The sequence below is a fragment of the Pistacia vera genome, unplaced genomic scaffold (assembly GCF_008641045.1).
Source record: "Pistacia vera cultivar Batoury unplaced genomic scaffold, PisVer_v2 Contig214, whole genome shotgun sequence".
In the NCBI taxonomy this organism is placed as follows: Eukaryota; Viridiplantae; Streptophyta; class Magnoliopsida; order Sapindales; family Anacardiaceae; genus Pistacia; species Pistacia vera.
This window is the reverse complement of record NW_022196018.1, coordinates 2,142,788-2,283,459: the sequence shown is the minus strand read 5'-3', so window position 1 is coordinate 2,283,459 and position 140,672 is coordinate 2,142,788. Positions and strand designations below refer to the sequence as shown.

General features: G+C 36.4%; 16 protein-coding genes, 1 non-coding gene and 2 pseudogenes across 32 annotated transcripts; 14 read left to right on the top strand and 5 right to left on the bottom strand.

Moving 5' to 3' along the window:
• Positions 1-1,027: 1,027 nt before the first annotated feature.
• On the top strand, positions 1,028-2,150 carry LOC116129869 (SKP1-like protein 1B). Its single transcript, XM_031415598.1, has 2 exons — positions 1,028-1,444; positions 1,916-2,150. The coding sequence occupies exons 1-2, from the start codon at positions 1,028-1,030 to the stop codon at positions 2,054-2,056; spliced, it is 558 nt and encodes a 185-aa protein (XP_031271458.1). The 3' UTR covers positions 2,057-2,150.
• A 3,418-nt stretch (positions 2,151-5,568) lies between these two features.
• Positions 5,569-7,999, top strand: LOC116129868. The gene is made up of 2 exons (XM_031415597.1): positions 5,569-7,009; positions 7,239-7,999. Exons 1-2 carry the CDS (start codon positions 5,759-5,761, stop codon positions 7,245-7,247), a joined length of 1,260 nt encoding a protein of 419 aa, XP_031271457.1. The 5' UTR covers positions 5,569-5,758; the 3' UTR covers positions 7,248-7,999.
• Positions 8,000-9,191: 1,192 nt separating this feature from the next.
• LOC116129867 lies at positions 9,192-13,049 on the top strand (annotated as a pseudogene).
• A 40,224-nt stretch (positions 13,050-53,273) lies between these two features.
• Positions 53,274-54,494, top strand: LOC116129866. The gene has a single exon (XM_031415596.1). The coding sequence runs from the start codon at positions 53,274-53,276 to the stop codon at positions 54,492-54,494; it is 1,221 nt and encodes a 406-aa protein (XP_031271456.1).
• A 4,883-nt stretch (positions 54,495-59,377) lies between these two features.
• On the top strand, positions 59,378-60,584 carry LOC116129865 (SKP1-like protein 1). Its single transcript, XM_031415595.1, has 2 exons — positions 59,378-59,791; positions 60,254-60,584. The coding sequence occupies exons 1-2, from the start codon at positions 59,378-59,380 to the stop codon at positions 60,392-60,394; spliced, it is 555 nt and encodes a 184-aa protein (XP_031271455.1). The 3' UTR covers positions 60,395-60,584.
• Positions 60,585-63,645: 3,061 nt separating this feature from the next.
• On the top strand, positions 63,646-65,899 carry LOC116129940. Of its 6 annotated transcripts, XR_004127977.1 has the most exons (4): positions 63,646-64,996; positions 65,226-65,282; positions 65,451-65,532; positions 65,641-65,899. XR_004127977.1 is itself a non-coding variant. In XM_031415694.1 (3 exons), the coding sequence occupies exons 1-2, from the start codon at positions 63,746-63,748 to the stop codon at positions 65,232-65,234; spliced, it is 1,260 nt and encodes a 419-aa protein (XP_031271554.1). In that variant the 5' UTR covers positions 63,646-63,745; the 3' UTR covers positions 65,235-65,282; positions 65,451-65,899. The 6 variants fall into 6 exon arrangements, 3 of the variants coding, with proteins under 3 accessions (XP_031271554.1, XP_031271553.1, XP_031271555.1); XR_004127974.1 differs by having other exon boundaries at positions 65,226-65,532; XR_004127975.1 differs by having other exon boundaries at positions 65,226-65,532; positions 65,634-65,899.
• Positions 65,900-68,087: 2,188 nt separating this feature from the next.
• LOC116129864 lies at positions 68,088-72,237 on the top strand (annotated as a pseudogene).
• A 3,513-nt stretch (positions 72,238-75,750) lies between these two features.
• LOC116129941 (transcription termination factor MTERF2, chloroplastic-like) lies at positions 75,751-77,696 on the top strand. The gene is made up of 2 exons (XM_031415696.1): positions 75,751-75,779; positions 75,953-77,696. Exon 2 carries the CDS (start codon positions 75,970-75,972, stop codon positions 77,065-77,067), a length of 1,098 nt encoding a protein of 365 aa, XP_031271556.1. The 5' UTR covers positions 75,751-75,779; positions 75,953-75,969; the 3' UTR covers positions 77,068-77,696.
• Positions 77,697-78,064: 368 nt separating this feature from the next.
• On the top strand, positions 78,065-81,638 carry LOC116129899 (mediator of RNA polymerase II transcription subunit 22a-like). 4 transcript variants are annotated; one of them, XM_031415638.1, is made up of 5 exons: positions 78,065-78,079; positions 79,393-79,456; positions 80,311-80,459; positions 80,901-80,966; positions 81,200-81,638. In XM_031415638.1, the coding sequence occupies exons 3-5, from the start codon at positions 80,319-80,321 to the stop codon at positions 81,419-81,421; spliced, it is 429 nt and encodes a 142-aa protein (XP_031271498.1). In that variant the 5' UTR covers positions 78,065-78,079; positions 79,393-79,456; positions 80,311-80,318; the 3' UTR covers positions 81,422-81,638. The 4 variants fall into 4 exon arrangements, with proteins under 4 accessions (XP_031271498.1, XP_031271496.1, XP_031271497.1 ...); XM_031415636.1 differs by having other exon boundaries at positions 80,298-80,459; positions 81,200-81,637; XM_031415637.1 differs by lacking the exon at positions 78,065-78,079 and adding an exon at positions 79,157-79,270.
• A 344-nt stretch (positions 81,639-81,982) lies between these two features.
• LOC116129863 (jasmonate O-methyltransferase-like) lies at positions 81,983-83,736 on the bottom strand. Its single transcript, XM_031415594.1, has 4 exons — positions 83,662-83,736; positions 82,769-83,173; positions 82,414-82,686; positions 81,983-82,333 (listed from the first exon to the last, which is right to left on the bottom strand). The coding sequence occupies exons 1-4, from the start codon at positions 83,734-83,736 to the stop codon at positions 81,983-81,985; spliced, it is 1,104 nt and encodes a 367-aa protein (XP_031271454.1).
• Positions 83,737-85,516: 1,780 nt separating this feature from the next.
• Positions 85,517-90,466, top strand: LOC116129920 (cell cycle checkpoint protein RAD17). The gene is given in 11 exon segments (XM_031415668.1): positions 85,517-85,788; positions 85,990-86,047; positions 86,327-86,415; positions 86,498-86,545; positions 86,716-86,772; positions 87,202-87,304; positions 87,745-88,055; positions 88,138-88,546; positions 89,069-89,303; positions 89,395-89,455; positions 89,925-90,466. Coding segments are annotated over 11 exon segments (1,791 nt in total). The 5' UTR covers positions 85,517-85,605; the 3' UTR covers positions 90,162-90,466.
• Positions 90,467-90,768: 302 nt separating this feature from the next.
• Positions 90,769-92,527, top strand: LOC116129918 (L10-interacting MYB domain-containing protein-like). 3 transcript variants are annotated; one of them, XM_031415666.1, is made up of 3 exons: positions 90,769-90,940; positions 91,238-91,612; positions 91,831-92,527. In XM_031415666.1, the coding sequence occupies exons 2-3, from the start codon at positions 91,244-91,246 to the stop codon at positions 92,386-92,388; spliced, it is 927 nt and encodes a 308-aa protein (XP_031271526.1). In that variant the 5' UTR covers positions 90,769-90,940; positions 91,238-91,243; the 3' UTR covers positions 92,389-92,527. The 3 variants fall into 3 exon arrangements, with proteins under 3 accessions (XP_031271526.1, XP_031271527.1, XP_031271525.1); XM_031415667.1 differs by having other exon boundaries at positions 90,769-90,980; XM_031415665.1 differs by having other exon boundaries at positions 90,770-90,931.
• Positions 92,528-93,019: 492 nt separating this feature from the next.
• On the bottom strand, positions 93,020-96,922 carry LOC116129884 (nitrate regulatory gene2 protein). The gene is given in 4 exon segments (XM_031415614.1): positions 93,020-93,824; positions 94,969-95,192; positions 95,589-95,797; positions 95,899-96,922. Coding segments are annotated over 4 exon segments (1,980 nt in total). The 5' UTR covers positions 96,674-96,922; the 3' UTR covers positions 93,020-93,052.
• Positions 96,923-102,079: 5,157 nt separating this feature from the next.
• On the top strand, positions 102,080-105,780 carry LOC116129862 (L-ascorbate peroxidase 3-like). Its single transcript, XM_031415592.1, has 14 exons — positions 102,080-102,266; positions 102,379-102,503; positions 102,618-102,667; positions 102,769-102,834; positions 102,925-102,982; positions 103,524-103,659; positions 103,772-103,896; positions 104,011-104,060; positions 104,162-104,227; positions 104,320-104,377; positions 104,834-104,916; positions 105,001-105,080; positions 105,210-105,312; positions 105,421-105,780. The coding sequence occupies exons 1-14, from the start codon at positions 102,151-102,153 to the stop codon at positions 105,616-105,618; spliced, it is 1,314 nt and encodes a 437-aa protein (XP_031271452.1). The 5' UTR covers positions 102,080-102,150; the 3' UTR covers positions 105,619-105,780.
• A 253-nt stretch (positions 105,781-106,033) lies between these two features.
• Positions 106,034-108,290, bottom strand: LOC116129912 (protein POLLENLESS 3-LIKE 2-like). The gene is made up of 4 exons (XM_031415656.1): positions 107,993-108,290; positions 107,677-107,889; positions 107,429-107,584; positions 106,034-107,350 (listed from the first exon to the last, which is right to left on the bottom strand). Exons 1-4 carry the CDS (start codon positions 108,158-108,160, stop codon positions 106,286-106,288), a joined length of 1,602 nt encoding a protein of 533 aa, XP_031271516.1. The 5' UTR covers positions 108,161-108,290; the 3' UTR covers positions 106,034-106,285.
• A 12,263-nt stretch (positions 108,291-120,553) lies between these two features.
• TRNAI-AAU lies at positions 120,554-120,627 on the bottom strand. Its single transcript has one exon. It is a non-coding gene; the product is annotated as a tRNA-Ile (tRNA).
• Positions 120,628-120,727: 100 nt separating this feature from the next.
• LOC116129861 lies at positions 120,728-123,527 on the top strand. 6 transcript variants are annotated; one of them, XM_031415590.1, is made up of 5 exons: positions 120,728-120,908; positions 121,198-121,311; positions 121,445-121,517; positions 121,886-121,942; positions 123,086-123,527. In XM_031415590.1, the coding sequence occupies exons 1-4, from the start codon at positions 120,864-120,866 to the stop codon at positions 121,921-121,923; spliced, it is 270 nt and encodes an 89-aa protein (XP_031271450.1). In that variant the 5' UTR covers positions 120,728-120,863; the 3' UTR covers positions 121,924-121,942; positions 123,086-123,527. The 6 variants fall into 6 exon arrangements, with proteins under 6 accessions (XP_031271450.1, XP_031271446.1, XP_031271451.1 ...); XM_031415586.1 differs by having other exon boundaries at positions 121,445-121,541; XM_031415591.1 differs by lacking the exon at positions 121,886-121,942.
• A 2,306-nt stretch (positions 123,528-125,833) lies between these two features.
• On the top strand, positions 125,834-127,404 carry LOC116129860 (pre-rRNA-processing protein ESF1-like). The gene is made up of 5 exons (XM_031415585.1): positions 125,834-126,322; positions 126,444-126,521; positions 126,644-126,852; positions 126,992-127,068; positions 127,144-127,404. The coding sequence occupies exons 1-4, from the start codon at positions 125,972-125,974 to the stop codon at positions 126,996-126,998; spliced, it is 645 nt and encodes a 214-aa protein (XP_031271445.1). The 5' UTR covers positions 125,834-125,971; the 3' UTR covers positions 126,999-127,068; positions 127,144-127,404.
• Positions 127,405-128,356: 952 nt separating this feature from the next.
• On the bottom strand, positions 128,357-130,201 carry LOC116129859 (proteasome subunit alpha type-7). The gene is made up of 3 exons (XM_031415582.1): positions 129,950-130,201; positions 129,228-129,642; positions 128,357-128,637 (listed from the first exon to the last, which is right to left on the bottom strand). The coding sequence occupies exons 1-3, from the start codon at positions 130,120-130,122 to the stop codon at positions 128,476-128,478; spliced, it is 750 nt and encodes a 249-aa protein (XP_031271442.1). The 5' UTR covers positions 130,123-130,201; the 3' UTR covers positions 128,357-128,475.
• Positions 130,202-140,672: the final 10,471 nt, after the last annotated feature.

The window sequence follows — 140,672 nt, the reverse complement described above, 5'->3', positions numbered from 1 at the left end:
TCGAGATGTTAGAAAAAATAAATAAAAACAATAATGGCGACAATGTTGGGATTTATTAGACCACTTTGAGAAAATAAAACAGAGAGGTTACTCATCAATTCAATCAAATTGATTAAGCATGTTGAGAATTGGTTTACTTAGTAGTTCTATTCCGACTCGCAACTATGACTCAGATTTATGGACCAGACCAGTGAATTCAATAGTAATCATGAACAACTGGTTTCTTTTTTCTCAAGGTGATGGGAGAGAATTGAAATCAAATCCTTTTCACATTGCTATGTTATGTATGGGGATTGGGGAATGTTTTGGGTTTAAAAAATAAAAAATAAAAATAATAATTTACTTGAGGGTTACATTAAGCTCCAAGGCCCTTGTATAAATCAACATTTCTGCCGGCCAGCCCTTTCTACAACTCGCTTCTCTTTCCTGACTTTTAAAACCCGTAAAAGCGTCTCCCCCTTTGAAACCCTAGTAATACCATGTGTTATGCCTGGGAAATCAAGGGCTGACGTGGAGTCATGTGACGAAACGTGGCCTGCTCCTGTCAGAACAGTAAGCGCACGTCGGGCCTACCAAGTGCCCTGAAGCTCCCACGTGTCCGCTTCCCTGCTCCAAATCGAGTAAAATCAGCTTGGGAAATGGGTAATGGGACATAAAGCCAGATTATGTCCTGACATTCATACCAACCCAAGGATTTAATGATGATTACACGCATTCAGCTTGATATAAGAAGAGGAAGACCCCTTCATTAAGGGGATTCGATCATTTTACATTGGAACTCTCCCTCTCTAAAAAAAGCTTTGTATTTACTTTTTCAATCATTTATAAGTCAGTCCGCTTTAACGACCTAACCCACCGTATAAATACAAATCAGTGGATGTAGGACTTGCTACCTTAGCATCCGAACCACTTTAAAAGCTCTCATTGCATTTATTTCATATTGATAATCCATATTCACGTGTGCTCCTTGTCCAATCAATGCTGCGCACGTGTCAATTAGTTGGTGCCTAAACCGCGCATCAACACCATGAGGTCGGAGAAAGTCACCCTCATTAGCCGTGACGGCGTCAATTTTGAGGTCGACAAAGCCGTCGCCATGCAGTCTGGGATGATCAAACTGTTGTTCGATGGAGTCAGATATGATCATCGCCTCCACATCCCCGTCGATGTTGACAGCTGGATCCTCGATCCAGTTGTCTTCTACCTAAAGAATAGTTTGGCCGGTCAGAGAGAAAAGATTTTAATTGATCATGGGTTAGACGATCTGCTTGGCCGCAAGACGAGATACGCTGCTGCTGCGGCTGCTGCAGCCGCTGCTGTCGTTGATGTTGATAGGGATCTTCGTGAGGTTCAGATCAAGAGGTTGGCGGCTAAGGAGAAGCACAATCACTGGGACGCGATGTTCGTCATGGTCGACCAGAACACGCTCTTTGACCTCATTCGAGTAACTACCTCTTTTTTTTTTTTTTTATCCTTGATCTGTTAGTTTGGTTCTATCCTTCTTTTAGTTAATCTTACTTGTTAATGTTCATTTTGTTTTGTTCGGTTCTATCCTTCAATTGTTAATCTTACTTGTTAATGTTTGCTGAACTGAAGTTGTTGTTGACTTAGTGTAGATCAGCTTTAGCATCAAGAGATATATATATTTCTGCGTTTGTGCAGTGTTCTTCTGTGTGTTTCTGGGTTTCTCTATTGGTGACTGTTACTGTTTTGGTTGTGTGTGTTTGAGATATTGGAGTGGGTATGCAGCACATTTTAAACGTAGTTGTGTTGTGCTAGACTTCTACTTTAGTTTACTTTCTTGTGTCTATTTTCTTGGTGTTTAGGGTTTGTTTCAGATCACTTATTAGTGTTGGCACAGCTATGTTCTGTCTCAGCTTTGTAACAATTGTATGTTTGATTTTTTGTTCTACAGGCCGCAGACTACTTGGACATTCCGGAGCTGCTGGACCTCACCAAAAAGGCACTTTTTGATAGGTTCGGGTGGGAGATAGAGATACCCGATGATATTTCTGGGATTTTTGACTTTATCTCGGAGAGGGAGGAGTTGATCTGATTCCGTCTGAAGGGAGAGGCTGTAGTTTTCTGTAAATATGTTTTAGTTAAGAGTAAACAACATTTACCAACCCAAGGTTTAGCCAATCTCTAAGTTCCCATCCATGGTTTCATAAATCTCAGATTCTCACCTATGGTTTCATAAATTCTAGATACCCACCCTTAAATTAACACCGTTAGTAATTTTTGGTTCTGACACAATATAGATAGTGCTAATACTAAATTGCCATTGACAAATAAAGTTATAAATTATTTTTTAACCCCCAAATGTATAGACAAATAACCATCATTCTTTCAAATTTATTTCGATAACATATTTTTCTTCAATCTCCCTCTTCTTGTATTCCGCAAAACCAAATGGGTGGCGGACGATCAGCAGTGAACAACCACCATCCGGTGAGATGAAACCATTGGTGGGAACTTGAAATTTATGAAACCAGAGGTGGGAACTTGGAATGTATGAAACCAAGGGTGGGAATTAGGAGATTCGCCAAACCTTGGGTGGGTAAACGTTGTTTACTCTTCTAGTGTTTACTCTTTTAGTAATAACACTCTGTTGAGACTTGATGATGAGGGTGTAGGAAAGTAGTGGATTGAAGAGATATTGGCAGGAAATTTCCATGGGTGTAGGTTGGGACAGGTGGTGATTGGGGATTGGGACAGCAAAGAAATTCAGTTGAGAGAGAGAGAGAGAGAGCTGGAGGATAAAAAGAGAGGGAGCGAGCAGATGAGTGGGAGAAGAAAATAGAAGGGATTAGGGAGGGATTAGCCCCCCAAGTCCAACATTATCCTTGTTTCCTTTGTTGAGTTTTCAGTTTGTTTGATCTTCTTTTTTAATTTGTTTCGGGTAGACTCTTTTGTTGTGTATTTTTATTTTGTTTTTGGATTATCAATAGAAGTGTTGGATGTTTTGATTTTCTGGGTTTATATTGTTTTGTTGCTTGCTCGTTTCTGTTGTTGTTGGCTGAGTTGGGAAAGGTATCCACCGGATTCTTTTGTGTTACATCAATGTCATCAACATATATTAAGACCAAATTACTCTTATAATTTAATAAGTGATCAATGGAATGAGTTTAAGGAGTATAAACCCCTAATAACCCTGGGACACGTGGAACCATACTAAAAGTGCGATCTCCAATCCTGGCACTATCATCCCATCCATCATCTTTTTACTTGTCAATTTTCACCATTGTTATAGAGCTTTTTCATTGAACATTTTGTTGACTTGAGCATTAGAGAATATACGTCGACAACCACCCAATCGACTTAAACTCCTTACCTCCTTTCTCGTTTTGCGAAGGTTCTAGTAACTATAGATAGGTATGATATTGGGCCTCCGAAATTCTGAAGTCCGTCTCGACCCGCCCAGTATGGGGTAAGAATTCCCCGATTTTTTTGAGGATAAGGGTGGGAATGGTAAGAGTTTTAATCCTCGACCTGACCCACCCTGCATATAATATATAAAAGAAAATAATACAGCCACCGACGGTAGTGCATCGAATTTGTGCACCGAATGATGTGACAAAATCCTGACCGTTGATTAATTTTAACTTAATATTAATCAACGGTCAGGATTTTGTCACGTCATTCGGTGCACAAATTCGGTGCATTACCGTCGGTGGCTATAGCATTACTAATATGTAAATTATCAAAGTTTTACACAATCAGTTCACTCTAAACACATCAATTTATCTTACACACCAATGTTATCTCAGTGAACTTAAAAAAATACAAAATAAACTGTAATAAACTTCATTTTAACTAGAAGGGTATCACAAATAAACAAGAGGAAGTATACAAATGTTGATGATGCAAATGACCACATTTCTCCATCATATATGAACCATGCATAATTTTTACTAAAATTAACATCCATTTAAGTAGTTGTCTACCCTAGCCATTATTTCTTATCTAAAAACCGAAAAATCTCTTGATTTCCAAAACTTTATAGTGCTTCCTTCGTTTGCTTATGGTAAAACGGCAATCTTTTTCGAATTGTGAACAGAAAACAAAACATGAACTATACTTTGGATAAAAGAATAGAGAGATGGGATGATTCATATCATTGTTATTGCTTTCTCTTCATAATAATCTTCTTACGCAATTTACATTTGTTTTCAACATTATTTTTTCCAAAATTCATGTAAACTGACTATTTTATCTACAGTTTTTTGTCTAATTGTATGACTCAGTTATAAATATAACATTATTGTTCATTCAATATTTTTTAATCATTCAACTAAATTAAGAAAAAAAAACAATTTTTTAATAGGTTAATAATAACATGGGTGCGCTTGGTTCATTATTTAGATACTTTATAGGTTTGTTAATTTACTAAACACGCCTGTAATAAAACATTGAAAATTTACAAAAACACTCCCACCCACCCATTAAATACCGGCAGCCAGCCACCACTGTTGTAGGGTGGCCAGAGTCACTGTATCGGCACACGACTGACTGGATCTGGCCGTGTTTGGTCGTCAACAACAGCCAAAGATATGAACGTCATTAACGATTAGCTACAACCAAAGATCTAGCATTTTCCGGCAAGATCCACTGTGGACTGGCCGAAAAAGGCCAGATCAGCTCACTACCAGCCACATCCAACTGGTAGTGCGTCATTATATCAGATTTTGACCACCTTCTAGCAGTGGTGATCAGAATCTTGCAAATGTGGTTTGGTAAGGGTGTTTTTGTTAATTTCTAAACTTTCTTTGGGGTGTTTATTAAATTAACAAACTAGGGGGTATAAAAAATTGAATAAAATATAATAGTATTTTTAAAATGGGGAAACAAAAAATTGCGAAACAAACTAATTTACCATAAAGGCAAAAACTGCCAAACAAATCAAATGAATAAACTTATGGGGTGTTTGTCTAAGCTTATAAGCTGGTCAAACTTGCTTATAAGCTTTAAAATTAAGCTGACCTGTTTGTTTATAATTTTTTTGAGCTTATAAGCTAAAAAAAATAAGTTGGGGGAGGTACTTTTTTTTTTTTGGCTTATAAGCACTTTGCTTATAAGCTAGTTTGACCAAGTATATTACCATATTATCCTTATTTAATTTTAAAATTCCATAGTATGTTATTGTTTAATGTAGTACATTTTTTAGTAATTTTATAATAAAATGTACTTATAAGCCACATTTCACCAAATACGTCAATTACTTATCAGTTACTTATAAATACTTTAACCAAACACGTAATTGCTTAAAATTTCAAATGCTTATAAGTTAATTTTAGCTTATAAGCAATTGTTGCTTATAAGCTAATTTTCATAAGCTCAAACAAACACCCCTTAATTAACTCAACAATTTGATATAAAATTTATTATATATTTTGGCTCTCTTCACGTTGAAGAGAATTCGAGTGGAAGGATATCTTTTATAAAATCATAGAAGTCCTTAATGATTCCGATTCCGTCTGTTGCCGTTAACTCACCGGGGCCAATCCTAATTTTGCCGTTAGGTTTAGGTCCAGCCATTTTGAAGGTGAAGAAGTCAATAAAAGAGTGAAAAAAGTTCCTCATCTGAAGATTCTCATATGAAAAGGATTGTTTTCTTGGTTGTAATAGCACAAATTGTCATGTTCGTTTGCTCCTAACACCAGTTGGCGGAGGTGTCTTCTTCTTCTTCTCCTCTACTCTTCAAGCTAGTGAGTGAGCAAAACCTTCTATACATTGTTATTAATATTTTTCAACGATTATGATATGTGGTTTTGTGTATAGAAGGCTAGTGTATGCACAAGTTTTACCAAATATTTATAGGTGTGTCGTCCAAAATTTAGGCACTAATCATGTCGATTTGTGTTTGGGTTTGTTGCCCACTAGCATGAGATCATTCTCAACCAATATAGAACAAGTTGAAAAGGACCACTCATTTACTGTGTCATACCTCATAAATTCATGTGGGTTGTCCCCGGAAAAGGCAAAATCTGTCTCCAAAAGAATCAAGCTTCAATCTGCTGAACGACCAGATTCGGTCCTGAAAGTTCTAAGAAGCCACCGATTTACGGCTGCCCATATAATTAAAGTTGTTGGATTGCGCCCTCGTGTACTTTTAGCCATTCCTGAGAGGTCAATATTGCCTAAATTTGACTTTTTTAACTCTTTTGGGGTAACAGATGCTGAGCTTGCGAGTGTTTGCTCTTCAAATCCAGCTATTTTGGGTCGCAGTTTGGAAAATCTGCTCATTCCTAACTATAAATTCCTCAAAAGTGTGCTTCTCTCCGATGAAAATGTTATCAAATTTTTTAGAAAAAAATCATGGCTCTTTCATATAGATTTGCCAAAGAATGTGTCTCCGAAACTTACAGTCCTAAGAGAATTTGGAATGCCTGACCCTCTTATTGCACTGATTTTAATATGTTATGCCCCTATATTCTTCCAAAAACGTGAGAAGTTTGACAAAAATGTCAAGAAGGTTATTGAAATGGGTTTTGATCCTCAGAAATGTGGGTTCATCCATGCAATGCAGGTGTTTGCTTCAATGAGTCAATCAACTTTGGAGCAGAAGTTTAATATTTTCAGGGGGTGGGGGTGGTCTGATGAGGACATTATGTATGCGTTCAGAAATTGCCCCATTTTTTTTAATGCCTCTGAAAGCAAAATAATAAATGCAATGGATTTTCTTGTGAACAAGATGGGTTGGCAGTCCACAGATATTGCCTTGTATCCAGACGTTTTCCTAATGACTTTGGAGAAGAGGATAATCCCAAGGTGTTTGGTTATTAAAGTTCTGCAATCGAAGGGGTTGGTGAAGAAAAATTTGAGCCTAAGTACATGTGCAAAACCTGTTGAGAAGCTATTCTTGGATAGGTTTGTGACAAAATACTTGGACCAGGTTCCTGTACTGATGAATATCTATCAAAGGAAGGAAGGCTTTCAGGATCTGGATCTGGATATGAATATCTTCCAGCAAACTGTAGCATGTCAACTTTCCATACCTAAAACGATTTTATGATCTCTAATTGGTGATTATCACTTTTCAGCTTTGTAGTTTATTGAACAATGTTGAATTACTTCAGTTAGTTCTGCACAGCAACATTATTTTCATCACTTTACAATTTGCATTTGATTGTATACTTTAGTTTATATATAAAATGTGGTAAACTTTTAAGCTAATTTGTTACATGAGTAGTAGATGCAGATCTGAATCTCAGTTATGTGGTTTTGATTTACTCCAGGTCCCTTGAGTTTCTAAAATGCCCTTCCTTACTAGCAACTTACAGTAAAGCTTGGAGGTCACAGAAAGAGATGAGTCAATGATATTGATTGACTTGAACAATATTATAGATGTGATGCTGTGATATTTTTTCTTGCGCAACCTCTTTGTTTGGTTGATGTGTCCTCCTGTATAATTGTAATTACAATATTCTATCAATCTCCATTGCACTGGAGGTGGATTTCAGGTATGCAGTGGTGAAGTCAAATTCCTTGTTGGAAAGAGGATATGTTTATTGAGACTCTGACATCAGTGTAGGGGATTGATAGGTAGTCTTGCTTAATTTGAACTACATTTTGGAGTGAATTTTAGTATGTCTTCTGTGTCGATGTCCTCTGAAAAGTATTTGATAGACACATTTTTGTCCAAGGTATCAGGAACAGGTTCCGTGACTATTTGATATATTTCAAGGTTAAATTGATCTTTTGGAACTGAGTATCATCAGATTTGAGTAAAAGCCTGAGCCAAATCAACTGTAGCTTCTCCTTTGTTAATTCTTTATACACATGGTTTTCTTATTGTTGTTTGTTAATTTCGGTGCCTTTGATCCGGAACTTATTCAGCTCTGGATACAGCTTACAGCTTCTTTTATCAGTTCTCATTGTTTAATTGGACAAATTGAAATGAATAAAGTTGATGAACACACATGAGTAATGTACTGACCAATTCATGTTATACAAATCTCTAATGTCAACCAGAAAATAAACATTCCCCTTATTTTTTCTTGATGGATGTTGCCGTAAGAATTGAATTAACATATTATCTTGTGTTCCAATTTTTTAATTCGTTTTAACAGAGTATAATTGAACAATATATTTCCTTGAAGTTATTAATTTGAATTGCATGTTTTTAGCTACTCAATCTTGCAGTCTGTAGAAAGCTGTGCCTGTGTTCCCTATCGATCACCTGGTTTGGGTTTTACTTTCATTATCATTTTGTCTTTGTCACGGTTTCCTGTATTTACCTTATCTTCTAGTTTATGATTTTGTTATTTATCTTTCAGGCTTTGTTTTGATGATTATTGTTATTAGACATTATTGTGAAGAGTGGATTGGCAACTTTTTCCTTTCCAGGTTTAGAGAAGAAGATAATACTTCGTATTTATTATCTTTTTTATTTTATGGCCCGCTTATAATTGCCTTCTTTATGGCCCGCTTCAGCATATCTGCTGGGGCTCAAGCCCATATTCCAGAAAAGCTCTCCAGTGGCCCACTTCTCTTAATTCCAGCCCAATCTAATTAATTAAAATGCACACAGAGGTTTTATTCAATTAAAATGCAATATTAATAGTTTTTAATCCTGAATTATGTAATTAATTGGAAAAAATCAAAATGAATTGTGAATGTGTTAATATTCAAACCAACCTCACCAAACACAGAGAACCTTACCCATGAGGCTGTGTTTGTTTTATTATTTTGAATAATATTTTTGAAAAAATTGAATTGAGTTATTATTACGAGAATATAATTTGAATTTCAAAATGTGTTTGGTAAGATTATTTTTTAATCTACTACATTTGTTAATTTAGTTAAACACACCTTATAATAAAAGTTTTTAAATTAACAAAAAAAACCTCACTTACCCATTAAATGTTAACAGTCGATCATCACTGACGGACGGTAGTTGGAAGTCGTCGGAATAGTGCACGACCGGCTAGATGTGGCTGAGTAGGGATATTTAGTTAAATTAACAAACCTAGAGATTAAAAAAATTAATTATTTTGAGTTGAATACAGTAGAAATGGATTTGAAAATAGGGAAACAAATATGTAATTTGAGTAGGATAGGAATAGGATAGGAAAAAATAACTAAACAAAACAAAGCTTGTTTAGGGGTCTCACACGCCATGATTCTAGAGAGACTTGGTCAGTGACAGCCGAGTGTATACATGACAAAGCTTTGGCTGCCTCTTCTTCATGGATTCTCCTGGTTTAGCGTCGGGTTTGGTCCAAGCGGAGGAACTTGCTTCTCCTCCTCCACATATTGCCACAAACCATGACCTCTCAAGTAGGTTTTCATCTTAACAGCTCAAACATGTTACTGATCACCATTGAAGATAGGAGGCGAAAATGGGGTTGGGTTTGATGCCATGAGGAAGCTCACGTTTGGTGGTTTTGGGTCCTGAAAGATCAATATCAGCTATACCAATTGTAGGTTCTTGAGTCTGATTATACTAAGAGAAAGAAGGTTAACATGCATGAAAGAGAGAGTTGAGAAAGAGAGAAAAAATTCAGTTCATATCTGCTCTGTTTTCGTTCATTAACAGGGGAATATAAATACAAGTTTCTTCACTGTTACAACCACTCTACAGTGAGAACTTTTTGCAAATACAATGCAATCTAAACAACCCTAACTAATATACATTTACAATGACATATATTGGCCTTAATCACCGGCTGTCATCACCTAAAAGCATCACATAATACATTCAAAAATCAACCAAAATCCAGCATTGACAGACAGCCTATAACATACTCTTAACTTGGCGCCAAAGATACAAACTTGAATTGCAAAAAAGTTTCCAGCAAAATATCACACACTTTAACAGATATTATCATGTTGTTGCTACACTTGCTGCGTTAGAAGGAAGCTTTGTAAGACATTGAACATCACGGTACTAATTCTCTGTCACTGCATGATCGTGATCTCTTTCAGTTAGCACAGAATAGATTAGGGAACCTTCAAAACATGAAACTCTGGTTCTTAAAAAGACTTTATCTTCTTCCTACCCAAAAATGGGGTTTAATGAAATATTGAAAAAGGAAAATGAACAGCTTCAACGAGAATTGCAACTATCACAGGGTAATATGGATGTGAACCAGGTTGAAGTGATTCAGCGTTTGATTGATGTTACAGAAATTGTTGCAGCAAGTCCTCTTCCGGAAGAGAGTTCCCCAAAAAAAGTTTCTAAGAAAGTAGAGCGCAACTATTCTGATGCTGATAGTGAGAAACATCATTCGCATAATGAGCACTCTCCTAGAAAAGTAGATTCTCGCACGACTTCCAGGTTATATATTCTTTTCTGCTTTTGTGCCTCTTAGGTTGAATGCACATTTCAGTTAATTAGTAGTGCTCATGTTAGCATGTGGGGTAGTCTGTATATATCACCTTATATCTTTCATATATTTGTTCTATAATATGTATCAATAACATGATTTCAATAATAACAAAAGTTAACTGCACTTTTGACTAGATATTGTGGTTTGAATTGATACACAGGATTTTAAAATGTGACTAGTTTTATCCGAAGCAGTTGGGATTTAGGCTGTGCCTTTTTTAGTGATCGATTCAAGAAGGGGCTCTTATCAGCATGAAGAATGGCATACTGATCTGCTCGGCTGTTGTTCTGAACCTCTTCTGTGTATGTCCTCTCATGCTGTTGATCACTTTAGATTGTCTTTGGAAATTGTATTTTATTAGTGTAGCAATAGTCATATGGTGGTCTTTTTCATGCCCATTGCATTTCTGTTTTAGTTTATCTGTTTTAGCTGTAATGCACCTCCTACCCATTCATGATAGTGAAGGCTATCCCTAATTTCATTTTGTCTCTTTCAACTCTACGACGGAGTCACATCCTGTAGATGATGAATTGAGAAATATATGCTGCTGAATTGAAATCTTGTATATTCCAAATATTTGCTCAGTGTCTAAGCAGCTTGTCCCCATTGCAGGTATAAAGGCGTTATTCTATCCTTGTGGCACATTTTCAAAGATTGCAACTGGGCAAATAACAGGCACGTGTAAGTAGTTTCTAACCTTTGGGTTAGTTTCAAACTTATAGTTGCTTATCCTGTGTTTAGATGTGACAGAATTACAACCTGGGCATTTAGGCCCAATCTGCTAGCTTGAACTTACGTTTGGCTCATTTACTTTTTGCAGGAATTTTTCCATTAGGTGTTTTGTTATTTTGTTTGCTTGTACAAACTTTTTAGTTTAAGGTTTAAACTTGGAATATCCTGATCATGTTGAAATCCTATAGTACACCAACAGCTAAACTTTTCAAATGTTCCCTTTTAAAACACAAGTTAATGCTCCAAGATGCTCTAACCCACTAAAAAGAACTCCCGCAAGATACATCACACTATCTGCACACTGTTTTGTTTAGAGTCTGCTTAAAGCCAATTTGAGTTACAGATGTTACAGTTTCTGTAAAATGTCTATAAATTGTTCTGGATGTCTCATGGAGCACATGGTTCTTTAAGTGACAATGCTTCTCACAACCTTCTTTTAAACTTAATTGTCTGGTAGACTAGGTAATCAGACCTTGATTTCATCTTCAGTGTTGGTGATCTAGTATCCTCTTTCAAGTTTGAATGCTCCACTGAGTACCTGTTGCCCCAAAAGAATTGAAAAAACTGATGCCAATTATTAATTTTCTAAAGTTGGTCATTGTTAGGGTCATTAGGTTTCTGAATTCGGTTGCTCACTAATTCGTTTAAAGATGCGAACTAGTTTAGCTGGCTTCAGTGAAGGAGACATATAAGATTTGAGGGTTTTTCTGATTACTTTGATCACCATGTACATCTCAGTTAGAAGTTCCTGATACTTTTTTTGGTGCTGCCTTGACTTGGTAACCAGTTATTGAAACTATTGATTCTAATTCTTACAGGGTTTTGACTGCACAATTTAGAAAAGTTGCATGCAATATTTTTATCTTTTGGAAATGGATCATAAAATGATGATCCATCCTATCGCATGAATCATATGAATTTTCGGTTTTATTGCTTTTTCTATCATTATCGACCTGGCATTCCAACATTTTTGAAATTTCATTTGTGGCTGTAATCACTTAAAAGCTTACGTGTTGTAATTCTGGTTCTGTCTTCATCAGCTTCTGCAGAGGCATGTAATGAACTCATGGCATACTCGTTGATATTATCATGCTGTTGCTACACTTGCTGCGTTAGAAGGAAGCTTCGTAAGACATTGAACATCACGGTACTAATTCTCTGTCACTGCATGATCATGATCTCTTTCTGTTAGTACAAAATAGATTAGGAAAATAAACCTGCTGGATGCAACTGCTGTTGTTTTATTTTCCTGTTTGCGTGCCTCACTGTAAATATGGTTCATCCATTGCCAGCTTGATCTAAAATGCTAAAAGATTGATCATTTTCATAGGCATTTAACATAAGCAGACCCCTTTAAGACTTATAGGGGACGTTGAATCAGCATAAAGAATGGGAAAATAAAAATAAGGAAAACATGCTTATAGCAGAATTTTAAAATCATTTTTCTCTCTGAATATTTCACTCAGTGATCTTCTACTTGCAAGACCATACATTAGGATGAGTGTTGATGGAGGATTTAGTCCCATATAATTAGTCCTAAAGTCCAAAACTTGATCTTTCTTTAATTTGTTTCCCCATATAATCTTCTTATTGTCTCTTCCTTTGGCAGGGTGGGTTTATTGATGATTTCTCGTCACATTTGATGTGTTGCTGCTGTGCTCTTGTCCAAGAATGGCGAGAAGTGGAAATCCGTGGCATCTCTATGGTATGTCCTATGCTAGTGCTTCACTTCTTTTTGTAATATGCACGATCTCTTCTAGATCCATTGTCCATATCTCTGATACTGAGCACAGGTGATTCTGTTACTAAGTTTGAGGATACCAAGTCATGTTGCATCATCTGTCTTGGAGGTTCCTTATGCCCTTCCATTTCATGGATTTTTCTCACAATTTTTCCTCTTTCCAAGTTGGTATAAAACCAACTAGCAGGTCCTGACAAGACAAAAATGAGCCCCCCCCACCCTCACAATTCATGGAATCATAATGACCTAATGAAAGCTCGATTTAGCTGCTGGTTGGAGATTCATCAACTTCCAAGAGCAAAACATAGAGGTAACAGCTAGTTGCCACTGTGATATAAAACTTGTATTGAGAATGGTTCTGCACCATCAATTCACTCCTCTGCACCATGAATTCACTCCTATGTAAATTAACCTCCAGATTTCACACATGATGTATTATAGACTATTTTTTCTAAGGTATAGTGTTGTTTGAGTTAATTACTTGGTTTTATTATGTACTCATGTTGGCTAACCATTGACTTGAAACATCCGGGATCCATATTTCCATGGATGACCTAACTCTACCCGGCCAGCGCCGAAATCTTGAGAAAAGTTCACCGCCATTATTTGGTGGTTAGTTAGTCTAGATTTAACATATAGGCCGTGTCTTATTTATGCCATGGGCACATCAGCTGGGTCATTGGTTGAAGCTATGCATACTCAATGGGTAAAGGCTACTGCATTTAGCTGTTAATTTAAAGCTGAACATATAAAAATCTATATCAGCTTCATCTTTGGACATGTTTGATTTTTACTTGTTAAATGGTGAAGAACTGAATTGGTCATTTCCTTATTTGTCAAGAAACATTAACGAATAGTTATAAAAGAAAGTAATTTTGTTACAACTCAGAATTTGTAGCTGTGTGTTTACTTTTTACTGCAGTTGCTAGTTAAATAAAACTTGTTACTGTTGAATGTTGATAGGACATCTCATCAATCCAATCAAATTGATTAAGCATGTTGAGAATTGGTTTACTTGGTAGTTCATAGGTATGTATGAGGTAATGTTTTGGGTTGAAAGTCCATTTGAAAATGATCCTTCATATTGTTCAAAAATTAAAAATTAAAAACAATAGTTTACTTAATGGTTAAGCTCCGAGGCCCTTTTAACTTGGCCGAACGACATACGCACCCAAAGTTTGCTAAAATGACAAGTGAGTATCCAAAAAGTTTTAAAATAACAAATAGGTACCTTCCATCATGTTCTGTTAGTGATTTTCGTTTGATAATAGTGAAAAGACTAAAATACCCTTGAAAGTTTAATATTTTAGTTTTTCATAAATTTAAAAATTTCTAAAAAAACCCCCTAAGTTTGTTAATTTGACTAAATACTCCAATATATAAAAATTTTATAAAATAACAAAAACACCCCCATTACCCGCAGTGTCAGATTCCGGCCACCACTGTCGAAATCTGGCTAAAAAATTACGTTACGACAGAGACCCATCGGATCTGTGTCGTAACGAGTAGATCTGGCGTTTTCCGGCAAGATCCGTGGCTGATATGGCCGAAAAAGGCCAGATCTACAGCCAGATCTGGCCGTCGAGGCCAGAATCTTGCTGGAAAATTGTGTTACGACACAAACTCGTCGGATCTGTGTCATAACACGTTGATCTGGCATTTTCCGGTCAGATCTGGCGTCAAGGCCGAAAAAGGCCAAACGTAGATCTGGCCGTAGATCTGGCCTTTTCCGGCCAGATCAGCCACGGATCTTGCCGGAAAATGCCAGATCTACTCGTTGCAACACAGATCCGATGGGTCTCTGTTGTAACGCAATTTTTTGGCTAGATTCCGGTAGTGGTGGTTGAAATCTGGCACTACGGGTGATGGAGGTGTTTTTGTTATTTTATAAAATTTTTATATATTAGGGTATTTAGTCAAATTAGCAAACTTAGGGGGTTTTTTAGAAATTTTTAAATTTATAAAAAACTAAAATATTAAACTTTCAAGGATATTTTAGTCTTTTCACTATTATCAAATGAAAATCACTAATCGAACATGACGGAAAGTACCTATTTATTGTTTCAAAACCTTTTAAGCACCCACTTGTCGTTTAGGTAAACTTTGGTATGCGTGAGTCGTTCTCCCTTTTAACTTTTATAAACTAACAGTTCTGCCGGCCCTTGCTTTCTACAATTCGCTTCTCTTTTCAAAGTTCAAAGCCAACAAAGCCTCTCCACTTTGAAACCCTAGCAATACCATGTCGTCAACAACGAAGGTCATCGTCAGTAGCTGTGACGACAAGACCTGTGACGGCAAAAGTTGTCGCGGCAAATCTTTTGAGATCGACAGAGCCGTCGCCATGCAGTCTCGGATGATCACACGGGCGATGGATGAACACTGGGCTGGTGACGTGACTAACGTCTTCCCGATACATAAAGTTCACAGCAACACGCTCGGTATGGTCGTCTTCTTCCTGAAGCGTTACTATGAGGAGGAGATTTTGAGTCTTTCAATTATAAGGGGTATCGACTATCTGTATGGCCGCAAGATGAAATTCGATTTTGATGCGGCTGCTGCCGCCGCTGCCGCCGGTGCTGCCGCGGACGCTGATGGGGCTTTTCGTGAGGTGCAGTTCAAGAGGTCGGCAGCTAAGGTCGAGTTCAAGAACTGGGAGGCTACGTTCGTCATGGTTGACCGGGACACTCTCTTTGGCTTCATTCGGGTAATGCCTATTTTTTTCCAAATTAGGGTTTCTTGATTTTTGTTCCCTAACATAATGTAGTAATTTTTTGTGTCATGTGTTTTCAAATACCACTACCTATCCACAGTTGCTAGATTCCGGCCACCACCGCCGGAAGCTGGCGTTATTGCGCACGACCGGCCGGATCTGGCTAGTCGTGCGCCGATCTGGCCTTTTGCGGATCTGGCCGGAAAGGCCTGATCGGCGCATATCGGTCAGTTCCTGCTTGTAGTGCGCCATTATGACAGATTCCGGCAACCACCAACGGTGGTTTCCGGAATCTGGCAACTATGGGTGGGTGAGGGTGTTTTTGCAATTTATATATTTTTTGTTAGGGGTGTTTTATTAATTAACAAACTTAGAAGGTTTAATGTTCGTTAATTTATGATATGATTTTGAAAATAGGGAAAAAACGCCCATTTCTATTTGGAATAGAGACAGGATATTGGCCAAATAACGAAACTGTAGCAATTTTTGTCTTACGTGTTTCTGTTTATGGAAATTCTATGTTAATTTTTTTTAGAGATTATCAGTATTGGCACAGCTATGTTCTGCCTCGGTTTTGTTTGATTTAACACGAAGTTTTGTAACAATTGTATGTTCGGTGTTTTGTTCTGCAGGCTGCAGACTATTTGGACATTCCGCGGCTGCTGGCTCTCTCCAAAAAGGCCTTTTTTGATAGGTTCAGCTGGGACATAGAGATACCCGATGATATTTCTGTGATTTTTGACAACATGTTTGAATCGGGGATTTCGTATGATTTAGACTGAAGGGAGAGGCTGTGGTTTTCTGTAAACATGTATTAGTTAAGGGTGCTGCTATTCTGAATAAGATTTGATCAAATAGGATAGGATTCTGAGAATGTTTTTGGTACACAAATATAGAGGGGCTAAGATTTGATCAAATAGGATATAGGATAGGATTTTGAGAATGTTTTTGGTATACAAATATAGAGGGGCGGATCTAGAGTATGTCCACCCTCAATTTTTTTTTTAAATATTTATATGTGATTTTTTAGGTTATCTCTTAGTAATGGCAAAAACTTTAAACTAAAAGTTACATTGAATTGGTAATGAATCAAATGCATATGCAAACTTTAACCATTTTTTTTAATATGTTAATAATAATATGGTATCTAAGCAAAATTATATAGTGCTTTAAATAACCATCTACGGCCAAACAAATCAAATGAGTAAACTTAATTAACTCAATAATTTGATATAAAATTTATGAGCAATATTATACTGATAACCTTTTTTGGGATCTAGATAAGATCTATTACGAATTGATTAATTATGAACTGTCATGCCAGGATCGTAAGAAAAAATTTATAAAAAATGGTTATGGGTATAATATTTTCCAAAATTTATTATCTATTTTGGCTTTCTTCACCTGGAAGAGAATTTTAGTTTTATAAAATCATAGAAGTCCTTAATGATTCCGTCTGTTGCCGTTAACTCACTGGGGCCAATCCCATTTTTGCCTTTAGGTTTAGGTCTAGCCGTTTTGAAGGTGAAGAAGTCAATTAGAGAGTGAAAAAAGTTCCTGCTTATTTGAAGCTTTGTATCCAGGATTGTTTTCTTGGTGTAACTGGTGGTGTCTTCTTCTTCTTCTCCTCTACTCTTCAAGCTGGTGAGTGAAATCTACATACTGAGCAAAACCTTCTATACATTGTTATTAATATTTTTCAACGATTATGATGTGTGGTTTTGTGTATAGAAGGCTAGTATATGCACAAGTTTTACCAAATATTTATAGGTGTGTCGTCCAAAATTTAGGCTCTAATCATGCTCGCAATTCGTGTTTAGGTTTGTTGCCGACTGGCATGAGATCATTCTCAACCAATAAGAACAAGTTGAAAAGGACCACTCATTTACTGTGTCATACCTCATAAAATCAGTGGGTTGTCACGAAAAGGCAAAATCTGTCTCCAAAGAATCAAGCTTCAATTGCTGAACAACCAGATTCGGTCTGAAGTTCTAAGAAACACGGATTTACGGCTTCCCATATAATCAAAGCTTGTTGGAAGCGCCCTAGTTTACTTTTAGCCAATCCTGAGAGGTCAATATTGCGTAAATTTGAGTTTTTTAAATCTTTTGGGGTAACAGATGCTGAGCTTGCGAGTGTTTGCTCTCAACTCCATCTTATTTGGGCATAGTTTGGAAAATCTACTCATCCCAACTATAAATTCCTCAAAAGTGTGCTCTCTCGATGAAAATGTTATCAAATCGTTTAGAAAAAAATCTGGCTTTTCAGGAGATTTGCCAAAGAATGTGTCTCCGAAACTTACAGTCCAGAGAACTTGGAATGCCCGAGCCTCTTATTGCACTAATTAATATGTTATGCTCCTATAGTCTTCCAAAACGTGAGAATTTTGACAAAAATGTCAAGAAGGTTATTGAAATGGGTTTTGATCCTCAGAAATGTGGGTTCATCCATGCAATGCAGGTGTTTGCCTCAATGAGTCAATCAACTTTGGAACAAAGTTTGATACTTTTAAGGGGTGGGGGTGGTCCGATGAGGGACATATGTTGGCGTTCAGAAAAATGCCCCATTTTTTTGAATGCCTCTGAAAGCAAAATAATAAATGCAATGGATTTTCTTGTGAACAAGATGGGTTGGCAGTCCACAGAATTGCCTTGTATCCACGTTTTCCTAATGGACTTTGGAGAAGAGGATAATCCCAAGGTGTTTGGTTATTAAAGTTCTGCAGTCGAAGGGGTTGGTGAAGAAAAATTTGAGCCTGGTCATTTCTAAGACCTGTTGAGAAATTATCTGGATAGGTTGTGACAAAATACTTGGACCAGGTTCCTGAACTGATGAATATTATCAAAGGAAGGGGCTTTCAGGCTCTGGATATGAACACTATGTTTCTTTCGGCAAACTGTAGCATGTCAACTTTCCAAACCTAAAAGGATTGTTAGCTTTATTTGGTGGTCATTAAATTTCAGCATTAGTTTATTGAAACAATGTTGATTAATTCAGTACTTCTGCAGAGTAACATTTTTTTCAGCACTTTCCAATTGCATTGATTGTATGCTATAGTCATACATGAGTACATGAATAGTAGATGCAGACATGAATTTCAACTCTGTGGTTTTGATTTACCCAGGTCCCTGTAGTTTCTAACAAGCCCTTTCCTTGCTAGCAACTTACAGTGAAGCTTGGAGGTCAAGAAAGAGATGAATCAGTGAATTGATTGACTTGAACAATAATAGATATGTGCTGTGATATTTTGCTTGCGCAACTTCTTGTTTGGTTGATGTTCCTCCTGTATAGTTGTAATTGCAATATTCTATCAATCTCCACTGCAGGAGACTGATTTAGGTATATAGTGATGAAGTAAATCCTTGTGGAAAGAGGATATATTATGAGACTATCGTGAGGGGATTGATAGGTTCAACATTTGGTTCATGTATTGCTTTTAAATTTTGGAGTGAATTTGATCCCAGCTTAAGATTATCTGGAACTCCAACATTTGGTTCATGTATTCACCTTTTAAATTTTAGCTGCAGCAAACCAAAGATGTTTTGAGATACTTGTAAGATTTTACTGTCATTGTTTACTAAAAACATAATTAGGAATTGTTTTTCCATGAGTGAGAAATTGTTTTTCTCAAAGTTTATGGTGGGAAAAGTTCATTACAGGTGATTTTGAAGTTTAAAGATAAAAACTATGAAATTAGGAATTCATCTTAAAGAAAGGGTTCTTTAATTGACTGATTCTTTGTCAATATTTAAGAGCTTCCACCTTCAACTGAATTTTATTTTGATAAGAGGTTGTATATGGTATGCTCTATTGTATTAATTTAACCAAATCTTATCAATGTTTGGGAGCAGAACGAAAAAGAGAAAGAGTAAAATGAAAGTAGGTTTGATTCAGAATCGGTATAAATGAGAAGTATTTTCTGTATCAACTGGTATGCGCATTAAGTGAAAAGGGGGGAAATCTCCAGAAACAATGGAGGGTGGCATGGAACGATAATTCTTATCAAAGATGACGAAGATGAAGTTGTTCATCACCATCATCAATCATCATCATCCCCAGCCACCCATCCCAGTGGCCTCGGGAGGCCTAACTCAGCTAATTAGTTACTTCATCCTAGGAACTTGCAAGTATCCATTCCTTATATAGGCAAGCTTGAGAATCCTGGTTTTCTCAAAAACCCCTTTCAGGCTCATGGTTGTACGTTACCGCTTATCGCTTATTCTGCGGCCCGAATCCATTCATTTCTTCATTATTTCCTCAATTCCGATTCTTTCTTTTAAGTTACAGATGCTTGATACCTTCAACCCTTCAATCTCATTATATATATATAATGACCGGTGGTGGGTTTCAGTCAGTTTACGTACGTTTAACTAATCCTCCGAGACTCTTGGACTATCGGTTAGATAAAAGCTCTAGTGTTACTCTATTAGCAACTGAGGAAGGACTCGAACTCATGACAAATACACCCAAGAGTCTTTATCAAACCACTAGTCAATAGATAGCTTGGGTGCAGACCCCCTAGGCCAAAGGGGTGGTCCTTCCAAACTAAGTGGTCTCCACTAATCCTTAATTAATTTGTTGTCGATTTAATTTAATGTAAAAGGGTTACTCGAATCTAATTATTATCGTCTACATCAAGTGGTGACTCGAATCATATTTTTATCATTTTTACAAAGATAGAAAATTATTCAATCTGTGTGATTACATATTCACTGTATCATATAAACTTTTTTCTTATAATAGTATTGTAATGTTTAAATTTAATGGATGAGGATGATAGAGTTAAGCAAATTATTTAGTTAAATACATTTTAGGGGGGATAATGAAAGTTTTAGAAATAAGGGGCCAAAGGAATGTATATTGGGTTTAAATGTCGTCCCTTGAGGCCATAGCAAATAATTTTCATGGGCTTTGCCCATCTTCTTAAACTGAGGCATTAAAAGAAAGATGCAGAAGACCGTGCTGGGTGGAGTAGAAAGAAGAGAAAGGAGAAGGGGAAGAGTGAAATGAAGTAGGTTTTACCGAATTGATTTTAAATTTAGTCTATTTAAGCTTAGTGTCTTTCTTTCATGAATTTGTTGATTCCATGTGCTGCTGTTAGTATTTCAATGATTTTCATGCTCTATTCAGGAGGCAAGGATAGGAAGGAGAGAGAGATTTTGAACCATACAGAGTTCTGAGCTTGGAATTCGGGTAAGGAACCATTCGGATTTGAGACTTTTAGCATCTTTTTTTAGAAATTTAATTCAGTTGTAGGACAACATTCCAAGTGGAGATAATTTTGCTATTAGTTCTATTTCTTTTGATTTTTTATGCTGAAACTGAAATCTGAATTGCTCTTGGAATGTTAGGCTAGTTCTATGGTTTGAGGTGGTTGTTGTAAGCATGTTAAATATCTTGGCCCTGTTATAGTATGTGAATGCGTAATGAGTATTTCTGTGGTGTAATTTTCATGGATTTGAGTTACTTTATATTTTAATTCAGGAAATGCCTGGAAAGAGGGAAACTTTGCCCAAATTTTTGCGGTGGTTGTTTTCAATACCATCCTTGTCACGAATTTACTTCTTAAGGTTCTTTTACACTCTAAAACATTAACAGCCCTCGACAACAACTAGTTAAACACATTACATGAATTCGTCTATGATCAAGTACCCTTAGGGTCGTTATCTGCACTGTAAAAAAAAGTACAAGTGTCTAACATCCTTCTAAACTTTGCTCATGATAAAACTTTATAGTGATATTAAATTTTACCTTTTTGTAATTAATATAACATCTTGTCCTTGTCTTGTCATGTTAGGAAATGAAACTATATTTGAAGGTGTATTGTGTTAAGGAGAATATAGTTTCCATGCAAAGAGGTATTAGCCTTATATCCTGTAGCAAACTAAATAATCCATTTAAAACTTGACGATAGTGTGACTGTTGACTGTTTTGTTAACTGTGAGCTTATTTTCTTTTTAAATGCTTCAATGAAATCAATTAACTTCAATGGCTATGAAGTGGTTTTTAACAGAGAAAATATGAATAAAGGAGGAGGAAGTGGGCGCCACAGAGCAGCAGAGCTGCAGCAGCTCGAAGCAGAAGAGTCTGATGCAAAGAGTTGAAACATATTGCTAATATTGTTGACAATTTCAGCCAATTAGTCAATGTTGCCAGGGTATACTACTACTAGAACCCTTTTTTTTTCCCTCTCCAGTCGTATGGCTCATTTTAATTTAAATAATTTACTACGACTGTTAAAAAACATGAGAACCTAATTTTTCGTTGTTGAATGTATGTATAGTGATATGAAAAGAAAGTATGGAAATTGCTAATCTTTGGCTAATGACACATGTCTAAGTTAACTGAATATAATAAAAAATCCTTGGTAAAGTAGAGAACATTTATTATCTTCTTGAACCAAATTTTGCGCGTATAACTGGGGCACAAGCTTTACATTCAAATAGAAATTTCTTTTACTTTATGAACAAATCATTTAATAGCTTGTAGAGGATTTTTGCTATATGGTTGGAAAATTGTTCTAACATGGATTGAAAATGTCTATTGAATCATCTATTCACTTGGTTTACTTATATGTAGGTAAATGAACTACCTGTTAGGAATTCGCAGGAAGCATTACAATGGAGATGCATGCATCCAGAATGGTGTGTAATTTTAAAAAGAATATGTTTTATTGCATATAGAAGTTTAGCATGATGTCGCACACAACACACAAAACTTTCTCTAATTTCTTCGCAATATGTACTTTTTGATACATGTATATATATATATATATATATATATATAGATCATTCAAATCTAAAGTATTATAAAGCTTTCTTTCATGCACTTTCTGAATGTTAACGTTTTCAATTTTCATTTTCTAATCCATTGATGAAGAACAGTTCAGGCTGGTGACTCTTTGCTTAAGTGACAATGCTTATCACAACCTTCTTTTAAATTTAATCGTCTGGTAGACTAGGTAATCAGACCTTGATTTCATCTTCAGTGTTGGTGATCTAGTATCCTCTTTCAAGTTTGAATGCTCCACTCAGTACCTGTTGCCCCAAAAGAATTGAAAAAACTGTGCCATTATAATTGTGTAAAGTTGGTCATTGTCAGGATCATCAGGTTTCTGAATCGGTTGCTCACTATTCGTTTAAAGATGCGAACTGGTTTAGCTGGCTTCAGTGAAGGAGACATATTAATTTGAGGGTTTTTTTTCAATTACTTGATACCCATGTACATCTCAGTTAGAAGTTCCTGATACTTTTTTGGTGCTGCCTTGACTTAGTAACCAGTTATTGAAACTATTGATTCTAATTCTTACAGGGTTTTACTATATTAATTTCTGATCTTGACTGCACAATTAGAAAAGTTGCATGCAATATTTTTATCTTTGGAGATGGATCATAAAATGATGATCCTATCGCATGAATCATATAGATCATAAAATGCGAAAATTGCACTCAATGATCTTCTACTTGCAAGACCATACATTAGGATGAGTGGGATGGAGATTTTGTCCCATATAATTATCCTAAAGTCAAGACTTTATCTTTCTTTAATTTGTTTCCCCATATAATTGCTTATTGTCACTTCCTTTGGCAGGTGGGTTTCTTGATGATTTCTTGTCACGTTTGATGTGTTGCTGCTGTGCTCTTGTCCAAGAATTCGACAAGTGGAAATCCATGGCATGTATGGTAGTCCTATGTCGTGCTTCACTTCTTGGTAGGAGAGAAATGAGATCAAATCCTTTTCACATGCTATGTAGGAGGGAATCTTTGGGTTGAAAATCCATTTGAAAGGATCCTTGTATTGTTCAAAAAAAAAAAAAAAAAAAAAAAAAATTGAAAATAAGAATTACTTCATAGTTAAGCTTTGTAACGAGAGCAAAACCAATCCCTGCAAAGCAGTAGAACTATACTATAGCCCATAGTCCAAGGCCCTTTTGTAAACCAACGATCTGCCCGCCCTTCTTTATACAAATCGCTTCTATTTTCAAACCCAAAAAATCCAAGAAAAGCCAACAAAGCCGCTCCACTTTGAAACCCTAGCAATAACCATGTCATCACCAAGGGAGGTAGTCACCTCATTAGCTCTGACGGCGTATTTTTAAGGTCGACAAAGCGCACGCCATCCAGTCTGGGACGATCAAACAGATGATCGACGAAGACGGGCTGGTAACGTCTTCAAGTTACTAATGTTGACAGCAGGGTCCTCCGTATGGTCGTTTTTACCTGAAGCGTCGTCATCTCTTTGGGGCTCGCAGTCTTTCATTTGATAAGCATTACGAAGATCTGCTTGGCGTCAAGACGGAATTGACTGTTGCTGCCGCTGATGCTGATAGGGATCTTGGTGAGATGCAGATCAAGAGCTCGGCAGCTAAGGTCGAGCTCAAGAACTGGGAGGTACGTTCGTCATGGTTGATAGGACACTCTCTTTGGCCTCGTTCGGGTAAGAACTATTTTTTACCCTCGATCTGTTAGTTTATCAAATTTGGGTTCATTTTTGTGTCATGTGTTTCTGTTTATTGCAATTTTTTGTTATTTTATTTAAATTACTCTTTCTGGTGTTTTATTGAGTTAATAATTAGTTTGATAAACTTTTGAAAGCTGAAATACATCTGGACGGAATTTGTTGTGGCCACATTGTTTTATGGATGTTATCTCTGTGTTTATGAAGAGAAGGTGGTTGGTCTTTCGTTTCTGTGAGTAGGAACTTGGAATTTTACTTTGGTGCTGAAAATACATTGGGCCATTGGGGCCTGTTGAGTTTAGTGGGGAGAGAACCCGTATTGCCGATGACTGAGGTTGGAGAAAATTAACTTGCCGATGGTATTGCATTGTAAATGTAGTTGCATTGTGCTAGACTTCTACTTTAGTTTACTTTCTTGTGTCTAATTTCTTGGTGTTTAGGGTTTGTTTCAGATCACTTATCAGTATTGGCACAGCTATGTTCTGCCTCAGTTTTGTTTGATTTAAAACGAGGTTTTGTAACAATTGTATGTTCGATTTTTTGTTTTGCAGGCCGCAGACTACTTGGACATTCCGCGGCTGCTGGCTCTCTCCAAAAAGGTCTTATTTGATAAGTTCAGCTGGGACATAGAGATACCCGATGATATTTCTGTGATTTTTGACAACATGTTTGAATCGGGGATTTCTTATGATTCCGTCTGAAGGGAGAGGCTGTGGTTTTCTGTAAACATGTATTAGTAAAGGGTGCTACTATTCTGAATAAGATTTGATAAAATAGGATAGGATTCTGAGAATGTATTAGTTACGCCTCCTTTGTTTAAGTTTTCAGAATAAGGCCCTCTTTGTTACAGGATTCTGTGGATGTTTTTGGTACATAAAACATGAACTATACTTTGGATAAGAATACAGAGATGGGATGATTCATGTCATTGTTATTGCTTTCTCTCTTCATGATACACTTTCTTGCGCAATTTACGTTTGTTTTCAACATTACTTTTTTATTTATTTATTTTTATAAATATCAAATAGGAACGGGAACCTTTACATATTTACCTTTTTGTTTTCAAAATTTCTATGGGTGCGTTTGGTTTAATATTTTGGATAGGATTTTGGGGATAGTATTGGGTTATTGGATAGGGGAATATTACGAGATAAATTTTAAAAATTTATGAAAAACCCCTTAGGTTTACTAATTTAATTAAAGACCCTAACATATAAAATGACAAAAACACCCCCACCACCGGAATCTGGCTGGAAAATTTCGTTACGGCACAGACTGGTCGGATACGGTCTGTTATGGCCGTCTACGGTAGGAAAAAGGCCAAACGATGGCCATCTTTGGCCGTCAGCGACGACCAAAGATGTGGCCCTCGTTTTCGGTCAACGACGGTCATTTCTTTGGCCGTAAGATCTGGCCTTTTCTGACCAGATCCGTGGTGGATATGGCCGGAAAAGGCCACATCGGTGAAATTCTGACCATTTCTGGTCGGAAGTTAGGCCGTTGTACAGATTCCGGCTATCACCGATGGTGGTTGCCGGAACCTGACAAGTTGGGTTGATGGGGGTGTTTTTGTAAATTTTTAAACTTTTTTTTCAGGGGGTATTTAGTGAAATTAATAACTTTATGGGGTCTAAAAGTAATTAAAAAAATATGGTAATATTTCTGGAATAATGTGCCAAACATTATTTGGAGAATAGGATCCAGAATATGGATAAAAATACTAAGCCAAACATGCCGTATGTTTTTTCCCTTTTTATTATTTATGTGTCATTTTGTTATTACTTAAAACCATGTTCAGGTATTAATGGAAATAATTCGTAACTGGGATTATAATTATTTAGCTATAAGTTTTAATAGATATACAAATAATATTAAAGTTTTTGGGTTCATAGAGATGATTAAACAATGTCTCCTAATAAGTTAATCTTTTAGGTTATCTCTTAGTAATGGCAAAAACTTTAACTAAAAGTTACATTGAATTGGTAATGAATCAAATGCATATGCAAACTTTAACCATTTTCTCTAATATGTTAATAATAATATGGTATCTAAGCAAAATTATATAGTGTTTTAAATAACCATCTACGGCCAAACAAATCAAATGAATAAACTTAATTAACTCAATAATTTGATATAAAATTTATGAGCAATGCTATATTGATAACCTTTTTTGGGATCCAGATAGGATTCATTATGAACTGATTAACTATGAACTGTTATCTCAGGATTGTAATATTTTCCAAAATTTATTATCTATTTTGGCTTTCTTCACCTGGAAGAGAATATGAGTTTTATAAAATCATAAAAGTCCTTAACGATTCCGTCTGCTGCCGTTAAGTCACTGGGGCTGATCCATTTTTGCCTTTAGGTTTAGGTCTAGCCGTTTTGAAGGCGAAGAAGCCAAAAGTGAGTGAAAAAAGTTGCTGTTTATTTGAAGCTTCTCATATGAAAATAAATTTCTAACTGGCTTTGTATCCAGGATTGCTTTCTTGGTGTAATAGCACAAATTGTCATGTTCGTTTGCTCCTAACACCAGTTGGCGGAGGTGTCTTCTTCTTCTTCTCCTCTACTCTTCAAGCTAGTGAGTGAGCAAAACCTTCTATACATTGTTATTAATATTTTTCAACGATTATGATGTGTGGTTTTGTGTATAGAAGGCTAGTGTATGCACAAGTTTTACCAAATATTTATAGGTGTGTCGTCCAAAATTTAGGCACTAATCATGTCGATTTGTGTTTGGGTTTGTTGCCCAGTAGCATGAGATCATTCTCAACCAATATAGAACAAGTTGAAAAGGACCACTCATTTACTGTGTCATACCTCATAAATTCATGTGGGTTGTCCCCGGAAAAGGCAAAATCTGTCTCCAAAAGAATCAAGCTTCAATCTGCTGAACGACCAGATTCGGTCCTGAAAGTTCTAAGAAGCCACCGATTTACGGCTGCCCATATAAAGCGGTGAGTGAAAACTCACAACTGAGCAAAACCTCAAGCAATGTTATCTAACTTTTCCACGATTTATCGCATGTGTGGTTTTGGTGTATAGAAGGCTAGAATATGCAAAATTTACCAATATTTCAATGGTGTGTCGTTTTCCCCAACATAATTAGGACTTAATTCTGTCGAGTTGTGTTTGGGTTCGTAACCCCAGGATAGCATTAGATCATCTCTCAACCAATATAGAACAGTTAAAACGGCACTCGGGCGATCATTTACGCCGTCAACCTCATAAATGATATGTGGTTTGATCCCCAAATAGCAAAAACTCATCTGTCTCCGACAGAATCAAGCTTCAATCTGCTTGACCAACCAGATCGGTTCCTGAAAGTTCAAAGAACTAGGTTACAGTGCCCATATAACCACAACTTGTTTAAAAGGCGCCCTAGTTTACTTTTTACCCAATCCTGATAGAGTCAATTTTGCCTTAAGTTTTGGTGTGGTTTCAAGATCTTTGGGGATCACAGATGCTGAGTCTTGCGAGTGTTTGCTCTTCGTACTCCAGCTATTTTTGGGTCACAGTTGGGAAACCTAATCATTCTACCTAAAATTCCTCCAAAAAGTGTGCTCACTCTCTGATGGCAAATGGTTATTAAATCGTTAGAAAATCAATCAGGATCTTTCAGCACAGATTTGGCAAAAGTGTCCTCCGAAAACGTTACAGTCCTGACGAGACAACTTGGAATGCCGAGGGCGTTTTTGTTGCAGCTGATTTTAAATGTTATATCCCTATAGTACTGTCACATAAATGGTGAGAGGTTTTGACAAAACTGTCAAGAAGGTGTATTGATGGGCTTTGATCCTCAGAAAGTGGGGTTCATCCATGCGAGTGCAAGCGTTTGCAGCATGAGTCAATCAACTGGGGAACGGAAATTGAACGTTTTCAGGGGTGGGAGTGGTCTGATGGGACATATGTTGGTGTTCAGAAAATGCCCACTGGATGAGTCGCCTCTGAAAGCAAAAAATGAATGCAAGTGATTTTCTTGGAACAAGATGCGTTGGCAGTCACATATCGTGCTTGTATCCAGACGTTTCCTTTGATTCGTTGGAAAAGAGAAGTATCCCAAGGTGTTTGGTTATTATAAGTTCTGCAATCGAAGGGGTTTGCGAAGAAAAATGGAGCCTAAGTACATGTGTAAGACCTTTAGAAGCTATATCTGGATAGGTTTGTGACAACATACTTGGAACAGGTTCTGAACTGATGAAGTATCTAAGTCAATCCAAAAGGGGGGAGGAAGGCTTTCAGTTCAGGATCTGGAGATCTATGTTTCTCCAGAACACTATAGCATTGTCAACTTTCCTACCTAAAACGATTGCGTATAATCTCTAATGGTGATGTATTACGTTTCAGCCTTTGTAGTTTATTGAACAATGTGAATTACTTCAGTTTTAGTTCTCCTCAGAGCAACATGTTTCATCACTTTCCATTTGTATTTGATTGTATACTTTTAGTTCATATTAGAATGCTGGTAAACTTGTTAAGCTATTTGTTACAATGAGTAGTAGAATGCAGGTCTGAATCTCAATTGTGGTTTTGATTTTACTCCAGTCCCTGGCAGTTCTAACAAAGCTTTTACTGCTAGCCATCTTACAGTGAAGCGGGATGGTGCACGAGAGAGAAGGAATCAAGTGATATTGATTGACTTGCACAATATTATAGATGTGATGTTGTGATCATTTGTTGGTCGCAACTTACTTTGTTGTGGTTTGAAGTGCTGGTGCTCCTGTATATTGTAACTTGCAATAGTTCGATTCATCTCCATTTGCACTGGAGGCAGATTTCAGGGTATGCATGGTGAAAGTAAATCGCTTGTTGGAAAAGGCATATGTTTTATGAGACTGTGACATCATTGAAGGGGATTGAGATAGGTAGTGCCTTGCTTAACAAAACCATATTTTGGATTGAATTTTAGTTGTTCTTCGTGCTATGTTTTCCTGCAAAGTACTTGATGGCACTTGTTTGTCCAAGGTCATCAGGACTAGGTTTCGCAACTATATGATATATTATAGGGCCTAAAATTGATTCTTTTGGATCGCTGGGCTATCATCAGATAGACAAGGGCCTGAGGCAAATCAACTGTAGCTTCTCAGTGTTACTTCTTATACACATGGTTTTCTAGTGGTGTTCGGTTATTTGGTGTCGTTTGCTCTGACTATTCAGCTTGGATACAGCTGGCAGCTTCTTTATACAGCTCTCATTGTTTTATACACAGGAGTAATATACTGACTAATCATTTATAAAAACCCTATTTTGGTCTGTGTGTTTGCCCCATGTCAACCAGAATAAATCCCTCTGATCTTTTCTTGATGAGGTTCTGTAAGAAATGGACTTGACATATATTTTGGCTCCAAATTTTTTTAGGTTTGTTTTAACAGGGAGTATATCTTAACATACATTTCCGTGAAGTTATTAATTTGAATTGCTGTTTTTACTAACTCAGTCTTGCAGAGATCTATCAGACTGATACTTGTGATGCCATAAGTCGATCACCTGGTTCCTGTTTTAATAGAGATTATTAGTTTTCATTTACCCCAGCTGTGCAAATGTTGGAAACATAAACATAGCGGCAAAGTCCGAAATCTTATTTAATAATCAAGTCAAACATCTTTGTATTAACGTGTGCTTTAATTATCCCTATTTGATTATTTCAGCAATGTATATGTATTACATTAATAGTGATACTTCTTGCATTAATAAAATATAGAGTTCTCATATCATACTATACCCTACGTCCCTGTCTGGTTAGTTTTGAAAAAAGAAGCCCCGCCCGCTTTGACTCATGAACGCATGCACATTGTTTTTTTCATTTTTTCTTTTTTTTTTACAAGCTAGCCCATGAGCCAATACTTAGTTAAAATACTTTATCTATCTTGCTGCTGAACATAGTCATAATTGCTGTAAAATGGTAGAGAAAAGAATTTTATAGTGTTGGTTATAACGTTCTATATCTTATATTGAAATGTTTAGACACCGTGTTTACTACCTATGAGCACGTTCATTCACTGAGTTTTTGAGCTTACCCTTTTTTTTAGGCGCATCATGCCGAGGAGTGATTCCTCTAAATTGGGTCCACCAGTCACGTATCAATCATACATGTGTGTAAAATGATGATGTTTGCATTCTGTTAGCAAATATATAGTTACAACAGCATTATTGGGATCCGAGCGGGGGTGGATGGCGTGGCATGAGTGAGTTTGGTGCATGGGGTCGATGGGTGTGTATGAAGTGGCTTATGGTGCATACTCATGGCTATGCATTCACATTTTGACTGAGTAAGGGCTACCTGCATTTAGGTGTTTACGTGGGTCAAAGTGTGGAAATACTTACAACTCAAATTGAGCTGTGTGTCTTCATCTTTACTTAACTACAGTGCTGGTTACTGTTTATAGGACATCTCATCTCAATAGGTGGGGGGGGGTCGGCGGTCGATAGGGGGAGGGAAGTGGATGGGGTGGTAAGCATGTTGAGAATTGGTTTACTACTAGTGGTCTATGGCGGACCCGGGAATACTCTGTTCCACCGGATATGACTCAGAATTTATGGACCAGTCACGCGGATTGAATTCAATGGTATCAATGTGTGGAGGAGCAGGGCTGGGTTATCTTCTTTTCCCTCAATGTGTGGAAGAGAATCAAAGGGTGGTTGCAGGTTCCGTTTGCGGGTGGTGGTCGGTTGCACTAGGCGTGACGTATGAACTGAATAGGATCTAATGTGACTATCCGTTCGAGCGCGAGAGGTGTTCTTGTGGGAACGAGCTAGGAGTTGCTTAGTTCTAGGGTGGTGTAGGGAGGTGTGTTTTCAATGCTATCTGCGTTCGTGATGGCTCGGAGCATATCGTCGCAGGAGCATTGGGGGATGCGTGTCCTATTTCGCTGTATCAGATGATCGGTTCAGGTGGGGGCACCAGAAGCCCGCTAAAGAACACACGCGAGAGAGGACCGGCAAAGACTCAAGAATGGGCCACCGGAAGTCGCGAGCGGCATGGGCGGCTCCCTCTGTTAGGTGCCACTCGGCGTGAGGGCCAGGAGGGGAGCGAAAACAGGATGCGCCAATCCGTGACCGTAGCATCGCGGGACCCTGGAGACAGCCTGTCAGTCGAATGAAACTCTTTAGGATGTGTCTTGCGGGAGACCCGTGGGCGAAAAAGGGAAAATGGTCGTGGCGAAAGTAAAGCCTGTCTGGGCGGAGGTGGGCGGAGAGTGGCTCGGGTAGGCGTGTGTGAGGGCGGGGAGGGGGGAGGGACGACACATGAGGGGGGTGGTTTCGAGTGGTTTCGCGGGGGTGTCGACTTAAGCCCAGAAGGTAGACTCGGTGGAACGGGGGGCGCGTGGTGGGGGGTGGGGGCGTCACTGAACAGGGGGTGCAGGGGCTAACCGCGTTCGAACGACTTGTTCCGTTGGGTTGCCACGAACTCGGTCGATAATTTGTAAATACCTTGTTCGACTAACTCATTCGTACTATGTTGCTAAATACCGGGGCGACTAACGTGTTTCGTAAGGTGTAAATACTCGTTGCGCAATACACGCGCAATAACTTGTAAAGACATGTTCGACCATAACGTGTTCGATATAAAAATTGACACACGGCCTCGTGTACTAATCTCTTTCCAATTCTTTATTTTTGCTCTAAACGCACAAATATGCAACAATTTATTGTCGATAAATAATTCCCAAATACCCATTGAATTCAACGCCGTGAAAATAAACAACTTTTATCTATATTTATTATTTTAAACAATCAATAAACTCACTGAAATTAAAAGAACTAATCTCATAATAATAAATCTTCAAAACCAAAAGAAAAAAAAAAAAAACAAATATAATTTAAGCCAAAAACAAGGGGTAAAATTCGTCAACAACAACTTTATTTCCCAGGTGAGGTCAAGAGGAACATACACCGAACAAAGGGAATTCTTGTGTATACATATATATACTTTATTATCATTAAATTGAAAATTATACCTACATATAGATGTTAAGATATGTTACATATATCGAAAAAAGACGTCAGTTTGTCTCAAGGCAAAAACAAGAAAAGCATGCCTATCAAGATAGTAGAGGGGAAGGAGCTGCGGAAGTGTATTGAAGAGATGTATGGCATACATATGTGGGAGTATTTGTTGATACTCAACCTCCTTAATATGCAGCAGTAGAGAGAAGCCCCTAGATACTGTCGGGACACAGTCACATGTCTCTAGAAAACAAAGAGGGGAGAGAGGGAGGGAAGAAAAAAAGTTAAGAAGGGGAAGAAGAAGAGGGGAGGGAGAACCTGTGTATGGGCGTCTGTGTGTGATCTCGGGACTATGATGCGACAAACGAAGTCGAGACGGGAGGGGGGGACGAGAGGTCGGAGAGGATGGAGGCTCTGATGTTGAGGATCATGGCAGGAAATCTCTATGAGAGTAAAGGAGTAGCGCCGGAGAGGAAGAATGAGTAGCGGCCTCCTCAAAAAAGAACACGTAGGAAGAGGGCTGGAGCTCTCGTGAAGGTGAAAAGCAGGGGAGGAAAAGCAAAAAAGGAGAGGGGGGGAGCAGAGGTGTAGAGGAGCAGGACAGGAAGGATCGAAAGGAGTAAAAGTTTACAGAGAATGGGAGAGCAACAACAGAGAAGGGACAGGTAAATATCGAAAGCGACAGGGTAATATAGGACAGGTGACAGGGGTAGTGGGGAATCGATGAGTATATAGAGCGAGTGAAGCATGAATAGGCGTGTGCGACGAGGAATGAGCAGGGCAGTAAGAAACAACCCTGAGCATACAAGAAGGAGGCGTGATTTGAGACGGTTTAGTGGTAAGCAATATCAAGTACATGTATGAGAGAAGGGCTCCTGGTTGTAAGTACACAGTAAATGTAGTCAATTTGGGGAGAGCTTACATCACAAATGGAGTACCATATGTAGTCATGTGGGATCAATGGAGAGGGTACCGCATGACTATGTATAGATTATGTAATGGAAGATGCCGAGCGGAGATATGGTTAGTATAGGACCATGTGAGACAAAATGAAGCTAGGAGGGAGTGGATTGACAGAAAATTATAACATCACTTGATATAAAGCACGAGGGATTATGTGAGTAAAGGGTGTTGACTGGCAATGGAAGAGGCATAAAGTCGATTATCGTACAGTTGTGTTGACAAGTAGACGCATAGACGTATATTAATGATATTGCATGCCATTATGGAAACAAAAAAAAGCCAAACAAATTAAAGAAAACAAAAGTATCAGATAGTTGACTGCGTAAGATTACCTTAAAAAAAAGGTATCGCAAACTAATCAAACATAAGAGAAAACTGAACAAAAACAAAAAGTTATGATCTACTGCTAACAGATTTGGTTCGCACATAAAAAACGAACGACAAGCCGAGCGATGATTAGTCGAGACATAGTGTATCGCTGAACATATCGTACAAAACAACCACCCATTTCGAGGACACTCGATCGAAAAGAACATTATTATCGAACAAGATCGAACTGTTGCGCATATCGTGAACAGTAATCGAACTTAATCGAACGAACAAAATGGGCGAACTTTCGGCCCCGGGGACCGAACTGTAATCGCCAATGGGTTAGTTCTTGTTGCAGCCCTGTAACCCATCCCCGGTACGGATGGGACATGAAATCTCTCCTCGTCCGCCGCCTTGGCCCCCTCCGCGCCCCCTAAATGAGCAATGATTGGAGGAGACCCGGCCCCCGCCCAACACCCCGTTACTCTTTATAGAACCATAATTAAGTGGCCTTTAGCATGATAACCAAACCAATAGGGTAAGAATGAGATCGCGTCCACGAGGAGCAAACACTTAAATAAATAGCGTATTAAGGCGAACATAAAATGGATTATACCACATAAAATTGGAGATCAGTATTTAGTGATGACCTGTTCTTCTACTAGTGCAAACGAGGCGGGATTAGTATTGGGTTTTGGGGTGGGGAAAGTAGAAAAATCTGGGTTAGAGAGAAAATGATACTTGTGCTCGACGAGTGACTACAGGATCTTAGTGACACAGTAATATATATATATACTATCTAGATCTACTTTTTTTAATTTTATATGTTAGATACGGGCAGAGGCAAAAAAAAAAAGGCGGAGCCGGTGGAAAGGCAAATCACCCACCACACGGCCCGCCCATCCCGCAGGACCAGAGGCTTAAACAAACCCCCCACCCCTGGCCAGCCTATTCCCACAAAAAAAACCGATAACGGCTTTTCCTCCCCCAATTTCCTTCCCATCCGTCTCCCACCCTATATGGGAACTGGAACGGCACGGTCTTGCCAGAAATCTCGGGAATATTGGGCCATGCCTAGGGGAATGTTGTGGGGGCAAAAAGAAAATTAAAAAGATAAAAGTGACTTGATGGTTACGGGTTTAAGCGCCAGGAAGAAGCCTTATGTAATAATCAAACATAACTTGGCCCGGACCACGCAACCGCAAACAACGGGGGAAGAAGGGACGGCTCGGGTGGACAAGCCCTTCCTAAACAAAAAATACATTTCAGAGGCTTCTCTTTGTCTGACTTTTCCAAAACCCGTAAAAGAAGGAAAAAGCCCTCTCCCAAGCCCTCGTCTCCCTCCTCCTCTCCCCTCCTCCCCCCGTGAAACCCTAACAATAACATGAACAATCGGAGAAAGTCACCCACCCCACCCTCATTAGCTCCTGAGACAGCGTCGTTTTTTAGATCGACAAAAAGCCGTGGTGGCGCCATCCGGGGGGTGGCCCGGGTCTACGGGGACGATCGAGAACATACAGCTGCTCGAATAGATGACAAAACGGGAGCTGGGAACAAGATCTTCACGTTACCAAGGAGTAAATTTTCCAGGCGGCTCGTGTTCGCATAATCCTCGTGGGGCAGTCCATCTTCCTGCCAGCTGCGGTTCTTTCTTACTCTTCTCTTCCTGAAGCAGCGTTTTCTTATTTTACATTGGTGAGAAGAAAGCTTGTTTTTACTGGATCCAATGAGTTTAGCATTAATCTGCTTGAGGGGGCGCGCCAGACTACATAAATACGAGGAGACGCTGCTGAAATACACGTAGCGTGCTTGTGGGGGGGAAACCTGCGCTGAGAGCTGGGGGGCCACTGTGAAGTCTCGCTGTCTATTGCTTGAGGGGAGTCTTTGGCCGCCCTGGGCCGGCGGGCCCGGCTGCCCTAGCCAGAGTGGGGTTGCCAGACATCACTGCGAGGGGGGGTATGCCCGACCTGGCCGCAAGGGGGGGCCGGTGGACTGCCGGGTGGGGGGCCGCGCTGGCCCGGCCGCGCTGGGCCGGGGGGCCTTGCCGGCTGGCTGTCGTCGATGATGCTTAGTCGTGGATCTTGTTAGGTTCAGATCAGAGAGTTTTGTGGCTTAGTGAGAAGCGCAAAACACTATGCGAACGCGGGCTGTTCGTCCTGGTCCAACCATAACACACGGCCTGTGGGATCTCATTTGTCGAGTAACTACCCAACCCGCACCGAAACCACGCCAAGGAACCTACCAACCACCAAGGTCTCTTTTTTTTTTTTTTTTTTTTTTTTTTTTTTTTTTTTGTTTTTTTTAACCGTGCTTTTTGTTTTTTGTTTTTTTTTTTTTTTTTTTTTTTTTTTTTTTTTTTTTTTTTTTTGTTCCCTCGATCTGTTATTTGGGTTCTAAAAATCCTTCTTTAGTAATCTTACTTAATGTTCATTTTGTTTGTTTGGTTCGAAATCTTCAATGTTATCTTACTTGTTAATGGTTTGCTGAGCTGAAGTGTTTGTTGACGTAGTGTAGATCCAGCTTTAGGCATCAAGATATATATATTTCCTGGTTGTTGCAGTGTTATTCTGGTGTTTGGTTTTCTGTTGTTAGTTTGGATTTGTGCTGTTGGATGTTTTTGGGTTGGGTTTTGGTGTTTGAGATACGGGAGTGGGTATCCACACATTTAAATGTATTGCGGTGCTAGACTTCTACGTTAGTTTACTTTGAGCTTGTGTCATTTTCTTGTGTTACCGAAGGTTGTGTTTCAGAGAGCGTTTATTTCAGTATTGGCACAGCTATGTGGGTCTGTCAGCCCTCAGTTTTGTAACAATTGTTGTTGATTTTTTTGTTCTGCTAGGCTGCGGCCAGCATACTACTGTGGACATGCCGGGAGCGGCTGTTGACCGACCAAAAGGCTCTTGTTGATGGTTCGGTGGAATAAAGATACCCGGATATTTGCATGATTTTTGTACTTCATCGCGGAAGAGGGAGGAGTGGTTCTGATTCCGCTGGAAGGGAGAACTTGTGGTTTCTGTAAATATTTTTAGGTTAAGAGTAAACGCCATTTACCAACCCAGTGTTGCCCAATCTTTAAGTTCCCATCCATGGTTTCATAAATTTCAGATTCTCACCTATAGTTTCATAAATTCTATATACCCACCCTTAATTAACACTGCTAGTAATTTTGGTTCTGACCACAATATAGATATTGCTAATGACTAATTGCCATTGACAATAAGTTTCAATTATTTTTAAATACCCCCCAATGTTATAAGCAATAACCATCATTCTTTCAAATTTATTTCGATAACAAACATTTTTCTTCAATTTCTTCCCATCTCTTAGTCTCCCTTTGCTTGTCGCCGCAAACACCAATGGGTGCGGACGATCCGCTGAGTCAAGCGGGACACCATCCCGGTAGATAACCATTGGGTGGAACTTGAAATGTATGAAACCAGGTGGAACTTGGAAATATGAAACCAAGGGTGGGATGTTGGGGGGGAATTAGGAGATTCGCCAACCCTGGGTGGACCCTGGGTGGTACGAACGTTGTTTACTCTTCTATGTTTACCTCTTTTGGTAATAACACGCTGTTGAAACTTGATGAGTGAGGGTGTAGGAAAGTAGTGGATTGAAGGGATATTGGCGGAAATTTTCATTGGTGTAGGTTGGGACAGGTGGTGATTGGGGATTGGGACGCAAAGAAATCATTTTGAAGAGAGAGGAGCTGGAGGATAAAAGAGAAGGGAGAGTTTTCAGAGAGGGAGAAAAAATAGAAGGGATTAGGGAATTTAGCCTTCGAAGTTCCAACTTATCCTTGTTTCCTTTGTGATTTTTCTGTTTGTTTTGATCTTCTTTTTTAATTGGTTTCGGCTAGACTCTTTTGTTGTTATTTTTATTTTGTTTTTTGGTTTATCAAATGGACGGTTGGTTGTCCTTGATTTTCTGGGTTATATGTTTTGTTGCTTGCTCTTGTTCGTGTTGTTGTTGGCTGATTTGGGAAAGGTATCCACCGATTCTTTTGTGTTACCATCAATGTCATCAACATATATTAGACCAAATTACTCTTTATTATTTAATAAGGTATTCAATGGATGAGTTTAAGGAGTATAAACCCCTAATAACCGCCTGGACACGTGGAACCATACTAAAAGGCGATCTCCAATCCTGGCACTATCCCCCATCCATCATCTTTTTACTTGTCCATTATTCACCATGTTATAGAGCTTTTTCATTGCACATTTTGTTGACTTGAGCATTAGGAGATATACGTCGACACCACCCAATCGACTTAAACTCCTTACCTCCTTTCTCGTTTGCGAAGGTTCTAGTAACTATAGATGTTATGATATTGGCCTCCGAAATTCTGAAGTCCGTCTCGACCCTCCCAGTATGGGAAGAATTCCCCTCCCGATTTTTTTGAGGATAAGCGGTGGGATGGTAAGAAGTTTTAATCCTCGACCGGACCAACCTGCATATAATAAAAAAAAAATAATACAGCCACCGACGGTAGTGCATCGAATTTGTGCACCGAATGATGTGACAAAACCTACCGTTGATTATTTAACTTAATATTACATCAACGGTCAGGATTTTGTCACGTCATTCGGTGCACAAATTCGGTGCTTACGCGTCGTGGCTATAGCATTACTAATATGTAAATTATCAAGGTTTTACACAATCAGTTCACTCAAACCCATCATTTATCTTACACACCAATGTTTCTCAGTGAACTTAAAAAATACAAAAAACTGTATAAACTTCATTTAACTAGAAGGTTATCACAAATAAACAGGAGGAAGTATACAAATGTAGTGATGCAAAGGACCACATTTCTCCACATATGACCCATGCATAATTTTTAACTAAATTAACATCCATTTAAATAGTTGTCTACCCTAGCCATATTTCTTATCAAAACCGAAAAATCATCTTGATTTCCAAAATTTATAGGCTTCCTTCGTTTGCTTATGTTAAAACGCAATCTTTTTCGAATTGTAATAAAACAAAACATGCTATATACTTTGGATAAAGAATAGAGAGAATGGTATGATTCATATCATGTTATTGCTTTCTCTTCATGATACACTTCTTAACAATTTACTTTGGTTTTTCACCATTATTTTTTTCCAAAATTCATGTAAACGACTACTTTACTACAGTTTTTTGTCTAATGTATGGAACTCAGTTAATATAAATTATTGTTCATTCATATTTTTAATCATTCAACTAAATTAAGAAAAAATAATTTTTAATAGTTTAATATAACATGGGTGGGCTTGGTTCATTATTTAATATACTTAGAATAGGTTGTTATTTACTAAACACGCCTGTAATAAAATATTACAAATTAACAAAACCCACTCTTACCTATCTATTAATACTGGCAGCCATCCCACTGTGTAGGGTGACCCGAGTCACTGTATCAGCACACACCTGACTGGATCTAGCCATTTGGTCGTTAACGACAACCAAAATTATGAACGTCATTGACAATTAGCTCAACCAAAGATTTTAGCATTTTCTGGCAATAGCCACTGTGACTGGTCAAAAAAGGCCAGATCAGCTCACTACGCGACCCAATCCACCGTAGTGCGTTATTATACCAGATTCTGACCCACCTTCTGCAGTTGATCGGAATCTTTGCAAATGGTTTGATAGGGTTTTTTTTGTTAATTTCTAATTTTTTTTGGGTGTTTGTTAAATTAACGAACTAGGGAGTTAAAATAATTGAATAAAAATAATAGTATTTTAAAATAGGAGACCAAATGTGTATGGGGGTAAAACATTGCGAAACACTAATTTACCATAAAGGCAAAAACTGCCAAACAAATAAAATTGAATAACTTAATTAACTCAACATTTGATATAAATTGTATTATATATTTTGCTTTCCTTCACGTGAAAAGAGATTCGTAGAAGGATATCTTTTATAAATCATAGAAGTCCTTAATGAGTCCAATTCCGTCTGTTGCCGTAACTCACCGGGCCAATTCCTATTTTGCCCTTAGTTTAGTCAAGCCATTTGAATTGAAAAGTCATAGAGAGTAAAAAAGTTCTCATCTGAAGATTCTCATATGAAAAGGATTGTTTTTTGCACATTGGTTGTAATAGCACAAATTGTCATGTTCGTTTGCCCTAAGTCCTAACACCTTTGGCGGAGGTGTTCTTCTTCTTCTTCTCCTCACCTTCATCTAGTGAGTGAGCAAACCTCTATACATTGTTAATTATATTTTCAACGATTAGGATGTGTGGTTTTGTGTATAGAAAGCTAGTGTATGCAAGTTTTACCAAATATTTATAGGTGTCTCGTCCAAAATTTAGGCACTAATCATGTCGATTTGTGTTTGGTTTTGTTGCCCACTAGCATGAGATCATTCTCAACCATATAGACAGTTGAAAAGGACCACTCATTTACGTGTCATACCTCATAAATTCATGTGTTTTGTCCCCGGAAAAGGCAAAATCTGTCTCCAAAAACTCAAGCTTCAATCTGCTGAACGACCAGATTCGGTCCTGAAGTTCTAAGAAGCCACCGTTTACGGCCGCCCATATAAAAGTTGTTGTGACTGCGCCCTCGTGTACTTTTAGCCATTCCTGAGAGGTCAATATTGCCTAATTTGACTTTTTTAACTCTTTGGGGTAACAGATGCTGAGCTTGGGTGTCAGTGTTGCTCTTCAAACCAGCTATTTGTGTCGCATTTTGAAATCTGCTCATTCCTAACTATAATTCCTCAAAGTGTGCTTCTCTCGATGAAATGTTATCAATTTTTTAGAAAAAATCATGGCTCTTTCATGATAGATTTCCCAAAAATGTGTCTCCGAAACTTACAGTCCTAAGAGAATTTGGAATGCCTGACCCTCTTATTGCACTGATTTTAATATGTTATGATCCCCTATACTCTTCCAAAACCGTAGAAAGTTTGACAAAATGTCAAGAGGTTATGAAAGGGTTTTGATCCCAGAAATGTGGGTTCATCCATGCATGCCGTGTTTGCTTTTCAATGAGTCAATCAACTTTGAGCAGAAGTTTAATATTTTCAGGGGTGGGGGTGGTCTTGAGGACATTTGTATGCGTTTCAGAATTGCCCCATCTTTTTGGAATGCCTCTGACAGCAAAATAATAAATGCAATGATTTTCTTGTGAAAAGATGGTGTTGCAGTCCACGTCATTGTCTTGTATCCAGACGTTTTTTCTTATGGGTTTGGAGAAGAGGATAATCCCAAGGTGTTTGGTTATAAAGTTCCAATCTGAAGGGGTTGGTAAAGACAATTTGAAGCCTAAGTACATGTGGCAAACCTGTTGAGAAGCTATTCTTGGATAGGTTCGTGACAAACTTGGACCAGTTTTCCTGACTGATGAATAACTTCAAATGAAGAAGGCTTTCAGGATCTGGATCTGGTATGAAATATCTTCACAAACTGTACCATGTCACTTTCAATAATCCTAAACGATTTTTATATATCTCTAATTGGTGATATCACTTTTCACCTTTGTAGTTTTTGACACAATGTTGAATTATCTTCATTATTCGCAAAGCAACATATTTTCATCACTTTACACTTTGCTTTGAGTTGTACTTTAGTTTTATAAAAATGTGGTAAACTTTAAGGTAATTTTTACATGGTAGTAGAATGCAGATCGAATCTCAGTTATGTGGTTTTGATTTACTCTAGGTCCCTTGAGTGTTCTAAAAAGCCCTTCCTTACTAGCAACTTACAGTAAGCTTGGGGGTCAAGAAAGAGATGATCATCAATATTGATTGACTTTGAAATATTATAGATGTGATGCTGTGTATTTTTTCTTGCGCAACTTCTTGTTTGGTGTGGTGTCTCCTGTATAATTGTAATTACATATTCTATCAATCTCCATTCACTGAGGTGGTTTCAGGTATGCCGTGGTGAAGTCAATTCCTTGTTGGAAAAGGATATGTTTATTTGAGACTCTGACCCAGTGAAGGGATTGATATGTAGTCTTGCTTAATTTGAACTACATTTTGAGTAATTGTATTCCTTAGTGTCGATGTCCCTCTAAAAGTATTTGTAAGACACATTTTTGGCCAGGTTATCAGAACAGGTTCCGCGACTATCTGATATATTTCAGGAAATTGATCTTTTGGAACTGGATCCTCAGAATTTGAGTAGCCTGCCAAGCAAATCACTGTATCTTCTCATTTGTATATAATGTCTTTATTAGTTCGCATTGGTTTCTGTTGTGTTATTTTCGTGCCTTGATCCTGACTTATTCAGCTCTGGATACAGCTAAAGCTTCTTTTATATCAGTTCCATTTTTTAGTTGGACAAAGTTGAAATATTAAGTTGATCAACACGCATGGTAATGTACTGACCATTCATGTTTGCAAATCTCTAATGTCACCAGAAAAGTGTGATGTGAATTTAGTATTGTCTTATGTGGTCGAGTGTCCTCTGAAAGTATTTGATAGACACATTTTGTCCAAGTTATCAGAACAGGTTCCCTACATCGATATATTTCAGGGGAAAATTGATCTTTTGGAACTGGATACATCAGATTGAGTAAGATCCTGAGGCAATCAATCGTAGCTTCTCATTTGTTAATTCTTATACACATTGTTCTTATTGTTGTTTGTTAATTCGGTGCCTTGGATCCTGAACTTATTCACTCTGGCTCAGCTTACAGCTTCTTTTATCAGTTTCTCATTGTTTAATTTGGACAAATTGAAAATGAATAAGTTGATCAACCGCATGAGTATTGATTAGACCCCAATTCATGTATACAAATCTCTAATTTCAACCAGAAAATAAACTCCCCCCTTATTTTTTCTTGATGGATTGTGCAGTATGAATTAACATATTAGCTTGTGTTCCAATTTTTTAATATCATTTTAACAGAGTATAATTGAACAATATATATTCCTTGAAGTTTATTATTTGAATTGCATGTTTTACTACTCAATCTGTGCAGTCTGTAGAAAGCTGTGCTTGTGTTCCCTATCGATCCCTGGTTGGGTTTTACTTTCAATCTATTGTGTCGTTGCACGGGTTCCTGTATTACCTTATCTTCTAGTTAAATTTTGTATTTACTTTCAGGCTTGTGTTGATGATTATTTTTGATTAGTATACATTATTTGGTGAAGATGGATTGGCAAACTTTCCTCCAGGGTAGAGAAGAGATAATCGACTTCGATTTATTCCTTTTTTATTTTATGGCCCCTAATTCCTCTTTGGGGCCCGCTCAGCAAATCTGCGGGGCTCAAGCCCATATTCCAGAAAAGCTCTCCAGTGGCCCCCTTCTGTAATTCACCCAATCCAATATTAAAATGCCACAGAGGTTAATATTCAAGTTAAAATCCAATATTAATAGTATTTTAATACTAATTATCGATTATGTAATTGATTGAACAAAATCAACATGAAATTGTGAATGGTGTTAGGTGCACTTAGTTCGTTATTCTATACTTTTTTAAGATAATATTTTTGAAAAAAGTAAAATTGGGTGGATTATTAAGATGCAGGATTTGGAAATTACCAAAAATACCCATAGTTATTTATTTACTAAACACCCCTATATAAAATCTATTAAAAATTAACAAAATACCTTCACCCACCCACCCATTAATATCGATAGGTCGGCTATCCCCCGTTGGAGTGTGGCCAATTCGTCATATCGGCATAGCGACTGTTTGGATCTAGCTGGTCGTGTGTCGATATGACTTTTTCAACCATTCCAGGGTGGATCTCGTGACCAGTTGAGCTTACCCGTCGATACTGCACAAACTGACTCTGCGCAAGATCTGGCAGGAAAAGGCTATTGGTCACTACCGCCAGTCCGTAGGTGTGATGTGGTCGGTAATGTGGCAAATGTGGGTTGCTGGGTTGGTTTTTGTTAATTTTCAAAAAAAAATTGGGCGTTGTTTATAATTAACAAATCTAAGGGGTTTAATTAGATTGAATAACAAATCTAGGGGTTTAAAAATGATTGATAATATATAATAATATTTTGAATAAGAAATAAGTGTAGAATTTTGGATAGAATAAGAAATAAAGATCTGGCCATTATCACACCAGATCTTTGGCCTGTGGATCTGACTAAAAAGCCATAGCAACGCACGATCTGCCATACTATCGCTCGTGTTCATACAGAATCAGATTCCTGACGATGGTTTGCCAGATTTGGGCAACTGTGGTTGAGGTGTTATTTTTTGTCAGTTATAAAATTTTTTTATTGGGGGTGATGTTAAATAATAAACAGATGGGTGGTTTATTAAGTGAATTTATACAATAGAGTTTGAGATTGGGAAACAATATGCAATTTTTGAGGATAGGAATAGGATATTCCCACACACAAGTTGATGAGCACAAACCACCAGTTCTAACCAACTTTCCTCTTCTAAAAGCTTCTTTCCACACTCCAATTACTCCGATGACTTGCTATTATTTTTGTTGCCCCATAATCATTTGAACAGTTCAAATCGAAACTACACTGTTCATATTATTTCGACCGAGACATCGTATCCTTGTACAGTATTATATATGATTTGAACTGGAATAACAACTTTCAAGTTCAAAGTTGAAGGCTGAGAAAGTCTACTTATAAAATGAACGCATTGTAACAAACTGTGATGTTCAATGTCTAATTTGTTTCTGGATGCCTCATTGGAGCACATGGTTCCTTAGTGACATATATGTCTGGTGACCAGTAATCAGACCCTTGATTTCAGTCTTCATGTTGTGATCTAGCATCCTCATTTAGAATTTGAATGCTCTAGTGAGTACCTGTTGGCCCAAAAGAATTGGAAAAAAACTGATGCCATTATTATTGTGTAAAATTGGTCATAATCAGGATCATCAAGTTTCGATTCTGTTGCTCCCTATTTGTTTAAAGATGCAACTGGTTAGCTGGCTCAGTAGGAGACATATAGATTTGAGGATTTTTTTTCAGATGATCGATCACCATGTACATCTCTGTTAAGTCCGTGATTTTTTTTGGCTCTGCCTTGACTGTTTAGGAAGACATGGTAACCAGTTATTGAAACTAGGTTATTCTAATCTTACGGGTTTTACCCATATTAATTCTGATCTTACTGCACATTTAGAAAAGTTGCATGCATATTTCTATTTTTGGAAAATGGACATAAAATAAGATGACCTATCGCAAAATCATATGAATTTTCGGTTTTATGCTTTTTCTATCATTATCGAGCCAGCTTCCAACATATTTGAAATTTCTTTGTGCTATAATCACTTAAAAGCTTACAGTTATAATTCTGGTTCCGTGTTCGTCAGCTTCGCAGAAGCATGGAATGAACTCATGGCATACTCGTTGTATTATCATGCTTGCTACACTTTCGTTAGAAGGAAGCTTCGTAAGACATTGAACATCACGTACAATTCTCTGTCACTGCATGATCATGATCTCTTTCATTAGTACAAATAGTTAGAGATAGAACCTTCAAAACAGGAACTATGGTTCTAAAAAGCTTTATCTTCTTCCTACCCAAAAATGGATGTGAACCCAGTTGAAGTGATTCAGCGTTTGATTGATGTTACAGAATGTTTTGCAGCAGGTCCTCGTCCGGAAGAGAGTTCCTGAAAAAAGTTTCTAAGAAAGTAAGCGCAACTATTCTGTGCTGAATGTGAAAACATTTTTATAATGAGCCTCTCCTAAAAAAGTAATTCTCGCACGACTTCCAGGTTTATATTCTTTTCTGCTTTTGTGCCTCTTCGGTTGAATGCTATTCACTTAATTATAGTGCTCATGTTAGCCTGTGGGGTAGTCTGTATATATCACCTTAATATCTTTCATATATTTGTTCTATAATATGTATCAATAACATGATTTTTAATAACAAAAGTAACTGCACTTTATGACTATAAAGTGGTTTGAATTGATACACAGGATTTGAAATGTACTAGTTTTATCCGAGCAGTTGGGATTTAGCGTGGCCTACTAGAGTTCATATGTATTCCTATTGTCCTTAAGCATCTGTTTTTTGCATTATTATGATTTTCGTATGTGCTAGTATAACAAGAATGCTGAAGTGTGTGCCACCTTTTCTGTTCAGAAAGACATCTTCAGTTTCATGCAGGACAGGATCTACTGTCAAGAATGGGCTCTTATCAGCAGAAGAATGGCATACTGATCTGCTCGGCTGTTGTTTCGAACCTCTTCTGTGATGTCCTCTCATGCTGTTGATCACTTTAGATTGTCTATTGGAATTGTATTTATTAGTGTAGTCAATTGTCATATGGTGGTCTGTTTCATGCCCTTGCATTTCTGTTTTAGTTTGTCTGTTTTAGAGGCAGTAATTGATCTGGAATTTCCTCGTTTCTACACATAGCTACATTTATGCACCTCCTACCCATTCAGGATGTGAACCTATCCCTAATTTCATTTTGTCTCTTTCACACTCTATGACGGAGTCACATCCTGTAGATGATGAATTGAGAAATATATGCTGCTGAATTGAAATCTTGTATATCCAAATTTTGCTCAGTGTCTAAACCTGTCCCCATTGCAGGTATAAAGGCATTATTCTATCCTGTGGCACTTTTTCAAAGATTGCAACTGGGCATAACAGGCACATTTGTAAGTTAGTTTCTAACCTTGGGTCAGTTTCGAACTTATAGTTGCTTTCCTGTGTTCAGATGTGATGAATTACAACTGGGCATTTAGGCTCAATCTGCTACCTTGAACATACGTTGGGCTCATGGTACTTTTTGAGGAATTTTTCCATTAGGTGTTTTGTTTTTTGTTTGCTTTTGCAACTTTTATATTAAGTTCAAACTTGGAATATCCTGATCATGTTGAAATCCTCTATTACATCAACAGCTAAACTTTTAAACTGTTCCCTTTTGAACACAAGTTAATGCTCCAAGATGCTCTGACCCCAAAAAGAACTCCCGCAAGATTACACACAATCTGCACACTGTTTTGTTTAGAGTCTGCTTTAACCCATTTGATTTACGATGTCCAGTTTCTGTAAATTGCACTAAAAATTGTCTGGATTGCTCATGGAGCACATCGTTCTTTAAGTGCAATGCTTTCAAACACCTTCTTTTAAACTTAATGTTTGGTAGACTAGCTCATCAGACCTTTATTTCTGGTGATCTAGTACCTCTTTCAAATTTGAATGCTCCGCTGAGTACCTGTTGGCCCAAAGGAATTGGAAAAACTGATGCCAATTATAATTGTGTAAGTTGTTCATTGTCGAGGATCATTAGTTTCGAATTCGGTTGCTCACTAATTTGTTTAAAGATCGCAAACTGGTTTAGCTGGCTTCAGTAAGGAGACATATTAGATTTGAGGGTTTTCTGATTACTTTGATCACCGTGTACATCTCAGTTGGAAGTTCCTATACTTTTTTTTGGTGCTGCCTAGACTTGGTAACCATTTATTGAAACTATTGATTTCTAATTCTTCCGGTTTTTACTATATTATTTTGATCTTGACTGCACAATTTAGAAAGTTGCATGCAATGTTTTTATTATCTTTTGGAAAGATCATAAATGATGCATCCTATCGCATGAATCATATGAATTTTTCGGTTTTATATGCTTTTTATATCATTATCGACCCGCATTCCATATTTTAAATTTCATTGTGGCTGTAATCACCTTAAAGCTTATGTTGTAATTCTGGTTCCGTGTTCATCAGCTTCCTGCAGAATGTATGACTCATGCATACTCTTTGTATTATCATGCTGTTGCTACACTGTGCTGCATTAGAAGGAGCTTCGTAAGCATTGAACATCACGGTACTATATCTCGCTTCACTGCATGATCAGATCTCTTCTGTTAATACAATAGTATAGGAAAATAAACCTGTTGGATGCGTGCTGTTGTTTTATTCTCCTGTTTGTGTGCCTCACTGTAAATACGTTAACCATTGCCACCTTTATCTAAAACTGCTAAAAGATGATCATTTTCATAAGCATTTAACATAAGCAGACCCCTTAGACTTACAGGGGACGTTGAATCAGCATAAAGAATAGAAAAAGAAAACAAGAAAACATGCTTATAGCAATTTTAAAAATCATTTTTCTCGCTGAAATTGCACTCAATATCTTCTCTTGCAAGACCATACTTAGGATGACTGTTGATGGAGGATTTAGTCCCATATAATTACTCTAAGGTCCAAAACTTGATCTTTCTTTATTTGTTTCCCATATAATCTGCTTATTGTCTCTTCTTCTGTCGGGTGGGTTTTTGTGATAATTTCTTGTCACATTTGATGTGTTGCTGCTGTGCTCTTCCAAGAATGGCAAGAAGTGGAAATCCGTGGCATCTCTATGGTATGTCCTATGCTAGTGCTTCACTTCTTTTTTGTAAAATGCACGATCTCTTCTAGATCCATTGTCCATATCTCTGATACTGGCACAGGTGATTCCTGTACTAGTTTGAGGATACCAAGTCATGTTGCATCATCTGTCTTGGAGGTTCCTTATGCCTTCAATTTCATGATTTTTCTCACAATTTTCCTCTTTCCAGTTGGTAAAAACCAACTGCAGGTCCTAAGAAACAAAGGAGCCCCCCCCTCACTCATTCATGGAATCTAATGACCTAATGAAAGCTCGATTTAGCTGCTGGTTGAGATTCATCAACTTCCAAGAGCAAAAAAAGAGTACAGCTAGTTGCCACTGTGATATAAAACTTGTATTGAGAATGGTTCTGCACCATGATTCACCCCTATGTAATTAATCTCCAGTATTTCACACATTATATGTATTATAGACTATTTTTCTAAGGTATAGTGTTGTTTGATTAATTACTTTGTTTTATTATGTACTCTGTTGCTAACCATTGCTTGAAACATCGGGATCCATATTTCATGATGACCTAACTCTCGCTGGCCGGCACCGAATCTTGAGAGAAGTTCACCGCTATATTTGGTGGTTAGTTAGTCTAGATTTAACATATAGGCCGTGTCTTATTTATGCCATGGGCACATCAGCTGGGGTCATTGGTTGAAGCTATGCATACACATGGGTAAACTACGTGCATTTAGCTGTTAATTCAAGCTGAACAATAAAAATCTATATCCTTCATCTTTGGACATGTTTGATTTTTACCTTGTTAATTGGAAGAACTGATTGGTTCTTCCTTATTTGTCAAGAACCTTAACGAGTAGTTTATAAGAAAGAGTAATGTTGCTACAGCTTACAACTCAGATTTGTACTGTGTTTTTAATTTTTACTACAGTGCTGTTTAAATGAAACTTGTCACTGTTGTAGGACATCTCATCAATCACAAGATTGATTAACATGTTGAGAATTGGTTTACTTGGTTGTTCTATGTTATGTACGAGGGAATTTTGGTTGGTTGAAAGTCATTTGAAAATGAGTAATACTAAATTTTTCAAATTAGTGTATCAATTTGCATCGAATGATATAGTAATCCTGATCATCGATTAATTTAGATTATAATTAGTTAACGTTAAGTTTTATCACCTTATTTAAGTACACTCACTACCTTCCTCCGTATTATTTCCTTCCTTGAAATTCATATTGTTCAAAAATTAAAAATTAAAAAATAGTTTACTTAGTGGTGAAGCTCCGAGGCCCCTTCACTTTCATAAACGAACAGTTCTGCCGGCCCCTCCTTTCTACAATTCGCTTCCTTTTTCAAAGTTCAAGCCACCAACCTCTCCACTTTGAAACCCTAGCAATACCATGTCGACAACAACGAAGGTCTCCCACTATCTGCGACGACTGGACCTGTGACGGCAAAGTTGTCGCGGCAAATCTTTTGAGATCGACAAAGCCGTCGCCATTTACTCTGGATGATCGCACGGGCGATGGATGAACACTGGCTGGTGACTGACTAACGTCTTCCCCCGATACATAAGTTTCACACCAGCAACACGCTCGTATGGTCGTCTTCTTCCTGAAGCGTTACTATGAGGAGGAATTTTGAGGTCTTTCAATTATAAGGGTATCGACTATCTGTATGGCCGCAAGATGAAATTCGATTTGATGCGGCGGCTGCTGCCGCTGCTGCCGCGCCGGTGCTGCCGCGGACGCTGATGGGGCTTTTCGATGAGTGCAGTTCAAGAGTCGGCAGCTAAGGTCGACTTCAAGAACTGGGAGGCTACGTTCGTCTTGGTTGACCAGGTCACCTCTTTGGCCTATCGGGTAAGTACCTATTTTTTTCCCCTCGATCTGTTAGTTTTATCGAAATTTGGGTTCATTTTCCAAATTAGGGTTTTTGATTTTTGTTCCCTAACATATGTAGTAATTTTTGTTCTGTGTTTTCAAATACCACATCCACCTACAGTTTGTTAGATTCCGTCACCATCGCCAGAATCTGCGTTATTGCCCACAAAACCGCCGGATCAGCGTATAACCGGTCATTTTTTGGCCGGTAGTGCGCCGTTGTGACAGAATGTCGGCCACCACCGACGGGGGTGCCGGAATCTGGCAACTGAGTGGTGGGTGAGGGGTGTTTTTGTTGATTTAAATTTTTTTTTTTTGTTGGGTGTTTTTGTAACAACAAACTAGGGGTGTTATTAGTTTATGATAGGATTTTGAAATAAAAGAATTCCCCATTCTATTTGGAATAGGACCAGGATTTGGTAAATAACAAAACACCAGCTGTAGCATTTTTGTCTTACGTGTTTGCTGTTATGGAAATTTTGTTAATTTTTTTGAGAATTATCAGTATTTGGCCAGCTATGTTCTGCCTCATTTTGTTTGATTTACCCACGGAAGTTTTGTAACAATGTCTGTTCGATTTTTTGTCCTGCAGGCCAGACTACTTGGACATTCCGCGCGCTGGCTCTCTCCAAAAGCTTATTTGATAAGTTCAACTTGTGGGACATAGAGATACCCGATGATATTTTCTGTGATTTTGACTACATGTTTGAATCGGGGATTTCGTATGATTCTAGCTGAAGGGAAGGCTGTGGTTTTCTGTAAACATGATTAGTTAAGGTTGCTACTATTCTGAATAAGATTTGATCAATATGATGGATTTGATCAAATATGTTAGATTTGGAGAATGTTTTTGGTACACAAATATAGATCGGCGGATCTAGAGTATGTCCACCCCCAATTCCAGAATATAAAATACGATATTATATGATATTACTTTTTATTTGACCCCACCTTTACAAGAATTTCTGCAAATAAACAAAGAGGATGATACACATATAGATCATGGAGAGTACCACATTTCTCCATCATCTATAAACGTTGCACATTTAACTAAATTAACATCCTAATTGTCTACCCTAGCCATTATTTCTTGCTTTCTCTTGATTTCCAAACTGTATGGAACTTCCTTCATTTGCTATGGTAAATACTAAAACGGCAATCTTCTCTCAAACTGTGATCTGTGAAAAAAAATGAAACAGACTTTGGATAAGATAGAAAGATGGGATATTCATGTTAGCCTTACCATGATGTCATTGTTATTGCTTTTCCTTCATGATACCTTTTGACGCAATTTATATTTGTTTTCAACATTACTTATTTATTATTTTTGTTATAATATCAAATACAACCTTTAGATTTTTAACCTTTTTCGTTTTCAAATTTCTAATGATTTAGCCCTTCCTTGCTAGCAAATTGCTGTGAAGCTTGGAAGTCACAGAAAGATATGAATCAGTGATATTGATTGACTTGAACAATATAATAGATTTGATGCTTGGTAATTTTGCTTGCGCAACTTCTTTGTTTGGTTGACGTGTCCTCCTGTATAATTGTAATTGCAATATTCTATCAATCTCCATTGCACTGGAGGCAGATTTCAGGTATGCAGTGGTGAAGTTAAATTTGTTGTGGGAAAGAGGATATGTTTATTGAGATTCAGACATCAGTGAAGGGGATTGATAGGTAGTCTTGCTTAACTTGAACTACATTTTGGAGTGAATTTTAGTATGTCTTCTCTGCTGATGTCCTCTGAAAAGTACTTGATAGACACATTTTTGTCCGAGGTATTTGATATATTTCAGGGGAAAATTCATCAGATTTGAGCAAGAGCCTGAGGCAAATCAACCGTAGCTTCTCATTTGTTAATTCTTTATATACATGGCTTTCTTATTATTATTTGTTAATTTCGGTGCCTTTGATCCTGAACTTTTTCAGCTCTGGATACAGCTTACAGCTTCTTTTTATCTGTTCTCATTGTTTAATTGGACAAACTGAAATGTATGAAGTTGATGAACACACAGAGAGTAATGTACTGACTAATTCAGGTTATACAAATCTCTGACTTGGTTCTGTTGTTTGCCCCATGTCAACCAGAAAATAAACATTCCCCTTATCTTATCAATGAAAATGGAAGGCATTAGTTAATTGATTAATTTATGAGATTTATCCATTTCATCGTCACACACACAATATGTATCTTTCCATCAATCATATGCATGGTGCACTTTAACTATATATATATAATTTTTTTTATTATTATTATTTTCTGTTGACACATATATTATACATCTAATTCGTATCTATATCCTTATATTACATAGGAGTTTCATCGAATTAGTTTTTCTGACATGAGTAATCAAGGTGTCTTGATTAGTTTTACGTGCGTCTGAATTAATCTCTTGCCAGCTTACTCTTCCCACTTAAATCGCAGAGGTTTAGATGGAAAATCAAACATGAGACCATGAGTCTATTCACACTATCCTCAATTCATCCTAACCATCTGGATTATCCACGGATGGGTTAATGTGAGAAAACCGTTAAAACTTAAAAGGTAAAAAACAAAAAACAAAAATGTATACAATAAAGTTAAATGATGAAGGAGTGAGAACTTTGTTTTAGTAGGGACAAGAAAAAAAAAATTGAAAATTAAAGTTTTATTAGATTAAAAACACGAAAAATACAAAAATACTACTATAGTAAGATCTTTTTATAGTGATACTTTGTATAAGAACAACCTTCATGTAGTCATAAGAAATTTAGGTTTCAACTTGGGTTAGTTGTAAATTAGAATAAACTTCATGTTATAATAAATTATAATTTTTCTAAATCTCGTCTTAAAGAACTTGCTTCTTTATAGTAATAATTATCTATATATTATAAAAAAAAAAATGTTATGTTACATTAATAAAATATATATTTTATCTTTATATCACTTGCACTAAGGATAATTAGGTCAAAATAATAATTTTTACAACTATACTTATATTAAATTATAACCTCCTCATTAGGGTGAAGTCGAGCCTCCTGACTTGATTCAATAAAGAAAAAAAATCGTACTCCATATTCAATTTTAAAAAAAAAAAGGAGAAGAAAAGAAAAGAAAACATTTAATAAGTTTTTATTTTTCTATTTCTCGTTTTAAAAATATTGTTTCTATATAGTAATAATTATTTATTATGTAAAAAAAAAGAAAAATAAATAATATATATATATATATATATATATATGTGTGTGTGTGTGTGTGTGTGTGTGTTATGTTATGTTGTATTAAAAGTTTTAGATAAAATAAAATATTTATCTAAAACATAAATTATAAAATAAGAAATCAAGTAATATTAAAAGTAAATAAGAAATCTTAATACTATTAAAATAATTAATTAAAATTTTAATACGCAAACGTTAATTATAAAATAAGAAATTAAAATAGTAATTTTTGTAATTACACTTTTATTAAATTATAACTTTTTTATAATAATAAATTAGTTTGCCGTCATTATAATTATAAAGAGGTTTTACTTTTTTTATGAATTTTACATTAACCAGAATAATGTATTTGTTTGTTTGTTTTAGTTTAACAGTCATGTAACCCATGAAATTTAACTAAAATCCTCAAATTTTGTTTAATTATGCAAGTACATATATTTCAAGAAAAATCATAAAAGTCCTTAACGATTCCGTCTGTTGCCGTTAACTCAACGGAGCCAATTTTGCCCTTGGCTTTAGGTTTAGCCGTTTTGAAGGTGAAGAAGTCAAGACGAGAGTGAAGACACTTCCTCCTTATTTGAAGCTTCTCATGAAAATAAATTTCTAACTGGCTTTGTATACAGGAATAGGACTTGTTCGTTTGCTCCTGATACCAGTTGGAGGAGGTGTCATCTTCTTCTCCTTTACTCTTCAAGCTGGTGAGTGAAATCTACATACTGAGCAAAACCTTCAATGCATTGTTATTAATCTTTTCAACGATTACGATGTGTGGTTTTGTGTATAGAAGGCTAGCATATGCACAAGTTTTACCAAATATTTATAGGTGTGTCGTCCAAAATTTAGGCACTAATCATGTCGATTTGTGTTTGGGTTTGTTACCCAGTAGCATTAGATCATTCTCAACCAATATAGAACAAGTTAAAAAGGACCACTCATTTACTGCGTCATACCTCATAAATTCATGTGGGTTGTCCCCAGAAATAGCAAAATCTGTCTCCGAAAGAATCAAGCTTCAATCTGCTGAACAACCAGATTCGGTCCTGAAAGTTCTAAGAAACTATGGATTAACAGCTGCCCATATAACCAAACTTGTTAAAAGGCGCCCTAGTTTACTTTTAACCAATCCTGAGAGGTCAATTTTGCCTAAATTTGAGTTTTTCAAATCTTTGGGGATCACAGATGCTGAGCTTGCGAGTGTTTGCTCTTCTACTCCAGCTATTTTGGGTCACAGTTTGGAGAACCTACTCATTCCTAACTATAAATTCCTCAAAAGTGTGCTCCTCTCTGATGCAAATGTTATTAAATCGTTTAGAAAAAAATCAGGGATCTTTCAGCAAGATTTGGCAAAGAATGTGTCTCCGAAACTTACAGTCCTGAGAGAACTTGGAATGCCCGAGCGTTTTATTGCACTGATTTTAACATGTTATGCCCCTATAGTCTTCCAAAAATGTGAGAAGTTTGACAAAAATGTCAAGAAGGTTATTGAAATGGGTTTTGATCCTCAGAAATGTGGGTTCATCCATGCGATGCAAGCGTTTGCAGCAATGAGTCAATCAACTTGGGAACGGAAATTGAACGTTTTCAGGGGGTGGAGATGGTCTGATGAGGACATTATGTTGGTGTTCAGAAAATGCCCCAACTGTATGATTGCCTCTGAAAGCAAAATAATGAATGCAATGGATTTTCTTGTGAACAAGATGCGTTGGCAGTCCACAGATATTGCCTTGTATCCAGAAGTTTTCCTTATGAGTTTGGAAAAGAGAGTAATCCCAAGGTGTTTGGTTATTAAAGTTCTGCAATCGAAGGGGTTGCTGAAGAAAAAATGGAGCCTAAGTACATGTGTAAGACCTGTTGAGAAGCTATTCTTGGATAGGTTTGTGACAAAATACTTGGACCAGGTTCCTGAACTGATGAATATCTATCAAAGGAAGGAAGGCTTTCAGTTTCAGGATCTGGAGATCTATGTTTCTTCCAGAACACTATAGCATGTCAACTTTCCTAACCTAAAACGATTGTATAATCTCTAATTGGTGATTATTACGTTTCAGCTTTGTAGTTTATTGAACAATGTTGAATTACTTCAGTTAGTTCTGCAGAGCAACATTGTTTTCATCACTTTCCAATTTGTATTTGATTGTATACTTTAGTTCATATTTAGAATGTGGTAAACTTTTAAGCTAATTTGTTACATGAGTAGTAGATGCAGATCTGAATCTCAATTATGTGGTTTTGATTTACTCCAGTCCCTGGAGTTTCTAACAAGCTTTTCCTTGCTAGCAACTTACAGTGAAGCTTGGAGGTCACAGAGAGAGATGAATCAGTGATATTGATTGACTTGAACAATATTATAGATGTGATGTTGTGATATTTTTGGTTGCGCAACTTCTTTGTGTGGTTGATGCGTGCTCCTGTATAATTGTAATTGCAATATTCTATCAATCTCCATTGCACTGGAGGCAGATTTCAGGTATGCAATGGTGAAGTTAAATTCCTTGTGGGAAAAAGGATATGTTTATTGAGACTGTGACATCAGTGAAGGGGATTGATAGGTAGTCTTGCTTAACAAGAACCATATTTTGGAGTGAATTTTAGTATGTCTTCTGTGCTGATGTTTTCTGAAAAGTACTTGATGGACACATGTTTGTCCAAGGTATCAGGAACAGGTTCCGCAACTATATGATATATTTCAGGGGAAAATTGATCTTTTGGAACTGGGCATCATCAGATATGAGCAAGAGCCTGAGGCAAATCAACTGTAGCTTCTCATTTGTTACTTCTTTATACACATGGTTTTCTTATTGGTGTTTGTTATTTTGTGTGTCTTTGGCTCTGAACTTATTCAGCTCTGGATACAGCTGGCAGCTTCTTTTATCAGCTCTCATTGTTTAATACACAGGAGTAATATACTGACTAATTCATGTTATAAAAATCCCTATTTTGGTTCTGTTGTTTGCCCCATGTCAACCAGAAAATAAACATTCCCCTTATCTTTTCTTGATGGATGTTGCTGTAAGAAATGACTTGACATATTATCTTGTGCTCCAAATTTTTTTAGTTTGTTTTAACAGAGTATAATATAACAGTACATTTCCTTGAAGTTATTAATTTGAATTGCATGTTTTTAGCTACTCAGTCTTGCAGTCTATAGAAAGCTGTACTTGTGTTCCCTATCGATCACCTGGTTTGTTTTAATAGAGTATAAGTTTCATTTTACCCATGTGCAATGTTGGAACATAAACATACGGCAAATCCTAAATATATTCTAATAATCAATCAAAATATTTGTATTAATGTTGCTTTAATTATCCTATTTGATTATGTTAGCAATGTATTAATTACATTAATAGTGATTACTTTCTTGCATTAATAAAATATAGGAGCTCTTCATATATATATACCCTATCCCTGCTGGTGTATTTTGAAAAAGAAGGCCCCGCCCGTTTTACTCATTGACTGGCATGCAAATTTTTTTTTTTTTTTTTTTTTTAAAGCATACCAGAGCAAATATTGTAAGAATAATTATCTATTTGCGAGAAATAGATAATGCTGTAAAATGGTAATAGAAAAGAGATTTTAGTGTTGGTTATGAACGTTATTACTGTATATTGAAATGTTTTAGAAGTGTTTCTCCGAACACTCATTCACTGAGTATTTTAGCTTACCTTTTTTAGGAAGATCATGCCGAGGAGTGATTCCTCTTAAAATTGGGTCCACAAGTCATCGTATCATCATGTGTGTAAAATGTGATGTTTGTTCTGTTGCAAATTATGTGACATTTATGCCATGGGCGCATGAGTTGGGTGATTTGTTGAAGCTTATGCATACTCATCTATGCATTCACATTTGACATGAGTAAAGGCTACTGCATTTAGGTGTTAATTCAAAGTTAAATAACTTACAACTCAGAATTTGTAGCTGTGTGTTTTCTTTTTACTACAGTTGCTGGTTACTGTTGATAGGACATCTCATCAATTCAATCAGATTGATTAAGCATGTTGAGAATTGGTTTACTTACTAGTTCTATTCCGACTCGCAACTATGACTCAGATTTATGGACCAGACCAGTGAATTCAATGGTAATCATGAACAACTGGTTTCTTTTTCTCAATGTGGTGGGAGAGAATTAAATCAATTCCTTTTCACATTACTATGTTATGTATGGGGGAATCTAGGCATGGCAATAGGGCGGGCCGGGGCGGAGATCTCATTCACCATACCCATCCCCACCCTCAAAATCATTCCCCGCCCCCGCCCCATCCCTAGGCCGGCAATCGAACCGAACATGAACGAACAGGCCCGTTCGAAAATCGTTCGATAAGCATGTTCGATTGTTCGTGTTCGTGTTCGTGTTCGAACGAACACATGATGTGTGTTCGTGTTCGTTCGATTAACAAAAAGCTCGTTCGTGTTTGTTCGACTAACTTGTTCGACTAACTCGTTCGACTAACTTGTTCGTTCGACTAACTCGTTCGATAATTTGTAAATACCTGTTCGACTAACTCATTCGATAATTTGTAAATACCTGTTCGACTAACTTGTTCGATAATTTGTAAATACCTGTTCGAATAACTCGTTCAATAACTTGTAAATACATGTTCGAATAACTTGTTCGAATAAAAAATGTACACTAACTTTCCAATTCATGCTCTAAAAAACAAATATGCAACAATTTATAATTCATACCCATTTAATTCAACATTTGAAAATAAACCAACTCTTTATCTATATTTATATTTTAAACAAATCAATAAAAACTCACTAAATTAAAATAACTAATCATCATAAATAATAAAACTTCAAAACAAATTAAACAGAACAATAAATCGTTCAAAACAAATTTAGTTCCATATCAAACATGACACAAACAAAAGGAATTTGTTTACATATATATATTTATTATCATTACATAAATTATCCTAAATATTTTAAATATTTACATATATATTTTGTATCAACACTCATAAATTTATAGTGGAATAAAAGTCTATTGTAATATATGATCAATACATATGTGTGATTAATTTGTTGTATATATATATTTTGTATCAACACCCATAAATTCATAGTGAAATGATGGCCTATTATAATATATGATCAATACATATGTGTGATTAATTTGTTATATATAATTGTTAATTGTGTATATACAAAATTATTATCATACATATATTAATCATAGGTTAAATATGTTATGAAATTACCAAAATTATAGGTTATCATATATTTATTATCATTACATGAATTATCATAAATATTTTAAATGTTTACATATATATTTTATATCAACACCCATAAATTTATAGTGGAATGAAAATCTATTGTAATATATGATCAATACATATGTGTGATTAATTATATATATATATATATATATATTATCATTACTGTCTACATATTTATTCTGTACCAACACCTATAAATTCATAGTGATATGAGAGTTTATTGTAATAAATGATCAATACAAATGTGTGATTAATTTAGGTTTAATTAAACTATTATATTATTAAATTTGGTATGCTATACATCACTTGATTATACAATATGTTATGTTTATCAATTTACCATACTATATTTATTATTTATTAATTGAAATGCTATCTTATAATATTTAATTATTGATTACATTTAGAAAAATATGAAGCTATTATGTTATTGGATTTACTATATTATATATCACTTGATTATACAATTTATTATGTTATTAAATTTGTCATGCTATGTATCATAATAATTTATTACTTTTTAATTAAAATTCTATATACTTATATATTTAATTATTGATGACATTTGGAAAAAAAAATTCAAACATATTATATATATAAGAAAAACAAAAGCATCATAATATTTTATTATTGATTACCATTAAAAAAAATTCATCTAAACTAAATCAAACATAATATAAAAATGAAAAAAAAAAATTTAATTATAATAATGCATAACATATTTTTCGAACATAAACGAACGAACAATCGAACGGATGGATTAGTCGAACGTATAGTGTTCGCGAACATAATCGAACAAACAACCCCTATTCGAACTCGATCGAACATATTATCGAACAACTATCGAACTGTTCGCGAACATTATCGAACAGTAATCGAACGAACAACGAACGTTCGCGAACTGTTCGGTTCGTTTGCAGCCCTACCCATCCCCGTTACGGGGATGACAGGAATTCTCCTTCCCCGCCCTAAAGGGGAATGTTGGAGGCCCGTCCCCGCCCCGTTAATTTTATATAAACATAAATTAATTTGAGCATTACCAAACACAATAGTTAATTCTCGTCCACATGACAAACACTTAAATTAATCGTTTAAGTATAATTAATTATACATAAATATGGGTCAGGATTTGTTCTTGTTCAATTGTTTGGGGTGAGGGAAATTAGAAAAATATGGGTTTATATAGGAAGGATAATTGTGTAACTAGGTGAAATATAAGGATATTAGTGAAAAGTAAATATATATATATATATATATATATACATTTTTTTAATTTTATATATTATATACGGGGCAGGGCGGGCCGGGGGAAAGGCATCACCCACCCCCGCCCCATCCCCGAGGACGGAGATTAAAACACCCCCCACCCTGGCCCCTATCCCCAAAAAAACCGAGGCTTTCCCACCCTATATGGGACGGGACGGGACGGGTCTCCAAAATCTCGGGGAATATTGCCATGCCTAGGGGAATGTTTTGGGTTCAAAAAATAAAAATTAAAAATAATAAGTTACTTAATGGTTACGTTAAGCTCCAAGGCCTTTGTATAAATCAACAGTACTGCCGGCACGCCCTTTCTATAATTCGCTTCTCTTGTCTGACTTTTCAAACCCGTAAAAGCCTCTCCCCCTTGAAACCCTAACAATACCATGAAGTCGGAGAAAGTCACCCTCATTAGCTCTGACGGCGTCTCTTTTAAGGTCGACAAAGCCGACGCCATCCGGTCTCGGACGATCAAACAGATGATCGATGAAGACGGAGCTGGTAACGTCTTCACGTTACATAATGTTAACCGCTGCATCCTCGGGGCAGTCATCTTCTTCCTGAAGCAGCGTTTTTACATTGGGGGAGAAGAGCTTTTAATGGATCATGAGTTAGAATATCTGCTTGGCCGCAAGACGACATACGCTGCCGCTGCCGCCGCTGCCGCCGCCGCTGTCGATGATGCTGATAGGGATCTTGTTGAGGTTCAGATCAAGAGGTTGGTGGCTGAGGAGAAGCGCAAACACTTCGACGCGCTGTTCGTCATGGTCGACCAGAACACGCTCTTTGATCTCATTCGAGTAACTACCTCTTTTTTTTTTCCCTCGATCTGTTAGTTTGGTTCTATCCTTCTTTTAGTTAATCTTACTTGTTAATGTTCATTTTGTTTTGTTTGGTTCTATCCTTCAATTGTTAATCTTACTTGTTAATGTTTGCTGAGCTGAAGTTGTTGTTGACTTAGTGTAGATCAGCTTTAGCATCAAGATATATATATTTCTGGGTTTGTGCAGTGTTCTTCTGTGTGTTTCTGGGTTTGTTTATTGGTGCTGTTACTGTTTTGGTTGTGTGTGTTTGAGATACTGGAGTGGGTATCCAGCACATTTTAAATGTAGTTGCGTTGTGCTAGACTTCTACTTTAGTTTACTTTCTTGTGTCTATTTTCTTGGTGTTCAGGGTTTGTTTCAGATCGCTTATCAGTATTGGCACAGCTATGTTCTGCCTCAGTTTTGTAACAATTGTATGTTTGATTTTTTGTTCTGCAGGCCGCAGACTACTTGGACATTCCGGAGCTGCTGGACCTCACCAAAAAGGCTCTTTTTGATAGGTTCGGGTGGGAGATAGAGATACCCGAGGATATTTGCATGATTTTTGACTTCATCTCGGAGAGGGAGGAGTTGGTCTGATTCCGTCTGAAGGGAGAAGCTGTGGTTTTCTGTAAATATGTTTTAGTTAAGAGTAAACGGCATTTACCAACCCAAGGTTTAGCCAATCTTTAAGTTCCCATCCATGGTTTCATAAATTTCAGATTCTCACCTATAGTTTCATAAATTCTAGATACCCACCCTTAAATTAACACTGCTAGTAATTTTTGGTTCTGACACAATATAGATAGTGCTAATACTAAATTGCCATTGACAAATAAAGTTATAAATTATTTTTTAACCCCCAAATGTATAGACAAATAACCATCATTCTTTCAAATTTATTTCGATAACACATTTTTCTTCAATCTCCCTCTTCTTGTCGTCCGCAAAACCAAATGGGTGGCGGACGATCAGCGGTGAGCAACCACCATCCGGTGAGATGAAACCATTGGTGGGAACTTGAAATTTATGAAACCAGAGGTGGGAACTTGGAATGTATGAAACCAAGGGTGGGAATTAGGAGATTCGCCAAACCCTGGGTGGGTAAACGTTGTTTACTCTTCTAGTGTTTACTCTTTTAGTAATAACACTCTGTTGAGACTTGATGATGAGGGTGTAGGAAAGTAGTGGATTGAAGGGATATTGGCAGGAAATTTCCATGGGTGTAGGTTGGGACAGGTGGTGATTGGGGATTGGGACAGCAAAGAAATTCAGTTGAGAGAGAGAGAGAGAGAGCTGGAGGATAAAAAGAGAGGGAGCGAGCAGATGAGTGGGAGAAGAAAATAGAAGGGATTAGGGAGGGATTAGCCCCCCAAGTCCAACATTATCCTTGTTTCCTTTGTTGAGTTTTCAGTTTGTTTGATCTTCTTTTTTAATTTGTTTCGGGTAGACTCTTTTGTTGTGTTCTATTGAATATAAGGTTATCCTTTCTTTTTTAATTTGTTTCGGGTAGACTCTTTTGTTGTGTATTTTTATTTTGTTTTTGGATTATCAATAGAAGTGTTGGATGTTTTGATTTTCTGGGTTTATATTGTTTTGTTGCTTGCTCGTTTATGTTGTTGTTGGCTGAGTTGGGAAAGGTATCCATCGTATTCTTTTGTGTTACATCAATGTCATCAACATATATTAAGACCAAATTACTATTATAATTTAATAAATGATCAATGGAATGAGTTTAAGGAGTATAAACCCATAGCAACCCTGGGACACGAGGAACCATCCTAAAGGTGCCATCTCCAATCCTGGGACTATCCTCCTACCCATCATCTTTTTCCTTTTCAATTTTCACCATTGTTATAGAGCTTTTTCATTGAACATTTTGTTGACTTGAGCATTAGAGAATATACGTCGACAACCACCCAATCGACTTAAACTCCTTACCTCCTTTCTCGTTTTGCGAAGGTTCTAGTAACTATAGATAGGTATGATATTGGGCCTCCGAAATTCTGAAGTCCGTCTCGACCCGCCCAGTATGGGGTAAGAATTCCCCGATTTTTTTGAGGATAAGGGTGGGAATGGTAAGAGTTTTAATCCTCGACCTGACCCACCCTGCATATAATATATAAAAGAAAATAATACAGCCACCGACGGTAGTGCATCGAATTTGTGCACCGAATGATGTGACAAAATCCTGACCGTTGATTAATTTTAACTTAATATTAATCAACGGTCAGGATTTTGTCACGTCATTCGGTGCACAAATTCGGTGCATTACCGTCGGTGGCTATAGCATTACTAATATGTAAATTATCAAAGTTTTACACAATCAGTTCACTCTAAACACATCAATTTATCTTACACACCAATGTTATCTCAGTGAACTTAAAAAAATACAAAATAAACTGTAATAAACTTCATTTTAACTAGAAGGGTATCACAAATAAACAAGAGGAAGTATACAAATGTAGATGATGCAAAGGACCACATTTCTCCATCATATATGAACCATGCATAATTTTTACTAAAATTAACATCCATTTAAATAGTTGTCTACCCTAGCCATTATTTCTTATCTAAAAACCGAAAAATCTCTTGATTTCCAAAACTTTATAGAGCTTCCTTCGTTTGCTTATGTTAAAACGGCAATCTTTTTCGAATTGTGAATAGAAAACAAAACATGAACTATACTTTGGATATAAGAATAGAGAGATGGGATGATTCATATCATTGTTATTGCTTTCTCTTCATGATACACTTCTTACACAATTTACATTTGTTTTCACCATTATTTTTTCCAAAATTCATGTAAACTGACTACTTTATCTACAGTTTTTTGTCTAATTGTATGACTCAGTTATAAATATAACATTATTGTTCATTCAATATTTTTTAATCATTCAACTAAATTAAGAAAAAAAATAATTTTTTAATAGGTTAATAATAACATGGGTGGGCTTGGTTCATTATTTAGATACTTTATAGGTTTGTTAATTTACTAAACACGCCTGTAATAAAATATTAAAAATTAACAAAAACACTCTTACCTATCTATTAAATACTGGCAGCCAGTCACCACTGTTGTAGGGTGACCAGAGTCACTGTATCAGCACACGACTGACTGGATCTAGCCGTATTTGGTCGTTAACGACAACCAAAGATATGAACGTCATTGACAATTAGCTACAACCAAAGATTTAGCATTTTCTGGCAAGATCCACTGTGGACTGGTCGAAAAAAGGCCAGATCAGCTCACTACCGACCACATCCAACCGGTAGTGCGTTATTATACCAGATTCTGACCACCTTCTGGCAGTGGTGATCGGAATCTTGCAAATGTGGTTTGATAAGGGTATTTTTGTTAATTTCTAAATTTTTTTGGGGTGTTTGTTAAATTAACGAACTAGGGAGTTTAAAATAATTGAATAAAATATAATAGTATTTTTAAAATAGGGAAACAAATGTGTATGGGGGTAAAAATTGCGAAACAAACTAATTTACCATAAAGGCAAAAACTGCCAAACAAATAAAATGAATAAACTTAATTAACTCAACATTTTGATATAAAATTTATTATATATTTTGGCTTTCTTCACGTGGAAGAGAATTCGAGTAGAAGGATATCTTTTATAAAATCATAGAAGTCCTTAATGATTCCAATTCCGTCTGTTGCCGTTAACTCACCGGGGCCAATCCTAATTTTGCCCTTAGGTTTAGGTCAAGCCATTTTGAAGGTGAAGAAGTCAATAAGAGAGTGAAAAAAGTTCCTCATCTGAAGATTCTCATATGAAAAGGATTGTTTTCTTGGTTGTAATAGCACAAATTGTCATGTTCGTTTGCTCCTAAGTCCTAACACCAGTTGGCGGAGGTGTCTTCTTCTTCTTCTCCTCTACTCTTCAAGCTAGTGAGTGAGCAAAACCTTCTATACATTGTTATTAATATTTTTCAACGATTATGATGTGTGGTTTTGTGTATAGAAAGCTAGTGTATGCACAAGTTTTACCAAATATTTATAGGTGTGTCGTCCAAAATTTAGGCACTAATCATGTCGATTTGTGTTTGGGTTTGTTGCCCACTAGCATGAGATCATTCTCAACCAATATAGAACAAGTTGAAAAGGACCACTCATTTACTGTGTCATACCTCATAAATTCATGTGGGTTGTCCCCGGAAAAGGCAAAATCTGTCTCCAAAAGAATCAAGCTTCAATCTGCTGAACGACCAGATTCGGTCCTGAAAGTTCTAAGAAGCCACCGATTTACGGCTGCCCATATAATCAAAGTTGTTGGAATGCGCCCTCGTGTACTTTTAGCCATTCCTGAGAGGTCAATATTGCCTAAATTTGACTTTTTTAACTCTTTTGGGGTAACAGATGCTGAGCTTGCGAGTGTTTGCTCTTCAAATCCAGCTATTTTGGGTCGCAGTTTGGAAAATCTGCTCATTCCTAACTATAAATTCCTCAAAAGTGTGCTTCTCTCCGATGAAAATGTTATCAAATTTTTTAGAAAAAAATCATGGCTCTTTCATATAGATTTGCCAAAGAATGTGTCTCCGAAACTTACAGTCCTAAGAGAATTTGGAATGCCTGACCCTCTTATTGCACTGATTTTAATATGTTATGCCCCTATAGTCTTCCAAAAACGTGAGAAGTTTGACAAAAATGTCAAGAAGGTTATTGAAATGGGTTTTGATCCTCAGAAATGTGGGTTCATCCATGCAATGCAGGTGTTTGCTTCAATGAGTCAATCAACTTTGGAGCAGAAGTTTAATATTTTCAGGGGGTGGGGGTGGTCTGATGAGGACATTATGTATGCGTTCAGAAATTGCCCCATTTTTTTTAATGCCTCTGAAAGCAAAATAATAAATGCAATGGATTTTCTTGTGAACAAGATGGGTTGGCAGTCCACGGATATTGTCTTGTATCCAGACGTTTTTCTTATGGGTTTGGAGAAGAGGATAATCCCAAGGTGTTTGGTTATTAAAGTTCTGCAATTGAAGGGGTTGGTAAAGAAAAATTTGAGCCTAAGTACATGTGCAAAACCTGTTGAGAAGCTATTCTTGGATAGGTTTGTGACAAAATACTTGGACCAGGTTCCTGTACTGATGAATATCTATCAAATGAAGGAAGGCTTTCAGGATCTGGATCTGGATATGAATATCTTCCAGCAAACTGTAGCATGTCAACTTTCCATACCTAAAACGATTTTATGATCTCTAATTGGTGATTATCACTTTTCAGCTTTGTAGTTTATTGAACAATGTTGAATTACTTCAGTTAGTTCTGCAAAGCAACATTATTTTCATCACTTTACAATTTGCATTTGATTGTATACTTTAGTTTATATATAAAATGTGGTAAACTTTTAAGGTAATTTGTTACATGAGTAGTAGATGCAGATCTGAATCTCAGTTATGTGGTTTTGATTTACTCTAGGTCCCTTGAGTTTCTAAAAAGCCCTTCCTTACTAGCAACTTACAGTAAAGCTTGGAGGTCAGAGAAAGAGATGAATCAATGATATTGATTGACTTGAACAATATTATAGATGTGATGCTGTGATATTTTTTCTTGCGCAACTTCTTTGTTTGGTTGATGTGTCCTCCTGTATAATTGTAATTACAATATTCTATCAATCTCCATTGCACTGGAGGTGGATTTCAGGTATGCAGTGGTGAAGTCAAATTCCTTGTTGGAAAGAGGATATGTTTATTGAGACTCTGACATCAGTGAAGGGGATTGATAGGTAGTCTTGCTTAATTTGAACTACATTTTGGAGTGAATTTTAGTATGTCTTATGTGTCGATGTCCTCTGAAAAGTATTTGATAGACACATTTTTGTCCAAGTTATCAGGAACAGGTTCCGCGACTATCTGATATATTTCAAGGGAAAATTGATCTTTTGGAACTGGATATCATCAGATTTGAGTAAGAGCCTGAGGCAAATCAACTGTAGCTTCTCATTTGTTAATTCTTTATACACATGTTTTCTTATTGTTGTTTGTTAATTTCGGTGCCTTTGATCCTGAACTTATTCAGCTCTGGATACAGCTTACAGCTTCTTTTATCAGTTCTCATTGTTTAATTGGACAAATTGAAATGAATAAAGTTGATCAACACGCATGAGTAATGTACTGACCAATTCATGTTATACAAATCTCTAATGTCAACCAGAAAATAAACATTCCCCTTATTTTTTCTTGATGGATGTTGCCGTAAGAATTGAATTAACATATTAGCTTGTGTTCCAATTTTTTAATTCATTTTAACAGAGTATAATTGAACAATATATTTCCTTGAAGTTATTAATTTGAATTGCATGTTTTTAGCTACTCAATCTTGCAGTCTGTAGAAAGCTGTGCTTGTGTTCCCTATCGATCACCTGGTTTGGGTTTTACTTTCATTATCATTTTGTCTTTGTCACGGTTTCCTGTATTTACCTTATCTTCTAGTTTATGATTTTGTTATTTATCTTTCAGGCTTTGTTTTGATGATTATTTTTATTATACATTATTGTGAAGAGTGGATTGGCAACTTTTTCCTTTCCAGGTTTAGAGAAGAAGATAATACTTCGTATTTATTATCTTTTTTATTTTATGGCCCGCTTATAATTGCCTTCTTTGTGGCCCGCTTCAGCAAATCTGCTGGGGCTCAAGCCCATATTCCAGAAAAGCTCTCCAGTGGCCCACTTCTGTTAATTCCAGCCCAATCCAATTAATTAAAATGCACACAGAGGTTAATATTCAATTAAAATGCAATATTAATAGTATTTAATACTGAATTATGTAATTGATTGGACAAAATCAACATGAATTGTGAATGTGTTAGGGTGCACTTAGTTCGTTATTCTATACTTTTTAGAATAATATTTTGAAAAAAAGTAAAATTGGGTGGTTATTAAGATGCAGGATTTGGAAATTAACAAAAATACCTTATAAGTTTATTTATTTACTAAACACCCCTATAATAAAATATTAAAAATTAACAAAAATACCTTCACCCACCCATTAAATATCGATAGTCGGCTATCACCGTTGGAGAGTGGCCAGAGTCGTCATATCGGCATACGACTGGTTGGATCTAGCTGGTCGTGTGTCGATATGACTTTTTTCAACCAGATCCATGGTGGATCTAGTCGTTGATTGCCGTCGTTGACGACTGACTACTGCCAAAGATCTGGCAGGAAAAGGCTAGATTGGTGCACTACCGGCCAGATCCAGCTGGTGATGGTGGTCGGAATGTGGCAAATGTGGGTTGCTGGGTGTTTTTGTTAATTTCTAAAAAAAAATTGGGGCGTGTTTAGTTAAATTAACAAATCTAAGGGGTTTAATAGATTGAATACAAATCTAGGGGGTTTAAAAATGATTGAATAATATATAATAATATTTTGAGAATAAGGAAATAAGTGTAGAATTTTGGATAGAATAAGGAAATAAAGATCTGGCCATTATCGACCAGATCTTTGGCCGTGGATCTGATCGAAAAAAGCCATAGCAACGCACGATCTGCCAGATCTAGCCGATCGTGCGCAATGACATCAGATTCCGACGATGGTTGCCAGAATTTGGCAACTGTGGGTGGGTGAGGATGTTTTTGTCAATTTATAAAATTTTTTTATTGGGGGTGTTTAGTTAAATTAATAAACCTATGGGGGTTTATATAATTGAATATTATTACATAGGATTTTGAGAATTGGGAAACAAATATGCAATTTTTTTGAGGATAGGAATAGGATATTATCCACACACAAGTTGATGAGCAACCCCAAGTTTCTAACCAACTTTCAGCTCTTCTTGAAAGCTTTCTTTCCACATCCAATTAATCCGATGACTTGCTATTATTTTTGGTTGCCCCATAACATTTTGAACAGTTCAAATCGAAACTACACTGTTCATACGTATTTCGACCGAGCAGGAATCGTATCCTTGTACAGTATTATATTATGATTTGAACTGGAATAACAACTTCAAGTTCTAAGTTGAAGGCTGAGAAATTCTATTATTAAAATGAACGCATTGTACAACAAACTGGTGATTTCAATGTTCTAATTTGTTCTGGATGCCTCATGGAGCACATGGTTCCTTAAGTGACATAATTGTCTGGTAGACCAGGTAATCAGACCTTGATTTCATCTTCAGTGTTAGTGATCTAGCATCCTCTTTAGAATTTGAATGCTCTAGTGAGTACCTGTTGGCCCAAAAGAATTGGAAAAAAACTGATGCCAATTATTAATTGTGTAAAATTGGTCATAATCAGGATCATCAAGTTTCTGAATTCTGTTGCTCACTAGTTTGTTTAAAGATGCGAACTGGTTTAGCTGGCTTCAGTGAAGGAGACATATTAGATTTGAGGATTTTTTTTCAGATTATCGATCACCATGTACATCTCTGTTAGAAGTTCCTGATTTTTTTTGGTGCTGCCTTGACTGTTAGGAGACATTGGTAACCAGTTATTGAAACTAGTGATTCTAATTTTTACAGGGTTTGACTATATTAATTTCTGATCTTGACTGCACAATTTAGAAAAGTTGCATGCAATATTTCAGTTCATTGGAAATGGATCATAAAATGATGATCCTATCGCATAAATCATATGAATTTTCGGTTTTATTGCTTTTTCTATCATTATCGAGCCAGCATTCCAACATATTTGAAATTTCATTTGTGGCTATAATCACTTAAAAGCTTACATGTTATAATTCTGGTTCCGTGTTCGTCAGCTTCTGCAGAAGCATGTAATGAACTCATGGCATACTCGTTGATATTATCATGCTGTTGCTACACTTGCTGCGTTAGAAGGAAGCTTCGTAAGACATTGAACATCACGGTACTAATTCTCTGTCACTGCATGATCATGATCTCTTTCAATTAGTACAAAATAGATTAGAGAACCTTCAAAACATGAAACTATGGTTCTTAAAAAGACTTTATCTTCTTCCTACCCAAAAATGGATGTGAACCAAGTTGAAGTGATTCAGCGTTTGATTGATGTTACAGAAATTGTTGCAGCAGGTCCTCTTCCGGAAGAGAGTTCCCTGAAAAAAGTTTCTAAGAAAGTAGAGCGCAACTATTCTGATGCTGATAGTGAGAAACATTATTTGTATAATGAGCACTCTCCTAAAAAAGTAGATTCTCGCACGACTTCCAGGTTATATATTCTTTTCTGCTTTTGTGCCTCTTCGGTTGAATGCATATTACAATTAATTAATAGTGCTCATGTTAGCATGTGGGGTAGTCTGTATATATCACCTTATATCTTTCATATATTTGTTCTATAATATGTATCAATAACATGATTTTAATAACAAAAAGTAACTGCACTTTTGACTAGATAATGTGGTTTGAATTGATACACAGGATTTGAAAATGTGACTAGTTTTATCCGAAGCAGTTGGGATTTAGGCTGTGCCTACTAGAGTTCATATGTATTCCTATTGTCCTTAAGCATCTGTTTGTTTGCATTATTATGAGTTTCGATATTGTAGCTAGTATAACAAAGGATGCTGAAAGTGTGATGCCACCTTTTCTGTTCAGAAAGACATCTTCAGTTTCATCAGGACAGGATCTACTGTCAAGAATGGGCTCTTATCAGCATGAAGAATGGCATACTGATCTGCTCGGCTGTTGTTCTGAACCTCTTCTGTGTATGTCCTCTCATGCTGTTGATCACTTTAGATTGTCTATTGGAAATTGTATTTTATTAGTGTAGTCAATTGTCATATGGTGGTCTGTTTCATGCCCATTGCATTTCTGTTTTAGTTTGTCTGTTTTAGCAGTAACATTGAGATCTGGAAATTTGCCTCTGTTTCTACATAGCTACATTTATGCACCTCCTACCCATTCATGATAGTGAAGGCTATCCCTAATTTCATTTTGTCTCTTTCAACTCTATGACGGAGTCACATCCTGTAGATGATGAATTGAGAAATATATGCTGCTGAATTGAAATCTTGTATATTCCAAATATTTGCTCAGTGTCTAAACAGCTCGTCCCCATTGCAGGTATAAAGGCATTATTCTATCCTTTTGGCACATTTTCAAAGATTGCAACTGGGCAAATAACAGGCACATTTGTAAGTAGTTTCTAACCTTTGGGTCAGTTTCGAACTTATAGTTGCTTATCCTGTGTTCAGATGTGATAGAATTACAACCTGGGCATTTAGGCTCAATCTGCTACCTTGAACATACGTTGGGCTCATGGACTTTTTGTAGGAATTTTTCCATTAGGTGTTTTGTTATTTTGTTTGCTTTTGCAAACTTTTTAGTTTAAAGTTCAAACTTGGAATATCCTGATCATGTTGAAATCCTCTATTACATCAACAGCTAAACTTTTAAACTGTTCCCTTTTGAAACACAAGTTAATGCTCCAAGATGCTCTGACCCACTAAAAAGAACTCCCGCAAGATATACGACACTATCTGCACACTGTTTTGTTTAGAGTCTGCTTTAAGCCAATTTGATTTACAGATGTTACAGTTTCTGTAAAATGGCTATAAATTGTTCTGGATGTCTCATGGAGCACATCGTTCTTTAAGTGACAATGCTTATCACAACCTTCTTTTAAACTTAATTGTTTGGTAGACTAGCTCATCAGACCTTGATTTCTGGTGATCTAGTATCCTCTTTCAAATTTGAATGCTCCGCTGAGTACCTGTTGGCCCAAAGGAATTGGAAAAACTGATGCCAATTATTAATTGTGTAAAGTTGGTCATTGTCAGGATCATTAGATTTCTGAATTCGGTTGCTCACTAATTTGTTTAAAGATGCAAACTGGTTTAGCTGGCTTCAGTGAAGGAGACATATTAGATTTGAGGGTTTTTCTGATTACTTTGATCACCGTGTACATCTCAGTTGGAAGTTCCTAATACTTTTTTTTGGTGCTGCCTAGACTTGGTAACCAGTTATTGAAACTATTGATTCTAATTCTTACAGGGTTTTACTATATTAATTTCTGATCTTGACTGCACAATTTAGAAAAGTTGCATGCAATGTTTTTATCTTTTGGAAATGGATCATAAAATGATGATCCTATCGCATGAATCATATGAATTTTCGGTTTTATTGCTTTTTATATCATTATCGACCCGGCATTCCAATATTTTTGAAATTTCATTTGTGGCTGTAATCACTTAAAGGCTTATGTGTTGTAATTCTGGTTCCGTGTTCATCAGCTCCTGCAGAAGCATGTAATGAACTCATGGCATACTCTTTGATATTATCATGCTGTTGCTACACTTGCTGCATTAGAAGGAAGCTTCGTAAGACATTGAACATCACGGTACTAATTCTCTGTCACTGCATGATCATGATCTCTTTCTGTTAATACAAAATAGATTAGGAAAATAAACCTGTTGGATGCGGCTGCTGTTGTTTTATTCTCCTGTTTGTGTGCCTCACTGTAAATACGGTTAACCATTGCCACCTTTATCTAAACTGCTAAAAGATTGATCATTTTCATAAGCATTTAACATAAGCAGACCCCTTTAAGACTTACAGGGGACGTTGAATCAGCATAAAGAATAGGAAAATGAAAACAAGAAAAACATGCTTATAGCAGATTTTAAAAATCATTTTTCTCGCTGAAAATTGCACTCAATAATCTTCTGCTTGCAAGACCATACATTAGGATGACTGTTGATGGAGGATTTAGTCCCATATAATTAATCCTAAGGTCCAAAACTTGATCTTTCTTTAATTTGTTTCCCCATATAATCTGCTTATTGTCTCTTCCTTTGGCAGGGTGGGTTTTGTTGATGATTTCTTGTCACATTTGATGTGTTGCTGCTGTGCTCTTGTCCAAGAATGGCAAGAAGTGGAAATCCGTGGCATCTCTATGGTATGTCCTATGCTAGTGCTTCACTTCTTTTTGTAAAATGCACGATCTCTTCTAGATCCATTGTCCATATCTCTGATACTGTGCACAGGTGATTCTGTTACTAAGTTTGAGGATACCAAGTCATGTTGCATCATCTGTCTTGGAGGTTCCTTATGCCCTTCTAATTCATGGATTTTTCTCACAATTTTCCCTCTTTCCATGTTGGTATAAAACCAACTTGCAGGTCCTAAGAAGACAAAAAGGAGCCCCCCACCCTCACAATTCATGGAATCATAATGACCTAATGAAAGCTCGATTTAGCTGCTGGTTGGAGATTCATCAACTTCCAAGAGCAAAAATAGAGGTAACAGCTAGTTGCCACTGTGATATAAAACTTGTATTGAGAATGGTTCTGCACCATGAATTCACCCCTATGTAAATTAATCTCCAGATTTCACACATTATGTATTATAGACTATTTATTCTAAGGTATAGTGTTGTTTGAGTTAATTACTTGGTTTTATTATGTACTCATGTTGGCTAACCATTGACTTGAAACATTCGGGATCCATATTTCCATGGATGACCTAACTCTAGCTGGCCGGCACCGAAATCTTGAGAAAAGTTCACCGCTATTATTTGGTGGTTAGTTAGTCTAGATTTAACATATAGGCCGTGTCTTATTTATGCCATGGGCACATCAGCTGGGTCATTGGTTGAAGCTATGCATACACAATGGGTAAAGGCTACTGCATTTAGCTGTTAATTCAAAGCTGAACATATAAAAATCTATATCAGCTTCATCTTTGGACATGTTTGATTTTTACTTGTTAAATGGTGAAGAACTGAATTGGTCATTTCCTTATTTGTCAAGAAACATTAACGAGTAGTTATAAAAGAAAGACAGTAATGTTGCTACAGCTTACAACTCAGAATTTGTAGCTGTGTGTTTAATTTTTACTACAGGTGCTGGTTAAATGAAACTTGTCACTGTTGATAGGACATCTCATCAATCCAATCAAATTGATTAAACATGTTGAGAATTGGTTTACTTGGTTGTTCATAGTTATGTACGAGGGAATGTTTTGGGTTGAAAGTCATTTGAAAATGAAGTAATACTAAAGTTATCAAAATTAGTGTATCAAATTTGCATCGAATGATATAGTATAATCCTGATCATCGATTAATATTAGATTATAATTAGTTAACGATTAAGATTTTATCACATTATTTAAGGTACACTACTACCTTCCGTGCCGTATTATTTTCCTTGAAAATTCATATTGTTCAAAAATTAAAAATTAAAAACAATAGTTTACTTAGTGGTGAAGCTCCGAGGCCCCTTCAACTTTCATAAACTAACAGTTCTGCCGGCCCCTCCTTTCTACAATTCGCTTCTCTTTTCAAAGTTCAAAGCCAACAAAGCCTCTCCACTTTGAAACCCTAGCAATACCATGTCGGCAACAACGAAGGTCATCCTCACTAGCTGCGACGACTGGACCTGTGACGGCAAAAGTTGTCGCGGCAAATCTTTTGAGATCGACAAAGCCGTCGCCATGTACTCTGGGATGATCGCACGGGCGATGGATGAACACTGGGCTGGTGACGTGACTAACGTCTTCCCGATACATAAAGTTCACAGCAACACGCTCGGTATGGTCGTCTTCTTCCTGAAGCGTTACTATGAGGAGGAGATTTTGAGTCTTTCAATTATAAGGGGTATCGACTATCTGTATGGCCGCAAGATGAAATTCGATTTTGATGCGGCTGCTGCCGCCGCTGCCGCCGGTGCTGCCGCGGACGCTGATGGGGCTTTTCGTGAGGTGCAGTTCAAGAGGTCGGCAGCTAAGGTCGACTTCAAGAACTGGGAGGCTACGTTCGTCTTGGTTGACCAGGTCACTCTCTTTGGCCTCATTCGGGTAAGTACCTATTTTTTTCCCCTCGATCTGTTAGTTTATCGAAATTTGGGTTCATTTTCCAAATTAGGGTTTCTTGATTTTTGTTCCCTAACATAATGTAGTAATTTTTTGTGTCATGTGTTTTCAAATACCACTATCCACCTACAGTTGTTAGATTCCGGTCACCATCGCCAGAATCTGGCGTTATTGCGCACAACCGGCCGGATCAGCGTATACCGGTCAGTTTTGGCCGGTAGTGCGCCGTTGTGACAGATGTCGGCCACCACCGACGGTGGTTGCCGGAATCTGGCAACTATGGGTGGGTGAGGGTGTTTTTGTTGATTTATAATTTTTTTTTTGTTGGGGTTGTTTTGTTAATCAACAAACTAAAGGGGTTTAATTAGTTTAGGATATGATTTTGAAAATAAAAGAAATTCCCATTTCTATTTGGAATAGAGACAGGATATTGGTGAAATAACAAAACAAACGCAGCTGTAGCAATTTTTGTCTTACGTGTTTCTGTTTATGGAAATTCTTTGTTAATTTTTTTGAGAGATTATCAGTATTGGCACAGCTATGTTCTGCCTCAGTTTTGTTTGATTTAACACGAAGTTTTGTAACAATTGTCTGTTCGATTTTTTGTCCTGCAGGCCGCAGACTACTTGGACATTCCGCGGCTGCTGGCTCTCTCCAAAAAGGCCTTATTTGATAAGTTCAACTTGTGGGACATAGAGATACCCGATGATATTTCTGTGATTTTTGACTACATGTTTGAATCGGGGATTTCGTATGATTCAGACTGAAGGGAGAGGCTGTGGTTTTCTGTAAACATGTATTAGTTAAGGTTGCTACTATTCTGAATAAGATTTGATCAAATATGATGGATTTGATCAAATATGTTAAGATTTGGAGAATGTTTTTGGTACACAAATATAGAGCGGCGGATCTAGAGTATGTCCACCCCCAATTCCAGAAATATAAAATACGAATATTATATGATATTACTTTTTATTTTGACCCACCTTTACAAGAATTTCTGCAAATAAACAAAGAGGATGTATACAAATATAGATCATGGAGAGGACCACATTTCTCCATCATCTATAAACGATGCACATTTTTACTAAAATTAACATCCTAATTGTCTACCCTAGCCATTATTTCTTATCTCTTGATTTCCAAAACTGTATGGAACTTCCTTCATTTGCTTATGGTAAAATACTAAAACGGCAATCTTTTCTCAAACTGTGATCTGTGAACAGAAAAAATGAAACTATACTTTGGATAAGAATAGAAAGATGGGATGATTCATGTTAGGCCTTACACATGATGTCATTGTTATTGCTTTCTCTTCATGATACACTTTTGACGCAATTTATATTTGTTTTCAACATTACTTATTTATTATTTTTGTTATAAATATCAAATACGAACCTTTAGATTTTAACCTTTTCGTTTTCAAATTTCTATGATTTTTCCCTTTTTATTTATGTGTCATTTTGTTATTGCTTAAAACCATGTTGAGGTGTTAATGGAAATCATTCGTAAGTGGGATTATAATTATTTAGCTATAAGTTTTAATAGATATATAAATAATATTAAAGTTTTTGGGTTCAAGAGATGATTAAACAATGTCTCCTAATAAGTTAATCTTTTAGGTTATCTCTTAGTAACGGCAAAAACTTTAAACTAAAAGTTACATTGAATTGGTAATGAATCAACTGTATATGCAAACTTTAACCATTTTTTTTTTAATATGTTAATAATAATATGGTATCTAAGCAAAATTATATAGTGCTTTAAATAACCATCTACTGCCAAACAAGTCAAATGAATAAACTTAGTTAACTCAATAATTTGATATAAAATTTATGAGTAATGTTATACTGATAACCTTTTTTGGGATTCAGATAAGATCCATTACGAACTGATTAATTATGAATTGTCATGTCAGGATTGTAAAAAAAAATTTACAAAAAAAGGTTATGGGTGTAATATTTTCCAAAATTTATTATCTATTTTGGCTTTCTTTCACCTGGAAGAGAATACAAGTTTTATAAAATCATAAAAGTCCTTAATGATTCCGTCTGTTGCAGTTAAGTCACTGGGGCCAATCCTATTTTTGCCTTTAGGTTTAGGTCTAGCCGTTTTGAAGGTGAAGAAGTCAATAAGAGAGTGAAAAAAGTTCCTGCTTATTTGAAGCTTTGTATCCAGGATTGTTTTCTTGGTGTAACGGGTGGTGTCTTTGTCTTCTTCTTCTTCTCCTCTACTCTTCAAGCTGGTGAGTGAAATCTATATACTGAGCAAAACCTTCTATACATTGTTATTAATATTTTTCAACGATTATGATGTGTGGTTTTGTGTATAGAAGGCTAGTATATGCACAAGTTTTACCAAATATTTATAGGTGTGTCGTCCAAAATTTAGGCACTAATCATGTCGATTCGTGTTTGGGTTTGTTGCCCACTGGCATGAGATCATTCTCAACCAATATAGAACAAGTTGAAAAGGACCACTCATTTACTGTGTCATACCTCATAAATTCATGTGGGTTGTCTACTGAAAAGGCAAAATCTGTCTCCAAAAGAATCAAGCTTCAATCTGCTGAACAACCAGATTCGGTCCTGAAAGTTCTAAGAAACCACGGATTTACGGCTTCCCATATAATCAAAGCTGTTGGAAGGCGCCCTAGTTTACTTTTAGCCAATCCTGAGAGGTCAATATTGCGTAAATTTGAGTTTTTTAAATCTTTTGGTGTAACAGATGCTGAGCTTGTGAGTGTTTGCTCGTCAACTCCATCTATTCTGGGTCACAGTTTGGAAAATCTACTCATTCCTAACTATAAATTCCTCAAAAGTGTGCTTCTCTCTGATGAAAATGTTATCAAATCGTTTAGAAAAAAATCATGGCTCTTTCAGAGAGATTTGCCAAAGAATGTGTCTCCGAAACTTACAGTCCTGAGAGAACTTGGAATGCCCGAGCCTCTTATTGCACTAATTTTAATATGTTATGCTCCTATAGTCTTCCAAAATCGTGAGAATTTTGACAAAAATGTCAAGAAGGTTATTGAAATGGGTTTTGATCCTCAGAAATGTGGGTTCATCCATGCAATGCAGGTGTTTGCCTCATTGAGTCAATCAACTTTGGAACAGAAGTTTGATACTTTTAAGGGGTGGGGGTGGTCCGATGAGGACATCATGTTGGCTTTCAGAAAATGCCCCATTTTTTTGAATGCCTCTGAAAGCAAAATAATAAATGCAATGGATTTTCTTGTGAACAAGATGGGTTGGCAGTCCACAGATATTGCCTTGTATCCAGACGTTTTCCTAATGACTTTGGAGAAGAGGATAATCCCAAGGTGTTTGGTTATTAAAGTTCTGCAGTCGAAGGGGTTGGTGAAGAAAAATTTGAGCCTAGGTCCATTTCTAAGACCTGTTGAGAAATTATTCTTGGATAGGTTTGTGACAAAATACTTGGACCAGGTTCCTAAACTGATGAATATCTATCAAAGGAAGGAAGGCTTTCATTCTCTGGATATGAACATCTATGTTTCTTCCGGCAAACTGTAGCATGTCAACTTTCCAAACCTAAAAGGATTGTATAGTCTTTATTTGGTGGTCATTAAATTTCAGCATTCTAGTTTATTGAAACAATGTTGAGTTAATTCAGTTACTTCTGCAGAGTAACATTTTTTTCAGCACTTTCCAATTTGCATTTGATTGTATGCTTTATATTCATACATGAGTACATGACTAGTAGATGTAGACATGAATTTCAATTCTGTGGTTTTGATTTACCCCAGGTCCCTGTAGTTTCTAACAAGCCCTTTCCTTGCTAGCAACTTACAGTGAAGCTTGGAGGTCAGAGAAAGAGATGAATCAGTGATATTGATTGACTTGAACAATATTATAGATATGATGCTGTGATATTTTTGCTTGCGCAACTTCTTTGTTTGGTTGATGTTTCCTCCTGTATAGTTGTAATTGCAATATTCTATCAATCTCCATTGCACTGGAGACTGATTTTAGGTATATAGTGATGAAGTAAATTCCTTGTGGGAAAGAGGATATATTTATTGAGACTATCTGTGAAGGGGATTGATAGGTTCAACATTTGGTTCATGTATTGCTTTTAAATTTTGGAGTGAATTTGATTCCCAGCTTTAGATTATCTGGAACTCCAACATTTGGTTCATGTATTCACCTTTTAAATTTTAGCTGCAGCAAACCAAAGATGTTTTGAGATACTTGTAAGATTTTACTGTCCATTGTTTACTAAAAACATAATTAGGAATTGTTTTTCCATGAGTGAGAAATTGTTTTTCTCAAAGTTTATGGGTGGAAAAAGTTCATTACAGGTGATTTTGAAGTTTAAAGATAAAAACTATGAAATTAGGAATTCAATCTTAAAGAAAGGGTTCTTTAATTGACTGATTCTTTGTCAATATTTAAGAGCTTCCACCTTCAACTGAATTTTATTTTGATAAAAGAGGTTGTATATGGTATGCTCTATTGTATTTATTTAACCAAATCTTATCAATGTTTGTGGAGCAGAACGAAGAAGAGAAAGAGTAAAATGAAAGTAGGTTTGATTCAGAATCGAGTATAAATGAGAAGATATTTTCTTTATCAACTCTGGTATGCAGCATTAAGTGAAAAGGGGGAAATCTCCAGAAACAATGGAAAGGGTGGCATGGAACGATAATTCATTATCAAAGATGACGAAGATGAAGTTTTTCATCACCATCATCAATCATCATCATCCCCAGCCACCCATTCCCAGTGGCCTCGGGAGGCCTAACTCAGCCTAATTAGTTACTTCATCCTAGGAACTTGCAAGTATCCTTCATTCCTTTATATAGGCAAGCTTAGAGAATCCTGGTTTTCTCAAAAACCCCTTTCAGGCTCATGGTTGTACGTTTACCGCTTATCGCTTATTCTGCGGCCCCGAATCCATTCATTTCTTCATATATTTCCTCAATTCCGATTCTTTCTTTTACAGTTACAGATGCTTGATACCTTCAACCCTTCAATCTCATTATATATATATATAATGACCGGTGGTGGTGTTTCAGTCAGTTTACGTACGTTTTAACTAATCCTCCGAGACTCTTGGACTATCGGTTAGATAAAAGCTCTAGTAGTTACTCCTATTAGCAACTGAGGAAGGACTCGAACTCATGACAAATACACCCAAGAGTCTTTATCAAACCACTCAGTCAATAGATAGCTTGGGGTGGCCATGACCACCCTAGGCCCAAGGGGTGGTCCTTCCCAACTAAGTGGTCTCCACTAATCCCTTAATTAATTTGTTGTCGATTATAATTTAATGTAAAAGTGATTACTCGAATCTAATTATTATCGTCTACATCAAAGTGGTGACTCGAATCATATTTTTATCATTTTTACAAAGTATATGAATAATTATTCAATCGGTGATTACATATTCACTGTATTCATATAACCTTTTTTTCCTTATAAATAGATATTGTAATGTTTAAATTTTAATGGATTAGGATGATAGAAGTTAAGCACATTATTTAGTAAATTACATTTTAGGGGGGATAAATGAAAGTTTTAGAAATAAGGGGGCCAAAGGAATGTATATTGGGTTATAAATGTCGTCCCTTGAGGCCCATAAGCAAATAATTTTCAATGGGCTTTGCCCATTCTTCTAAAACATGGAAGGCATTAAAAGAAAGATGCAGAAGACCGTGCTTGGGGTTGCGGAGTAGAAAGAAGAGAAAGGAGAAGGGGGAAGAGTGAAATGAAAGTAGGTTTTACCGAATTGATTTTAAATTTAGTCTATTTAAGCTTAGTGTCTTTTCTTTCATGAATTTTGTTGATTCCATGTGCTGCTGTTAGTATTTCAATGAATTTTCATGCTCTATTCAGGAGGCAAGGATAGGAAGGAGAGAGAGATTTTGAACCATACAGAGTTCCTGAGCTTGGAATTCGGGTAAGGAACCATTCGGATTTGAGACTTTTAGCATCTTTTTTTTAGAAATTTAATTTCAGTTGTATGGAACAACATTCCAAGTGGAGATAATTTTGCTATTAAGTTCTATTTCTTTTGATTTTTTATGCTGAAACTGAAATCATGAATTGCTCTTGGAATGTTAGGCTAGTTCTATGGTTTGAGGTGGTTTTTGTAAGCATGTTAATATATACTTTTGGCCCTGTTATAGTATGTGAATGCGTAATGAGTATTTCTGTGGTGTAATGTTTTATGGATTTTGAGTTACTTTTATATATTTTAATTCAGGAAATGCCCGGAAAGAGGGAAACTTATGCCCAAATTTTTGCGGTGGGTTGTTTTCAAATACCATTCCTTGTCAAGGATTTTACTCTCTTAAGGCCTCTTTTACACTCTAAAACAATAACAGCCCTCGACAACACCTACTTAAACACATTACATGAATTCGTCTATGATCAAGTAACTCTTTAGGGTCGTTATCTGCACTATAAAAAAAAAGTACAAGTGTCTTAACATCCTTCTAAACTTTGCTCATGGTAAAAACTTTATAGTGATATTAAATTTTACCTTTTTGTAATTAATATAACATCTTGTCCTTGTCTTGTCATGTTAGGAAATGGAAACTATAATTTGATAGGTGTATTGTGTTAAGGAGAATATAGTTTCCATGGCAAAGATGTATTAGCCTTATCTCCTGTAGCAAACTAAATAATCCATTTAAAACTTGACGATAGTGTGACTGTTGACTAGTTTTGTTTAACTGTGAGCTTATTTTCTTTTTAAATGCTTCAATGAAATCAAATTAACTTCAATGGCTATGAAGTGGTTTTTAACAGAGAAAATAATGAATAAAGGAGGAGGAAGTGGGCCCACAGCAGCAGCAGCAGCTGCAGGAGCTCAGAAGCAGAAGAGTCTGATGCAAAGAGTTGAAACTGATATTGCTAATATTGTTGACAATTTCAGCCAATTAGTCAATGTTGCCAGGGTATACTACTACTAAGAACCGTTTTTTTTTTTCCCTCTCCAGTCGTATGGCTCATTTTAATTTTAAATAATTTACTACGACTGTTAAAACACATGAGAACCTAATTTTTAATCGTTGTTGAATGTATGTATAGTGATATGATAAAGAAAGTATGGAAATTTGCTAATCTTTGGTTAATGACACATGTCTAAGTTAACTGAATATAATAAAAAATCCTTTGGTGAAGTAGAGAACATATATTTATCTTCTTGAACCAAATTTTGCACGTATAACTGGGGCGAAGCTTTACATTCAAATGAGAAATTTCTTTTACTTTATGAACAAATTATTTAATAGCTTCTTGTAGAGGATTTTTGCTATATGGTTGGAAAATTGTTCTAACATGGATTGAAAATGTCTATTGAATTCATCTATTCACTTGGTTGTACCTTTTATATGTAGGTAAATGAACTACCTGTTAGGAATTCGCAGGAAGCATTCACAATGGAGATGCGTGCATCCAGAATGGTGTGTAATTTTCTTAAAAAAGAATATGTTTTATTGCATTTAGAAGTTTTAGCATGAATGTCGCACACAACACCACAAACTTTCTCTAATTTCTTTGCAATACGTACTTTTTGATATATGTGTATATATAGATCATTCAAATCTAAAGTATTATAAAGCTTTATTTCATGCACTTTCTGAATGTTTAACTGTTTTCAATTTTTCATTCTTCTTAATCCATTAATGAAGAACAGGTTCAGGCTGGTGACTCTTTGCTTAAGTTGGTGTCTGAGTTAAAACAGACTGCAATATTTGCAGGATTTGCGTCTCTTACTGACCATGTCGAACAAAAAACAACTGATTTTAACAGACATGCAGAGAAAACTGACCGTGTTTTGGCTAGAATTGGAGAGGAGGCAGCTGCTAGTCTCAAAGAGCTTGAGGCGCTTTACTATTCTTCAGAACGAAGAAGCTAAATTTAGCCTCATGTTTTAGGGCCTTGGAAAAAACTGGATGTTGTTGTACTTTAGTTGACACATGAGTATAGAAGCAGAAACTCTAGTTCATAGTTTTTGAAGTAAATTGTGTTTTAAAAATTGAGGTAGTATTGTATTAACTTAATTTTATTTTCAATATTAAGAACTAAATTGCAGTGTAGACTTGGAGCCCAAATTACTGTTGATAATAGTGCCCCATATGAAATTCTTTAATAAACTCTCTCAATTACTTGAATTTTGTCCATCAGCTTCCTTAGTCAGCCTGTGGTGGCTTCTTTGTTGGCCTCATTAATGCTGTTCAAGCTGTCCTAGATGAAGCAAAGACTTCAGATATGAATTATCTTGATTACTTGAAGGCAGTGTTGCTGTTGCACCTCTTTTGAAGGTAACTGTTGGTTCTTTAACTCTTTAGTTCTAACCACAGTTTTATGGTATAAAGATGAATAGTAAGCCAGAGTTGAACAATTGAATACATTCACATATTCTCTTTTCCAGGAAGGGATGCAACTGTATACAACTCATTAGCTGTTGTGTGCAAAATCACTTTCTAATCAGAGAAACAACAACACCAACATGTTCTACTTCCCTTGTATCTGCTGCCAAGATTTCAATGAACCTTTGGAATAAACGATCCATAATTTCAGCTTCAGGTCCAAAATGACTCTCAATCATTGACTCATTAACTGCTCTAATAGCCTTTGCCATATTTTCAGCTGTTGTTGCCCTCTCATACTTGTTTCCTCCATTCACCCCATCCCATGGTGCTACATTAATCTCCATTCGATCAAGAGTGAAGGATCCTTCTCTCTCTACCTCTGCTTTGATGTCTTCTGTATATGGCTCATAGTACGGTGTATTGTACGTATCTAACTTTTCCTCTTCAATCAGCCCCTACATTATAACACTACATGAATTAGTGTCCAATACTGTATAAAACAAAATTGTGTAAAAGAGTTTGTATATTAATATACCTGAGCGACTAAATCTTGGAATGCCTCTCCCAAGTAATCCCAAAGAAGACAGCTTTCTTCTGGGGTTGGATCAGGTGTTCGTCTAGCCCTGAATGACAAAACCATGCGGCCTTCAGGGATTACTTCTGCTGAGCGAAACTTGAGAAATGAAGAAAAATCCCTCTGAAACTGAGTCTTGTAAGCGTTTATAACAGCTGGTGGACTTGTCTTTGAAAGGAATATCTTCCCCTTGTTTATCACTGGATTTTCTTTGTCACTCAATTCTGGAGGTACCTATAAGCATATCTCCAAGATTGATTGAATGAAAGAAAAGTCGAAACAGGACCTGAAGAGTGTTTAATGATGAATTAATTACCTGGGAAAGCCAATGGAGGCTAGAAGAAGAGTGCACAATATGCAGGCATTTTGATGAAAAAATCCGGTCATAGAAAGAGCCAGGAACACCGCAAATATACATAGGCTGAAATTCTGGTCCATTCTTTTCCTGCATCTTCTGGTGAAAATCTGGCAAAGACTTGAACACTGTGTTGAAATCATTTGCGGGAAGATCATTCAAATACACGAGAAAATCGGGCGGTGGTCGACCAAGTTCACGGCATCTTTTGCAAATGATGCTTGTGATTTCAGTAACTGCAAATAAAGTGTTTGGGCCAGAGGAACAGCCGAGCTCAGCAATGGTGACACTCTCTGGTAAGTTGGAGGAAGCCAAATCCTGTAGCGCTTGCCATAGAACAGACATTGACTTGGACAAATATGTTGTCTACCACAAAACAAAATCAACAAGTGATTAAATCTCAGAAGGTTAGCAAATTAACTTTACAGTTCATGCATTATTTAGAGGTTCAATTCATTTCCTACTTGATTACAACTTGGATCTTCAAATACTATTTTCTTTTCCAATGGCCTTCTAGCAAATATTAGAATCAGTTTTATCAGAAATCTGCCATTGAATCAGTTTTATCAGAAATCTGCCATTAGCTACAAGATCACATGAGTGATAGGCCCCCAAGACAGTGACCAAAATGGGGAAACGTTAGCCCATTTCCTGGATATGTTTGGCTCCGAAAATGTTATTGTTAGGGACCACAACTTCAGTGCAGCAGGCAGGACATATGAATGAGTAAAATGGTGCCTCATTTTTCTTCTTCTATCAGTCTCATAAACTTTGAACAAAGTCTCTGATACCATAATATAACTAAAATGCTGTCTGATAAAGTAAAATCTGAAAGAGAATAGGAAGAATTAAACCTGAATAACTGAGTTCTTTGCATAGCTTTCTTCACCCACACCTCCTTTCATATGAAGAACTTGTTGCCGTTCCATACTTTTTCTGATGCTGAAATTTTTTGTCTCAGTTAAGCCTTGAGCAAAGATTTGATAATAGTTTTATATATATAAATAAGATGATGGATTTTGTCCCATTGGTTTGACATCTTTTTTTATTGTTCTTCTTGTTGATAATTATAAATTAAATTACCAACTAATATTCTCCTAGTACTAGAGAAAGATTCTGATATCTTATTGTGTGTCGTTATATCAAGCAACAACTACTGTTAAGCGTGATTAATTATCTGGGATTATCAGTAACGACATTAATAGTAGTACTCGTCTTTCATGTTTCATCATTTTCATGTCCTACATTATACAGCCAAATTAAATATCTTTTCAGCATTTCTTAATTCAAGCCTTTTCTGTTTATTACTCTACCGACAATGGACTGAGGGGGTTGGAAAAGGACTTTTGAGTAGGTCATCAGTTCAAATCATCTAAGTTGTTAATAGAGATGATTATGAGAGGATATATTCGGGCTTCTGAAGGATTTATCTGGGCCATTGGAGAGTATATCCAGCCGTAAACTTCAGCCTCGAAGGTTATTAATAGAAATGACCATTGAATGGTATATCCAGGCCATTGGAGTGTATACTTGATTGTTAACTTCAAGATTCCGAAGATTAGTCAAGATGTCCGTAAGTTGACCCGGACACCTCTGGTTACCAAAAGAAAAAAAAAAAAAAAAAACATGAACTTTCAAATTTTGAATCTTATTATTTAATAAAATATGGACTAAAAGTTTGTGTTTTCAAGAATTGCGTTGGATTTTGAACAGAATCATGGAGCATACCGAACAAGACCTGAGTTTACGATATGGGTTATGGACAGGCCCATTAGGCCTAACATAAACGGCCCAAAATCAATAAGGCTGGTATTATTAGACTCCCCTGTGTGTTCATGAGCACTCTTTAAAACTTTCTTCTGCAATAACGTTCTCATTATCTCTCAGTACTTAATCAACAATGGTGAACAGAAATCATATCATAATTTAGGATTTATAAGAGATTAATTGAATTAAGAGTAATATTAGTTCACAACCCAATCTCACAACCCCCGACATGGAAGCTCGTCATTGGTTAGCTCGTAAAATGGGTCTCGTCTGCTTCACTGCTGTATAGGTATTGCCTACCTTATTGCGAGCTAATCAATGACGAGTTATCACGTCAGAGGTTATGTGAGAAGGTTATGGACCTAGCATTATTGTTGAATTAGTAGTGTCAAATTTTGAATTCTTGTAGGAGTAAATCTACACCAACACCTTTCTTGCAAACATCTCTCACAATCTTGACGTGGTAGCTCATAATTAATTAGTGGGATCCATGCGGAACTTATGTAGGACCTGTTGTAAACTGATCAATTACGAGCTATCACGTCGGGTTATGAGAGAAAGTTTGTGAGAGGAGATTGGTATAGTATTTTCTTCTTATAGTTACGGCCCAAGACCAATTCAAAACTTTTAAGTAAACTACAGGCCCATTGGCTTAACATTGAAGCAATCCAACGGCACAAAAATCTCGACCGTGTTCCGCCACCACACTGTATAACTACCCAACTCCATTAGCTTCCACCATAAGCCATCGCCAAATCTTCTTTCACAAAACCCCTTACATTTTCCCGCGAAATTCCTGTCCTATATAACACTCACCAACTGCAAACTCTTCCATTTCTTCCCACTCTCTGTTTTCTCGCATCTTAAACGCCCTCGTTTTGAAGAAGCCGTTGTGAAGAAGCGCTCTGAAACTTTTCACAACGGTAGGGTTTTTTGTTTGTTTTGTGAGTCGCGGAAACGGAGTTGTTGGCATTCCTAGTAATGTTTGTTCGTTCAAATCCTGACATTTAGGGTTTGCTTTAGTGGTTGTGATGAGAAAAGGAAATAACGTCGTCGTATTGTCATCATCGGATGACGAAGATGATAAACGTTCATTGACTTCTAATCGAAGCTATAAGAAGCCTAAAGCAAGGTCGTTAGTTACTCGTACAAACCCTAGGTCTGCAAAGAAGCCTCGTCTTTCGGGTTCTCGGTCACGCTTATCTAAAAATCTTGTGTGATGAGGTATCCTTTAATTTCCTTTTTGTTGATATTTATAATTTTATTTATTTTCTCTGGCATATCCAACAAGGACTCTGGTTTGGTTTTCTGGTGACTTTAACTTGCTTTGTAGCTAGCGCATTTATTTATGAGATAGCTGTCTATTTTTATTGTTGTTGTAGTGGGTGCCTGAATTGTTACTGTGTTGAATGCAGATTACATCGTCCTTCAAAGATTTTGATGAATTTCTTGACGGGTTCAAGGTATCCGCTGGTACGCAGTTATTATAGTTTATGATTTTTATCTGCATTTGATGGATTTTACTGTTTTCGGGGATTAATGGAATCTAGAGACCAAGGGCCACTTAAATTTGGGTTTTCATTTTGCAATCATATAAAATTGTCTTTCTTTATAGTTTGTAGGGAAAGTTATGGATAATGTTTGTGATGACTCCAATTTATGAACCACAATTCAATCTTGAATTTTTGTCTTGTAGCATCTTGTTTATACTTGGCCTGTTAAAATTTTAATAGAAATGGAATCATAATTCAGGTTCTGGACGGAGCTGCATAAAAGAATTGTTGTGGGTTGATAAATACAAACCCCGCACATTAGAAGAGCTTGCTGTTCACAAAAAGAAGGTGCATAAAATCATTAAGCTAATTTTATTTATATTCTTTTTTATATGAATGTGAGCTTACTTTATCTGTTTTGTATTTTTAGGTTGAGGAAGTTAAGACGTGGTTTGAGGAAAGGTTGAGAACTTCAAAGGTACATGTCAGAGGAAGGTTTAAAAAAAAAATGCATATGCTACTGTAAACTATAAGCTTGATTGCTGAGTAGATTGTAATAAACTAAGTAGGCATAATTTATTTGTTTCAGACTTTATTATGTTTCAGTTGCATTGTGAAATATAATGGCCTTTTCTTTGTTGTTTTCAGGATGAATTTAGTAGCCGTGTCCTTGTCATCTCTGGGCCAGCTGGAGTAGGAAAATCTGTAAGTTATCACTCTTTAGTACATATGTCAAATTGTCAATCATTTTTGGCAAAGGATTATTCTTGATTGTATCTTAATAGAGACATTATTTTATGTAATTATCTCTTCTGTTATGACTTAATAATCTTCTTCATCTTATATTTTCTGGGTGAATGATTAATAGTTTATTTGTGCCTATTTTTTGTATGTTTTATGATTGATCTTTTAGACTTATGTTGGAATAGGCTCCCATTTATTTTGGATACACGTTATGCGTACAAGTGGGGCTGTGATGGCATGTACTTGCGACCTGATTTGGCTTTTTGCCCTGCTATCTTAAGTAAATTTGATGGAAAGAAACTTTTTGAATTGTTTAGTAATTTCATTGAGAAAGCTCACAACTTAAATGTGCCCATGAACAGCCAAGTGATAATATTTCTTATCTTGCAGGCAACTGTCCACATGATTGCATCTCATCTTGGAGCAAAATTACATGAATGGAACACTCCTACACCCACAATTTGGCAAGAACATGCATATAACTTTAATGCAGGTATCTCAAGTCAATATGTCCTTTAAGACAAAGGATGAATGGAACACTGGGGTCAGTCGGATTGGAGACTCGTTTTTTTTTTTTATTGGTTACATCCTGATATTTTTAAGGTTCACAAATTATATGTCTTCTGTTGAGCTTGCAAATTACTTGAAGCTGAAGATTTCTGTGTCTCACTTTGTTGCTATGCATGAACTTTTGATTGAGCGAAATAATTTCTTGTTGAAGTGTGAATATTGTATATATAGAGTATTTGTGCTAATTGATACCATTGAAAGTGAAATATGAATATTATGCGAAACTGTTCATATTATTTAGGTGAATTGAACTTTTTAGTTTGAGGTCATATGGAAAAAAAATATAATGTTTTGTTAATAAGTTTCAATGATTAAATTGGCTACTTTCTTATGGCGGTTATGTGTTGTTGCTACTACTGCTAGGGGTACTGTACACATCTAAGTTGGATGAGTTTGAGAATTTTGTTGAGAAAGTAAGGAAATATGGATTGATTACATCATCCTCTCCTGAAGAATCTAAAGCATCAGTTATACTTGTAATTGATGATATTCCTGTGACGAATGGAAGAATTGCTTTTGAAAGACTTAAAAACTGCTTGCTGCTTCTTGTGAGATCAACTTTGATACCAACAGCTGTTGTGGTAACTGACTGTGGTAAAGCAGATTCGGGAGATCATGCTGCACGGAGCTTGGAAGAGCTTCAGACGTTTCTTGAGAATGCTGGGGCTTGTAAGGTTACTTTCTTGAACAGCTGTGGTCTCAGATTTACTTTTACATTATCAAATGCTCATTTGTAGCTGCTTTTGGGAATTTCAGGTTGCTTTTAATCCTGTCACTAGTAATTCCATTAAGAAGACTCTTCTTAGAATATGCAGACAAGAGCAGTGTGGCCTGACTGCTGAACAGATTGATCTGCTGGCAAAAGCCAGTGGAGGTGACATCAGACATGCAATTACATCTTTGCAGTTCTTCTGTCGCAAACCAGATTTAGTGCATGATTTTTCTTCTCCCAACTATCATCTCAGTTCGTCAAAGGGAGATCAAGAAGATCTCAATGATTTGGATAGTGAATTTTCAATGCAATTTGGCAGAGACGAGACACTTTCTCTATTTCATGCCCTGGGAAAATTTCTACACAACAAAAGAGAGACTGAAAATGTTGTAGAAATGGGTATGTCATAAGTTACTTTGGAGTTTTCTCCCCAAGTGTTTGTGAAGGAGTTTCGTAACTTTCAAGAGTCAGTAATAATACATAAATGTGAAGATGGAAGACATGGAACCTCTTCCCATCTTGAAGACAATTTAAGATAGTGTTTTATTTCTGTCAGAGTTTTCACTTACGAGCTACTGTTTGTGTTGTAGACCAAGATGCATTCCAACATTTCCTCTTCAAGAGATCTAATGGAACCTTTTACCTATGAGGGCTTTTCCAAGACACAGTTCGTGTACCTGTTCGTTCCGGATAACGACTAAAAAATGTACTTTTACCACTAAAAAGAAAAAGAAAATTTAGACGTCGAAAAAAACTTAACGAAAATAAACAAGGAGGAAGAGAGGGAGGGAGGGAGAGAGAGAGAGAGAGAGAGAGAGAGAGAGAGAGAGAGAGAGTCTCCGTGTGTGTCTGCTGGGGGGGAGGGGGTACGAGGGTCACAGAGTGGTCGGTATGTTTTTGTGAGTTCTTTGTACGTGTGTGTGTGAGTGTAGTGTTTTCAATGACTTGACTATATTGAAAAATTGTCAAAACAAGATGGACTACGGTCTGCTTTTTACATTTTTCGTGTAGTTCTAGATTTTCTTAGCGAGGATGCAATGGACGATGCGTGGCTTGTGGCTTCTTATTTAGGTGATGCTGACTTGCTTCTTGCATCTTTTCGAGGAATGCTGGCCAGATACAATGAAGCGGAGAATGTTCTACAATCAGCTGCGGCTTCAGTTGCTGTTCGTGGAGTTCTATTTGGAAATTCACATCCCCTGCCTTCTAGGTTTTTTTATTTTACTTTCGTGCCTTTATATTCCAGTTAGGAGCAATCCTCTTTATATCTTGAATTTTTTCACCAATTTTTGTGAATGCAGGTGGCATGCTATTCGTAAGCCAAAGCTCTGGCAGGTTGAGCAATCATCATTTCGTAATAAGGTTCTTTCAGATTATTCTTCTCTGGTCCATTGCATAATTTCTTTAAGTGTTGTTACTTTGAGCTGCATTAGCCATCTATATTTTAAATGTGAAAACAAGCAGGGAAAAAGTACAAATCTCAAAAAGAGCTCATTTGTTCTATACTCGTATCTATGGGATTTAATGTTCAAAATACTTCCACACTGCATGTCAAAAAGAAGAAAATGTTGGCAGTTTACTTTTCTTAGTAAAATACGATGGCGTTTTGTTGGAAACACGTTTTTATGATCTGTTGTTGTAGCAACTTCTATGAAGTGCTTAAATAGAGTTGTATTTGCATGCTATGCACGAGAAAACTGTTATCTACTGTAATTGCCAGAAGAGTTGCAATTTTTCTTTCTTCAGTGTGCCACTATCAATGATGACTTTTTCTTTTGCATCAGAACGCTAGTTTTATAATTGATCTTTTTATTTTCATTTGTGATTGCAGAAAGAGATGGTAAAGAAAAAATTTATTGATTATAAGGGAATAAACTCTTCTCATGTGTCCGTTATAGCAACTGAGTACACATCTTTACTTAAATGGCTCGAAAATAGGACATCGGGAGGTCTTGATGTTCATGATGTATTGATGCAAGGCAATTCGACGGCAGATGACAGTTTTGATAACATGAGCTTGGATGAGCCAGAAACTGAGATGTCTGATGATGAAATAGAAGATTGGTGAGCAGCGAGCTGGAGAAGTAAATTGATTCAAGATTGAATTCTCCCAATTTGTTATTACTTGTTGCTCCTTGCAATTTACTACTTACCAGAAGAAAATAATGTAAATATTTCTTTTACTTGAAATATCCCATTGTATCTAATTTTCAGAATTGAGTTAAAAATATCGATCAGGGAACAAAAATGTAGGCATGCATCATCACCTACAGAAGAATGTGCAGTAGTCATGTCTACCAAAAGCAGAACCGTAGTAATGGTTCATTGGTTAATTTTTGTTTAGTATATTGTCATAGTCATAATTTTTTCTTAGCAAAGACAAGTAAGAAAAAGAACGTTGTATTGATAAGTTCTCCATCTCTCATTTTTTTTTTTTTTTTTTTTTTTTTTTTTTGTGGGATAAATCCGATAATTACCTTACCGGCGACTCAAAATCCTGGGTATAACTAACTAAATATAGGACTTATCATCCGGTTACAGGGGAGAGGTCTATTTCATTTTTTTAAATTATTTGATTTTATTATATTGCAATATTCCTTTTGTTTTTGTCTTTGCTTCGGGAGTTGACTATGCAAGTTATTAAAATATAGGTGGGTAAGAAATGCTTTAGCCATACATATATATAAGGAGGAAAAAAGAATATAAATCGACGGGAAAAGAACAAGACCAGTGGGGATAAAATCCTCTCCACTAGAACTAGAAGGAAGAAAAAAGAAAAAGACAAACTGTGTTTAAAGTTTGTTTGTTTCTTCACAGCAGCAGTGTTCATGAATCGAAGTAAGTCTGGTATATCAGTTTAATTCGGATCCTCAATTTTTCTTCGAAGGTTAATCTATTTTCTGTTTCTCTCTTTAGCTTGGATTTTACGTTGGGGTTTAATCACATTTAAATTTAAATATGCTTCCCAGTTTCAAACAATTGTCTCGTATCGCCTTTAATTTTGCAAAATTCTGATTTACTATTATGCATAAAACCTTAATTTGCTGATTCTAATCTGAAACTGGGTTTGTGGGAATTCCTATTATCTGTAGTGGGTGGCCTTTGAATATCATAAAATTTTACTCAATTTTGTTGAATGAGAAGCTGTAGATGGCGACCCGGTTCTCCTTGTCAAAGAGGCAACTGTCACAACAACAGCAGCAACAGCAGCATCAGTCGAGGGCTAGGTGGACTACATTCTTAACAAAGGTTCTTACGGACTTGATGGTTGATCAGGTTTATAAAGGGAATAGAAAAAACAATTCTTTCAACAGGAAAGCTTGGAGATGTATATGTGATGAGTTCTATAAAAAAACTGGTCTAAAGTGGGATAAGGAACAACTCAAGAATAGATATTCAGTTTTGAGAAGACAGTATGGTCTTGTGAAGTCACTTCTTGATCACGGTGATTTCTTCACTTGGGATGATTCCTCTGGGACTATTATAGCTACTGATGAAGCGTGGGCTAAATATGGGCAGGTAATTTTGATTCCATTTCTGTTGTCACCTGTTTGATGCGGTTGTTTTATTTTTCGGGGAAAAAAATGTTGGGTTTATACTTTGTTGGATTCTAAGAAGTTCGATGTAATTGTGATTCAGTATAGTAGATTTCTTGACTAGCCATTAATGATGCAGTAGCTGATGCATGTTCTTTATTAATTTATTTATGGTCACTAACTCCTTGTGAAATGAATTAGGGACATGCCGATGCTGAGAACATAAAACTGAATGGATGCCCTCTCTATAAACAACTATGTTTGATATTCTCTGAGTCGACGACAACCAATGGGAAAAATGTCCAGTCAGCTGAACTTGAGGGAGGGATTTCTTCCTCGCTTCCTTATCCGCAGCCCTTGAATGTAATCCAAGAAGTTACTTCTTCAGAATCTGAGGATGAGATGGCAGACAATGAAGAATTCCCGTCTGCTATGCCTAGTTCCAGTTCAACTACCGTGCGAAAAAAAGGTCGCAAGGGGATTGATGACGCTATTGCAGGAGCTATATTAGAAATGGCAGCAGCTTCAAAGATGAGAACAGCTGCTGTAAATTACTCTAGTGGCAGATACACTATTGCTAATTGTATCAAAGAATTGGATCAAATGCAGGTAGTTGAAGAACAAATCTATCTAGCAGCTCTGGATCTGTTCCACAACCGTAATGCAAGAGAAACATTCTTGTCCTTAAAAGGTGAGAAACGGTTGACTTGGTTACGTAGAAAGTGTATTGGGCAATGGCAATCCAGTGCCCAATATTGATAGAACTCTGCATATAATTAGTCCTAAATATTGTGCATAGTAAACAGCAGTTATAGTAGTTGTGTATTATCACCAACCTTCTGTTTTGTGACATTATTATACTTGCAATAAAATTAGTTGCATAATCAGCTTTCGATTTTATGAATCTTTGCCATGAAATACTATCTCAGCTGGTCTTGTAGAATTATGGAGTGAGGCATAACGGGTTAACTTCCCCAGTGCCTCCTCAGCACCTTTCACTCTTTAGTGAACTGAAATCAAACACTAGAGACAGACAAAGACTAATTTTATAGATCCAAATAGAAGATAACATTTTAAGCATTGTAGCAGCTTCCTATTGAAAACACAAAAACAAGGTATACATAAGGCCTACTTGAAAACACCTAAATCCGTCCGAGTTCTGAAGTTGCCACGACTCCCCTGTACCAAAATGGCTCACAGCATTTCCCATCAGTACACAAAATTTGCATCACATTGATTTGCACAGAGGTGAGCCTGCAACACTTCTCTGTGCTTCAATCCATCAACTGAATGGGATGCATGTCATCTATACACATAAAAACCAAATATCTTAGCCTTTTTTGTTTTAAATTAAATATCCCATTTCAAGGTTAAAACCAAATCTCATTGCTTTTTTTTTTCCTTTTATATTAAAGATCCCATTTCAAGGGAGTATCCTCTTCACTTCTTGCTCCTGTCTAATACCCTCGGCTTGATTGTATAAGGATTCAAAAGCTTGCATACACACACTTGAAAATCCGACCATTGCTTGAAAGACATGCGGGAAACCCATCTGCAGGTTATTCATGGTCATTGCTCTCGTCACACTCACCGACTTCTCATGCTTATTCTTCTCCTCTTCTGCCTTGGTTCTTAACATCTCCACCTTCAGTCGTTTCTCTGCAACTGGATCCTTGCTAGAGTTTTCAGGCACCGAAAATGGACCATACTTGTTCTCCAGTGATCTTAGCTCGGATGACTTCTTCTCAAGCTCCTTAAATACAGACTCTGACTTCTTCTTTTGCTTATGTTCTTCAGTTTGTTGAACTACTATAGCATTCATCACTATTAAGAAGCTCTTGATTCCTTCAGATGCTACTTTGTCTGGAATCCTATCAATTGCTAGGTGCCATTCTTCACAAAATGAGTAAATTCCCGATTCCTGGCCGTTTCTAGAAAGTGGGGGTTTGGTGAACTGGAAAAGGCTTAGCCGTAGCCACCCTGTGAGGTTCTGAATGTATTCCTGTTGGGCTTTAACCAATTTGCAGAAAGATTGGTACCATTGCTGGACTTGGAGCTCAAGCTGCAGAGTTGATTGCCTGTGAATCTCAGATGTGGCTTCAATAGATGGAATTGTGTTGAGGTATTTGAACTGCTGAACTATGTGAGTTTGGACCTGGTGGCTCTCATACATGCTTCTCCACATGCTCATTAATCTAGGAATCAAGCAAGTTCAAGTAAATTACATACTGTTTTCTTGTTCATACAAGCTAAAAAGATAATTGGAAACAGTGGACAAAAAACAAACCAACAGAAGAATGAAATATAAACCATATTTTCATGAAAGGAAAAATGTCTATCCTTACATAAACCACAGCGTCAAATCTTAGATTCTCTAACTGAGCACCAAATCATGAAAGGAACAATAATGGGTTTTGAGGACACTAAGTGCAGGCTTCAGTAAAATAAAATCTTGTATACACAGCAGCAGAACAAAGTCCACATCCAATCCTGCCAACAAGTACGAGTTAATTGTATTTACCCCATCAATCCTTTATGTTCCATCTGATGACCCCACTACTAAATGTATTGTACTCCTATTGAGGTGACAAAGATTATGTCCCATTAAGATGTTCAAAAGGAAAAAGATTAAGCCTGGTTGTAAAGTCAGGGAGAGACCCCGGTCAATGAATGAAATTGAGGTTGGTTTTGGGATCATAATAGCCCCCACAATAATTCGTACTTTGGGACTCGGAAAATTAGGCGTTAGAATATCATTGTTACAAAAGCAAATAAGGGCCAGTAAAATCAGTCAAAAGTAATTCTCTGTACCGTAAAATATGCAAAATCTTCTTATCTAGGTTTATATGGTTATCTCTCTCTCAGTATACATAACCAGGTACTCTTTTATCTTCTTGTTGTTTATTGGGGTTCCCCAGTTCTGATAAACCGTATGCAAAATCTATTATTCTCTCGGATCCTGGAATTGTATTCCCTTTGCTAGGTTTACTTTTATTTTTACCAAAATAATGCATGCAAGAACATTAACTTCTCATCACAAGAAAAAGAACAAAGAACAGTCCAAAGTAAAAGCAACCAAGTTAAAAGATGCCCCCTGCCTGTCTATAATAATGCTAATTGAAGGATCCAAAGTGTAACCATGTCTTCACTAGAAGGTGTCACATGCTATACCTAATCCAGGCAGCCCCTGGATGGGAAAATGATGTAACAAAGTCACGTGATTTCTCAAGTCTTAGCCTTTAGCTCTTAAATCCATATGGCGTTAGCTGTGAGTATAGTTATTTTTTCCATCAAATATGTTATAGTTATGGAAGTACAAGGAATTAGAAGAAGACTAACCCTTTAACAAGCTCAAGAAGTTGAGGGTAGAGTTCAGTTTCTCTGATTTTGATGATCTCAGCTGATATAGTCTCAATGGCTTGAGAGGAAACCATTAATTGAGACTCTAGCGTTTCAAGCTCTTTCTTGGTCTTCTCAGTCTTCAAATAGTCAGCTCTTTTCAACTCCAGTTTCCTCAGCTGGCCCACTTTCTTCTCATGCTCCATCTTTATAGCCTCAGAATCCTAAACACGCAAGTAGAGAAACCACTTAAAACATAAACTAAACTAAATGAGAATTGAATAATAAGCTTGTCAGCTCATGAATCCATATTGCTATGGACCACCAACCACTTTTTGACTCCCTAAGTTTTTGTCCAAGAAATGTAAAGGCCATTCTTGGGCCCCAAAAGATAAAGATTCAGATCTTAATTTCTTATAAGCACAGAGCTTATGGGGGGTTTCATCAAGTACAGTTCATGTTATACCAAGGACAAGATGATGCCATAAGAAAAAAAAATGCCCATTTTCTTTTTGATCTCCTGAAACTTGAACAAAAGCTGAACTACTGCTAATAGTACTAGTAAATGAAAGAACTGAGATAGAAAGATGTTTCGAAGACTTGTGAAAGTAGATCTCTACCTTAACCTCCTCATACAGTTTCTTCTCCCAAGCATATAGTTTCTCAATGGTTGAGGAATGGCTACCAACTCCTTTGTTTCCAACCACTTGGTCACGCAAGCAGTTTCCAAATGCGTGAGATTTTGGACTGGAACCCCATGTCCACAACGTTGGACTCAAACTAAAGCCATAGTTGTAAACTTTACCTGCCATACCAGATTCACAAATCACTCATAAATATTATTTTGAACTGAATAATGTGATCTCATGCAACTATTTTGTTTTGGCTAACTAATAGAGAAGACATCTCAAAGAAGTCAAGGGAAAGTACATAAGAGATAACAAAACAAATCTGACAAACAAAATCAAGAAACCCACATATTAATACATACATACATACCTCCTTTTGTTTGGGATGTAGAAAAACTAGTACTTGGAACCTCAAGAACCACAGAAAGCTCAGCACCAGCATCAGCGGCCTTAAGAAAGTAATCATCAACTTCTTTGATAATCTCAACAATGTTCTTACCATTTCTTGATGGCACCACGGCGAGTTCAGTCCCAGTAGTTTCTTTAGAGTACCCACTCAACACCGAAGGTGGCGCCATCGTACTCTCCGTCCTAGACCTAGTCAATGGCACCTCAGACATGTTGGTAGTAGCCTCCTCCTCCCACTCTTCCTCAGTCACCGACTGTGTTGTTTCCACAAATGGGTCCCAGAAGTCCCAAGTTGACGATGGGGGAGGTGGAGGAGGCGGAGGTGGAAGAGGAGAAGCCCCCATTGATGATGACCACGTATCAGTGCTGGGACTAAACGGAGGCCGTGGTGAACGAAAGATTTCTGCTGGTGGTGGTGGTGGTGAACGAAAGATACGTGATGGCGGTGATGGTGTTCGGAGGTGGTGTTGTTGGTGGAGGTGAAGAGCGGACTCACTATTTGAAAACTGAAGAAGAGCCGAACCAGTACTGCGAAGGGAACGAAGATACATTGCATGTGAAGCTGAAAAAGATTGTCTTGCTTCAACCAGCTGTTTCATGTACTTCTTTCTCGCTCTGCATCGTGACACTGTTTCTCCTCTCTCTAGATTTGAGACACAACAACCCATCTCCCAGTTGTTGTGTGTTTTTCAGATCGAATCTATGGTTTAGCTTTGAGTTAATACCAAAAGAAAAAGCAAAAACACTTTGCAAAAATACAAGATTTTGTTTTCTGTTTGTGGGAGGTACACTATTGTAGAAGAATATATCTAAAATAAAAACCCCTCCTCCCCTCTTAAGATGGCGTCGTTGGCGCCCATTGCGGCAAAAGCAAAGCTCACTTTCATCTTTAATTAGTACGAATACATACTGTCAGTGAAACAACACTGGCTACGCTAGGGCTAAGCAAATAAAAGTTTCTTTCTTTATCCACATTCCACAATCTGTAAGACTAAACACTAGTACAGTTACAAACTAAACCCAATGCACGCCTGCAAATTTCTACTTTCTTTCCTTCGAGTGTCTTTTTTTCACTGTAGAAATGGGGGTGTGGTTTGGTGACTGGTGATGGCGCCGTGGTTGAAGAATAGAGAGAGAGAGAGAGAGAGAGAGAGAGAGAGAGTTGCTGTTGCAGAGACAGTGAACGTTGGGCAGAGAGTCTTTGGGCACAGTTAAAAAATTCTTATATTTGAATTTAGAGACGAAAATACCCTACAGTGACCTTTTTTAATTACTACAGAATGCCCTTAAACATTCACAACTCTAATACACACCAAAAAATACATATTTAATCTGAATTTTTATTTTTATTTTTATTTTTTTAATGAAGAATAAAAATTAGATATTGTTGTCAGATGGAAGTGTATGTATCATGGGACGTCCGAAGCTGAAGCTCTGTGTTGACTGTTGAGGGTGTTTTTTGTAACTTGATATTTCAACGGATATACAGAGGCTTTCAAAATTAGAAATAATATTGAAGTGAGACGCTGTTATTTGGCCATTATTGGTTACAGAGACATCATAATTATACTTAAACCGCCCCACCATATTTTATATATATATATATATAGATCCAGAAAATTAAAAATAATAACTAATTACATATTAATATTTTTACTCATTAATATTTTTATTAGGATTAGTCAAAATCTAAAAATTATATATATTAGTATTTTAAAAAAAAAATTGAGAGTAAGCCAAAAGTGAGCTGGATCCGTCCCTATATATATATATTTGAAGTGTTGGACGGTTCTCAATTAATCTTCGAAACTCTTGAACTATCGATTGATTACAAGTTTTAGTGACTATTACATTAGTAACCGTGAAGACTCGAACTCAACACATTATATTATATTCTACTCTTACTCTTTTACTTTGAAATATTATAAAATCATGTTAAATTCTACTTTTGCTCTTTTATCATGGAGAGATTCGAACTTCTACTTTTGTTTTGATATTTCCAATTTTATTTTTAGCATTTCAAATATCAATTAATTAATACTTTAATATAAATATTATAGATTATATTATAGAGATATTATATTACTCATGTTGTTCGAAAAAATTTAGAATGAAAAATACTAAATTTACTGGTTTTGCAAACCAATTCTTATTTCGACTAATCACATCGTATTTGTTGATGCATGATTTTTGACACCAACTAATCGACACGTACGTAACGTTGATTGGTCAAGAGACACACGTGATTGTGGATAAAAATGTATGCAATGAGAGCTTTTTGAAGTGGTTCAGATGCTAAGTTAGCAAGTTCTACGTCCACTGATTTGTATTAGTATTATGGGTCAGGTCGCAACAGCGGACTGACTTACAAATAATTAGGGAAATATAAATACAAAGGTACAAGAGAGAGAGAGAGCTAGTTCAGAGTGTAAAATGACCGAATCCCCTTTAATGAAGGGGTCTTCCTCTTTTATAGTGAGATGAGTGCAAGTAATCATCATTAAATCCACGGGTTGGTGTGAATGTTAGGACAAAATCCGGCTTCACGTCACATTGTCCACCTTCCAAGCTGATTTCACACGATTTGGAGCAAGGAAATGGACACATGGGAGCTCCATAGCGTCTGACAGGCTTGACGTGTGTTCTGACGGTAGCAGGTCACACCCCATCACGTGACTTCCCACGTCAGCTCTTGATTTTTCAGGCATAACAATATTCTACGTCAATCGAGATGAAGAGACGGTCTACATAATTGATAAGTGTAATCTTACGCTTTTAGAATACATTTTAAAGATGGAATTATCCCATTACCATTAATTCGACCGTACTTTACATTGTCAACTTAAATTTCGTCTTCCTGCTTAAGCTGGCTGAGGCTGATCTCATAAACTTGACTCCATACGAAACCAGAGACCTACACCAAGTCAATATCAACACCTATTACTTCATTGATTAACCTCAGCCGTTGATTATCTAGTATTCCCGGAATATCAAAGGGTGAATGCACAACAGCACAAGACACTCGATGTATTGTAACTCACGAGACTGACTGACTCATTGCTCTATTGTTTACCTTTTCCAGAATTTAAAAAAATAAAAAATAAAAAAATTACAGAGAAATTGGGAGTATCACCTTCCCCATTTCTGCTGCGTTTTTTGCTATGATAACAATACCCAAGAAATTGTTGATAAAATAACAGCGCAATAGAAATGGAAAATCCTTCATACAACGGTGACGTTTCATAGATGTGGCCTTCTTACCCATTAAAGAATGGGTTGCTTTGGGAGTTAAATTCTTATTATCTTATATAATTCAAGTAATTGGTTGCCTTTTTTAGGGAATTGTGTAGTGGAATCCAACCGGTAGAGGGTATTTCCCAGGAAGAAGCACTTATAATAAAGAAAATAAGAGTTAATGACTTTTTCTCATCCAAATAATGGTTTAACGATACTTTCTCACCTACAAACTTTTAGAATGTCGACTTTACTACCCAATTTATAGGTGTGTTCAAAAAAACCGATTGGAATCAGAACCAGCAGATACCCGGGGTTTGGTTCCAGTTCCTACCCGGAACTGACCGTCAACGGGTAGGTTCCGGTTCCAAATTTTTGAACCGTTTCTATGCGATTCCGGTTCTGGTTCTTATAGTTAGGAACCGAAAACCGAGACTAATATAAAATAAAATTAAAGAGTAGGGGGTTAATAAAAACTTTTATAGAAAAAGTAAATTGAATACATTTATATTTATATTTCATAACATTTAAAGTAAGTTAGTTTGACTTTTGAGAATCTATCTTTACAAAGTAATGGAATTTGTAATTTGTAATTTATAATTTATAATTTTATTTTTGTTAACAAGTTCCAGGGGGGGTATTTGTAAGTTTATAAGGGTTTTTTTTCCATTTTAAAAACTTTTGGGGGGTCATAAATTTTACAGGGTACCCAAAACAAAACCGTTGTTACTGGTTCCAGTTCTGGGTACGGTTCCGGTTTCGGTTCCAAATTTTAAGGAACCATCGGTTCCGATACCGGTTCCTTCAAAAAATGCAGGGTACTCGGAACTGAACACCCCTACCAATTTATATTCCAACGGCAAATAAAAAGCAAACTCGATCAAGATTGTTCGGGCTTTTAAAGAAAGAAAGCCGATGAGTCTTTTGGTGGTGGAAAGTTGAATTTTGGTGGTTGAGATTGATAGGAATTTGACTTAAAATGAGTGGTTGAGAAAACTCTAATCACTTGATTACTAGCGATTGGCGGGTCGGCAGGATTTAGGTTTGAGGGGTTTTGATGAGTGATAATAGTGATGGTATGAGGTCGCAACGATATCGGAATCAGAAACAGAATGTAAATTTGGGTAATAAAATTGTATTTTAAAAGTCTATAGGTGGAAAAGTGTCATTAAACTATTATTTGGGTGGGAAAAAAGTCATTTACTCAGAAAATAAATAAATAATAGTTCATGTTTGGACACACCATCACCATCACCATCACCATCACCCTTACCCTTACCAAGTTTTGTTTATTAATCACATAGACTATGGTTCTAGTTAAGCTCAAGTAAATCCAAATGTAGATGGAGATTTAATTTTAAAAGCATAGTGTGCACATGGAAAGTGTAAGATCACAATACATTTAATCATGCTCCCCACTACCAAAAAAAAAAAAAAACTCTTATTAATTTGGGTAAATTGTGTTTATATAAAATGAGAGAGGGCAATAATGCTTGGATTCTGATAGTAGCTTCTTCTAGGAAACAAGGTAATCCCTCTTAATTGGTCGACAACTTTTGGTGAAACCACCTTTGAGTAACCGAGTGGACGATAAATACTTTTTAGGTGTATTACTCAAGTGGTCTTGAGCTCAATTCCTCTCAATTGCTAATATGGGTACACACTAGAGGGTTTACCAGATCATTAACTTCACGATCCCGGGGGATTAATCGAAGTGCATACAAGCTTATCTAAACACTCCCGGTCACCAAAAGAAAAAAAAAATTTTGCGAAGTCTAATGTGATATCGAAGTTAAAAGAATTACTATGATTTCGTATCATAAACGTAAAAGTTAAAAAGGTGTAAGCCTTTTAATTTAACCCTCATTTGAAATTAGAGGAAAAAATATAAAAAACTAAGGGAAGTGATTTTTAGCCCCCATTACCAAATACACCTCCTCTATAATTTAAAAAAAAAAAAAAAAAATCTTTAAACCATATTTAATATCGAAAATAACCTTCTAAGTTTACTTAGGTCTATTTTTTCCAATTTCAAAGATTCATCTCATTGTATAATTACTTTTTCCATAGTTTTAATATTATATTTTCATCAAACAAGCAAATATTTAAAATAAAACATAAGGTTTCAATGATTATTGAAAATTAGGATTGGGTTATGAAAATTTAGGGTTAAAATTTATGTAAGATTAAATGTTAAAAATTAAAAATAAAATAGTATATAAGTGTATTTAGAAATTATAATATTATTTATAATAATTTAAACTAAGGTTAAATTTGTCAAAACAAAAATTACATTTAAAAGTGGGGCTAAAAATCACTTCCCAAAAACTAAATAGGGTTGGTTTAGTAAATACGTGAGGCCTTTTATAGGCCCACTACTATTGGGCTGAAGTATGAACCGGGGTCCAGTTGTGATCGGGTCCAAAATAACCATAAACCGTTACAGTACGTGGAAAACGATCCGGTTCGTTGGTAGGGGTCCTATTTTCAATAAAGATAAGACACCGCTTTCTTCTTATCACACGCGCACTCACACTAACCGAAAATTCTGACACAACGATCATACGTCTACTTCATCTTTCTTGGTTTTCTCAGTCGCACGTACATTCCACGCTCCCATAACGACGTAACTCAGAATAATAATAATATCAAGCCAAATTTGAAAATAATAATAATAATAATAATAAAAAAAATAATTAAAAGCATTCCCTTCCCTCCCTCAGCGGCCAAACTGAACAAGGCAATCCCTTTCCTTCATTTCATCTCATTCCTACCCAACTCTTTAATCAATTCTTCTCTTTTGATTCTTTTCCTTCGTATTTTTCTCTGCACATCTCTCCATATAATTTCAAGGAAACTTGATTCAACTGTGTTTTTTGTTTTGTTTTGAGAAAATAGTAAGAATTTTACAATGGTGGGACGTATAGCAGTAAACGCAGAGTACTTGAAGGAGATAGAGAAGGCTCGTCGAGATCTTCGTCATCTTATCTCCACCAAGAACTGCGCTGCTATCCTGCTTCGCTTGGCGTAATTTTCTTTTTTATTTTATTTTAAAGTGTTAATAATGTTAACTAGTGTACTCTGTGATTATGAATTTTGATGATTCTGATGATGGAGCCTTTGATGCTTGCATGGACAGGTGGCACGATGCTGGAACTTATGATGCTAAGACCAAAACTGGCGGACCTAATGGATCAATCAGGCACGAGCAAGAGCAATCGCATTCAGCAAATAACGGTTTAAAGATTGCTATAGAATTATTGGGTGAGGTTTTTGCTACCGAGCTCTACTTATGAAATGATTCTTTTATCATTATTATCATTATTGATTATTAGTTTATTTTTACTGACTGTTTCTTTGCGTTTGTTTTGATACTAGAGGGAATTAAGGCCAAGCATCCTAAAATTACATATGCTGATCTTTATCAGGTGATTGAATGATCTTATATTTGTCAATATCATATGCGTTTCATGCAGATATCTGATTTGATTTATATTGATGTAAAGTTTGTTGATCTTTGGATTTTCAGCTAGGTGGGGTTGTTGCAGTGGAAGTCAGTGGAGGACCCACTATTGACTTTGTTCCCGGCAGAGAGGTATTTCATTTGAAGATGAGATGATGTTGAGTTGTTTAATCGTATTGCACTATGCTAATTTTTTTTTTTTTAATTATTTTTTCTTATCAGGATTGTATAGATTGTACAGGTTGTACCGAAGATGGGCGCCTTCCTGATGCAAAACAAGGTTTGTCACTGACCTATTTTATCAGTTTATCTAATTCCATTTTATTTCAATTGTATTTCGTGTCGTTTCCATTTTAACCATATGGCTCTTAAGCAGAAATTTTCTGCATAGCACTTGCATGCCTCAAGGTTAGGCAAGAACGTAATTGGTTTAGATTGAATTGATAGCATTTNCGCGCACTCACACTAACCGAAAATTCTGACACAACGATCATACGTCTACTTCATCTTTCTTGGTTTTCTCAGTCGCACGTACATTCCACGCTCCCATAACGACGTAACTCAGAATAATAATAATATCAAGCCAAATTTGAAAATAATAATAATAATAATAATAAAAAAAATAATTAAAAGCATTCCCTTCCCTCCCTCAGCGGCCAAACTGAACAAGGCAATCCCTTTCCTTCATTTTATCTCATTCCTATCCAACTCTTTAATCAATTCTTCTCTTTTGATTCTTTTCCTTCATATTTTTCTCTGTAAATCTCTCCATATAATTTCAAGGAAACTTGATTCAACTGTGTTTTTTGTTTTGTTTTGAGAAAATAGTAAGAATTTTACAATGGTGGGACGTATAGCAGTAAACGCAGAGTACTTGAAGGAGATAGAGAAGGCTCGTCGAGATCTTCGTCATCTTATCTCCACCAAGAACTGCGCCGCTATCCTGCTTCGCTTGGCGTAATTTTCTTTTTTATTTTATTTTAAAGTGTTAATAATGTTAACTAGTGTACTCTGTGATTATGAATTTTGATGATTCTGATGATGGAGCCTTTGATGCTTGCATGGACAGGTGGCACGATGCTGGAACTTATGATGCTAAGACCAAAACTGGCGGACCTAATGGATCAATCAGGCACGAGCAAGAGCAATCGCATTCAGCAAATAACGGTTTAAAGATTGCTATAGAATTATTGGGTGAGGTTTTTGCTACCGAGCTCTACTTATGAAATGATTCTTTTATCATTATTATCATTATTGATTATTAGTTTATTTTTACTGACTGTTTCTTTGCGTTTGTTTTGATACTAGAGGGAATAAAGGCCAAGCATCCTAAAATTACATATGCTGATCTTTATCAGGTGATTGAATGATCTTATATTTGTCAATATCATATGCGTTTCATGCAGATATCTGATTTGATTTATATAGATGTAAAGTTTGTTGATCTTTGGATTTTCAGCTAGGTGGGGTTGTTGCAGTGGAAGTCAGTGGAGGACCCACTATTGACTTTGTTCCCGGCAGAGAGGTATTTCATTTGAAGATGAGATGATGTTGAGTTGTTTAATCGTATTGCACAATGTTAATTTTTTTTTTTTTTTAATTATTATTTCTTATCAGGATTGTATAGATTGTACAGGTTGTACCGAAGATGGGCGCCTTCCTGATGCAAAACAAGGTTTGTCACTGACCTATTTTATCAGTTTAAATTCCATTTTATTTCAATTGTATTTCGTGTCTTTTCCATTTTAACCATAAGGCTCTTAAGCAGAATTTTTTTGCACAGCACTTGCATGCCTCAAGGTTAGGCAAGAACGTAATTGGTTTAGATTGAATTGATAGCATTTTGTTTGCATGAAAATGGACGGTTTGGAAAGCACTGTGAAATTTTATATGGACAGGGATGCAAATTTTAGCTAAGCATAGTTCTAGGAAGGTTGGTTGATGACTCGATTCTATGGGAGGTTTTTATCAAGTTCACAGTTTCTTGGCAAATAATTAACCAAGTCTATTTATGTGAGAACTTAAAGATAGTTAAGCTTGTTAAAGTTTCAAATAGTGGTACATTGGGTTGTTTACTGTAACTTATAATAGATTTAACAGATTTTACTCTATTTTACTCAATATTTTCCAGGTGTAGCACATATAAAGGCTGTCTTTTATCGGATGGGTCTATCTGACAAGGACATTGTTGCACTGTCCGGTGGCCACACATTGGTAACATTTTGCCCTGATTCCACTTTGCAGCTAATTCTCTAGTCTGATTAAATGTTATATGTAATTTCTTTTTATTTCTTTTAGGGGAAAGCACATGCAGAAAGATCAGGCTTTGAGGGCGCCTGGACAAAGGATCCTGCAAAATTCGACAACACATACTTTGTGTATGATAAATTATCAGTGCTTCACATAAATGAAATTTGCATACATTCTATTTGCATAATTCATGATGAATCTAACTTTTGTATACATTCTATTTGCATAATTCATGATGAATACTATGATGTGAGCAGGGAGCTTCTGAAAGGAAATTCAGAGGAACTGTTACAACTTCCAACAGATAAGGCTTTACTGGAGGATCCAGAGTTCCGCCGCTATGTGGAGTTATATGCAAAGGTAATATTGATTCTTAATAAATGGGAAGATGAATGGTTTATGTTAGGATGAAAACTTACAGTGTTGCATCACATTATTAATTGAGATTTTTTTTTGTTCATATGGTAGGATGAGGATGCATTCTTCGCAGATTATGCAGTATCACACAAGAAACTTTCAGAGCTAGGCTTTAATCCATCTCCCCTGGGTTCTAAGGGCGCTGTGAAGAACTGTACTGTATTGGCACAAGGTGCTGTGGGAGTTGCAGTTGCTGCAGCCGTGGTGATCTTCAGTTACTTTTATGAAGTTCACAGAAGGGTCAAGTGAAGAACTTTTAAGTTTTATCCGTATCACATGGAATCCATGTTGGAAATTTCACCAATAAGTTTCTTGATTGAACATGATGTTACTGGCAAGTCCTATGAGAGGAAGCATTTATGTCTTTCACTTTGATTTGATAATAAATGGGTCTTTTATGTGGAATGATCATATTACATTTTCTCATTTATTCATTACTTCAGCTGTGGTCCTATGTTTAGTATCAAGTCTCTGAGCATTTGGTCCGAGACTACTGTGGTTCTATTTCTTAGAAACAGGTCCCGTTTTTGATTTCGACTTGAAATTTAAAGAACTTTTTTTTTTTTTTGGTATCCGGGGATGTCCGGGTCAGCTTTCCCTTCCTGTTGTCCATAGGGAAAAGGGGAGACTTATTTTGCATAATAGATTGCCAAAAGTGAGACATCAATTATTTTTTTCTTTTATTGAGATGTGCCTTGTTGAGGCATACATTAAATAAGTGGTAGGCAAAATTAAATAAATGCTACATTGTTTAGTGGATACAACCGTCAAATTTCTACCCTCAGATTTCTACCTACATACTCCTTCCACTCTTCTGCAGGAAGTGGAGTCAAGGAGAACAAGTTTATCTCCAATCTAAAAGCTACATAGATTATGAAATTAAATTATTAGTTAAGGTAAAAAGACTCCATCAGATTCAGGCTCTTGGACTCAAAGAAAGAGTGATATCTTGGAAAACCTTAAGTCGCTTGTCGATCTTCCTCTGAAATATCCCTGCATTATTGTTGCTAGTTTCATCACTCTTCCCAGCTTCATTTGTTGAACCTAGAACTGCAGCAATAATAGCCTCTTCAAAGTCCTCGTTGTTGGGCAAAAACTCTGTCAGTTTGTTCTCTGCTTCTTCAGTCGATAGCCTCCTTGTCTTGTTTTCAGGTTTCTCTGGTTCTATAGCAAAAGGCTTGGTGTACTCCCCAATGTCATTCACTCTCATAGAATTAGCAGCATTTCCTGACCTTGTTCTTTTCAGTTTCTCATGAAACTGATTCCCAATTGGTTCTTTTACCATTGGCTCCTTCAAAAATTTGGATGAATAAAACGGCGGTGCATCGATATTCCATGGATTTCCATAAGGGGGAAGTTGTTTGATACTTCTCTGCTGAGGAGGATCAATGTTCTCATCAGCAAAATCATCCTGAGTTTTGATTGCCTTGGTTGTGGGCAAGATTTTTTTTTCTTTGGAAGGCTGAGATTGCCATGAGTTCCCATAGGGAAAAAGTTGTTGTTTGACACTTTTCTGCTGAGGAGGAGGAATGATTTGATTCACAATTAAATTGGAATCAGTGTTCTCATCAGCAAAGTCATCCTGAGCTTTATTTGCAGTTGTTGTTGTTGGCAAGACTGTATGATCTTTGCAAGGCTGAGGTTGCCAAATTGATGAAGAGCCAAGAAAGGCATCAAACAGCCTACTTTGTTCAACCCGATCCCCTCCTTTGTTCATCATCTCAGACTCAAGGTCTTTGAGCATCTGTTGTGCTCTTTCATAGGCCTTAAGATGAGAATCAACCCCTCTGGGTCCATCAGCAACTGCCGGTTTCACTCGCCGCAAAGTTTCTTTAGCCTCAGCAATTCGCCCTTGTTTCATCAAACAAATACCAAGATTGCACATCTTGTTGTTATCCGGTGCAATCGTTAGTGCTCGTCGATAAGCATCTTCTGCTTCAATGTAGTTGTTCTGCTGCATCAATGCCCATCCCAAGTTTCCCTGTAACATAACATTGACCCCAGTTCAGTAAAACCAATACTAAGCCATTGAACAAAATTTGTACTCGAGCATTCTCACCAGTAATCGAGTTGCTTCTTGCTCCACAGAGACCTGAAATTTCTTGCCTTGAGATCTGGCAGTCTTTGTGCGTTTCCCATTGAAAGCCAGCCCTTGTTGAATCAAATACAGCTTGTGTCTCAGTAGTGCTATTTGGTCATCCAATCTTCCACATCTCTGTACAATAATTTACCCAAATAACTAAAAATCAGTACTCGCTTAGTCTGAACAACAAAAAAGAAATACAAAATGCGGAAATGTGTTAAAACCTTGTAAAGATCCAACAGGATATTGTCAAGAGACTCCTGTGCTTGATCCGAACAACGACTTCTCAGTGACTTGATGGCTTCAATGGCTTCTTCCGCCCGGTTCTGTTGCTTCATCACAATAGCCATATCTTTCAAAGCACTATCTACTCTATCCCCAGCATTAATGGCAGCCCAAAACAAAGGAATCGCCTTCTCAGGGTCTTTATCCACCAACTAATCATACAAAGAAACAAAACCCACATCAAGAAAACATAAACCAGAGAAACAAAAAATCAACTAAAGATCAAAAACCAATTTTAAAACACCCTAATCTTACCTGAACATTCTTGGCCCTCACATAAGGACTGTCACCAACTGGGACTTTGTGTATGGCATGAAAGGACTCCGACCGTGTTCTTGACACCCCAAGAGGCTTCGCCGGTGATGAAGGAGCCGATTTGGTTGGCCTGAAACCAGGAGGAGCGTTCCACATATCTTGCAACATCTTTAAAACCAATTTTTTTTATCTTCTTTTTTCTAATTAGATTAGAGTATTTGTATTTCAGAGATTTTAAAGATGAACAAGAGATAAACGAAGTCTCTGTGGAGAAGAAAAAAGAAGAAAAGGAGAGAGATTTAAGAGTGGGGAGGCAGAGAGTGAAGAAGAAAGGTGTGATTTAGAGAGGCTTTTTAGGAGAAACTTTTTGAAAATTTTCGACCGTTGAAGTTACCGTTCCACCTACTAGCCGTTAGAACGTAGACTCTCCCCAATAATATACTCAGAAAGCGGCACTCAGAAAATCATTATTTTAAACTCGCCCCCAAGATAACCGTATTTACGCATTTTGTACGTAGTCCTCTATTGATTATTTCTATTAATACCATATAGAATTGAAAATTTTGCAATAACACCCTTACCGAATCTATTTAATTATACAATATTTTTTTTTTCGACACAGATTTCCATGAAACGACAAAAGATCATTCAATTATATAATCATTCTAAGTTGTTAATGGAAATACAACTAATATATATAATTTTGGATAATTTTTTTAGTGACCGAAGTGTTCAGGTTAGCTTATATGCATATCAATTAATCTTGGGAGTTATTTATTTATTTTTTTGATAATCGGGGTGTTTAGGCCAGCCTCAAGGTTTGAACTTAGGAACCCAAGAAAAAGAGCAAATCTCCTTGACCACCAAACTAACCTTTTAAGGGTTTTGGAGTTTATTTAATACCCTACAAACTTAATAGATCAAGTGAGCCACAAATATGGTAAATGCCCACTTGGTAAGACTTTGAAATCTCGAATCCGGGTAACCAAACTTCTCGAAGATATTATTAGACTGTACAAACAACACATAAACCAGTAAATATCGATCAAAATATTATTTAATTCATAATTTCTCTTGGTTTATCTGACATAGTTTTGATTATAAAGTGTTTTTATGTGTATTCGTATATATTAGATGGTGGCGTATCGCACAAGAGCTACCTGGAAGAAGTACCACAAGTGTCAGGAATCACAGCAGAACCAGTAGAATGAAAAATTACTTAAACCAAGCTAGTGGTGTGAAGGCTGTAGTTCGCTGCAGAATCAAAGTGTCCAAGGTAGAGAAAGAGTTAACAGACTTAAATCTAAATCTGGAGCTTTCTCTAAGCTGTACTCCGGCCAGCGCCATGAAATTTTAATTTGGAGCTGACACCTTAGACATTATTCCCTGCTTTTAATACCCACCAGTGAATTATAAAGGAGAAGGGAGATTATTTGAGTTCCATCTAGACAGATTACTGGGCACTTGCTGTTCAAATATCGTAATTCTTGGGTTTTATTTAGTCTTCATGGTGTCATGAACCATCAAACTCTCTGGTTTTTAACCTACATATGATAAAACTCAAAAGCTATCTGTTTTAAATACAGTAATGTTTTCTTTACGGATTATTCCATATTATTTTTATTTTTATGCAAAATCATGGACTTATAAAAAAACCCTATGTAATTAATGATATATTAATCCAGAATAAATCATTTTAACGCTTAGAATTTTAAATTTAATTTAAGATTTTCCTCTCAATTAAGATGTTAATTAAGAAGATTGATATGTTTTAAAAGAAAAGAGATGAAATAAAATGACAGGCCAGAATCGCTGCCTGAAAGAAATCCAAGGAAAACACATTGAACTCCAAACCAATTGCCCTGCCAATTTTACCATATACCAAAACTACCCCTCCCGTTCTCTCTGTCTCTCTGTGTCTCTCCAATCCACCTCCCCAGGCTCTGATTCCAAATCTTTTCAGACCGGGAGTGTTCAGGCTAGTTTATATACACTTTAATTAATCCATCGAGGCTCTGGAATTGTTGGTCAAGTAAGAGTTTTAATGGCCACCGCTATTAGTGTCTTAGGATACTTGAACTCAAGTGCTCGTAGAACTTTTTTTGCTCTTTTACTATCAAACCCCCTATTAGTCAGGAATTGTTAGTTTCAACAACATAGAAAACATTTCCTTTCCTGGAAGAGATCAAATTCTGTTGTGCTTGGATGAGATAAGTAATACTATGCTCATCACTTGTTAACACTTAGCTTCAATAATAGCAAAGTGGATGATGATGACGTTAAGATTTTAGAAGAAATATTAGATGTTGATGGTTGTAAGAAAGAAAAGGAAGGTAAAGAGATAGAGAATAGGATCATGTGCATGCATAATTTTGATCAATTTTTTTTTTTTTTTAACGACTAGGGTATTTAGGTCAGCTTGCACGTATTTCAACTAATTTTTTGGAACCCTGAAACTACAAGCCTGATAAAAGCTCCAATGGCAATCGTGGGGATTCAAACTCATGATACTATATTAGATCCTCCTCTTGTTCTTTTACCATCAAGCAGGGGTGGATGCAGTACTGGTTGACCCTTAAATTTAAAAAAATATATATATTAATATATACAATGTTTAAATTTTGGCCCACTCTAATTGAAATATTAATGAACAAAAATATTAATGTGCAATTAGTTTTTATTTTGATCCATCCTAACAAAAACTTTTGGATCTGCCCCTGCCATCAAGAGAACTCAAATTCAGGAAATCATGTTATATCCTCATTTGCTTTTTTACCTTTAGGCCACCCAATGGTTGTTAATTTTGATCAAATTGCATGTCAAATCAAGGCTACTGGGTGGGAGGATTGTGGTGAATTGTTAATTGAATCTAAGAATAGAGTATCAACAGGAATGGTGGTAGGAGATTGATTAATTATATTATATTAGTAGGAGGGCCTTTTCATATATTTGATAGAGTATTAAAATGAAAATTTACGTGCATGAAACCATGTTGTATATTAAATATATACATATACGTACATGTGCTAGTTATACTTGATCACCAACCATATAGCGTTCGACATGGCATGGAACAAGTTACCGTGAAGACATTGTGGTGTGAAATTTCACAACCAAAGGCAGGGGAAATGGACAAGAGATGAAGATGAAAAACTCACGGCTCCGTTTGATTCACTCTTCCAAATAGCATTCTGCGTTTTTCCAATAAAGTTAAATAGTAAAATTGACTTATTCTCAAAATATTATTCTATATTATTTAATTTCTTTTAAACCCCCTAAATTTGTTAATTTAACTAAACACCCCCAATTTTTTTAGAAATTGCAAAGACACCCCAACAACCCACATTTACCAGATTCTGACCCCCACTGTCGAAAGCTAGCCAGAATCTAGTATAATGGCGCACTACTGACTGAATCTGGCCTGTAGTGCGCCAATCTAGTCTTTTCCCGCTAGATCCACGATGGATCTGCTAGTCGTTGTTGACCATTAACGAAGGCTGTATCTTTGGCCGTCATTGATGACCAAATGTGAAAAAGGCCATATCGACGCACGACCGATAAGATCCAGCCAGTCATGCACCGATACGGCGACTCTGGCCACCCTCCGGCGATGGTGGCCGGCTGTCCGTATTTAATGGGTGGGTTAGGGGTATTTTTGTTAGCTTTTAATATTTTATTATATGAGTGTTTAGTAAATAAACAAACATAGAATGTATTTTTGTTAATTTCCAAATCTACATTATAATACATACCAAATTCAACTTTTTTTTCAAAATATTATTCAATAATGAACCAAATGGACCCCACATCTTTCTTACAAAATTTCGGTGCTGTGAGCTCTGATACCAAGTTATGATTGGGTTCTATTGAGGAAACTCTGCCTCTTCACACACGAGTGTAAACTATGAAATTCCGATAACTTTATTCATTTATCGCAACTCATTTATATACGCTGCCTTTAATTAATAAAACAAATAAATAGATATTACAACCTTAGATTGAGGAGCCAACATAGACTAACTCCTTTTTTTTTTTTAATAACCGGAGGTGTTTGGGCCAGTTTACATGCATCTCAGTCTATTCCTCGGGACCTTGGAACTATCGATCAGGTACGAGCTCTAGTGATCACCCCTATTAGCAACTATGAGGACTCAAACTCGAGAGTTTATATTAAATCATTCTCTTGCACTTTTACCTTCAAACATACTTAAACTTGGGAGACTATGTTAGATATTTCTTTTGGAAGACCATGTTAGATCATGCTCTTGCTCTTTTACCATCATTAGGACTTGAACTTGGAAGACCATGTTAAATCCTCTTTTGTTCTTTTACCATCAAACCACCCAGTGGTGGTTAAGTCACATTTTATTCTAGCTAAATTACTAACCATCCGAAATACCAATTCAACATAACATGTTACTACCGGTTACTGCCCTTAAGCCATGGAAGATATACGTCTCTAAAAAAAAATATAATAATTAAAGGGCTTACAAAGAGATTTTACGAGACTCAAATAACACCAATTATAATTAAAAGAGGGATACAAAAAAAAAAAAAAGGATTTTACTTATAAAAATTACAGTTGATACTTAACCCCATTTAATCTCTTTTCTAAATAGAATTAAAATTTTCAATATTCTAGTTTAATCCAAAAATATTCTTCTCCCGATCTTCTTGTAATTCCTCAAGACTTGAACACAATCATAGCGGTATATGAACACAGGCTGATTGAGTGATCTCTTCATAAACACATCTTGATTTAAATGTGTTAAAAAGATACATATCCATTACCTATTGATTGTGACATGGATAGTTGGATATCGTGGATCATAATAATAAATGAATATATGTGACGAGAAGAAATTAAAGTTGAAGTAAAATGAGGCAATAGAATAGAATGGGGTAATTAAGTTAAGGCCTTTCAAGCATATGAAACTCATGAAAGTTAATGTAGTCAACAATTCCAACAAAGATTCGGAAGAAAAAAAAAAAAGGATAAGCTTTCTCTAAAGGAATTATGAAATGTGATTCATGCTTTTCTCTATAATATCCACGTTTTTTTGGTACTTTGAAATCTTCTAAACCCTACTATCTCATTCTTAATGAATATCATATGCATGTCACATATCATATATATACATATTCTTTCAAAAGAATGTGGAGCCCTTAGTTTCTTCAAAAATAGTTCATTCTTCGTGAAGCCAAAAGTTAACAAAAGATGTTTCGAGCTTAGAGAGGTAAAAGTAAACGTGGAGGCGGAGCAATTTACTAATTATAAACCCTAAGGGGTTGGCTTGGCAGTGAAGGAGGTTTGTTCTATTCTTTGAATTCTTGGATTCAAATCTTAGGATCACCTACCACAATAATATTGTAACTTATTTAGTCATTTGAGCTTATAAAATATTCAATAGACACGGAGAATTAGTTGAGGTATGTGCAAGCTGGTCTAGATACCCTCGATTACCAAAAAAACATTACCAATGACTATGAGGTATTACATATCATTATATAAGTTACCCTAAGTTCAACAACAATTCTCATATGTGATCATTTTGTCAATTCATATAAACAATTTATGCATGTAATGTAACATTATTTTTAGGTAGCGTTTGGTTCAGGGAATGTTATATTATCGAGGAATGTTGTATTACTGGAAAGATAAATTACTAGGGAATCTTTAGAGAAATGTGTTTGGTCGGTTGGAATAAATTGATGGGTATGTTATAACAATATGTTTGGTTGGGAGGATAAATGAGTGGGTATGTTATATAGATTACTAAATTGCCCTCATTTTAAAATAATAATATACTATTATTTTTATTATTATTTTTTAAATTATTTCTTTTAACCCCCCTATATTTGAAATTTTACCAAAACACCGCAACCATATACAACTTTAATTTGTAGCAAAGTCACCCCCATTCACCCCAAACCACCGCCGACAACCACCAACACCACCGGAAGTCACTGTAATGGCGCACGACCAATCGGATCTGGCTGGTCATACGCCGATTAGGCCTAATCCGGCCAGATCTGGCCATGAATATGGTTGTTTCACGACTAAATCTGGCTGTTAATATGGCCATTTCATGGCCAAAGATGTGGCTATGAAACGGCCATAGTCACCGTTTCACGGCCAAAGATCTGGCCTTTTCACGGCCAGATCTATGGCATTTCACGGCCAGATCTATGGCATTTCACGGCCACATCTTTGGCCGTGAAACGGCCAGATCTGGTCGTTTTCGGCCATAGATCACAAATCCATAGTCGGAAATGTCCTTATCGGCACACGACTGGCAAGATCCTGCTGGTCTTGTGCCGATATGATGACTTTTGCTGGTGGCTAGCGGTGGTGGCTAGCGGCCGACGATGGTCTTGGATGATTGGGGGTATTTTATTAACTTTTAAACTTTTTTGTGGCGGGGGTATTTTAGCTAAGTTCTCAAATGTAGGGGGTCTGGGCTAATTATTATTTGGTAGACATATGAGGGCAAATGTATCCAGAGTGATAAAATATTAAGGGCAAAATAGGGTAAAAATTATGATTACCCCGGTAATCTAACATTAACACACCCTGGGAAGGTAATTTGATTACCCACAATATTACCAATAGTAACCACTATTTGCAATAAAATATTACTGTAATATTATATTACTTGACAACCAAACGAGGGAATCTTGAAAATTAAACAAAGATTACAGGATTTATCTTATTTCACCCCGAACCAAACGCACCCTTAAAATTTTAATTTTGGAAAATTAGGGTTAAAAGTTAATAGGATTAGGGGCACATCATATGCCCTAGAATCTCCAAAGTCTATAATGAAAATTAAGTAGCCATGCTTGATCATCAATGAATTGCTTTCAAGAATTCAACTTCCGGCTGTGAATCATAACCACCATAAGGCCACATTACCCCCATTATCAAGATTTATAGAAAGAGCGCAGTTAAATATACACGTTTAGCTTTATACGAATAAGAGTGTAAAGAAAAAAAAATATACACTAAAGTAGAAGGTAAAATTTTTTGTGCATGCACACTATACCCAATTCCAATCTAATATAAGAGAGACAGACCAATAATATCGTCCAACTTTTGGTAAATTTCTTTCATTATTTAGTTAATTTTGTACGAGCATGATGATGGATGGGTGCAGTACTTAAGAGAGAAATGTTAAGTTTGTATGAACTAAACAGTAAATCCGTCCTCCCTTTAAACCATCAATAATGAAGTTTTCTGTCTACTTCCATGGAATCCGTCTATATAAACAATGTAGAGTTCATCTCTTTTCTTTACACCTCCAGAAAACCTAGTAAAGCTTTAGTGAGCTGCAATAGTAGTCGTCAATTACTGTTCCTCTTTGTACTTGTATTTTTCTTCTGTCGCTTTCTCTGCTTCATCTCTCTAAGCTCTCTTAACGTCTTTTGTTCTGGTTTTTTTTTTCTTTTTTTGCAGCACATGCAAGACATGGATCCTCAAGCTCCTAAACCTCAGATCCCAAATGCTGAAGCTCCTCAAAAGCTTATTTTTTTAAGGGGAAATGAAGGTTTGGCTTCCATGGTGGAGATGGATTTAGATCTTCGTCTTCCTGAAAAGAACGCTAACTTTGTCACTAGGTCTCATACAGTAAATAGATTTAAGAATATTAATGAACCGATGTTTTTTTTTTTTTTGTCCATCTCCTTCTTACGAACGTCCCTACCGACATGATTTCAGAAAACATTATCTCCCGGTGAATTGTTATGGGTGCGGTATACACTTTGATCGTCGACCCGCTACTGAAGACAAGATACCGGCGTCTCAACAACACTTTTACTTCTACAATGAGAAGGTTTACTGTAGCTTTGCCTGTAGACAATTTCAAATAGACATGGAAATACCCTCCCTTGCACTAAAAGATTACAAGGACAGTGCTTGTACCTCCAACGCAGCATCCGCAACGACTCCAAGGAAGAGCAATCCAAGAACTCAAGCTCCAGCACGAAGAAGCTAAGAAAATTGCACGTCGTTTTCTGCACTGTGATAATCTTCACTCTCTTCAGCCACTATAAGCTGTAAGGTAGAAGAAGACTTCACAAAATCTAGCCTACATGCAAGATATTTGGTGAAAATGTAGGTTTTTGTAAGAAAGCGAGTAATTAATATGTTTTCTAAGTACTGCAAACAGCTCTGCCTCTGTGCTTCTTGTGTTCGTTTCACCATCTCTCCTTGAATCGTGAACTTTCATTATATCTTGAGGTATAGATCGAGTGTAAAAGGAGGAAAAGCAGAAGGAACTCATTTTCTCAATCATATATTAAAAATAAACTGCAATATTTCTCAACATCAAAGATTTTAAAGCATCAACTGAAACCTATTCAGTTCCCATTTAAGAAAAATTAATTAACCCTTGTTAATTTATTAACTACCTTTTTGAGTGGTTGATATTTTTAAATATCGGTAATGGAAGTTGTTCATATGCATAAGTTCAGCTAAGATCAAATCAGAAAAGAAAGCTAGCTGCAGGCTACGGCTGTAGTTAATGATGATTCCATATTGATCATAGAAGAACCCCACCAAAATCGAGGTATGATATGATAAAACAGCAAAATTAGTAAGATGATAAAAAGCAGTTTCGGTAATCAAGGCCATATTTAATAGTTGTTTAAATATTAACAAGGCAAATATTGTTTGTTTGTTGGGTTAAGATCACCAGAATGTCAAGACCTAAAAGAGCCCTTAGATCCGTTAGGTAGAGAGAAGCATGATAGCATCGGTAATAGACGCAATGAAATACAGCAGAGAAGAGTACGAAGATCAGTGGTCGATGCACTTCGATTCATGGTTTTGGTAATAGGGTCCATTTCAATCAGGTTAAATTAAGCAATACTAAATTTTTTCTCGTTATCTAAACATGATAGTTCATAATTGTCCGGCTTGTTATCTAAACATGATAGTTCATAATTGTCCGGCTTTTAATTAACTAATATGACAGTTTCGTAACTATCATGTCAGAATTTATGAAAGAAAATTATTAATATAATAGTTCGTAATTATCATATGAAAGAGAATTATTAGTATAGTATTATTTTACAAAATTCTCTCTTATCTTCGTCACCTTTGTCACCTCTTTCTATGTAACATTTTTAAATTATACTGCTCTAACTTTTTTTTTTTTTTTTTATGTTCGATTAATTATAAGTAGTTTAACTAATCTTTTAAAATTTCAAAGTTAATAGTAAGATAAATCTTTTTAATGATCACTCTTATTATCAATCTAAATAGATCGAACTTATATATCAAGAATCTTAGTTAATCGGGGACAATCTGTAGATGGTTATATTACCCCAACTTGTTGCCCATCTCACTCTCCTTGTGTATTTACATTATTTCTCATTTCTCTTAACTCATTCCATGCCAAATCAATTTCAGCCACATATATGAAATTTATTTGAGTCTTGATTATGTACGTATGTGATATTTCATCATAATAACCCTATCAACTGTCACTTTGAAGTTTAATTTTGGACAAGAAAAGACATATCAGTGAAGGGTTTGGTTAGAACTGAATAGTTGGGGAGAATATTTAGTTGGAATAGAACTAGTGGCTATGATTAATTGGGTTAGGAGATAACAGTAATAGGATTTAAAAGAGAGAAATTGTACAAATGGTGTCACTGATCAAGGAGCTGAGGCTGTGAAGTTCGTGCCAAAATCAAATGGCTATGCCTGTGCTTGCTTTTTGGCGATTTTGCTTAAGCAAGTAAAAAGAAGGAGATGGACCACTGTTGTTGAACTGGACATTCTTAGCTAAGTTCTCCTTCAGTGTACCTTCGCTTTGGAAAGCCCTTTTGTGGTTATGGTTGTGGCTATGACCTTCAGAACTTAGTATATCGATCTCGTGACTTATACGTCATCACTGTTAAAACCCTTCATTACGTTTCATCACATGTTTCCATGGAGCTCACCTTAATCCACTGTTTCCATTCATACAACATTTTGTCACTGTTATTGTACTCCAATTCGGTCCTTCAAATTAATTAACTAAAAGTAGGAGAGACCAAGAGAGATGAATTCCCAGTGAACAAAATGAAGTGACGGTGCACCTTCTCATTGCGCCAACCGCTCAAGATGGCAGCTTGGATTGCAGCACTACAGACTACATCCTCATCTGACTAATCTTCTTGCAAAGTTCTGAGAAAATCCCAAAATTAGATGGAAGAGTTGGTTTTAGCAATATTCAGTGTTAGGTGTAGTCGGAAAGACTTTACTGTTAAACTTTGAAATAATTTTTCCTTTTCAAATTTCAGTTGGCACCATTTGATGCCATGAATCAACCGGCTACAATGGCAGACTTGGTCATGAAAATATAAGAGGGAAGGATGGAGGTCAAGTATAAAGTTAGGATCATCCAATCCTTTTTATTATAAATAATATTTAATTACAATTCTGTCCCTTAATTGATAAATATTTTGGTCGGGTCTTGTTAGCATCCTTTTGTTCGTTATTTTGATAAGAGAAAACAACATTTACCCACCCAATGTTTGGCAAATCTCTGTTCCCACCCATGGTTCATAAATTTCAGATTTCAACCCTTAAATTAACACTATTAGTGATTTTTGGATTCTGACACACTATAAAGATGTTATTATCAAACTGTCCTTGAGCCTTTTACTTTTGATTCAAAATAACCCCCACATCTCAAATTTCTCTCTATCGCCTCTTTATCTCCACCTCTACCATTACTTGCTAGGAGTTCCTGGTCAAGCAAAAAATCCAGCCTGGGTCCGGCACCGTTGGACCTCCCTAACACAACCATCAATATCTCATTATCATCTTCACAAAAACCCCTAACTTTTCCACTTGAGTGCACCCGCCAATCATTGGCCATCGCTCCTCACTAGTCTACCCCATAGCATAATGTCGGTTTTTTGCACTCCATTGCCTGTTGTTGTGTTTGTTTGTTTGTCTATCACTTTGTTGTTTTCTGGTCGTCTGTCGTCCCCCTTGCATCCACACCCCTAGTCACTCCTCACTCAACCAACCACCATACTTTCACCTTCCAACTCAAAAACACAACTCCCAACACCATTACAACCCCCAGTTGCCTTAACCCCAACTAATGCTGCCGCCAAACCAATCGCCTCTTGGNCCAATTCGGTCCTTCAAATTAATTAACTAAAAGTAGGAGAGACCAAGAGAGATGAATTCCCAGTGAACAAAATGAAGTGACGGTGCACCTTCTCATTGCGCCAACCGCTCAAGATGGCAGCTTGGATTGCAGCACTACAGACTACATCCTCATCTGACTAATCTTCTTGCAAAGTTCTGAGAAAATCCCAAAATTAGATGGAAGAGTTGGTTTTAGCAATATTCAGTGTTAGGTGTAGTCGGAAAGACTTTACTGTTAAACTTTGAAATAATTTTTCCTTTTCAAATTTCAGTTGGCACCATTTGATGCCATGAATCAACCGGCTACAATGGCAGACTTGGTCATGAAAATATAAGAGGGAAGGATGGAGGTCAAGTATAAAGTTAGGATCATCCAATCCTTTTTATTATAAATAATATTTAATTACAATTCTGTCCCTTAATTGATAAATATTTTGGTCGGGTCTTGTTAGCATCCTTTTGTTCGTTATTTTGATAAGAGAAAACAACATTTACCCACCCAATGTTTGGCAAATCTCTGTTCCCACCCATGGTTCATAAATTTCAGATTTCAACCCTTAAATTAACACTATTAGTGATTTTTGGATTCTGACACACTATAAAGATGTTATTATCAAACTGTCCTTGAGCCTTTTACTTTTGATTCAAAATAACCCCCACATCTCAAATTTCTCTCTATCGCCTCTTTATCTCCACCTCTACCATTACTTGCTAGGAGTTCCTGGTCAAGCAAAAAATCCAGCCTGGGTCCGGCACCGTTGGACCTCCCTAACACAACCATCAATATCTCATTATCATCTTCACAAAAACCCCTAACTTTTCCACTTGAGTGCACCCGCCAATCATTGGCCATCGCTCCTCACTAGTCTACCCCATAGCATAATGTCGGTTTTTTGCACTCCATTGCCTGTTGTTGTGTTTGTTTGCTTGTCTATTACTTTGTTGTTTTCTGGTCGTCTGTCGTCCCCCTTGCATCCACACCCCCAGTCACTCCTCACTCAACCAACCACCATACTTTCACCTTCCAACTCAAAAACACAACTCCCAACACCATTACAACCCCCTGTTGCCTCAACCCCAACTAATGCTGCCGCCAAACCAATCGCCTCTTGGGTTATAGTGGTCTGGATGACTGTGGTGGTGGTGGTTTGGAATGGGGGCTCATTGGGAGTTAACATTTTCATTTCAGACTCAATATAATAAAATTGACAATTTTACTCTTTAACTGTTATATTAATCAATTTTCTTAATTTAAGAGGGGAATATGAAATTTATGAAACCATGGTGGGAACACAGAGATTCGTCAAACCTTGGGTGAGTAAAATTTTAAGCATATTACAGGGTGACTTATGTAATTTCACATATCACAAAATTATAATTTGCAATTCACCACCGTAAAAAAACTCTTTTGGCCCATGCAGGTCTCGAACCTGCGACCTTCGCGTTATTAGCACGACGCTCTAACCAACTGAGCTAATAGGCCGAATTATTTTTCTTAAAATGTTTTAAAAATATATTGATATAATTTTGATTTGATCATACTTACAAACTTTTATTCTCCCTTGAACGAAGAGTTAATTATTAGAAACACACCCACAATACTTTTTGGAAATTGTGAATGCGCTTTAAATTTGTTTTCATCTCTAGAGGTGAATAGTAAATCCCGAGAACTAACTGAATTGGTTGTTTGTTGAAAGAATACACCGCGCTGACGATTTTATGGTGACCGAGAAATTATCCATGGCGACGACAGAAGATTACGAGGTATGTGTTTCTGTTTGTTGCGATTTGTGAAGTATCTTACTAATAGATATGCTGATTCGTTAAATTCAATTAATTACCTTATATTTTCTTTTAATTATTGGGGTTTATATTCTGGGGTGTTCATAGATTGATAATGATAATATGGATTAGGGATTTGTTGAATTTAATCGGTCTTTTGATAATTCTGTTTCACAATTATCAATTTAATTATATTCAACCCTAAACTTAGTTGTTTTTATCATATAGTCAGCTATTTTATGTATTTATGAAGGGCGTAATTTGCTTGTAGATTGAAGAGAAAAAACAAGCTGCTGCTGATGTACTATTCCAATATTCAAAGTTTGTGATGGCTTGTATTGGGAATCAAGCTCGACCTTGTGACTTGAGATTGCATTTGATGAAGGTATATCTAATTTTTTTTTGTATAATTTGGGTATAATGTTGTTTAATTTGATTGGGGGAATGAACTTTCTTTTACACTTGCCCCAATTCAAGCGATGTTGATTGACACTGATATTTGTGGTTCATTTGTTCAGGAGATTTCTGGGTTGCCAACTACTCTGAAGAGAGACTCACCTTCTCAAGGAACAGCTTCTCCTGATGCGATGGGTGAGTCTTCAAGCTCAGGCACAGGTAAAGTGGAAAACACCGACAGTTTTCGGCTACAATAGTTTAAAGATGAGTTGTGGTTAGTTGTTATTTGAGGTGTTTCTCTTTCAATTAATTAATTTTTTTTTTTTTTTTTTTTTGGTAGTTACCGAATATTCTTTTTATATTGTGGAACATAAAATGTCATCCAGTATTGACGATTTGTTAAATCAATTTTTTGCAATCAATTATAGAGTGATTTAGACTCCATGACTTCTTGTTTCTAAATTTTCTAGTGGACAGAATCCCCAAGAAACTTTAATGCACACACGAATTTGTTTATATATTTATTGATACGTGTGTGATGAAGGGTTTTTTTGTTATTGCAGATCTTCTTGATTCTTGTCTGAACCTGATCACACTCTAGGCTATTGAACTTAAAGTAGGTTAGTCCATGGATTATGTGAGATCTTTAAGCATTAAGATAAGATTTTCCTGTTGAAGAATGTATGAACTTATAATCAAACAAATGTAACTGTTCGACTAGCTAAACAGTGGTTATTGCGCATACTTAGTCATTAAAGTAAAATAAGGTGCATTTAACATAAAGGCTAAAGTAGCAGAAACACCTCACAGAATGCTTTTGTTCGTATGTGACTGCAAAACTTTTTTGTTTTGTTTCCTAGTTGAGCTACATGACTAGGTGGTTTGTACAATGAAATGAATTGGATGCTTCACCTTTTCCTCCTCTTATTGTTAATCCACATCTCTGGTTGAAAGTTTTGTTATGCCATACAAAGAGGAGAAAGATTACTATCATTCAATAATTAACAATTATGGTGTCCATAAAGAAAAGAAGAAGAAATTAATTATCTTTTCAGGATATAGGCAAATATATTTCCACTTTTTGCTTGAACAATAGATACATATGAATTACAGAAGGGAATTTACCAATAGTATCTATTAATTAATTTTATGTTTGTGTTTGTGGTTGCCCTTCAAATTCAAAATCTGATAACTTCAAGCTTCTGTAATTTAAACATCAATTCTCAAGCCCGAGAACAATTGCAATTGCATCTATTGCTGCTATTGCAGCTGCCCTCTTTATCTCTTTTCAGCTTGAAGCAATTAAGAGCATGGGACTTCTCTTTCTTTGTTTACAAGTTGCAGCAGGGGGTTTAGGTGGTTGTTGACAGGGCTAAGTTACTGTGAGCTGAAGATTCAGTTCTAGACTCTTTTCTCTTTCTGCATTTGACTGGTTATTGCACCTAAATCTTTTAGCACCCTCATTCATAACAATTGCTTCTGGATTTTTGTTGGTGAGTCGAGGGATCAATACTTCACTTGCATAGCTTCGTTTTTATAGTAGATATTGATTTCATTATCTGTTCTTCTGGAAAACCTTCTTGCTAAAACAGACCAATTTAACAAGAACACAAACAAAATCCTGTTTGATCTTCTTTGTCAAAATTAAATAATGAGAATCAATAAAACTTTGTTTGTTGCTTACCTGTTACCAACAATAGTGAGTAGTTTAAACTTAATAATAATTTCATCTTCTTCATTGAAATTACCACACTTGGTATCAGGGCATATCTGGTCGCTTTACCAGTAGTGGCAACTCTTGCCACAAGAAAGAAGATCAGCTGCTTTTGGGACAGCTGTAGCAGATTACTACGTGAGCTTGAATGTAACTGAAAAGTTCTTCACTGATCCAGTCACCATTGTTGGTGTGACCCTGCTTACAACATGAACACCGAGACATGGTAGTACCAACAAACTAGCAACAAGTAATGGTGTAGTTCACTAGCTTTTCATTGAATTAGAATCCTCTTGTGATATAAACTACTTGAGTCAGAATATCTTGTGAAATGTGTTTTATCTTCATTATGTGTGGGGAAACTATCTCTGTTATCTTCTTTTTCTTTCTTTTTCTAAATTGTTTCTGCTAACTACCAAACTTTGGTGTTTTGTGAGAGGGTGTGGGATCGTGTTTTTTCATAATCGTATATGCACCTATAATCATTTATACATCCTGCATAAATTGGAGGGTTTATGGAAGTTTTACAGAAGTTGCTTCAAAATATTAGTCTGTAAAATTTTGAAGATAAAACTTATTGATACTAGGCATGCAATGTAGAAAAGATTTGAACAAGATTTTAAGTTTACTGTCCTCTTGCATTTATGAGTTAGATACTCTTTCCACCACACATCAAGTTCTTGTAAACTAAATATTATCTGGTTTAAATATGGAGTTAATGTGGTGATTTTATCCACTAATTCACATGTATGATCTTTCATATCTTTAATGGCAGCATTGAGTAACATATTCTTATCAACTTCACAGATTTTGTAATGTAGTATTTCTTTAATGGTGTAAGACAATGGTAAGAGCAGGAAGCAGTACTCTTAGAGAAGCCATTGCCTAACTAAAAAAAAACTCTTCTTATCCTATGTTTGAAGTTATCCGTATTTCTTTTCTTTTTGGATGCTCTTCATATTTATACATAGATAGAGACCGGGATTTTCAACTTAAATTTTTCACAGAAATTATTAACACTAATTTTTAAATTAATTTTTTTATTAGTAACCCTGTTAATAATTACACCAAATTCAAAATTCAAGTTCTTTTATTGTAATTTTTTTATTAATTTAATAAACCGATCAAGTTTAATTATAAAATCTGGCATTTGTAGTATTTGCGTTTCTTTTTTTTTTTTTTCTTGTGTCTGAGTCAGTTTGTGTATATCTCAACTAATCTCTCAGAGTCCTAAAGTTAATAGTCGGGTAATTTTCTAATGGTCATTTCTATTAGCAGTCAAGGAGAATCGAACTCAAGATTTTTTCAGTAATACATATAAGAGTTCTATTTGACCACTTGATTTTGTGCTTACAAAAAATTCTCTTATTCTTTATTAAAAAAAGAAAAATTATTGATAATTTTTTTTTATTATTATTCAAATGGGGTGTTAAGAAGTAATTGAGTGTATTTAATCATGTCTTTGAATAATTCTCTAGTCGGGATCTCTTGATATAATTTTATTATGATCATGCTGCATATATATACTATTGGATCTGAGTTGTAAAATATCATTTTAATTCAATGTGAAAAATATATTGGTGAATATGTTTGGTCGTGATCAAATATGTATCAGAATGTTCTGACGAGAGAATCAGGAGTGTGCCCAAAAATCATGTTCCCATTCCTATCATTAGGTAAATATAAACTTTGATAGGATACCAAACATCACTATAATTTACCTAAGCCTCTTGGGCAACATAAGCCCATGAACCTTATGTCATTCATTATGGGCTGCCAATGCCCTCTAACTTTAAGTAATGGACTAGCTTTTAACACTATTTTTTTTTTTTTGTTTTTTTGTTTTTTTATGATTGAATTTGTCTAAATTAATTTATGTACATCTCAACTAATCTCTTAGAATTTTAAAACTATCGGTTAGGTAAGAGTTTCAGTGACTACTTCTATTAACAACTAAGGTGAGAATTGGATTCATGACATTTTAAATAATATACCTAAGAGTCATTATAAGTCACCCAAAAGTAGTTTTAACACCATTCTTATGTTGTTTTTACATGGAAGCCACAATCTATTAGGTTACACAATTGATTTTGTGTAAAATTTAATGATATTTTTACTTGGAAATAAATAGTTAATATAGTGAAAGTTGAAAAGGTGGTTTTGATCTTGGATGGTTCACCAAGATACCAACTGCAATCATAGAAGAGTAATGCTACAGTTATTGATGGGTGTGTACCAAATTTGTACACCGAATGACGTGATAAAATCTTGACCGTTTATTTATTATCGGTTAATATTAATCAACGGTCAGGATTTTGTCGCGTTATTCGGTGCACAAATTCGGTATAAACGTTTCGGTAACTTTATCATTTTCCATCATAGAATTATTCTCTCTTTCTTTTTTATTTTTTTGTACGTAATCAAGCTGTCTAAGTCAGTTTACACTACTAATCCTCGAGAGATTTTCTCTTTTGTTATTTAGTTTCTTATTAAAACCATTTTAATATATGATGGGTTTAAAAAATCTTATATGCAAAAGACTATTCTTACTATTATCTTATAATAATCATGCGGCTTGTTTAGAAATTTAACCAGGTTATTCAGAATTGTTCTTTGTATAAATTACTAGGCCCAGCTCAGAGGAGAGCATCAATCTGTTCCCGGAAATAGCGAAACCGGTGCTGGTCACATTAACTACTGTATCCAAACATAGATTGTGATCTATAACAACTAACGCTTTAACTCCAGCTTTTAATTACAAGCTCGCTGTCTTTACTCAGTTTCAAAACCGTTGAACGCAAAGCAAAAATGGGCTCCAAAAACAAGCCGAAGAACAAAAAGATTATCAGACGCTCCGTACACTCGGATCCTGAGTTCCTGAGTGTTTCGAGGAAGAAATCTAAGCAGAAGATTCAATCTCCATTCAAACCCCAACATGGAGTTTGAGTTTTCCTTGGGTCCCTACTACGAAACAAGCAGGCCAAAAAAGAAGCTCAAAACTTCTAACTATTCTCTCCGTCATTACGAAAAGAATGATGAAGAAGAAGAAGAGGAGAAGGGAGAGAAAGGTCCAGGGAGTGACAGTGGAAGGGAACAGGAGGAAACCTGTGACGTGGCGAGAAAGTGGAGGTCGGAGGATGATTATAATGACAGGGATGAGAGTAGTAGTTGTGATGAAGTCCGAGTGAGGGACTTTGGTGAGGTGACTAGTATGAGTTGTCATGAATGTTATGAAGAAGTTCACAGAAAGAATTTTCATGAGGACTGTGAAGGGAGTGAACAGGAGGTAAATTTTCTACCGGGCTTTGCTGTGTTAATTCAGCGTCAAATATTTCTGTTTGTTAAATTCTGATTCATGTTTTATACTAAATTTATCTGAACTTATTTTTGTTTTGTTTGTGGAGCAGCCCAAGAATATTATACCCGAAAGTATTAAGAAAACGAGCAGGCTTGCTCTTCTTGATATGGATTTGACGCAAGTGAAGGTACGCCAAAAAAAAAAAAACCCTACTAATTCTCTTGATTATATTGCAATTTTTTTTTTCTAGAAATGAATTAGTTTTATGGATGATATTGGCAGTTAGTTTTTGGTTTGGTTATTATATAGGCAGCTGATTTGTATGCGATACTGAGTTCATTTCTTCCCAAAGATGGGAAAATTCTGCGTGTGACCATCTATCCATCCGAGTGTGGAGTCCGGCAAATGGAAGAAGAAGATGAAGTTGAGCATTTTGTTGGAGTAACTGAGGATGAAAATGATAACAGTGATCACATCCACGAGGATAAATTACATGCTGAAGAGAAAAGGAGGCTGAGGTGATTGAAATTCTTTTCCACATCTGTATATATTTATACAAGTAAAATCTATCTCTTTCTCTCAGATATTATTACGCTGCCGTGGAATGTGATTGCATGAGAACAGCTAACTACATCTACAACACTTGTGATGTAGCAGGCTTTGAAAGAGCGTCCATTAGATATATTCCTCACTGTATGGAGTATAATTATCCAGCTCTGGATGTTGCAATAGGGGTACGTGTACGTGTACTTTTGGTAAGATATGTGTAAATATATGTGCAATTAACTTCTCTGTGTTTCATTTTTCAGAGGATGATAATGAACTAGATCGTTCAAGGACCTTCGATCAAGTAGCAGCTGATATTTTTGGAGAGGAGCCTTGGGTTGAAGAGAGTACGGAGGGGGGTGAGAGGAAAGGCGAAGAAGAAACAGAAGCAAATGCGAAAGGGGGCAGAGCTTGATTTATTACTGGCCGATGACAGTGGGATGGAGAATGGTTAAAAGGGAAGTAATTTGAAACATGAACAAAGCCAAGGGGAAATGAAAAAGTGAATTTCACTACTCTTGAATACGCATAATATACTGATACGCATTGCAAAAGGTATGAACAAATATAGATCAGAATCCTTGACCTCTTTATCTTTTAATTGTAAGATAATGCATTTGACAAGTTTTGTCCGGTTTGGTACAATGTATAACCTCTTAACTCACTATGTCATATATACCTTCCATTTATGAGTTTAACTGAGTTCATATATTTTGGCATAAACTTTTCTTTTGTTAAGAAAACAGCTGCTTCTATTAATTATATTTCCTTTCAAGTTCAAACAACACTTCCAAACAGAAAAAACTCCGTATTTGAGAAAGGGGATGTCAATATGGACAATTTTTCTACTGGGACTATCTTCCCTTAAAAGATAGAATTTTTTATTTTTTTTATAGCCGAGGATATCCAGACTAGTTTACACGTATCTCAACTAATCCCTTAAGTCCTTAAAACCACCGAGTAGATAAAAGCTCCAATAACTACTCTTAATAGCAACCGAAGAGGGTTATCGACGTCGATGTCTGTGAGATCTAGCCTGGAATGTCAATGTCGATGTCTGTGAGATTTGACCGAAATCGAACCGATATCAGCCAAATCTTGGGTAGATTTGGAATTGACTCAAGAGACGATTGGGGTTCCATTTGGGGGGTCGTCGTTGCCCAATTTGTATTTGAGGAGTGTTTGCTAAATTTTAAACCTATAGGGACTTAACTTTATTTTTAGGGGTATATTTGCTAAATTTTATAACTTTTTGTCAGCCGGTTTGACCAGTTAAACCGGTCAACCCAGGACCTGGCAACGTTGCCGGGCTCCATCCCGGGTTGAGTTTTAAAACATTGAAAAATACAACTACTGGGGATGTCAATGGAATAACAGTTAGAATCCCTGCTCCTCCCTACAATTTTATTGTGATCAATGGATCCAAACTCATGCGGCTAGCTCCAAATTCAGGCTTTCATGACTGCAAAATTCAAAAGCAGTAACAAGTGGTTCCAGTTGCCAAAAAGTAAACCACACATGATATAAATAAATTCTGAAATGTGAAAGAGCAAGGTGAAGTACAACGATAGAAAAACTGAAAAATACACTCAAATTCAAGTTTCCTTGGGAGGACCCTTCTTTGCAGCCTCAGCAGCAGCTTTTTCTTCTTCAATCTCGGCTACAATGGCATCAATTTCAGCTTCATCAAGTTGCTTTAGACCATGCTCCTTTGTCATCACAGCAACTTCTATGTTTTTCCCTCCACTTTCAACAACCTATCAAGAGAAATTTAAACAATTACACTTCTCAGAAGATATTCAATTGTTTATTACTGTAATGTAATCAAATACTGTACTCTTGCTTCATAACTGCGTTATACTTTGCAGCATAACTTAACATTAAATATGATAGCCATGTGAATGTACATAGACCAATGTGTAAGTGCCAGTGGCATCCTAAAGACATTGCCATCTCGGGTGTAAAAGCAAGTTTGAAGAACATGTGACACTTTTAGCAGCGTCATAGTTTAGCAGGACAGTAACCCTGAAGGGTATTGCTTTGGTATACACAATTATAAGCCAAATGATTGATTTTTTATTTCAAGTGATTGCATGTGATTGAAGCATTCCTACACCTAGTAAATGTATAGTTGATATATCAGATACAATCCATTGAGAAATAAAAACTTCCAAGTATACTAATTGCTCACTATGTTCCTTTGCAAATGGTCGTACACATCTAAAAGTGCATAGTACCTTTCATATATCAAGAATGAGACATCCTTAAAGAAGCAACATTTATGTATAAAAAGGGAGATATAAACAAATAACTTCTCATATAAATAACCAAGCCAGAATAAACAAACCTCAAGCAATGCTCGAATAGCAAGCTTAGTAGTTTCTCTCCCAGAAGTTTCTTTATAATTCTTCTCAAGAAACTCCCGCATTGAATTAGAGTTTCTTCCAGTTGCATTAGCTTTCCAAGCAGAAAATGTCCCAGAAGGATCAGTCTGATACAGTGCTGGTATGCCAGTGTATGGATCAAAACCCACTATCAGAGTAGAAAGACCGAAAGGTCTCACACCGCCACTCTGTGTGTACTTCTGCTGAAGACCAGCAATGTAACGAGTAATATACTCAACAGTCGCTGGATCCTCAACAGTCAGCCTATGGCTCTGACATTCAATCCGAGCCCTATTTATCAGGACACGAGCATCTGCTTTCAACCCAGCACAAGCCAATGCAATGTGATTATCCAAGCTCACAATCTTCCTAACCGACCTGTAGAATTATGCATTAGAAAACACATCACAAAAGTCCAATCCACTGCAACACTAATTAAATAAATCTAGATACCAAAACTAAACCGAACACAATGTATTTCAATCACGGGTACAATTCCAACATCTAATTCTGTAGCATTGATATTAAACTTCAACGAACAACAATAACACACGCATCAATTCGATTCATAAAAACCCTAAAAAAGGGAGGCAAGGTTGAAATTTACAAAAAACCCTAACAAAAACCTAATTCTTATTTATGTTTATCCAATAAAGAAAAACAAGAATAGAATATGGAGAAGTACCTGGAGTCTTGGAGCTTGGCAGTGGATTTCTTCTCGACGCCGAGAACGATGGTGTCGGTGCCACGTACACCGACGGCTGCGTTGCCTTTGCGCACGGCTTCCAGAGCATACTCCACCTGGAAGAGATGACCGTCCGGTGAAAATACTGTAATAGCTCTATCGTATCTGGCCATTGCTTTTGTTTTCTTTTTGTTTGATCTCTCTCAATTTCTTTCTTTTGCTTCTGTTCGTGTTTGTGTTTGCTTAATCTGTGTTAATTGATTCAGCGACTTACTGGCCAAGTCACTCACTTGAATATGATCTGCTGTAGACTGGTCATGCTAGTTACGTGCGCTCTCCAATAAGATGTTGCCATATGGACTTGAAATATTGGACCCACTTGTTTTTTGCTAATTATCAAGGGTAGTAACACCATTGGAACAAAATTCTCTTGGGAAGTAATAGAAATCTCCGGTAAGTTTTAAATCTGTTGGGCTCTTTCATAGGCCTTAAGATGAGAATCAACCCCTCTGGGTCCATCAGCAACTGCCGGTTTCACTCGCCGCCAAAGTTTCTTTAGCCATCAGCAATTCGGCCCTTGTTTCATAAACAAATACCAAGATTGCACACTTGGTGTTATCGGTGCAAATCGTTAGTGCTCGTCGATAAGCATTTCTGCTTCAATGTAGTTGTTCGCTGCATCAATGCCCATCCCAAGTTCCCTGTACAAACATTGACCCCAGTTCAGTCAAAACCATACTAAGCCATTGAAACAAAATTTGTACTCGAGCATTCTCACAGTAATCGAGTTGCTTCTTGCTCCACAGAGACCTGAAATTTCTTGCCTTGAGATCTGGCAGTCTTAGTGCGTTTCCCATTGAAAGCAGCCGTGTTGAATCAAATACAGCTTGTGTCTCAGTAGTGCTATTTGGTCCATCATCTTCCACATTCTGTACAATAATTTACCCAAAAACTAAAATCAGTACTCGTTTGACACAACAAAAAAAAAAGAATACAAAATGGGAAATGTGTTAAAACCTTTGTAAAGTCCAACAGTGATATTGTCAAGAGAATCTGGGCTTGATCCGAACAACGACTTCTCAGTGACATTGATGGCTTCAAATGGCTTCTTCGCCCGGTTCTGTTGCTTCATCACAATAGCCATATCTTTCAAAGCACTATCACTCTATCCCCAGCAGTATGGAGCCAAAACAAAGGAATCGCCTCTCAGGGTCTTTATCCACCCAACTAATCATACAAAGAAAAAACCAACATGAAGAAACAGAACCAGAGAAAAAAAAATCAACTAAATCAAAACCAATTTTAAAAACACCCAATCTTACCTGAAACATTATTGGCCCACAATAAGGAGTGTCACCAACTGGGACTTTTGGTATGGCATGAAAGGACTCCGACCGTGTTCTTGACACCCCAAGAGGCTTCGCCGGATGAAGGAGCGATTTTGGTTGGCCTAAACCGGGAGGAGCGTTCCACATATCTTGCCAACATCTTTAAACCAATTTTTTTCTTCTTCTTTTTCTAATTAGATTAGAGTATTTGTATTTCAGAGATTTTAAAGATGAAAGAGATAAACACGAAGTCTCTGTGGAGAAGAAAAAAGAAAAAGGAGAGAGATTTAAGAGTGGGGAGGCAGAGAGTGAAGAGAAAAGGTGTGATTAGAGAGGCTTTTTAGGAGAAACTTTTTGAAATTTTCGACCGTTGAATTACCGTTCCACCTATAGCCGTTAGAACGAGACCTCCCAATAATATACTCAGAAAAGCGGCACTCAGAAAATCATTATTTAAATCGCCCCCAAGATAACCGTATTACGCATTTTTGTACGTGTCCTCTATTGATTATTCTATGAATACCATATAGAATTGAAAATTTTGCCAATAACACCCTTAACCGAATCTATTTAATTATACACTATATTTTTTTCGACACAGATTTCCATGAAACGACAAAGATCATTCAATTATATAATCATTCTAAGTTGTTAATGGAAATACAACTAATTATTTGTAATTAAGTGAGAGTGTTCGGTTAGCTATATGCATATCAATAAGCTTGGGAGTTGTATATTTTTTGATATCGGGGTTGGTTTAGGCCGCTCAAGGTTTGAACTTAGGACCAAGGAAAAAGAGCAAATCTCTTGACCACAAACTATACTTTTAGTTTTGGAGTTTATTTAATACCCTACAAACTTAATAGATCAAGTGAGCACAAATGGTAACATGCCACTTGTAAGACTTTGAAATCCGAATCCGGGTAACCAAACTTCCGAAGATATTATTAGACTGACAAACAACACATAAACAAGTAAATATCATCAAAATATTATTTAATTATATTCTCTTGGTTATCTGACATAGTTTGATTATAAGTGTTTTTATGTGTATTCGTATCTATAGATGGGTGGGTATCGCACAAGAGCTACGGAAGAAGTACCGTACACAAGGTGTTCAGGAATCCACAGCCGAACCAGTAGAATGACAAAATTACTTAAACCAAGTAGTGGTGGGAAGGCTTGTAGTTCGCTGCAAGAATCAAAGTGGTCAAGGTAGAGAAAGAGTTGTAACAGACTTAAATCTAAATCTGGAGCTTCTCTAAGCTGTACTCGGCCAGCGCCTGAAATTTTAATTTGGAGCGGACACCTTAGACATTATTTCCCGCTTTATACACCAGTGAATATAAAGGAGAAGCGGAGAGTTTATTTGAGTTCCATCTAGACAGATTACTGGGCTTGCTGTCAAATATCGTAAGTTCTTGGGTTTATTAGTCTTCCATGGTGATGAACCATTCAAACTCTCTGGTGTTTTAACCTACTATGATAAAACTCAAAAGCTATCTGTTTTAATACAGTAATGTTTTCTTACGGATTATTCCATATTATTTATTTTTATGCAAAATCATGGACTATAAAAACAACATGTAATTAATGATATATTAATCCAGACAAAAATCATTTTTAACGCTTAGACTTAAATTCACCAATGTAGATTTTCGCTTCCAATTAGATGTATTAAGAAGATTGGATATGTCGCAGTTACAAAGAAAACGAGATGAATACAAAGCAGAGCCACCCAACATCGCTGCCTGAAAGATACCAAGGAAAACACATGTGAACTCCAAACCAATGCCATGCCAGTTTACCATATACCAAAACTAACCCCTCCGTTCTCTCTGTCGTCTCTGGTCATCTCCAATCACTACCCCGAGCTCTGATTTCCAAATCTTTTCAGGACGGGAGTGTTCAGGCTAGTTTTATATACACTTATTAATCCATCGAGGTCGCAAGGAATTGGTTGGTGCAGTAAGAGTTTTAATGGCCAACGCTATAGGTCTTAGGATACTGAAACTCAAGTGCTCGTAGAAATTTTTGCTTCGCTCTTGTTACTATCAAACCCCTATTACGTCAGGAATTGTGTAGTTTCAACAACATAGGAAAACATTTCCTCCTGGAAGGATCAAATTCGTTGTGCTTGGATGAGATAAGTAAGTACGTTGCTCATACTTGTTAACACTTTAGCTTCAATAATAGGCAAAGTGGTGATGTGACGTTAAGATTTTAGAAGAAATATTACGAGGTGATGGTTGTAGAAGGAAAAGAAGTAAAGAGATAGGAATAGGATCATAGTGCATGCATAATGTTTGAGCAATTTTTTGTTTTTTTACGACTAGGGTCTAGTTAGGTCAGCTTGCACAGTATTTCAACTAAATTGTTTGGAACCTGAAACTACAGCCTGGCTAAAAGCTCCAAGGCAATGGGGGATGGATCAAAACTTCATGATACTATATTAGATCCTCCTATTGTTCTTTTACCATTCAATCAGGGGTGGATGCAGTACTGCGTGACCCTTAAATTTAAAAAAAATATAATTAATATATACAAGTTTAAATTTGGCCACTCATATGAATATTAATGCAACAAAATATATAAGTGCACATTAGTTTATTTTGATCCAATCCTAACAAAAAACTTTGGATCTGCCCGGCCATCACGAGAGAACTCCAAATTCAGGAAAAATCCATGTGTTTATCCTCTTGCTTTTTTACATTTAGGGCCACCAAATGGTTGTGTAATTTGTGATCAAAGGCCATGTCAAATCAAGGCTACTGGGTGGGTAGATGTGGTGAATGTGCTATTGAATCTAAGAATAAGAGTATCACAAGGAATGGTGGTAGGAGATTGATAATTAGATTATATTCGTAGGAGGGCCTTTTCATATAATTTGATTAGAGTATTAAATGAAAATTACGTGCAGAAACCATGTGTAGATTAAATCATATACATATGACATGTGTAGTTATACTGACACCAACCATATAGCGTTCGACATGGCATGGAACAAGTTCCGTGAAGCCATTGTGGTCGTGAAATTGTCACAACAAAAAGCAGGGAAAATGGACAAGGAGATGAAGATGAAAAAAAACCACGGTCCGTTTGAATTCACTACTTCCAAATAGCAGTTCTGCGTTTTTCCAATTTAAAGTTAAATAGTAAAATTGACTATTCTTCCAAAAATTATTATATATTATTAATTCTTTTAAACCCCCTAATTTGTAATTAACTAAACACCCCCAATTTTTTAGAAATTGCAAAGACACCCCAACAACCCACATTTACCAGATCTGACCCCACTGTCGAAAGCTAGCCAGAATCTCAGTATAAGGCGGCACTACTGACTGAATCTGGCCTGTAGGCGCACCAATCTAGTCTTTTCCGCTAGATCCACGATGGATCTGCTAGTCGGTGTGACCATAACGAAGGCTGAGTCTTGGCCGTACATTGATGACCAATGGAAAAAGGCCATATAGAGTCCGAACGATAAGATTCAGCCAGTGGTATGACAGATACGGCGACTCTGGCCACCCTACGCGATGGTGGACGGCTGTGTCCGTATTTAATGGGGGGTTAGGGTATTTTGTTAGCTTTTAAATTTTATATATGATGTTTAGTAAATAAACAAACATAGAATGTATTTTTGTTAATTTCCAATCTACATTATAATACATACCAAATTCAACTTTTTTTCAAAATATTATTCAATAATGAACCAAATGGACGACCCCCAATCTTTCTTCCAAAATTTCCGGTGCTGTGAGCTCTGATACCAAGTATGATTGGGTTATATGAGGAAACTCTGCATCTTCACACACGAGTGTAAACTATGAAAATTCCGATAACTTTATTCATTTATCGCAAATAATTTATATACGCTGCCTATTATTATAAAACAAATAAAATAGATATTAAACCTTAGATTGAGGAGACAACATAGACTAACTCCTTTTTTTTTTTTAATAACGGAGGTGTTTGGGCCAGTTACATGCATATCAGTCTATCCTCGGGACCTTGGAACTATCGATCAGGTACGAGGCTCTAGTGACACCCCTATTAGCAACTATGAGGACTAAAACGAGAGTTTATATTACATTCTCTTGCACTTTTACTGCAAAATACTTAAACTTGGGAGACTATAGTTAGTATTCTTTGGAAGACCATGTTAGACATGCTCTTGCTCTTTTACCATCATTAGGACTTGAAACTTGGAAGACCAGTTAAATCCTCTTTGTTCTTTACCATCAAACCACCCAGTGGTGGTTAAGTCAAATTTATTCTAGCTAAATTACTAACCCATCCGAATACCAATTCACATAACATGTTAACTACCGGTTACTGCCTTAAGCCATGGAGAGATACGTCTCTAAAAAAAAATATAAGAATTAAAGGGCTTACAAAGAGATTTACGAGACTCAAATAACACAATTATAATTAAAAGAGGGATACAAAAAAAAAAAAAAGGATTTTACTTATAAAAATTACAGTTGAACTTAACCCCATTTAATCTCTTTTCTAATAGAATTAAAATTTTCGATATCTAGTTAATCCAAAAATATTCTTCTCCGATCTTTGTAATTCCTCAAGACTTGAAACATATTCCATAGCGGTATTGAACACAGGCTGATTGAGTGATCTCTTCAAAACACATCTTGATTTAAATGTGTTAAAAAGATACATATCCATTACCTATTGATTGTGACATGGATAGTGGATATCGTGGATCATATAATAAATGAATATATGTGACGAGAAGAAATTAAGTTGAAGTAAAATGAGGCAATAGAATAGAATGGGGCAACTTAGTTAAGGCTTTCAAGCAATGAACTCATGAAAGTAATGTAGTCAAACAATTCAAACAAAGATCGGAAGAAAAAAAAAAAAAGGATAAGCTTTCTCTAAAGGAAATTGAAATGTGATTCATGCTTCGTCTATAATATCCACGTTTTTTTTGGTTTTTACTTGAAATCTTCTAACCCTACTATTCATTCTTAATGAATAATATGCATGTCACATATCATATATAAAATTCTTTAACAGAATGTGGAGCCCTAGTTCTTCAAAAATAGTTCATTCTCGTGAAGCCAAAAGTTAACAAAAGATGTTCGAGTTAGAGAGGTAAAAGTAAACTGGAGGCGGAGCAATTTACTAATTATAACCCAAGCGGTTGGCTGGCAGTGAAGGAGGTTGTTATTCTTTGAATTCTGGATTTAAAACTTAGGGTCATCTACTACAATAATATTGTAACTTATTTAGTCATTTGAGCTTATAAAATTCAATAGACACGGAGAAGAATGTTGAGGTATGTGCAAGCGGTCTAGATACCCTCGATTACCAAAAAACATTACCAATGACTATGAGGGTATTACATATCATTATATAAGTTACCCTAAGTTCAACAACAATTCTATATGTGATCATTTTGTCAATTCATATAAAAATATGCGAGAGCTAATGAACATTATTTTAGGTAGCGTTTGGTTCAGGGAATGTATATTATCGAGGAATGGTTGATTACGGAAGATAAATTACTAGGGAATCTTTAGAGAAATGTGTTTGGGCGGTTGGAATAAATGATGGGTATGTTATAACAATAGTTTGGTTGGAGGATAAATGGATGGGTATGTTATATAGATTACTAAATGCCCCATTTTAAAATAATAATATACTATTATTTTTATTATTATTTTTAAATTATTCTTAACCCCCTATATTTGAAATTTTACCAAAACACCGCAACCATATACAACTTTAATTTGTAGCAAAGTCACCCCCATTCACCCCAAACCACGCCGACAACCACCAACACCACGGAAGTCACTGTAATGGCGACGACCAATGGATCTGGCTGGTATACGCCGATTAGGCCTAATCGGCAGATCGGCCATGAATATGGTTGTTTCACGACTATCTGGCGTTTAATATGGCCCTTTGGGCCCCAAAGATGTGGTATGAAACGGACATAGTCACCGTTTCACGGCCAAAGATCTGGCCTTTTCACGGCCGATCTATGGCATTTCCCGGCCAGATCTATGGCATTCACGGCCACATCTTGGCGTGAAACGGCCAGATCTGGTCGTTTTCGGCCATAGATCACAAATCCATAGTCGCGAAAGTCCTTATCGCACACGACTGGCAAGATCCTGCTGGTCTTGTGCCGATATGATGACTTTTGCTGGTGGCGAGCGGTGGTGGCTAGCGGCCGCGATGGTCTTGGATGATTGGGGGTATTTATTAACTTTTAAACTTTTTGTGGCGGGGTATTTTAGCTAAGTTCTAAATGTAGGGGGTCTGGGTAATTATTATTTGTGGAAATATGAGGGCAAATGTTCCAGAGTGATAAAATATTAAGGCAAAATAGGGTAAAAATTATGATTACCCGGTAATCTAACATTAACACACCCTGGGAAGGTAATTGATTACCCACAATATTACCAATAGGAACCACTATTTGCAATTAAATATAATACATTTGAATATTATATTACTTGACAACCAAACGAGGGAATCTGAAAATTAAACAAAGATTACAGGATTTATCTTATTCACCCCGAACCAAACGCCCCTTAAAATTTAATTTGGAAAATTAGGGTTAAAAGTTAATAGGATTAGGGGCACAATCATTGCCCTAGAATCTCCAAAAGTCTATAATGAAAAATTAAGTAGCCATGCTGATCATCAATGAATTGCTTCAAGAATTCAACTTCGGCTGTGAATCATAACCACATAAGGCCACATTACCCCCATTATCAAGATTTATAGAAAGAGCGCAGTTAAATATACACGTTTAGCTTTATACAAATAAGAGTGTAAAGAAAAAAAAAAAACACCAAAGTAGAAGGTAAAATTTTTTGTGCATGCACAGTATACCCAATCCAATCTAATTAAGAGAGACAGACCAATAATATCGTCCAACTTTTGGTAAATTTCTTTCATTATAGTTATTTTGTACGAGCATGATGATGATGGGTGCAGTACTTAAGAGAGAATGTTAAGTTGTATGAACTAAACAGTAAATCCTCTCCTTTAAACCACAATAATGAAGTTTTCTGTTACTTCCATGGAATCCGCGATATAAACAATGTAGAGTTCATCTCTTTCCTTTACACCCCAGAAAACCTAGTAAAGCTTTAGTGAGCTGCAATAGTAGTCGTCAATTACTGTTCCTCTTTACTTGTATTTTTCTTCTGTCGCTCTCTGCTCATCTTCTAAGTCTCTTAACGTCTTGTTGGTTTTTTTTTTTTTTTTCTTTTTTGCAGCACATGCAAGACATGGATCCTCAAGCTCCTAAACCTCAGATCCCAAATGCTAAGCTCCTCAAAAGCTTATTTTTTAAGGGGAAATGAAGGTTTGGCTTCCATGGTGGAGATGGATATAGATCTTTCGTTCCTGAAAAGAACGCTAACTTTGTCACTAGGTCTCAACAGTAAATAGATTTAAGAATATTAATGAACCGATGTTTTTTTTTTGTCCATCTCTTCTTACGAACATCCCTACGACATGATTTCAGAAAACATTATCTCCCGGTGAATTGTTATGGGTGCGGTATACACTTTGATCGTCGACCCGCTACTGAAGACAAGATACCGGCGGTCTCAACAAACTTTTACTTCTACAATGAGAAGGTTTACTGTGGAGCTTTGCCTGAGACAATTCAAATAGACATGGAAATACCCTCCCTTGCACTAAAGAGTTACAAGGACAGTGCTTGTACCAACGCAGCATCCGCAACGACTCCAAGGAAGAGCAATCCAAGAACTCAAGCTCCAGACGAAGACTAAGAAAATTGCACGTCTTTCTGCACTGTGATAATCTTCACTCTCTTCAGCCACTATAAGCGTAAGGTAGAAGAAGACTTCACAAAATAGCCTACATGCAAGATATTTGGTGAAAATGTAGGTTTTTGTAAGAAAGCGAGTAATTAATATGTTTTCTAAGTACTGCAACAGCTGCCTCTGTGTTCTTGTGTTCGTTTCACCATCTCTCCTTGAATCGTGAACTTCATTATATCTGAGGTATGATCGAGTGAAAAGGAGGAAAAGCAGAAGGAACTCATTTTCTCAATCATATATAAAAATAAACTGCAATTTTCTCAACATCAAGATTTTAAAAGCATCAACTGAAAACTATTCAGTTCCCATTTAAGAAAAATTAATTAACCCTTGTTATTTATTAACTACCTTTTTGGAGTGGGTGTATTTTAAATAGGTAATGGAGTTGTTCATATATAAGTTCACTAGATCAAATCAGAAAAGAAAGGTAGCTGCAGGCTACGGCTGTAGTTAATGATGATTCCATATGATCATAGAAGAACCCCACCAAAATCGAGGTATGAATGATTAAACAGCAAAATAGTAAGATGATAAAAAGCAGTTTCGGTAATCCAGGCCATATTTATAGTTGTTTAAATATTAACAAGGCAAATATTGTTTGTTGTTTGGGTTAAGATCACCAGAATGTCAAGACCTAAAAGAGCCCTTAGATCCGTTAGGTAGAGAAGCATGATAGCATCGGTAATAGACGCAAGAAATACAGCAGAGAAGAGGACGAAGATCAGTGGTCGATGCACTTCGATCATCGGTTTTGGTAATAGGGTCCATTTCAATCAGGTTAAATTAAGCAATACTAAATTTTCTGTTATCTAAACTATAGTTCATAATTGTCTCTGTTATCTAACATGATATTCTATTGTCCGCTTATTAACTATATACAGTTCGTAACTATCATGTCAAATTTATGAAGAAAATTATAATATAATAGTTGAATTATCATATTGAAAGAGAATTATTAGTTATAGTATTATTTTTACAAATTTCTCTTATCTTCGTCACCTTTGTCACCTTTTTATGTAACATTTTAAATTATATGCTCTACTTTTTTTTTTTTTTTATGTTTCGATAATTATAAGTAGTTTAACTAATCTTTAAAATTTCAAGTGATAGTAAGATAAATCTTTTTAATGATCACTCTTATATCAATCTAAATAGATCGAATTATTATCAAGAATCTTAGTTATCGGGGACAACTGTAGAGTTAATTACCCCAACTTGTTGCCCATCCATCTCCTTGTGTATTTACATTATTTCTCATTCTCTTATCTCCATGCCAAATCAATTTCAGCCACATATATGAAATTATTTGAGTTCTTGATTATGTACGTATGTGATATTTCATCATAATAACCCTATCAACTGTCACTTTGAAGTTTAATTTTGGAAAGAAAAGACATATCAGTGAAGGGTTTGGTTAGAACTGAATAGTTGGGGAGAATTTAGTTGGAATAGAAAACTAGTGGCTGATTAATTGGGTTAGGGATACAGTAATAGGATTTAAAAGAAGAAATTGTACAAATGGTGTCATGATCAGGAGTGAGGCTGTGAAGTTCGTGCCAAAATCAA

Excerpts from the sequence above, each read along its gene's own strand:
- LOC116129918 (XM_031415666.1), top strand. The coding sequence starts at position 91,244 with ATGGCGACCCGGTTCTCCTTGTCAAAGAGGCAACTGTCACAACAACAG. Across the intron at positions 91,613-91,830 it reads CGTGGGCTAAATATGGGCAG|GGACATGCCGATGCTGAGAA; the intron begins GTAATTTTGATT and ends GAAATGAATTAG.
- LOC116129866 (XM_031415596.1), top strand. The coding sequence starts at position 53,274 with ATGTGTGGTTTTGTGTATAGAAGGCTAGCATATGCACAAGTTTTACCA.
- LOC116129941 (XM_031415696.1), top strand. The coding sequence starts at position 75,970 with ATGAGATCATTCTCAACCAATATAGAACAAGTTGAAAAGGACCACTCA.
- LOC116129862 (XM_031415592.1), top strand. The coding sequence starts at position 102,151 with ATGGTGGGACGTATAGCAGTAAACGCAGAGTACTTGAAGGAGATAGAG. Across the intron at positions 102,267-102,378 it reads GCTATCCTGCTTCGCTTGGC|GTGGCACGATGCTGGAACTT; the intron begins GTAATTTTCTTT and ends TTGCATGGACAG. Across the intron at positions 105,081-105,209 it reads TTCGACAACACATACTTTGT|GGAGCTTCTGAAAGGAAATT; the intron begins GTATGATAAATT and ends TGATGTGAGCAG.
- LOC116129899 (XM_031415638.1), top strand. The coding sequence starts at position 80,319 with ATGAATAAAGGAGGAGGAAGTGGGCCCACAGCAGCAGCAGCAGCTGCA. Across the intron at positions 80,460-80,900 it reads AATTAGTCAATGTTGCCAGG|GTAAATGAACTACCTGTTAG; the intron begins GTATACTACTAC and ends TTTTATATGTAG. Across the intron at positions 80,967-81,199 it reads AGATGCGTGCATCCAGAATG|GTTCAGGCTGGTGACTCTTT; the intron begins GTGTGTAATTTT and ends AATGAAGAACAG.
- LOC116129868 (XM_031415597.1), top strand. The coding sequence starts at position 5,759 with ATGATATGTGGTTTTGTGTATAGAAGGCTAGTGTATGCACAAGTTTTA.
- LOC116129940 (XM_031415694.1), top strand. The coding sequence starts at position 63,746 with ATGATGTGTGGTTTTGTGTATAGAAAGCTAGTGTATGCACAAGTTTTA.
- LOC116129869 (XM_031415598.1), top strand. The coding sequence starts at position 1,028 with ATGAGGTCGGAGAAAGTCACCCTCATTAGCCGTGACGGCGTCAATTTT. Across the intron at positions 1,445-1,915 it reads CGCTCTTTGACCTCATTCGA|GCCGCAGACTACTTGGACAT; the intron begins GTAACTACCTCT and ends TTTGTTCTACAG.
- LOC116129912 (XM_031415656.1), bottom strand. The coding sequence starts at position 108,160 with ATGTTGCAAGATATGTGGAACGCTCCTCCTGGTTTCAGGCCAACCAAA. Across the intron at positions 107,890-107,992 it reads TGAGGGCCAAGAATGTTCAG|TTGGTGGATAAAGACCCTGA; the intron begins GTAAGATTAGGG and ends TTGTATGATTAG. Across the intron at positions 107,351-107,428 it reads AAGAAGCAACTCGATTACTG|GGAAACTTGGGATGGGCATT; the intron begins GTGAGAATGCTC and ends GTTATGTTACAG.
- LOC116129863 (XM_031415594.1), bottom strand. The coding sequence starts at position 83,736 with ATGGAACGGCAACAAGTTCTTCATATGAAAGGAGGTGTGGGTGAAGAA. Across the intron at positions 83,174-83,661 it reads CAAAGAACTCAGTTATTCAG|ACAACATATTTGTCCAAGTC; the intron begins GTTTAATTCTTC and ends GTTTTGTGGTAG. Across the intron at positions 82,334-82,413 it reads TCCAAGATTTAGTCGCTCAG|GGGCTGATTGAAGAGGAAAA; the intron begins GTATATTAATAT and ends GTTATAATGTAG.
- LOC116129860 (XM_031415585.1), top strand. The coding sequence starts at position 125,972 with ATGGAGTTTGAGTTTTCCTTGGGTCCCTACTACGAAACAAGCAGGCCA. Across the intron at positions 126,323-126,443 it reads GTGAAGGGAGTGAACAGGAG|CCCAAGAATATTATACCCGA; the intron begins GTAAATTTTCTA and ends TTTGTGGAGCAG. Across the intron at positions 126,522-126,643 it reads TGGATTTGACGCAAGTGAAG|GCAGCTGATTTGTATGCGAT; the intron begins GTACGCCAAAAA and ends GTTATTATATAG.
- LOC116129859 (XM_031415582.1), bottom strand. The coding sequence starts at position 130,122 with ATGGCCAGATACGATAGAGCTATTACAGTATTTTCACCGGACGGTCAT. Across the intron at positions 129,643-129,949 it reads GCCAAGCTCCAAGACTCCAG|GTCGGTTAGGAAGATTGTGA; the intron begins GTACTTCTCCAT and ends ATAATTCTACAG. Across the intron at positions 128,638-129,227 it reads CTATTCGAGCATTGCTTGAG|GTTGTTGAAAGTGGAGGGAA; the intron begins GTTTGTTTATTC and ends TTCTCTTGATAG.
- LOC116129865 (XM_031415595.1), top strand. The coding sequence starts at position 59,378 with ATGAAGTCGGAGAAAGTCACCCTCATTAGCTCTGACGGCGTCTCTTTT. Across the intron at positions 59,792-60,253 it reads CGCTCTTTGATCTCATTCGA|GCCGCAGACTACTTGGACAT; the intron begins GTAACTACCTCT and ends TTTGTTCTGCAG.
- LOC116129861 (XM_031415586.1), top strand. The coding sequence starts at position 120,864 with ATGGTGACCGAGAAATTATCCATGGCGACGACAGAAGATTACGAG. Across the intron at positions 120,909-121,197 it reads CGACGACAGAAGATTACGAG|ATTGAAGAGAAAAAACAAGC; the intron begins GTATGTGTTTCT and ends ATTTGCTTGTAG. Across the intron at positions 121,312-121,444 it reads TGAGATTGCATTTGATGAAG|GAGATTTCTGGGTTGCCAAC; the intron begins GTATATCTAATT and ends TCATTTGTTCAG.